The sequence below is a fragment of the Aquarana catesbeiana genome, linkage group LG04, assembly GCF_042186555.1.
Source record: "Aquarana catesbeiana isolate 2022-GZ linkage group LG04, ASM4218655v1, whole genome shotgun sequence".
NCBI lineage: Eukaryota > Metazoa > Chordata > Amphibia > Anura > Ranidae > Aquarana > Aquarana catesbeiana.
Window position 1 is genome coordinate 549,037,149 of NC_133327.1, and position 144,179 is coordinate 549,181,327.

Sequence of the window (144,179 nt, forward strand, 5' to 3'; positions counted from 1 at the left end):
CCTGTCAAACAACAATCCCCTTCTGATTTTCGTACCATGTGTAGGAGGCTTTAGAATCAACTCCAGATTTTTTTTTCTGCTTAATTGATGAAGAAATAATGAAGGAGTAACCCACAGCTGGCCATGAAACAGCTTTTGATTCAATTGTCCAATTACTTTTGGTCCCTTGAAAAAGGGGTGATGGCTATTCTTAAAAGCTGTAATTCCTAAACCCTTCCTCCAATTTGGATGTACATACCCTCAAATTAAACCTGTCCATTTTCAGCCCATATCCATTATATAACTATAGCTTGAATATGTTTTGGTAAATACCTGGAAAAAATCAAAAATTGTGCCTGTGTCCAAATATATATGGACCCAACTGTATGTTGTATAAAAGTGTACTAGCCACAATGTGACGAACAGAATTTCTGCTTAGAATTAATTATTTTTAGGCATTATACAGCAGCTTTATGAACTGACTTTAGCTCTTATTGAAAGGCTTCATGTAAAGCTAATAGTCTATGTAGCCACATGGTGTCAGTGTTGTTCTGTTATTGAAGTGTCTGCTGATACTGTAGTTAAACTCAAGAACAAAAAAAAAAAAAAAAAGATATATTGCAGGATACCAGACTTTTTTTTTTACTAGTGCTTCTTTATTTTAACCTAAAGAATGTTTCATTACAAACCTCCTGTCTTAGGGTGACAACACTTGCTAACTGTATTGTATCTTTGAATGAGCTGTGCTATTGCACTAGAACAATAAAATGAAAAAATTACATACTAAGGAGTATTTTACAGTTTAAAGTTGCATGAGAAGTCCCACCCTATTTGTGCCTATGGAACCATTCAAATCAATCCAACTCCGATCAATGCACCGATTTTGAAAAATGTTCCTGCACTATTTTTGACAATTTCATGTGCGACTTGCATAGACATCTGTGCATAAAGTCAAACAGATGTCAGCAAGCCACACATGAAATCGTACTGACCAGCGGCTTTGAAATCACACGGAAGTAGTGCGATTTTAAAGCCGCATTTAGTGTGAACTGGGGCTAAGTGCCGGTTCACACCAGCGCAATGTCATCTGCTGTGCAGATCACATCTGATGTCTGTGCGATGTGAGTTTAGCCATACAGATTGTATGGCTAAATTCGTATCGCATTCTGCAGGACTCTTCTTTTTTTGTCCGCACCAGAATCAGATCGCATGCGATCCATGCGATCCAATTACTGTCCGAATTCACAGTTCACACTGTGAAATGCGAACCGATCTGGGGGTGTTAATAACTTTCTATTCACACCAGCAGTGATTCGCATAGGGGCAGTGTGAACTGCCTGCGGGGGAGATGCAATGCGGGAACTGGCACTGGAATCGCAGCTTTAATAGAACTACACTAAAAATAGATAAATCCTTCCCTGGGCCAGCATTTTAACCACTTGAAGATGTGCATGTTTAACCCTCTTCCTGTCCAGGCCACTTTTCAACATTCCGCACTGTCATAATTTGAATGACAATTAATCATTAGTGTAACACTGTAGTCAAATACATTTTATATGATTTTTTGAGACAGATAGAGCTTTCTTTTAGTGGAGCTTAAAGAGGAGGGCCCATTAAAAAAAAAAAATTAAAAGTCAGCAGCTACAAATACTGCAGCTGCTGACTTTTAATTGGACACTTACCTGTCCCAGGGTCCAGTGATGCGGGGGATCGAAGCCCCGCTCACCTCCCCCTCCGTTCGGCGGCGCTGGCATTGCAACTGTGGGCGCCGGGCTGTGGCTTCACAGCCGGGCACCCACTGCGCATGCGCGAGCGGCACCGCGCACCGTGATTGGCCGCTCAGTCACCTGGGACCTGTAATGGGTCCCAGGTGATTGACGAGAGGGAGGGAGCAGAGCCAAGTCCTTCCTGTGCCGAGGGGGAAGTGATGTCACCAGCCCAGGCACTAAAAGAGGCAGACTACGAGGGACCCCCTAGCAACAGGCATTTAGAGGTGAGTTTAAAAAAAAAATTCCAAATGTTTTTTTTAATTTTAATTTTTTTTTTTTTTTAGGAATTTTCATGTATTTTTTATTTTTTGGGTGGAACACCACTTTAATCACCGCTGTTTTTTGTGTTTTTTTACTATATACATTTACAAAAACATACATTTTGAAAAAAAACCTGCTTTGCTTAGATAATGTTATAAACCTTGAAAAGAATTAGTCTTTTATAGTATCATAGTAGGTAAGGTCGAATAAAGACAATAGTCCATACAGTTCAACCTGTGTCTATAATTATTTCCCATATCCCTGTATATCGTGCTCTTTAAAATGCACATCTCTTAAAACTATCCATACTCCCCGCAGCCACCACCAATTGGAAGAGTTCCACATCCTTATTGCCCTGACAGTGAAAACCCCTCTGTGCAGTTTAAGGTTAAACCGCTTCTCTTCCAATCTCAATGTGTGGCTCCGTGTCCTCTTACACTCCTTGAGACTGAATAGTTTTTTCCTATGCTGGGATCACCAATGAGGTATTTGTAAAACGCTATCATATCTCCTCTCAAGCATCTTTTCTCAAGCGAGAATAAATTTAGTGTTTGCAGTCTTTCCTCGTAATTGAGGTCCTCCAGTCCCCCTATTAGTTTTGTTGCCCTTCTCCAGTTCCAGCACATCCCTTCTGAGGACTAGTGACCAGAACTGGACAGAATACTCCAGATGTGGTCTAACCAGATTTTTATAAGGTGGTAGGATTATTGTTCTATCTCTGAATCTGCACAAACCTTTCATCATAGTACCAACATTACATAATATTATAAAGCACAATGCATATTTGATACAAATGAAAGAAAGTGATACATCATACTACAAGATACAGTCACCACAGATTCAAAAAAGTGACGTCAAGTAGTAGAATTCCAACACGTTTTATATTTATACATATACACAGGGCTCAACAAACCCCGGGCGCCAGGTCGCATTTGCGACTAGAATTAGCGACCTGGCGCCTGGGGCGGCACAGCTGGGGTATTCTGTCTCCGTGCGACACCCCCCGGCGCGATCGCGTTGGGCTGCGCCGGTAATTGAGGCCGCGGCTTTGCGGCCTTCTGCAGTCCTATGGTTCCTTCTGGAATCGGGCGCCCTCTTGTGGTGTAGAGAAAACAAAAAGCCCAAAGGCTGAAGCTGCGCTAGAAATAAAAAAACAAAAAATGAAAAATAAAAGTGACCAGCAATGAATGAGTGACAAAATAAATAACAAAATGAATAAAAGCTGCCAGCACCTGAAAGTCTAGTATCAAACTCCAAAAGTACAATTATAAACTAAAAATATGCGAAAAAATTGTGACTGAAGAAAACTAAGGCATAAGCATATCAGCATGTGATCAATGGTGAAAAATTTATATGAGGCATAATCTAGTAAACAATGATAAAATAACATATATGAAACTTGACATATATAAAAAAATGCAAAAAGAAAAAGTCCCATCAAAGTATTAGTCCATGAATGAACAAGGAAAAAACAACCATCCGTGAAAATGCAAGGAACCAGAAGAAGAAAAAGGAAATCATCCGTGTAATTTCACACCCTAGGTGAGTATTGTAATCTGCTTACCAGATGGCGATGACTGCTGTTACGGCAGTCTCGCCCAGCTCAGGGAAATCGGTCTCCCCAACACCAAAAGTAAAATACCGGAACAGCAGCTAGTGGTGGATAATTCTTGGGAATATGAAACAAAAAACTTCCATAGTGTAATATGTACAAATAGGGTGATTTATTAAAGTTAAAAAGAATCACACTTACAATGTTGCAGTCAGTTAAGAGCAGTGGAGTATAGCGTAAGAACAAATGGTGGTGTCTCCGTCTGTTGAACTTCACTTCCTACATTCGTTTGTTAGCCCATCCTCTTGTGGTGGCCGTTGGTATGACAAGACAACCACCAATGCTAATGGAGCTTCCCCTGCCTGTTTTCACTGCCCGCCCATCTCCTTTCCTTTACTTAGAACCCCCAAACATTATATATTTTATTTATAACACCCTAGAGAATAAAATGGCAGTCGTTGCAATACTTTCTGTCACACCGTATTTGCGCAGCGGACTTACAGGAGCACTTTTTTGGGAAAAAATACTTTTCTTTAATTTCTTTTTTAATAATCTAATGTGAAAGATAATGTTACGCCGAGTAAATTGATACCCAACATGTCACACTTCAAAATTTCGTCTGCTCATGGAATGGTGACAAACTTTTACCCTTTAAAATCTCCAAAGGTGAGGTTTAAAAAAATTCTACAGGTTGCATATTTTGAGTTACAGGGGTGGTCTGGGGCTAGAATTATTGCTCTCGCTCTTCCAATCGCGGAGATACCTCACATGTGGTTTGAACACCGCTTTCATATGCGGGCACTACTCACATATGCGTTCACTTCTGCACGCGAGCTCGGCGGGACGGGGCGCGTTTTAAATTTTTTTTTTTTTTCTTATTTATTTTAACTTTTATTTTTTCATATTTCACTGTTCTTTTTAAAAAAAGTCACTTTTATTCCAATTACTATTGGAGGAGACCTCGACAACCAAATGATGAATTTAAATGGTCCTTTCTGACGTCTTTTTCCATGCAACATAAGCATGTCAAAAAAATCTTTGAACATCACTGGGATGTTTTAAAAACTGACAAAGTTTTAGGACCCCTGTTGCTCGAGACCCCAAAGGTGGTTTTTAAAGGTGTCCCATCCCTTCGGAATAAGTTGGCACCTAATGTCATTAATCCACCGAGAAAACCATCCTTCTTCCGTGACTGGATCGGATTCTATCCCTGTAGAAAGTGTTTGGTTTGCCAGTTTAACACCTGTGGTAGGAAGGCAAGCCATAGTTTTTCCTCCACTGTAACAGGCCGTACATATATGATCAAACAATTTTGCACTTGTGCCACTACAGGAATAGTGTATCTTCTAACTTGCCCTTGTGGCAAACAATATGTGGGCCGGACCATTAGATCATTCACAACACGGGTTTCGGAGCATATTAACCTTATCAAAGCAGGTAGTACCAAGCATACTGTCCCTAGGCACTACAGGGAATTTCACGATCGAAACGCTGCAGGTACTCAGTTCCTTATCATTGATAGGGGGGGTCGACTCTTAGGGGGTGTCTCCCGTTTGGAGACATACTGGATATATGAGTTGGGGTCCCATTCTCCGCAGGGTATTAACGTGGAGTGGGACATCAACTCTTTTATTAACCAAGCATAAATACTGATATGATCTCTCCTTTGTAATCAAACCTTAGAATTTTATTTGGATCGATTATAGATTAATTCAATATAAACTTATAAAATGTATTGATGCCCCCCATTGGCAGTGTCTTTTTAGATCCTGTTCTATGATCTTATATTTTGCCCTATTGGCCGTTAGGTGGATGCCCCTTTTGTAAGCTCATTATTCTGAGAATTTTTATATTTTTTATACAAACTTCATCTTTATTTTAAGCTCATTATTTTGGGAAATCTAAATTTTCCATATAAATCTTACTCTTATTAGTACCCACTTCTGCTGCCTCAATGTTTTCTTATTATCCACCTCTGCTGACACTTTAGGGATCTATGGCCGGCCTCAGACTGAGGCTTGGTCTGACTTCTCTGGAGCGCAGCGGCGTCTCTATGCGAGATGGGTCGGGCAATGATATGAGAATGAGGCTTGGTAAACGAGTTGGAGCGCACTGATGCCGTACTCGTAATGCGGGAGTGACGTCAGCGCGCTACACGGAAGTGAGGCTTGGGTATATGGGTGGAGCGCGGCGGCGGCGCCGCTGTGCCCACACTGGAAGTGCTGATATACTGATAGCGAGGCTTGGTTTCCGGACGGACGGACCGGGCTAATGCACAGTGTAATATATTTTTTACAACACTTCCTGGCCATTAGTAATTTCTGAGGGTTATCATTCAATGACCTTTGTTCTTGAACCTTTGTATATGTGGGACTATAAATATTATAATATTTTATGACCTCTATAACCGGAAGTAGCATTCATTTGTTGCACTTCCGGTATGTGGACAATCCCAGCGGGGGTCATTATCTGTTTATAGAGCGGTGGGGTGAGGGGGTTCCACACCCCAGATGATGGCTTTTTAGTTGAAACATGTCGGGTGGACCCCTCACGACTGCTGCTATATGATGTTTGAGCTGTTTGCTATCTTCTAATATGTGAGTCTGTTTTTAATCATTTTAATAAACCAGTTTAACCCTTTCATGACTAAGCCTATTTTTGAAATTTGGTGTTTACAAGTTAAAATCCGTATTTTTTGCTAGAAAATTACTTAGAACCCCCAAACATTATATATATTTTTTTAGCAGAGAATCTAGAGAATAAAATGACGATTGTTGCAATATTTTTTATCACACGGTATTTGTGCAGCGGTGTTTTAAACGCAAATTTTTGGAAAAGTGACACTTTCATGAATTTTAAAAAATCCAAACAGTAAAGTTACCCCAATTTTTTTGTATAATGTGAAAGATGATGTTACGCCGAGTAAATAGATACCAAACATGTCACCCTTTATAATTGCACGCACTCGTGGAATGGCGACGAACTACGGTACCTTTGAATTTCCATAGGTGACGCTTTAAAAAATTTTTACGGTTACCAGGTTTGAGCTACAGAGGAGGTCTAGGGCTAGAATTATTGCTCTCGCTCTGACGATCGCGGCGATACCTCACATGTGTGGTTTGAACACCGTTTACATATGCGGGCGCGACTTCCGTATGCGTTTTCTTCGCTGCGCGAGCTCGCGGGGACAGGGGCACTTTAAAAAATTTTTTTTTTTTTTTTTTATTTATTTTATTTATTTTTGTACTTTATAAATTGTGTTTAAAATTTTTTTTTTTTTTTTTTACTTTTATTGCTGTCACAAGCAATGTAAACATCCCTTGTGACAGTAATATGTGGTGACAGGTACTCTTTATGGAGGGATCGGGGGTCTAAAAGACCCCCCATCCCTCCTTTACACTTCAAAGTATTCAGATCGCCGAAAACGGCGATTCTGAATACTGTGTACTTTTTTAAATTCGGCGCCATTGGCAGCCGAGTAAACGGGAAGTGACGTCATGACGTCGCTTCCGCATTTACAAGAAGAAGGCTGGAACGAAGCCGCTCGCAGCTTCGTTCCAGTCCGCCCCCAGCCGCCGAAGGCAGCGGAACGGACACCGGGCCTCCCGATCGCACGGGAGGCCCGGTAACAGCGGCGGGAGGCGGCGGGAGGGGGGGGATGTCCCCTCCCGCTCCTCCGGTATAACAGCCGAGCGGCTTTTAGCCGCATCGGTTGTTATACTCGGGTAGCTGATCGCCCGCTGAAAACAACGGTACCGGGATGATGCCTGCAGCTGCGGGCATCATCCCGGTATAACCCCGGAAAGCCGAGGCCGCATATATGCGTTCGGTCGGCGGGAAGGGGTTAAACGTTATCACGCTATGTGAGTATTTTTGCTCCTTGCATGGCATACGAACCATTTGTTTGGCTTATGTTGGAGTGTCTATTGATGTGGAAGCCGTGCTGATATCCCTTTCTGCTGTATGCTGGTGACATCTGACAAGACATACTGTCCAGACCTGTTGCTCATCAAGCTTTCTTGACTTGTATGGCGTATGCCATTTCAGGTCATTGAGTTCCGGTAAGCCTCCTCATTTCCTGGTGATGGCCCCGGGACTGATTTAAATCTTTTATGCACCTACGGTTCTTCTACTGTCCATTTACCTGCCAGATTTGGTTTAAATACCCACCTGTGAACTTGGGAGGCATTTTCTCCATCATTGCTTATGCACTACCCCCATAAACTTTTGGTGCTTTTCACAAATGTTTCACAATTTTGAAATGGACTACTATGTTCTAAGGTTTCTCATATATTATTTGAGGTGTTGAATTTATGGAACTGTCACTGTTTCCTTCATATTAGTCACTGTTATATTTGCTTACAAGGTGTACTATTCATTGCTACACTTAGTAGTTTTGCTGATTAACCACATATTGTCATTCACTTTTATAGTCATATATAGTTTGACAAAATCTATTCACTGTATATGTGCATTTATGGGCCTTTGATGTACACATTTATTGAGTTTATAGTGCTACACTTTTTTCTTTTGTTATTATTTTTACCCTGAGTCTACAGGTGTGTTAGCTGCTACCTCAGTGTTCTTTTTTTGATCTAGCGCAGAGCTGTACTTACCCTTTTATCTATTCCTATTACAAGGAATGTAAAAGAAAAAAGTAATAGAAAAAAAGCATGACAGGTCCTCTTAAATATGAGATCTGGGGTCAAAAAGACCTCAGATCTCATATTTAAACTAAAATGCATTAAAAAAAAAAAAATTGTCATTTGAAAAAAATAAAATAAAATGTCCCTTTAAGAGCTATAGGCGGAAGTGACGTTTTGACGTCGCTTCCACCCTGCAATGACTTGGAGATGGGCGGGGGGCCATCTTCCCCTCACTCGTCTCCATGTCAGGCCAGGGACAGGTTCGGATCGCCTCCGCCGTTACCGACGGCCACGGTAAGCGGTGAAGGGCACTGGAGCGCGGCGGTAGGGGGAACCCTCTCCCGCCGCCGATAAAAGTGACCTCGCAGGGAATCCGCTGCAGAGACCTCTTTTATCTGAAAGATAATGGCGGCCTTGTGTCCCTGCATGGCAGGAAATAAAAGCAGTCACATTCGTTCTAGTCGTCTTTCTGTGTAAATTTAAGATTGGTTAATTTTTATATTGAAAATAGAGCTTTGTCGGTCGTTTACAAAAAAAAAAAACCTGGCTCCTAACTTTTTTAGCTGGCTCCTAGATTCCAAGCAAATTTGTCAAGCCCTGCATATACATATTTCAAGAAAAGTCTTCTTCAGGGAAAATTGTATCACAATCTAAAGAAAATCAAAGTCCCACAGAGTGACTGCTGGACCACTTACATTTTTAATATGCATTTAATGGGCAACAAGTAGTGCGTTCCTAGTGTCAGAGGTTCCAGTCCTCAACTAGCCCAAGCTGCCATACATCCTCTACAAGGCGGCAGGATATTGTGAAAAATCCCAATAATGGCATTCCAAGCATCAATACTTGATGGCTGTATAGAACATATATAAAAAGAAAGAGGGGTAATGAAAGAGACCCCCCCATATATATATATATATATGAATGAGCTCCCAGAGCAGACCCCCCTTAAAAATGTCAAGTTATTCCTAGGTCAGAAACGTACTTGAACAGAGAGGACACAAATACCCGCCCAGGCACTGATCAAGACATCGAATGGAGAGTCTGCACTCACTGGTAACCCCCTTCGGCTGTACACCGAGGGGAAGAATAGTGCCATTTGCCGTCGCTGACGTCATTTTAAATGGTGTGCGTGGAGAGGAGGCGCCGCACCAACGTGGTGACACGGCACATCCTACCATCCAGGCAGGCTGGACATGTGACGCAGCCGGACCACAGCGCAGGCGCAGTGCGGCGTAATCACGCGACCTGTGGATGTGACAGATTCACAGCCATGTTGGAAAAGGGCAGCGCCCACTAGTGCAATGAATGCACTGGGGGTATGATGACGCTGCGTCCTGCCAACACAGGGGGGGGCGGGGCACGATGCGGCGTCATCACCTGTAAAGAGATGCCCCCATCCAAAGAGGATGGAACAATGTGTGGCGTGGGGATCTGTCTGACTGGGTGACCAGGCCAGCAGATGGGCCACAAAAAGGGGTGGCGAGATGAAACGCCACAAGGGCATCTGTACGCCGCAGGGCTTGCAACACACACCTAGGGTCATCACTCCCAGCCACTCCAGGGGTGACCTGGAGCAGATAGGGGGAGGACCAAGGGGACTGATGACCACCGAGCACTGGGATGGGAATGCCGCAGTGTCAACCGAGGCACCAAGGTCCCCCTGTGTCGGGTAGAGGTAGGGCAGGGAGGGTAGGTTCTTACATATAGGAAACCGGAGGAGAAAAAAACCATACACCTCACCCTCGACACTGGGAACCCACCACGCTGCATAAAAAGTTTACCTAAATACAGAAAATGAAAAAAATATAAATATTGATAATCACCACTAATGATAAAGAATTATACATAATCCTGATGGTTCTAAAGCTCCATGCAAACCTGGTCCAAAGAACCTAGCTAGGCCCAGGGAAGGTGAGTCAGAAAAGACCCCACACAAAAACCATAAAGTTACCCTAAAAATATACAAAATGTGTATATAAATATATATGTATATAAACCCTCCAAGCAATATATCTCATGTTCAAATAACCCCCAGTGATCCGCTTCAACCATTAAATTCCCTGGAATTATCCAAGCAGAGAATTCAAACGAAAAACTCAGCCGCGGAGGGGGCCAGCCAGCTGGTATGTGGTGACGTCAGGTCCTTCACCTTCAGTCGAGCTGAAGGACCTGACGTCACCACATACCAGCTAGCTGGCCCCCACCGCGGCTGAGTTTTTCGTTTGAATTTTTTGCTTGGATAATGCTTCTTAGGATGTCAGCTGTTCTATGAATTGAAAATAAAGGAAGTTTTTTAAACTTGCTGCACTACGGAGCACCTTCTTTCCTTTTTTCTTGCCTATTACACGCCACGAGTGGTCCCTTCTGGCTAAAGGAGATAAGGAAATCACAGCCTGCTGTACCAGCACTACGATGTCCAGACCTGCTTGATGAGGAGAGAACCCTGTCAGAAGTGTGAATCAGCTGTTTGGTTGTCGGAAGTCTGAATCAGCAGTTTGCTGCCTGATGATCCATTACACTCAAGCTCTAATGATCTCTGTAATAGGGGTCCCACATATCTGGTAAGCAGCCTCCTTTTACCTTTGATGAGCATAGTGAATTGTGAAGACCCCATCTCCGGTTTATAGTTGAAGGTTGTTTCCCCTATGAGAAACATGCCCCGTTGGATACTATCTTATAAAGACACTACTTAGCCTCTGGAAAAGTTTTCTTTTCATTTACTGAACTCATTTCACATTCTATATATGGATTTTTGCTGATTTTTCTTTTTTTATTGTGTTCATTCAATTTTCATTCATTTGATATTCACCTTTTGTTCTACATATAATTCTTAGGTCTGTTTTTTCAAAGTGTTTCTCTAGGTAGCGCACTTAATCCTTTTTGCTCATGGTAAAGAAAAGATTGAAGCTATTCTGATTCATAAGACTCAGACAATCCCTGAGTTCACCCTCTGGACTGTCCCAGATAATTAATATGTCATCAATGTATCTCTGCCACATACAAATGTGGCGAACATACATGGATGACATTTCTCCTAGTAAAAAAATCTTTCTCCCACTCCCCCAGGTACAGGTTGGCATATGAGGGTGAGCAGCACATCCCCATAGCCACCCCTGCACCTGGAGGTAGTGGGAGCCCTTAAACAAAAAAGTATTATGTCTTAAAATCAAATCTAACATTTGGAGCATGAAAGCATTGAGCTTCCAGTCCGTGGTGGCCCGTTGTCTAAGGACCCGTTCAATGACTGCAATTCCCAGATGATGCGGGATGCTATTGTAAAGGGATTCTACGTCAACTGTGACCAGTATGGCAGAGTCAGGGATCACCAGATTGTCAAGAATTTGTAATAAATGGATCGTGTCCTTTGTGTACGAGGGTAGATACATGACATGGGGCCTTAGGTGTTGGTCTATTATTTGACTTATACCTTCCGTGATACAGCCATTGCCAGAGATGATGGGTCTTCCTGGAGGGTCATCTAGATTTTTATGCACCTTTGGCATAAAATGTAGGTAAATGGGGGTGCCTTGTTCGTATAAAATCCCACATGTCTCTATTGATGGCACCCTCATTGAGGGATTCATCAACGAGGCAAAAAAGTTCCTGATTTAATTTATCAACCAATGCCGGGGTAATTTTTATGATGTGGTAGGATTATTGTTCTATCTCTGGACAGTGGCAGCTGGTGAAGTTTTAGGATGGGGGCGCCAGACCCCGCCCTTCCTTTTTGACCCCTCCCACTTGGCGAAAATGAGCGTGGTTTCAGTGAAATAGTGGGCGTGGCTTAAATGGTGTGGCTCTAAGGGTGTGTGGTTAGCGTCTGAGATGAATGAGGGATGGAGGGAGAGGGAGGGACAGCAGGCCCAGATCCTACACAAAATAGAAATATGTGTATTCTAGAAAGTTTAACAATCAGCAGATAAAGATTCTTCAAACACCTGGTGTTATCACTTCAATCATCCCGGCACCATGGTTGTTATGGTTTCAGGATGATTGAAGCACATTATTTCTATTATTACATTGTAATATAAAATTAAATCATTCAACTCACCATAATGTGTGTCACCTGCCAAGTCGCCTGCATCCAGATGCCATCAGGTGTCCCCAGTGGAGTCCATCCTTACATCAGGTGCCCCTAGCAGAGTCCATCTTTACATCAGGTGCCTCCAGCGAAGTCTGTCCTTACATCAGGTGCCCCCAGCAAAGTCTGTCCTTACATCAGGTGCCCCCAGCGGAGTGAAATCAAAAATTTACACCCTTATGCCGTGTACACACGACCGGACTTTTTGACAGCAAAGGTCCGACGGAACTAATCAGCCGGACAATTCGATCGTGTGTGAGCTTCATCGGACCTTTGCTGTCGAAAAATCAGACGGACTGCAGAAATAGAACATGTTTCAAATCTTTCCGACGGACTTGAGTCCGGTAGAAAAATCCGTTCGTCTGTATGCTAGTCCGACGGATGAACAACGACGCAAGGGCAGCTATTGGCTACTGGCTATGAACTTCCTTATTCTAGTCCGGTCGTCGTCATCATGTTCGAATCAGTCGGACTTTGGTGTGATCGTGTGTAGGCAAATCCATTGCGTCGGAACTCCGTCGAAAGTCCGTCAAAAAGTCCTTCGGAGTTCAGTCCGTCGAAAGTCCGCTCGTGTGTACACGGCATTATGCTTTCCAAAAAGGGGTAATTTGGGGAAGGGTTGAACTGTCCTGGCATTTTATGCACAACATTTAGAAGGTTATGTCACACATCACCCACTCTTCTAACCACTTGAAGACAAAGCCCTTTCTGACACTTTTTGTTTACATGAAAAAATATAATTTTTTTGCAAGAAAATTACTTTGAACCCCCAAACATTATACATTTTTTTAAAGCAAAGGCCCTACAGATTAAAATGGTGGGTGTTGCAATTTTTTTTTGCTTTTACATAGTATTTGCGCAGCAATTTATCAAAAGCAATTTTTGTGGAAAAAACACACTTTTTAAAATTTTAATGCACTAAAACACACTATATTGGCCAAATGTTTGATGAAAAAAAAAGATGATCTTATGCCAAGTACATGGATACCAAACATGACATGCTTTAAAATTGCGCACAAATGTGCAGCGGCGACAAACTACATACATTTTTAAAAGCCTTTACATGTTACAATTTTATATTGACAGTGGAGGTCTACTGCTAAAATTACTGCCCTCGATCTGACCTTCACGGTGATACCTCACTTGCATGGTGCAATTGCTGTTTACATATGACACCAGACTGACGCTTGCGTTCGCCTTTACACATGAGCGTGGGGGGACAGGAGTGCTTTTTTTTTTAATTATTTATTTTGCGCAGCAATTTATCAAACGCAATTTTTGTGGAAAAAACACACTTTTTAAAATTTTAATGCACTAAAACACACTATATTGCCCAAATGTTTGATGAAAAAAAAAAGATGATCTTATGCCGAGTACATGGATACCAAACACAACATGCTTTAAAATTGCGCACAAATGTGCAGCGGCGACAAACTACATACATTTTTAAAAGCCTTTACAGGTTCCAATTTTAGATCGACAGCGGAGGTCTACTGCTAAAATTACTGCCCTCGATCTGATCTTCACGGTGATACCTCACTTGCATGGTGCAATTGCTGTTTACATATGACACCAGACCGACGCTTGCGTTCGCCTTTGCACATGAGCATGGGGGGGACAGGAGTGCTTTTTTTTTTTATTATTTATTTTGCTTTTTTATTATATTTTTAAACTGTTCCTTTCATTTTTCTTTTTTTATCATTTTTATTGTTACCTCAGGGAATTTAAATATCCCCTATGATAGCACTCTTTTTGAAAAAATTGGGGTCTATTAGACCCTAGGTTTCTCCTCTGCCCTCAAAACATCTGACCACACCAAGATCGGTGTGATAAAATGCTTTGCCAATTTCCCAATGGCGCTGTTTATATCCGGCGAAACCTAAGTCATGAAATGCTCGTGGCTTCCGGTTTCTTAGACAATAGAGATGATTGGAGCCGTTCTGGTCTCTGATCAGCTCTATGGTCAGCTGGCAGAACCACCGGCTGCATTCTCGGGTTCCCTGTTGGGAGAGGAGAGCCCAAGAAAACCATGGAAGACGATGGGAGGGGGGGACGTTCCCTCTCACGTTCCCTCCCGCTGCTTATAAAAGCAGTCTAGAAGCTAATTAACCGCTAGAATTGCTTTTACATGAAAGCCGACCGCTGGCTGAAAAAGAATGATACCAAGATGATACCGAAAATACAATAAAACATAGTAAAAATAAAACATTGCAATCTGTGCCTAAAAAATATATCCCGAAGCATGGGGCAATCCGCCCCTAATGTTAGGAGCAAATCACTCCTCCACCCTTGCCCCCATGCTACGGCATAAATGCTCTTATTTTTTAACTGTGGTGGTGAAATCACCTCCGACAGCGCTGGAGTCACGGCTTTATGTATCGTGGGAGCAAACGCTGTTGCTGTCAAGATAAATAAACCCGTGCTGCAGCTGAATGGCGTACCTGCTAAGCAAATGATGGTTAACAATAAAACAAAGTAACATTACAGTATAACAGTAAGACTTACCATACCTGCAAAGCAAATACAATAAAACATAGTAGAAATAAAACATTGCAATCTGTGCCTAAAAAAATATATGCTAAAGCATGGGGGCAATCCGCCCATAATGTTAGGAGCAAATCGCTCCTCACCCTGCCCCCATGCTACGGCATATATGCTCTTATTTTTTAACTGTGGTGGTGAAATCACCTCCGACAGCGCTGGAGTCACGGCTTTATGTATCGTGGGAGCAAACGCTGTTGCTGTCAAGATAAATAAACCCGTGCTGCAGCTGAATGGCGTACCTGCTAAGCAAATGATGGTTAGCAAAAAAACAAAAATTACAGTATAATGTACCATACCTGCAAAGCAAATACAAATTTTTGTGTGTGTGTGTGTTTTTTTTTTCACTTTTTTCACTTTTATAAAAACTGTAAACTGAACGTTGTGAAATAGGGTCTCTCAAAAATGTGATGGCCATCACATCTTTCGAGACCCTGTGTACGTGTTCCTAGGACTGTGTAGTGCTGTACCCTACGCTAATACTCAACTAGTATGTGGTAGCGTTCAAAACAGTCACCAATGCAAAGACCAGGTTGGTCAGGACAGGAGGGACAATAAAACCGGGTGTCAAGCCTATATCCGCGCTTTCTACAGACACGACATCTTCTTTGGGGTGTTCTTTGGGTAGGGGTACCATAGAGGAAATGCGAAAATGCCTCTCATGCAGCTGGCTTACTGCATTTGGGGAAGGTGGGCCACAGCACCATCTGGAAACAGAAGGGCTGTGATGATCTCTTCCTGGAATTTAAGGAAGGATCCAGTTCGTCCTTAAGCTTTGTATAGCACAAAAGCATTCAGCAGAGCCAATTGAAATAAGTATACAGACCCTTTTTTTTGTACCAGCGTCTGGCCTTACGGGCAATTAGGTACGGCGCCAACAACTGGTCGTTGAGGTCCACCCCTCCCATATTAAGGTTATATTCATGGACACAGAGGGGTTTCTCCACAACACCAGTCGCCGTAGGAATTTGGACCGTTGTGTCGTGAAGGGAGGACAGAACGGAAACATTCATATTATCCACTTCACAGCGAGCAAATTATTACATCTCAAGCAGGCTCTCTCCCCCAGCCTAAGACGGGAATCTACAAGCTGCTGGGGAAAGCCCCGGCGATTAGATCGCACGGTGCCACATGCACCAATTTGGTGATCAAACTAGTGACCAAAAAGTGGCACGCTTGTGTAATAATTGTCCACATACAAGTGGTACCCCTTTCCAAATAAGGGTGACACCAAGTCCCACACAATCTTACCAGCGCTCCCTATGTAGTCTGGGCAGTTCTCCGGCTCTACGTAACTATCTCTTCCCTCGTAAACCATAAAACTGTATGTATAGCCTGTGGCCCTGTCACAGAGCTTATACATCTTGACCCCATATCTGGCATGCTTGCTGGGAAGTTATTGTTTGAATGACAAGCAGCCAGAAAACTTAATCAGGGACTCATCAACACAGACAACTTGATGGGGAGTGATCATGATCTTCTTTTGGGCTGATTCAGGCGTTTTTCTGCCTTTTACATTGGTGACCTGAACAAAATCACTGCAAAATTGTGGTAAAAACACAGTAAAAAATGCAACAAAATCGCGGTAAAAACACACGACTTTGAAACGCTCAGGTGTAAATACAGCCTTAGGCCCCTTTCACACGATCGGACTGCTCAGGTCCGCCTGTCAGTTTTGACGGCGGACCTGAACGGGCGCTCCATGTTAGCCTATGGAGCGACGGATGTCAGCGGAGACATGTCCGCTGACATCCAACCCGGTCCAATCCGCTGAAAGCAGACGGATGGCCCTACGTCCAGATCCGTCGCTGGCGGATCGGATCGGGTGAGATCGGATGAAAACGGACATGCTGTCCGTTTTCATCCGATTTCTCCATAGGCAGCAGCGGCGCCTGACAAGCCCCTCCCCGCTAAGTGAGCAGAGAGGGACCTGTCATCCGCCGGCTCAGCGGAGATCAACAGAGAGATCTCCTGCTGAGCCGGCGTACTGAGGCGGGCTCCGTGGAAACGGAGTCCGCCTCGTGTAAATGAGGCCTTAAAGTGAAGGAAAACCCCAAATTTTGAGTCATCACCAAAACAGGAATAGAGGGAAAATCTTCCAATGGGGACTCTGGTGACCCTGGTGACAACCAGGAATTCCCTTACTCTGGAGAGATTTCCACTGACTTCTTGGTTATGGAAGTGAAGAGAAATCTACCCAATGGAACTCAGATTAAAAAAAAAATTGACAGGGTTGTTACCCTCCCTTAGAGCCCTTTCACACTGGGGCGGTTTGCAGGCGTTATTGCGCTAAAAATACTGCCTGCAAACCGACCCAAAACAGCCTCTACTGTTTGTTCAGTGTGAAAGCCCAAGGGCTTTCACACTGAAGCGGTGTGCTGGCAGGAGAAGAAAAAAACTCCTGCAAGCCGCATCTTTGGAGCTGTGAAGGAGCGGTGTATTCACCGCTCCTAAACCGCTCCTGCCCATTGAAATCAATGGGGCAGCGCGGCTATACCGCGGCTATAGCCGCGCTATACGAGCGGTTTTAACCCTTTTTTGGCCGCCAGCGGGGGTTAAAACCGCACCGCCACAAAAACGCCCCAGTGTGAAAGGGGCCTAAGGCTCCTTTCACGTGAAGCCACTCTGATCAGTAGGGGGTCTGTGAGAAGATCTGCAGCTGAATCGGAGTTGAAAGGGATGGATTTCAGGATTTTTACATTCGGGCCCATTCAGTTTGTGTCTGGCAGGCACGGGCAGGGCAATGACAGCTCTATGAGTGGCCTGATGTACATAGGATCTGCTGTCTGTTTACATCAGGCTACCTCCAATGCATCACTTTTAGGTTTGTGTACATCCACCTGTCCATAGGGCTGCATTAGGGTTGCCACCTTTTCTTCAAGCCAAACTCGAACACTTTAGCGGCACAGTTTTTTTTTTTGAGTATACACTATAGCATTATAAAAGACCTGGGACACCTTTCAGTGCCTCAAGAAGAGTAGTAATGCAGCACGCTAAGTGCGCCACGGTGAACAGTGAGCGTGGGCAAATTGCGTTGGGAGGGGCTGAAAGGGGCATTGTTAAATAAAACAAAAACATTCTTGTACCCATAAAATATGATTAAATTAATAAAACAAATATCACTGTAAAAATATAAATTAGCCTCCCTTAAAAACAGACAGTGTCAGTCAGTAGAGCAGTGGACAGTGCCAGTAGGGCAATGGACAGTGTGTGGTTGGTGTCAGTGGGGCAGTGGACGGTGTCAGTAGTTTTTTTTTTTTTTAAATTCTCTTTATTTTTACATTTTTTACCAGCCCTGTTGGAGGGGCTTTGGTGAAATATCAAAGGTTTAAACAGACCCCTGATATCTCACTTTTGAGACAGAGAAAGGGAAAGAGGGCGGATTCCCCAGTCCATTTCTCTGCAGCCTCAGTTGCACTGGACAGTAAATGAATAGGTAGTACTAGGTAGTGCTGAGTGGCTTCCTGTTTATTCACAAACTGAAGCATAGTAAACATGTGTTTTACTATGCTTCAGGAATGGATTGACACAGTGAGTGACGAGTACTGATCACTTACAGTGTTCATTCAAAAAAGGAAGGGGCCAGGTGCCCCTGTCAGGCCAGTTACTTGAGCTCAGTGCTGGAACTCCTTCAGGCACTGGGCTCCGTGATTCAGCACAAATTTGCCAGGATTTAAATAAAATCTCGGGAAGGTCCCAATGAAAACCTGGACAGGTGGCAACCCTTGCAGCGACCCCCCACTTAATATGACACACGGAGCACCCCCCTGCCCTCCCAGTTTCGGCCCTGACCAGGAGCCAATGTACCAATAAAATAAGATCAATCTATTCTTAGTGCTCGATCTATGTGCCTATCTGGGTTGGCAGTGACACGCCACCAAGGTGTCCCCTATACGATCCTGTAGTGCCACCCAGGGTTGCCAACCGCCAGTAAATTTACTGGCAGTTTGTAAAAATCAGTGATTTTTTTACAACTGCCAGTAAATATCAGGGGCTGATCATTTCATGGTGTGTTGACTTTTTTAGTGTAAATCAAGCAAATTACTTTGTTATAGGTATTGTCAGTGTTTCAATATCATGTTTATACTGTTAAAATATTCACTGTGTTCGTTTTCAATAGGAGTTTTGTAATTTCTCAGGTTGCCAGTAAAAAATGTGCTCCCCCAGTAAATTTTCCATGTTTTGTCAGTAAAAAATGCTGCAGGACGTTGGCAACCCTGGTGCCACCTCGATAATATACTTATTGATCACTGACATTGAATATTAACCCTGTATACATCATGTACAGGACAGACGCATCGCTCTATCTGTGGATAATATAACCGCCTATAGCCCTTTCTAAGCCCCTACTGTATACATCACCTATATAATGTCTTTTGGTTCTAATAGACTAGAGATCTGACACACTCCTATAGAACACCAGGCACACGGATCAGTCAGAAAATCGCATTGCAGTAATTCCACACTGATCCCAGTTTAAGATTCCAGATTCCTACAAAGCTGACCACCAGCTGATCCCCCGACTGTGGATCATAAGCACAAAATTACTAAAGAGCTGATCTCCCTGGGCAGCAGAATTCTTCCCTGGGTACTACTGGAGTCCTCCCTTCTTCAAGCCTGATTCAGACTCCCTTGGATCCTGGCTCCCCTGCTATCAGACAAGCAGATGGGCTAGGCTGGATCCCCAGCTGGGGTCCATATATCACAACTCCCCAGTGCAATCAGTGGCAGACAGTGCGGGTTCCCATTGAGCAGCGGGTCTAGGCTGAATCCCTGGCCGGAGTCCTGATCCCGTGGCTCCCTCTTGCATGCAATCAGCGGCAGGAAGTTTGAGGTCACCGAGCAGCCAGGCTGGACTGAATCCCTGGCAGGGGTCGGATCCCACAGTTTCCCTCTGCGATCAGTGGCAGACAGTGCAGGTTTACACTGAGTAGCTGGGCTAGGCTGAATCCCCAGCTGGAGTCTGGATCATCCCTTCAATCAGCATTAGCACTGACACCGAGCAGCTAGACAGGCTGCCGGTGGAGAGAGAGACACATTAGATGGCTGAGCAGAATTGTCACTCCTAGCGCAGTCCATTCTGAATAATGTATCCGGGTCTCAGGCAGATGGAACCCCGGACATTCAAAAACCGGACTGCCGGGTGAAAACAGTACAGGTGGCAACCCTAGACTGCATAGAGCTTCCAATCAGGTCCGCCTGAAGAACAGACCAACAAACAAGTCGGGCCTGATCGGAATGCCCGTGTGAAAGGTCTTACTCTATCCAAGATTTAAAAAAAAAAAAGCTTTGCCTTTGGCTCTATATTAACCACTTGAGCCCCGGAAGGTTTTACCCTCTTTATGACAAGGGCATTTTTTTGCTATTCAGCACTGTGCTGGCAATGGCGCGGTCATGCAATACTGTGCACAAATGAAATTTGTATTATTTTTGTCACGCAAATAGAGCTTTCTTTTTGCTGGTATTCGATCTGTGTTTTTTATTTTTTGGCCTGCAGCCACAGGCATCATCCAGATATCTTTCTTTTCAGCCAGCAATTCCCTCTAATGTAAAAGCCATCCTATCGGCTGATTAGCTGCTGGATTGCTTTTACAGGCAGTGGGAAGGGATGTCCCCCCCCTCCCATCGCCCATCGGCACCTCTTCGGGCTTGGCCGTGTGATCGGAGAGCCAGAGATCCAATTTGGCGGCGGGTTACCACTAGGGTTGCCACCTGTCCGGGATTCACCTGGACAGTCTGGGTTTGGAATAATGTGTCCGAGTTTCAGTCTCTCTGAAACCCCGACACATTATTCAGACTGGGCTGTGTCTCCCCAAGTAACTGAGATAGTCACACAAAAATCTATTGCCATCCGGGAGCTGCAGGCTGCTGTCTGGGGGCAGGTTTGGTATCAATGTGGCACTGGGGGGGCGTGCAATGATGTCAGCAAGAGCAGTTTGGCCACATCCAATATTTGCCATTTGCGTGCTGCATTACCACTATCCTTGGGGCACCCAAAAGGTGTATCAGGTCTTTTATAATCCTATAGTTTATACTACGAAAAAAAGTGTTTGTGTTTGTTGTGAAGAAAAGGTGGCAACCCTAGTTACCACAGAGGTGGTCAAAGACTGCATGGTCCCCGGCCATCTCTATGATCCTGGGAGGTCGGAAGCGTTGTCATGTTGTCAGATGTAAACACTGGGGTATAGACCCTGGATATCATCTCTACCCAGGAAAGCATGAGATAAAAAAAAAAAAAAAAAAAAACATTGATCTCTGCTTTCCCAGGGAAAAAATGGCAGTGTTTACATTTGACAACATGACGTCGCTTCCGACCTCCCAGGATCATAGAGATTGCCGGGGACCATCTTATAGACCCCAGATGTCTCAATAAAGAGGACCTGTCATGCCTTATTTCTATCACAAGGTATGTTTACATTTCTTGTGATAGGAATAAAAATGATAAAAAATGAAAGGGACAGTGTAAAAATAAAAAATAATAATAGAAAAAAAATTGAAAGCGCTCCCGCTCTCGTGATGGCACGCAGAAGTGAATGCAATTGTAGGTCACTCCCGCATACGTAAACGGTGTTCGCACCACACACATGAGGTATTGCCGCGAGCGTTATAGCGAGAGCAATAATTCTAATGTTAGACCTCTTCTGTAACTCTAAACTGGTAACCTGTAAACATTTTTAAAGCGTTACCTATGGAGATTTTTAACTACCGTAGTTTGACGCCATTCCACGAAGGTGCACAATTTTAAAGCATGACATGTTAGGCATCTTTTTACTCGGCGTAACATCATCTTTTATATTTTACCCAAAGAATTGGGTTATATATTGTGTTTTTTTGCATGTAAATTCAATAAAGTGTATTTTTTTTCCAAAAACATTGCGTTTGAAAAATCGCTGCACCCGGGCCTCTGCTTGTTTTTTAACAACTTCCCTACCGGGCCAATTCTAACACTTCTCTCCTACCTGTAATAATCTGTATTTTTTTTTCATAGAAAATTACTCAGAACCCCTAAACATTATTTATATATATTTTTACATTCCACTTTTTCATTGTATTTCATTGGTGGTTGTATATGCCATTTTAGCAGGCATCTCATTCCTGTAAAGTATGTAAGTATAGGACGTATGGGATTTTTGTACACTATTATATAACTGTGTGTTATTCATACAATGCACTCATATGTGTGGGCTAGACCTGCGGGAGCAGAGGGGTTAACGCTGACTGAAATGTCACTCTTCACCCCGAGCACTCCCTCTGAGGTAAAAGAGTTCAGCGGCACTGTGGCCTGCCCATGACTGCATTCCTATTGGCCGAGACTGATGAAAGGTATTTTCCTATTGGCTCCAGCGTGACAATCCACTCCCGTTAGCTGCTGCTGTGTCTTGTGCCCTTGGTGAAAGCGGGAGCATGGAAGACGGAGATGGGCTGAGGCAGCGGAGGCCTATCCGGCCGCAGGTGATCACTGATGACAGCTACGTGCAGGAAGGCGAGAGGAAAAGGCGAGTATAATACCCCGGTGCGGGCAATGCTTGGGCTGTCTGCTATTGGCCAATACCTAATATGGCGATTACCCTGCCAGCTCTAGGACTGCGCATGCACCTCTGTCACTGCACAACAAATGCTGCGTGAGTGAGCCTGGCACCAATAATTACCTCTCCGAAACCTGCTACTGTCTTCTTCACCAGAGACTGCAGCTGACCGATAGACAACCATTTACAACCAATAACTAAAAAAATGAGCTTTTATTTTGTATAACGGTAGTGCCCTTTATTTGTATGAAAGTGTATCGAAAACTGAATGAATGATGGCTTATCCTTTATTTACATGGACTTACACTGTGATTGCTTCTCTCCAGACTTTCTTTTCTTTGTACCTGGTGAGCTTTGCAATTTTTGTGACCCCCAACAGAGCGTGTTTGCAAAGCAGAATTTTCGGCTGGGCTGATCGGCTGCCCAGATGGGCACTGATGGGCAGCGCCGATCTGCTGCGCTGATGGGCGGTACTGATGGGCAGCGCTGATCTGCTGCACTGATAGGCTTGCACTGATGGTGCAACGCAATGGGTTCAAATGCATGCAATGAGCATAAATGTAACACATTGCAGGACAAATCGAAGCAAAAAAAAATAAAAACAAACACGGTGCATGTAAAATGCATGCCAACGCATTACAGCATGTTACAAAAAATGGAGTACACTCTAATGCGCATGTGTTGTGAATGAGCCCTTACTGTGTTTTTTGCTGGCTTCTTGTAATGTCTTCTGTAAGCTCCGAGCCTCCCTTTTTCCTCCTCCATTCTATTTTTTGATATGAGCAGTGCATGTTGGTTGTGTCCATGTACAAATCACGCTACAAGTCCCTAGTCCATTTTGGGAGCTAACAAGTGTGGGGGGCTACATTCCTACATACAATGGGACCATGGAGAGCAAACGTAGCCACCCTCCAACAGGAAGTCAGATCACAGCAACACAAAAAAACGGAATTTGGGGATTTTGGAGGCGGCTGAGATAGATAGAAAGTAATTTATTGAGTTTAGAATACACACTTCAATAGATGCAGTGGCTGTATGAACTGTAGTAAGCTAGTTTTCATACCAACGGTAAAAAAAGTTGAAATGGTCCTTCACAATCCCCACCTACATTGTAGAGTTCAATATTGAGTTGGCCCACCCTTTGCAGCTATAACAGCTTCAACTCTTCTAGGAAGGCTGTCCACAAGGTTTAGGAGTGTGTCTATGGAAATGTTTGACCATTCTTTCAGAAGCGCATTTGTAAGGTCAGGCACTGATGTGGACGAGAACTCCAGGCTCGCAGTCACCACTCTAATTCATCCCAAAGGTGTTCTATCAGGTTGAGGTCAAGTTCCTCCAACCCAAACTCACTCACCCATGTCTTTATGGGCCTTGCTTTGTGCACTGGTGCTCAGTCATGTTGGAACTGGAAGGGGATAAACCCCAACTGTTCCCACAAAGTTGGGTGCATGAAATTGTCCAAAATGTCTTGGTATGCTGATGCCTTAAGGGTTCCCTTCACTGGAACTAAGCGGCCAAGGCCAACCCCTGAAAAACAACCCCACACCATAATCCCCCCTCCACCAAATGATTTGGACCAGTGCTGAAAGAAGGGGAGGAAAGAAAGAAAGAAAGAAAGAAGGGGAGGAAAGCATCCTGACCTTACAAATGCGCTTTTGGAAGAATGGTCAAAAACTCCCATGGAGACACACTTAAACCTTGTGGACAGCCTTCCTAAAAGAGTTGAAGCTGTTATATCTGCAAATGGTGGGCCAACTCAATGTTGAACCCTACGAATTAAGACTTGGATGCCATTAAAGTTTGTGTGTGTAAAGGCAGGCGGCCCAATACTTTTGGTAATATAGTGTATATACATATACGAAAATAAACTTTTTGAAGAACCCTCGTATATATAATTTTTTTAAATGCAATTTTCCCCTCACTTCCTAGGTTTCTTGCCTAGGTGAGAATGACCTTTTAGTTGATTGCAGCTCCCTGGGATACTCAAGTCACATCCCAGAAGGCCGTGGGGTGCTTTATAACACAAGCACCACTTTTTTAAACCAGAGTTTAGTGTCACTTTTAAATTTAAATGAGGGTTGAACCCACATTTAAAACACGGCATGGTAAACAAGGGGTTAAAGCAAGCTCACACTGCAGGCATGATCTTGGTACTGACTTTAAAGCAAATCTTTTAGTGAACTTTAAGGCCCGGTTCACACATGTACGATTTTAAGCTCAGGTTTCCCTGCAAAGAGAAAAATCAGTTGTTCAGCGTTTCACGTTAGTTTTTGTTTAGGATCAGGTCAGGATTGCATCAGGATTTTATCCTGTTCACAAACCTACTTTTCCATCCGTTTTCGGATCAGATCGGGTGACGACGGACTCTACGGTCCGTCATCACCCGATCCCCCATAGGGGAGAGCGGCGCTCTGACAGGTCCGTCGCTGCACAGTGTGCAGTGACGGTCCTGTCATCTTCCTGCTCAGCGGGGATCGGCGGAGCGATCCCCACTGAGCAAGCGGATGTTCACGGGGTGGATCATCAAGGATCCGTCCCGTGTGAAAGAGCCCTAAGGGTTCCCTTCACTGGAACTAAGGGGCCAAGGCCAACCCCTGAAAAACAACCCCACATTATAATCTCCCCTCCACCAAATGATTTGGACCAGTGCACAAAGCAAGGTCCATAAAGACATGGATGAGCGAGTTTGGGGTGGAGGAACTTGAGTCCTGACCTCACAAATGTACTTTTGGAAGAATGGTCAAACATTCCCATAGACACACTCCTAAACCTTGTGGACAGCCTTCCCAGAAGTGTTGAAGCTGTTATAGCTGCAAATGGTGGGCCAACTCAATATTGAACCTTACAGATTAAGACTTGGATGCCATTAATGTGTGTGTGTGTGTGTATATATATATATATATATATATATAAAATCAGGTGCCCCAATACTTTTGGTAATATAGTGTATATACATATACGAAAATTAAACTTTTTGAAGGATATATATATATATATATATATATATATATTTTTTTTTTAAATACCATTTTCCCCTCACTTCCTAGGTTTCTTGCCTAGGTCAGAATGAGCTTTTAGTTGCTTGCAGCTTCCTGGGATACTCAAGTCACATCCCAGAAGGCCATGGGGTGCTTTACTACACAAGCACCACTTTGTGTCATGGGGGGGGGGGCAGCTGTCTGCTTCTGGTTTTTACAGCAAGTCCCCCAGTGACATGGCATATGCGTGTCATTGTGGGGCCAGCTGCACGAACCCCCAGAAGATACAGGCAGCCCCCTGATGATGGCAAGAGAAGATGGCGGCATGGGGCTGGGTCTGAAGTAGCGGATCCCTTTAGAATACAGCTGGATCACTAGATGTGAGTATTTTGTTTTGTGTAGAACCCCGCGATAGAGGTATAAGGGGGCAAAAAATTAAGGGGTGGGGGGGGGGTTATGTTCCTCTTTTTAAAAAAGTTATATTTTAAATGCATGTGACCTCCCTGCTTTTTTCTTCTGTGACTTATGCTCTTGATTTGCACGCTTTTGAAATTCCAGAAAGTCCCACCGAGTAAAGTCAGAAAGGCTGTGTGTAAATCCTGAGTCATTTCTGGGATGAAAGAGCGTGTGTATTTCTCAGAGGTCTTTTGAAATGTGTGTGTCATTATGGTTCCTCCTATACTTGTCAGCAAACAATCATCTCTGCAATTAACTGCCAAGATTTGTGAGATGTAAATGAGTATTTTGACATATCCTTCTATGTCACGAACAAAGAGGGAACCAATTATAATCCAGTATTAATGGCATAACAAGCACAGCTAAATGTTGATAACAACCTTAGTGTTGAAATCTTCAGGTGTATCTAATGTCAAAATTATAAAAAATTAAGAAATTTTGGGTAGAATTTGGAAAGTTTAGCAGCCCTGTCTTTTTATTGGTCCTGGTGACCACTGTCATTGAAAGTGAGGGAAACTGATCATTTGCAGTATTTCTGTTATTGTTTCGATACACGTTAAAGAGGATCTAAACGGGGGGCATGGCCTGAGCAGGGCATGTGAGCGGTCGCACTTCACGGAGCTCCCGCTGTTAATCCTCCTTTGATCCTCTTCCCGCTACCGATCCAGGACCCCTACCGCTCCCATCTGCCGCCAGACACCCCATGAAGCCCCGCAAAGGGGATAAAGAAGCTGAGAACGGGACGAGCATGGAGATCCAAATGGCGCCAACACCCCTCAGGCACAGAGGACGGTGAGAGGCTCCACTAAACAGCATGATGGCAGTGGTAAGTCTCACACTGCCCAAAAGCACCAGGGGAAAGACCAGGGGAAAGACCAGCCTAGGGACATGCTGTACTATGCACAGAAGTTGCAAGGGGCAGGCTGCTCAAATCCCCCTACCATGCAGGCACTCCCTTATGATACTAACAGAGGACACAGCCCTCCAGCACTAGATGACACAGTGCCGCTGGAATCATCCATGATCTCTACCCCTGATATGTTTGACATGCTGCAGGAGGACACACAGCAACCCACACTGAATGATATACTGCGTGCTGTACACCGATACACTGCCTCAGTGGATGGATTAAAAGAGCAGTTTGGGGGTCTTACAGAAACCTCTTAAGACAAGACCTCCAGAAAATCAGGGAGAGAACCACAGCGTTGGAGGGCAGAATTAGCGATGTGGAGGACCAGATGCCCCCACTCACAAGAGACACCAGAACAGCACTGCAGCAAGCTGCGCAAGCCACCGCCAAAACTGACGACATTGAGAACCGTCTCCGACGGAACAATGTTCACATTGTGGGACTTCCTGAAAAGGTGGAGGGCAGGGACCCAACGGCATTTATAGAGCAATGGTTGCGGGACATTTTTGGCAACCCACCAAGATCCATGCTGGCACGTCTACTGAATTACAAAGACCGTGAGATCATACTCAAGCTAGCGAGGGAAAGAGGCTCTGTTCATTTCAATGGGACAAAAATTTCATTATACCCAGACTTCTCTGCTGAGGTGCAGCGAAAAAGGGCCAAATTTGCGGAGGTGAACAAGCGCTTACAAAAACTTCAAGTTACGTACGCCATGCTGTTTCCGGCTAAGTTACGCATCACTGCCAGGGGCCAGGCTACCTTTTTCGAGTCGGCTGCGGAAGCAACCTCATGGCTGGATCATAATGAACAAGACCTCCGGAGACGCCGAGAAAATGAACAGGGTGACTGACGATTGGAGAACAAACCCGACAAGGTCGGTAAGATGTCGGCAGATGGTTACAATATATGTTTAGCGGGACATTTTACATTAAGCCTATATCGGCATGTTGAACGGGCTCAAACACGACACTGAACTGAGTTCCACTCCACAATGGGTGAATCTCACCCACACGATCTTGCAGATCACCAATGGGTCCCAATTTCAGGGACAGGTTAATTGTTGCCCGGTTGGCACAAGTTTGATTGACTGTTATGCATCTAAAGAAGCAAGGGAACAGTTTATTCTCATCCCATGTCACTGGGTCTCGGATGGTCACAACAACACCAGTGACTGTTTCCCCCGATTTTTCTCTGTTGCGCAGTTGCGCTATGCTCTGATTTACATACTCTATTGCATTGTATCACTGAACTTGGATTTCGGTCAGTTTATGTCCATGGGCTGTCAAAAGGAACTGACTGCATTTCTACAGATCTGGGACACCTCTCCCTCCAGGTGCAGGGCCGGATGGCCTTTGCATCGCTTGGATAAGAATTTAATTTACTGGACATGGCTACTACATTGATGGTGTCCTGGAATGTCCGAGGTGTACACGATCCGCTAAAACGTACAATGATCAGTTCATGTTTAAAGAAGTTTCACCCTGCTATTGTGGGGTTACAGGAGACTCACCTCACAAAGGATGCGGTGGGACTCCTACAATATTGGGTGGGTAGGGCTTATCACTCCACACACTCTGCGTACTCTCGTGGAGTAAGTGTGTTCGCCCATAAGTCCCTGGCCTACCAGGAATTAGATTCTGTTATTGATCCATTAGGTAGATATGTGTTCATTTACTGCAAGCTGTTTACTCTGACCTTGATTATTGCTTTTGTATACACCCCCCCCCCATTCTCTAGAGAAATATTGCAACTCCTGCTGTCGTACCTGGTTGACAAGCCTGATGTGCCCACCATAATTATGGCTGATTTTAACGGATATCTTGACCCAAAACTCGACAGGCATCCTCCAGGCCAGACTCCACTAGGGGGGAAGAGGCTCTATTTTGAGCCGCCTGTTGCTGGAGGTGTGCTGGATGTCTGGAGAACGAAAGACCCAACATCCAAACAATTCTCGTGTTTTTCTAAATCACATGGCTCGCTCTCACGCATTGATCTATGCGTGGGGTCCTCCCATGTTCTAAACCTTATCACCAAAGTGGAGTATTTTCCCAGAGGGGTGTCAGACCACTCCCCAATGGTTGCGCACGTGACAACGCACCCAGTAGTCTCTTTGCCCAAAGCCCCTTGGAAACTTAATGCCTTCTGGCTAAAACTTTTTACATCTCAAGAAAGAGTAATGAAACAAATTGAACAATACTTTCATGAAAACCGATTCCATCCTGATGTTACAACTAAATGGCATGCTTTTAGGGCATGCCTTAGGGGCACGTTTATAACAGAAATAGAAGCCATTAAACATAATTCATCAGCCCTCATGAAACAGGTTGAAGACCAGGTGCGGCGGCTTGAGCTAACATATGTTACAGATCCCTCCGACTCTGTGAGGGAGGCATGGATATCGGGACAGGATTCCCTGGAGCGGTTGAGATCCTCCACTGCGGAGAGGAAACGTTTTTTTACTAAGCAAGTTTTTTCCGAAGAAGGGGAAAAGACTGGTCGGCTATTGGCTAGAATTGCGAAGTCTCAACAGTCTTCACCGGCAATAGGAGCCATTAGGTGCTCAACTGGGAGACTAGTAAATGACCCTGAATTAATAATTACAGAACTAGCGTCCTTTTATGAAGACTTATATAAGCCATGTGAGAACTACACAGATGAGGCATTACAGGAGTACTTAGACACAATCTCCCTGCCTGCCCTGTCGTGCCAGGCGCGCATGGAGCTGGAGGCCCCACTTACATTGGACGAATTGAAGGAGGCGGCTGCCTCCTTTTCTACGTGCAAGGCGCCGGGGGATGACGGGCTCCCAATGGAGGTGTACACCCAATATGGAGAGGCGATTTTACCGAAACTGTTAGAGGTATTTAATTCCTCCTTTGAGTCAGGAAAGCTACCAACATCCATGACGAGGGCTAATATTATACTATTACTTAAACCTGGTAAGGACCCTGTAGACCCAAGCTCATACAGGCCCATCTCGTTATTGCAGAGTAATGTGAAATTACTGGCCAAAATCTTGGCCTTGAGGGTTAACAAGGCCATTTCCTCCATCATCCACCCTGACCGGGCAGGCTTCATGCCCAAGAAGTCCACCGCCACTAACCTTCGCAGACTCTTTTTGAACATGCAGACCCAGACAGATGTGGCCGGCAGTAGAGCACTGTTGTCTCTTGAAGCTAATAAAGCATTCAACAGTGTTAGCTGGCGATATCTGTGGGCTGTATTGGTTAAGTTCGGGTTTGGTCCTAGGTTTATTACATGGGTGCGGCTGCTATATGCTTCACCGCGGGCGGCTGTACGCGTGTCAGACAGGATGTCACAGGTCTTTGCACTGGGCAGGGGGACCAGGCAGGGTTGCCCCTTGTCCCCCCTGCTATTTGCGTTGGCCGTTGAACCACTTGCCGCACAGGTCAAAGATTGCCAGCAGATTAGGGGATTTCGCTATGGTGAATTGCATGAGAAGATAATGCTCTACGCGGATGATATGCTCCTCTTTTTGGAGGACGTGGATGCCTCGTTGTCCCATGCAATGTCCCCAATTGCAGACTTTGGCCACTATTCAGGTCTTACTATTAATTGGTCCAAGTCTGCATTGATGTTTTTGGACGGGACTCCAGATCTGCGAGTCTCTCATGTCCGGGCCCCATAGTAACCTCCTTTAAATACCTAGGCGTTTACGTATCCCCCAATATAAATGATTATTACAAACTAAACATATATCCCCCTACTGACTCGTTTTCGAGATAAAATAAATATATGGAACAGACTTAAAATGTCCCTGGCAGGGAAGACGAATCTCATTAAGATGATTCTGATGCCCCAACTCCTATACATGCTGCACAATACGCCGATAGTCATCCCCACTATTTAGGGTTGTTAATACACTGTTCAGAACTCTGCTGTGGCATACCAATCCCCCTAGGATCAAGCTGGAACAGCTGCAATACCCAAAGGAGGGTGGTGGTCTCGCACTCCCCAACCCTTGGATATATTACCTGGCGGCGCAACTACAACATCTAATAGGGGCCATGGCTCCATCCCCTACAGGCTCGTCGGCCAAACTTTTGCTGACGGGAGCAGGGGTGGAGTCAATACTTGAGGGTCTGGAAGCTCAGAGATTTCAGAAACCTAACAAACAGATGCCCACTTACACACTTATCCAAAAAGTGTGGAACAAGGTCAAACAACTGCAACACGTCACGGGATACACTGCCTATAGCCCAATTTGGGAAAACAACTCTTACGAGGAACTGGCCAAAATCAAGCAGGGTTCTAGATGGCGTCCCCTGGGAATTACTCATCTAAGACATATATTTCAGAATGGAAGACTGCTATCTTTCGCAGACTTACAAGCTAAATATGCATTACCATCTAATATGTTGTTTTATTACCTACAACTGCAACATGCAATACAGGCGCAGGGTAGGGCAGTGGAGTGGGTACAGTCACCCACCCCTATTTTTCACATATTACAAGAGGCAACAGACACAAAAGGTATAATATCCCAATGCTACCTCATGCTTCTCTCCTCTTTCCTGGAGGGGCATCCCATGAAAGCAGTGGCACAGTGGGAGGAAGACCTGGGTCCCATTACGGGGGAGCAGTGGGAGGAGGCCCTTCAGGCTGTCAACACCTGTTCGCTAAACGTATCACAAAAAGTCTCCCAATTATATATTCTGTTGAGGGTGCATTATACACCAGTAAAACTACACAAAATGGGGAGGTTACAAGATCCATTGTGGAACAGGTGCAGGAATGCGCCAGGTGATTTGATTCATCTCTGGCGATGCCCCAAACTTCACAGGTACTGGACAGGGGTCATGACCTTACTTAACAGGGTTTTCCAAACTAATGTTCCCCTTGACCCATTGGGATGCCTTCTGGGGATACTGGAGGGGATCATTCCTGAGAATATAACTAGAATGGCCTTTTCCAGAGCTCTATTTCAGGCGAGAAAAACAATACTCCTGCACTGGAAATCTTCCACACTGCCGCTGGTCAAAACATGGATTCAACAGATGGGTAACACCCTTGTTATGGAAAAGTATATATATCAGCACAGGGGAAACCCAGGGAAATTTGATAAGTTATGGGACGCATGGCTTGACACACCTGGTATAAGCCCAGTAGAACTGGTACAAATGAGGCTGCTTAGAGGTACCTGGGAACACGAGTAGAAGAATTAAACTGTAAACCCTGGAGTAATGACATAGGTGTTAAAGGTATGGGATCATTGCTGGGGGAAAGGGGGGGGGGGGGGGGAGAGAGGAAAGACAAAAGACATACTGGTCAAAAAGAAATTTATTAAGGTTGTATTCTTTAACTCCTAAATTGTATACTTAACTATGCACTTGTGAACAAGAAGAAAAATGGCTAAATGACTGTATACAACTGATTGTACAGAATGTGATAACCTACATATATGGTGATACTGTATGTTTCTTGAGCAATAAAAACTTTGTTGGTTTAAAAAAAAAAAGAGGATCTAAACTGTTTCTGAGCATCACAAACTGAAAAATGTTCAAAGCGGGTTTTCCCATTCATTCATCCATCCATCCATCCATGTCTCCATGCTTTATTTTGTTGAGAAATCACTTTGAAAAACAACCCCTAGCATTTCTAGCTGCAATAATCTTGAGTAAGGGCAGATGATTAATGTAGCATTTAAATCTTGGAATCCATCTGCCCTTAGCTCAGGCATGCTGGCAGAAGAGTGTGTTTAGTTGAGAAAGCCCCCTCCAGGTGAAAGGAAAAAAAAAATGCCCATGAAGATGTATGACATCTCTTTGGCCTAGGCCAGGAACAAACTGAAGAGATGTAAAACAAAGTTTAAAACAAGTACAGTAAAACCTTGGATTGCGAGTAACGCGGTTTACGAGCGTTTCGCAATACAAGCTGTTTTTATTTATTTATTTTTTTTATTCTGACTCAATTTGCGAGCGTTGTCCGGCAAGTCGAGCAGGATTTAAGCCTCTGGGTTGTGCAGTACCGCATTTGGCAAGAGGTGGAGGGGCGCCGGTGCCGCTCGGAGACACTGGGAAACACTCTGTTCCTGAGTGGTCTCCAAATGTGTTTCTGAGTGTCTCCGGCGCCCCCCCCCCCCCCCCCACCGGCGTCACATGCGGTACTGCATTCAATAGCAGTGACACTGGAACAAATTATCTGAGTTTCCATTGATTCCTATGGGGAAACTTGCTTTGATATACGAGTGCTTTGGAATAACAAGCATGCTTCTGGAACGGATTATGCTTGTAATCCAAGGTACTACTGTAAATGTAATTTACCTTCTTATTTATTTAATAATGCTAGGTACATAATAATTAAAAAATTGTTGATTGCAATGAGTTTATGTTGGCTTTAAGCACTTAAACCCCTTAAGATGTACCCTTACATCGGGTTGAAGTGGTTATACCAGGATGATGCATCTGATATGAAACTTTCCAGCCAGTGATGGGCTTTCATGTAGAAGTGATCCAGGTGGCTATACAGCCGCTCAATCACTTGTATAGGTGCAGAAAGCCTCCCCCCCCAATGTGTTTGTGCTCTGAGAGGGGAGGGGGTACATCGCCTCCCCTGTGTGATTTAAGAAGCCGTAAATGATGAGGATTTCATCACTTCCGGTTTCAGTTTGATGATTACAAACCGTTACCAGCTTGTAAAGCATCTGATCAAAGCGATCTCGGTTGTAATGTGAAATCTGGGGTCTATTAGACCTCCCCATAAAGAGGACCTGTCATGCTTATTGTTATCACAAGGGATGTTGTTTATTCGCTAGCAATTGCAGCTTTTTTGATCTTATCCTGGTATTTTTGATCCCTTTCTTTACTAATTCAAACCATTCACCAACAATAACATCATTTAGATAACAATGCAGCTGTAAGACCCCTTTCACACGAAGGTTCTGATCAGGTCCCCTTGTCAGTTTTTCAGGCGGACCTGATTGGACCCTTAATTCACCCCATGGACCAGCAGGGGGTAAACGGACTTGTGCCTCCAATCTGATCTGGTTTGCTATAAAAAAAAGAAAAACGGAAGTGTAGGCAGAGGGGATCCGAGTGCAATCGAGAGTAAACGGACAGCCGTCTGTCCATAGTGCATAAGCCATGTCCATAAGCAGAGTAGACACAGACCTGTCATCTGCCCACTCTCATACCTCCCAACTGTCCCTGATTTGCAGAAATGTCCCTCTGTCTCTTATTCCTCCTCATTTGTCCGCTATTTTGGTCTGATCTAAATAGTTGTATATAAAATGCACTTTTTATCTTTCAAAAATGTTTCCCAGAGTTAAACCTTTCATCCAATTTCTAAGTTGCTGCATTTGTACATTTTAAAAGCCAGTATAAAGGAATAGTAGTGGTAAAAAAAAGCACTTATGGATTTTATTAACCTTTTTTTGGGGGTTAATTCACCTTTTAAGGGGGTGTGGCAGGGGGCGTGTCCTATGCCTACATACATTTGCTAGTAGGTGTCCCTCATTTCCATCTCAAAATGTTGGGAGGTGTGCACTCTGCACAGATTAGCAGGGGGTAAACGGACAGATCCCCTGCTGATCTAATCCCCCCCCCCCCCGTGTGGAAGGGATCTAGGGATCTTTAGTCGTCATTCATTCATGGTGGGGTCGAAACGAGTGTGCAACTTTGCAGTATTCTAGCCAGTTCTCCAGAGTTGGGCAGAGTAATATTCCTTTAATGCCCCGTACACACGGTCGGACTTTGTTCGGACATTCCGACAACAAAATCCTAGGATTTTTTCCGACGGATGTTGGCTCAAACTTGTCTTGCATACACACGGTCACACAAAGTTGTCGGAAAATCCGATCGTTCTAAACGTGGTGACGTAAAACACGTACGTCGGGACTATAAACGGGGCAGTGGCCAATAGCTTTCATCTCTTTATTTATTCTGAGCATGTGTGGCACTTTGTCCGTCGGATTTGTGTACACACGATCGGAATTTCCGACAACGGATTTTGTTGTCGGAAAATTTTATCTCCTGCTCTCCAACTTTGTGTGTCGGAAAATCCGATGGAAAATGTCCGATGGAGCCCACACACGGTCGGAATTTCCGACAACACGCTCCGATCGGACATTTTCCATCAGAAAATCCGACCGTGTGTACGGGGCATAATACAGCGTCAGGCAAGGCAATGATCAGTTTGACATGCTGCAGCGTGACATAAGAGATGCTTTGTAGCTGCTGGTATGTACAGGACCATCCAAGACTGAGATCCCTCTTTTTAACCTCAGATAAATTCAGCTAAATTGGAAAAATGTTAGTTGCTACTATGAGAAAAGACTTGGGTTGGTAGGTACAGATAGACCTGTAATGTGGGACATTAGTGTCAGTTTGCTATACCATAACACAGTATTTTTGTTTCTGTGTGATTTGCTTTTCTAAATACAGGGCTGTGGAACTCCCATTCCTTGGTTGTTGGAAATGTGCCCGGGCAAGTGGGGAAATGTCTTCACTCTTTGCTGTCTCGTGCAGTCTTCTGCTCCTCCCCAACTCCTACGATTATACACTGCTCTAGAAAAACAACATCATGACATATTTTGCTGCACTTACACATGCTACTGTCTTGACAGTCCAACCTTTCAAAGTTTTTCATTCAAAAAAATACACTGTGGTGATTACAGTGTGTGTTGTAACAATGTCCAACAGAGTGATGTTTTCCGGGAACTGAGAGAGGAGCAATGGATTGCAGGGAGAGAAGGAGGAAACCAACCTTGAAGCCATGCACCAATCGGCTTCACCATTCTCCTGCCAGTGGGTGAGGACTCAGACTCTGGGGCTATGTAGGGGGGTGGTGGTGATCCACAGAAGGTTGTCCTGGCTCACTGGGTCCGACAAGTAGGAAGGTACTGGCTGTATCGCTGCTGCCATGAGGTAAGGTTGTTTTGTGTATTTGGTGGCTTCTTTTGCACAAGACACACAAAGATTCAGTGGGCCTGAATAAACTGATTGGCGGTTGTAGAGTGACCTGGACATTTTGTAGATAGGCAACTCCTATCCTCATATTGATTAGTGGTTCCAAAATAACTACTGCAGTAGGGAACAGACACAAAAGATACACTCCGCATCTTTCCAAATAACTGTTCTGCTTTATTATGACGCAATTGAAGGTTTGTATACACATGATTACGTAGGTATCACATTAATATTACAATTGTACTTTTATGGTAACAAGGGGCGTAACATAGGCAGGCTAATTCTAATCAGGACTTAAAGGACTGCAAACATGTAATGAAAACATTATTAGTGCCGTGTGCACAGTGAGTGCAGTGTGCAATACATATAAAATAGAATACAATTATATACAGAACTTACAAATTTCCTTTGCAATGTACACAGTATCGCATTCCTATTGCATTTTACAGAAAATATCATGTTAAAGCATGTAAAGTTAGGAAACCAGAAACCATGATCCTGATTGTTTTGCGCCATTATCCTCTTGATGTACTACTGCACACCTACATTGTATGAAATATTAACAGACTAATTTCCTGACTAATTATTTACTTGGTGCAAATTGCGCAATTTTTGTGTGACAGGTTGCACTTTAGAATTTTTTTTTATTTTTCGTCACACTAGTCACATCTTTCTGTTCAAACCCTTCAACTTGAACAATTATTTGGTGCATTCTATAAATCCATGTACCAAATATTTTGCACAATCAACAGTTTATCGGGTCCAGTATGAGGAAAACAAAAGTGAATGTTTTTCCCAAATCAATTGTTAATAATCTTGAATTGATTATTATATGGGAAGTATGGCATTCCTTCTAATGCTGCATCTGTCGCCTGCTGCCTCTAAGACTTAAAACTGAGTGATCAAAAACCACTGATCGCTCGGTTCTCGATCTTCAGTGAGCAGAGAGCTGATTGTCAGTTACTGCTTTCTACTCTGCCCACTCCAGCGGTCACTGGAGCACCAGGCTGTGGAGGGGGCAGGATCAGCTGGTTCAGGCTGAGCCAGCTGCAGGTTAAACAACTGTGCAGATCCCGACATTAAAGTCAGGATCCCTCCAGAGTCTGGAGAGGCTGAGTGACATCAGCCAACAGCAGACTTTTTAGCCTGCTGTCAGCTGAATACAGAACAAAGTGCATTCCTGTGACCCACAGGAGAACTAGGGCCAAAAGAGCTTTTGGTTCTACTTTTACTTAAAAAAAAAAACATTTTAAAGTGAGTGAATATACAAAGGGAATTAAAGAGCTGTTATTGCTGACCTCCTTCTAATTGTTGGTTGCTTGGCTGTCTCTGATTTTATACTTTGTGTCACTTATCTGCAGCGAGCTTGCAGATTGGGAAAGTCAGAACCTTTGACTTGCAAACTTGTTTCATGGTCAGTGATGCATAAAGTACTGAAACCGTCAATCCAGCATGTTCATCTATGATCTATGTGATCCACCCTCCTGTCAGCATATTCCTTCTCAGTAGACATGTGCAATTAGTTTCTTTCCGAATTCATTTTTCGACAGATTCGTTAATTCAGAAATATTCGAATGAACGAAAACCCGTTTAGCAACTTTTTCCAAAAAGTAAAAAATCCAACAATAAGAACAAAAATTTCAAAAGAATGAAAATTCGACAATCAGAAATAATTAACTAATTATTATTATATTTATTATTGTACACGATTTATATAGCGCCAACAGTTTACGCAGCGCTTTACAATGTAGAGGGGAGACAGCACAATTACAGTACAGTTCAATACAGAAGGGACAGGAGTGCCCTGCTCATAGAGCTTAGATTCTAAAGGGACGATTAAATTATAGGTATTGGAATTTCCTTTCAAATATGGCTGTTAGTGAACGTGATGAATACGAATTTATCCAAAGTTACAAATTACTTGAAATAATGAATGCTGCATCTAAACAAATGGAACGTAACAACTTAATAATAATTAAGAAGAAGAAGAAGAAGAAAAACGTTTTATTATTAATTTGTTACGTTCCATTAGTTTAGATGCGACATTCGTTATTTCTGATAATTCGTAACTTTGGATAAATTCGTATTTGTTACGTTCGCTAACAGCCAAACTTGAAAGGAAATTCCAATACCTATAATTTAGTAGTTAGTTATTTCACATTTTTCGTCCTTTCAAATTTTCTTTCTTATTTTTGGATTTCGAATTTACGAATTTATTTGAAATAACAAATTTCGATCATAACGAATGACCCGAAAAAGAAAAAAAAAAGAATGTAATAAAAACTAACAAATTTTTTGGCTGTGCACATGTCTACTGCTCAGTACATTTGCATGCTGCATACCTGTTTTGACTGGGGTTGGGCTTTTACTTGTTTTTTTTTTTCTGCTTATGTTTTAGGTTAAAAGTCTAAAAATGTGGATATAGCTTGACAAACGGTGGCAGTTATAAGCTATCTTGCTTTTCGTTTTCTGGTGACAGTGGGGGTGGTCTGTTTGTGTGGGGGCTCTGATTTTTTTTTTTCTTTGATTATGAAAGTTTAAAGATTTTAGTTCAGGCTGATGAAATGCCAGTGTAGGATAAAGTGTGACAGTTTTGCAATAAGAGCAGTAAAAGATTTCTGTACTTTGTCCTGTCTCAGACTTCCATGTTGGCACGCAGGACAGGTCAGGCGTTATTAGGTTTCATGATTTTAACTATATGACTGTTTCCAAAGTTGGCCATACACACGTTTTTTTTTTTTTCCCTTTGAGGCAGAGTTCACACTGCTGCGATGGCAGACATCGCATGTGATTCGCAGCGCACTGCATTCGGTCCAAACACGCACAGGACCCTTTTTTTTTTTTTTTTCGGACCAGAATCGGATCGCATGCGAATCCGATTCATGTCCGAACTGTCAGTTCGCAGTGCGATATGCGAGCTGAACTGGGGGTGTCGTTAACATTGTATGACACTCCCCAGCAGTTCGCATGTGGCAGTGTGAACTGCCGTGCGAGCCAGTACGATGTGGGAACCCGCGGTAGATTCGCAGCGTTCCTGCACCGCAGCAGTGTGAACCCAGCCTTAGTCAGAAGGCTGAATAAAAACACAGATTCCTCCATCCACACAGACAAGGTGGATGGCAAGTCCCCCTGAAGTGCATTTCCCTACATGATACAAAAGTACCATGTGATGCGGTTGCAGTGCATTCCCAAAAGTTGTGCATGCACTACTTTTAGTGCGATTTGAGCCCATTCAAAATGAATGGCTCACATCGCACCGCACTGAATCGCATGTGAATTGCACAGAAATGCTTTGCGCATTCCTGTGTAATTCATAGGGTGAACCAGGCCTAAACAAAGCTAAATTAAATGCACCCAAATGCAGGCAAACGCACAGTGTGAATTATACCATTTTAAATGATTGCATGCATCTACTGTATATTATACATTTAGAATTGTCTCATAAATGCATGTATGTCATTGCTATTGTGAATGGCGCCTAACAACTCTAAATTAGTAATGACTTGCATACATATAACAAAGCATGATTGGCATTTGGCTGAGTTTATTGTAACCAGAGCTGTGTTACTGGTTAAACAATCGTGATGTTTAAGGCTACTTTCACACTGATCTGCAACAAAAGCACGGTAAAAACGCATGCTTTTTTGCTGCGACTCTTTTTCCGCGTTTGTGGTGGGTTATTCACAGTACATGTGACTCAAAAACACAACACAGGTGCGTTTTTTTTCCGTTTTTTTTTTTATGCGCTATTGTCACAATTTCAATGGGGAGGTGTGTTTTTTTGTTTTGTTTTTGGTGCTTTTCTTTTTTTTTTTTTTTTTTTTTTATACCGCACCAAAAATGAGGAAAAAATATTTTTTTCACTGTCCCAGTGTGCCAGTGTGAACACGTACACAGAATTTAAAGGGAAGCTTTTTTTGGGCTTTTCTGGCACTTCTTTTTTTTTTCTTTTACACAAAAGCACTTCAAAAACTCCTCTGTGTGAAAGCATACATTATACAATTTTCTTATTTTTATTTATTTTAGATTTACCTTCAATTGTGTACTGCAAAGGCCTGTCTGATTGCATACAAATTTGAATGTGTTTAGGTTTGACCTCCTATTATTTAAATTTGATAAATCTAAAGGAAAATTGTATAATGTATGGTCATCCTTCCATTTCATTCTTGCATATCAAATTGCCTTTTTCAAGTTTGTCCTACTTTATTCCTGTCTGGTAAATATTGATATTTTTTTGGTCCACAGCACATACAGCGGCAAAGTGTTCCGTGCCACCTTAACATGCTTGGCCTTGGCACTGATCATTCCTTCGCTGGCAGCCATCTGTCTTCTAGAGAGCCCCATAGAGCCCCATGTGTTAAGGTAAGGCAATACAATATCATAGCTTTTCCTTTGCTTCTGTCTTCATTTTACAGGGCAGAACTTTAAAGTGCTCAGCTGCAGCAGACATTTTACTGTTGGGTTGAATTGATACACTTATTTCAAAATGAAAAAGGAGACACGTACAGTAAACATAGCCTACCTACTGAGCAGTTCAGGTTTTCTTCTAAAATGTACTGGAACACACCAGTTCACCCTTCTCACTTTTGTCTGGATTTTGGCTTTTGGAATGCAGAGCTGCTGATGATCCTAGAACGCCATATGCAGAAAACAATATGTAAAAAATAATACCAGTACTAAGAGGCTTTTCACAGCCACCAGTTGGATTCAAACCTGCCTTGGAAATGTGAATACAAAGGCAAGCGGTTAGAGGGGAAGTTATACATGACAAACTTTGGGAAGTACACTCTTGGGCTCCGTTCTCACTAGTGCGACTGCAAAGTCATGCAATTTCCAGTGCAACTTTGCAGTGTGGCTTTTTTGCAACCTATTGCACTCTATGGCATTCAAGTTGCAAAGAAAATTCTGGTTAGCTGCACATCTGGTTAAAATCACCTTTATTATAACATGTTCATAAAAGCAACTCCGAGATACAAATGTGGGGGAACTGCATCACCAGCTAACTTGTTTTAACATAGCTGTGAGCTATAATTAAAGTGATTGTAAAGGCTCGTTTTTTTTTTTTTTGTTTGTTTTTTTTTTTCCATTTTTGAAATAACAAACATGTTATACTTACCTCCTGCAGTTGATTTAGCAGCCTAGATCCTCCTTCTTCTTTGTTGCTCCTAGTCCCTCCCTCTTTTGAGTGCCCCTCAGCCAGCAGCTTGCTACAGGGGTCACCCAAGCCAAATCAGAGCTCCATGTATCCATTCAGACATGGAGCCCCGACCTGGCCCGCCCCCTCTCTCCCCTGATTGGCTGGCTGACTGACTTTGACAGCAGCGGGAGCCAATAGCGCCGCTGCTCTGTCTCAGCCAATCAGGAGGCGTGTACTGGATGGCTGAGAGGATTGTTGACATCGCTGGAGAGAGAAGGAGCTCGGGTAGGTAATGGGGGGGGGGGGGGGTGCTGGGGGGGCTGCTACACAAAGAAGGTTTTTTTATCCTAATGCATGGAATGCATTAAAGCGATTGTATACCCACACATACTAGCTCATTATGAAATACTTACCTGAGAACGAAGCCCCCGTATTGGAGCCCGGTCCACACCGAGGGAGCTGACATCTTGCCCTCGGTGTGTCTTCCGGGTTTGCAGCTCCAGCGCTGTGAGTGGCCGGATAAAAAGCCTTATGTGTGCAGCAGCCACCACAGCACCCCCTAATACTTACCTGAGCCCCATCTCTATCCAGCGATGTCCACGAGTCCCTCGGCCGTTCGGAACTCCCCTCCTGATTGTCTGAGACACAGCAACAGTGCTATTGGCTCCCGCTGCTGTCAATAAAAGTTAGCCAATCAGGAGAGAGAGGGGGCGAGGCTGCTTGCTGTGGGGGCACTCGACGGGAGGGAGGGGCCAGAAGCACTGGCGAGCGACCCGAGAAAGGGGAGGATCCAGGCTGCTCTGTGCAAAACCACTGCAACAGGGTAGGTAAGTTTAACATGCTTGTTATTTAAAAAAAAAAGAGACTTTACAACCATTGTAATACCTGTTTACTCCTGACAAATCCTAATACAGCCATTCTGCTTCCCATTATTAGAATCTCAGTAACCAGTAGACACTCTGCCACTGGACTTTTAAATGGTTGTAAGGACTTGAATTTGAGGACTAGGATCTGATGTTCAGAGTCTTTCCCAGGCATGCAGACATAAGCAAACAAAAATAAGGTGCTTAAAAAAAATATACAGGTGTTGGCAGACATACAGATTGTCATAAATAAAAGAGAAGTGTATGATTTCAAAATAACAAACCATCATACTCACCTAGGTGAATGCAGCATTGGTCCGATGCTGCACCTGCATCAAAGACCGAGAACTCAGCGATCAAAGACTTCTGATCGCTCAGCTCTCGGTCTTCACTAAGCAGAGAGTTGTGACTGTCAGTCTCCAGCTCTCTGCTCTGCCCCTCAAGTGCCTACTGGAGTGCTGGCCTGTGGAGGGGGTGGGAGCGGCTGGCTCAGACTCTCAGCGGCATGCTGATAAGCTGAGCCAGCTTTCCAGTCAGGCATCTGGGTGGACCCCAACATTTAAAGTAGGGATCCCTCCAAAGTCTGGACTGGCTTAGAGACGTTGGCTAAATAGGGATCACAGGAGTTCAGAACTATGTGCGCTCCTGTGACCCACAGGAGAAGTCGGGCCAGAAGGGCTTTGGTCCTGTTTCTCTAACACATCATCTATCCCAGTGCAGTAGCATGCCTAATAGCGTAAATGTTTTTCTAATGAGTGTTTATCAATATCACATGACACAAACTGTGTTCTAGAAGAAGCTAGTCTGTAAGCATGCTGTAACTTGCTGTTTACCTTGCTCAGAACGGCCAGTTTAGTCTTGTTAGCCATCTTAATTATGTCTTCAGTAAAGATTCTCAGGTAGTCATCGAACCCTGACAGCTGTCTATGTGTTGTCTTTCAGTAATTCTTTTCCCTGTCAGGTGCAATAAATCTTCCTGTCTTCTGGGTTATGCAAAGAATTCTGCTGTGTTAAGTTTTATGTGGAATTTTGAAGGCATGGGAGTGGAGATTTAATGGTTATAGACAGAAGAGAGTACATAAGAGGATAAACTCCAGGCAACTTTAAAAAACTGTAAGGTAAAGGTCGATTCCCCTTAATATGAATCTAAACAAAAATGTAATATATCGAGGCTTAGCAGTGCTCAGATGTTTTGGCTGCATTCGTTTTATTTTTCAGGCTTTTTACCTTTATTTTCATCTGGGTGTCCTGCAAGTAACACACTTTCTGTCCCTGGATGGCTATGCTCACTCCTCAACTGTATCCATACAGGGAACCATGTTTGTCACACAGGCTGGACTTCAAATGCATCTTTCCCTATGTTCATCTCCAATACATAGAGGGTTGGGGAGACTAACATTTTACACAAATGAGGTTATGTTGTTTTATGCATTAAATTCTAGAACTCCCAGTAACCCAAAAGGGAGACTGGAGCATAGGGATTTTTTTTTTTATTATGCCAATATAAAAAAAAAGATAAAGTAAAACTTTACGAATACATTAAAAAACCATATCCATGCAATCGCCATATTAGGTATACAATGTATATCGCATGAAAATCCATGGATCGACACGTTTTGCGTAAAATCTTACTTCCTCAGGATCCACCTTCTTGTATGATCTTAGGATATGGTGAATCGACTAGGGTAAGGCCATGACCCATTCTTACCTATGTAAAGCACAAATAATTTCCAATGTGGGTAGTACCAAAAAGGGAATATAAAATGACGTAATGTAGAAACACTAAACCAGTATCTAATAATGAAACCTAAATGCACTAAATCAACCTTTATAATGTAGATAACATAACCCACTCAAGCTTATGAACACACATAAACCTTAATTGGACATATCAAAGTATCCGGGAGTGTACAAAGAAAAACATAGAAGCTACTGCGAGGAGGACACAGAGAATTCTATCTTCTATAATACATAAATACATAGGGGATCCGACTCCTCGCATACTTCCCCCACAAGATCATACAAACTACACTTACCCTGAAAAAAACAGGGGACCAAAGTAATTTCCAATAGGTATATTCCAAACTATAAACGTACTCCTACCTGAAGCCTAGGTTCACACTGATAGTGGGATTGAAATCGTGCGAGTTCAGCTGAACTCGCACAATTTCATTCCCACATGTCAGTCCCACTTCAGAGCGATTTCAGAGACTTCTGTGCGGGTTCCTGCACAGATGTCTATTGAAATCGCACCAAAAGTAGTGCAGAAACTAGTTTTGGGAATTGGTGCGGTGCCGCAAAGTCAGCGTCGCTCCGATTCGGATTGTGCCATTGCCAGAAATAGCCGCCGATTTGGCATGCAATTTGACATGTCAATTCGCATGCCAAATTGCATCAATGTGAACCTAGGGACACATCAAGTAAACTATAAGAGTCGAATGCACCAAAAGTCGCTATAAATGTTTTGATGAAAGAATACAATTATCCATAGTGAACACAGATACCTACCAGAATAATCTGGCATCCCTAGAAGCCAGCTCATAGGAAATTACATGGGCACTGCATTTCTGGCAAGATTAACAAATATTTTCCGCTTTGCTGAAAATGTTCTTGGCCTAAAAAAAGATAACTAATACAGCCACCCTAGCTGACCGTAAATTGGCAATATATTACATTTTTGTTCTTGGGTTTAGTTATGGCTAAACGCTATGATATCAGTTTAAGGCTAGCATTGCTGGGTAAAATCTCCAGTATTCTTTTATGTCTCAGAGGCTCCTATAGAAAGATTTCCCCTCATTTATGTCTCCACCATCCAAAACACACAAGGGAATCGTCATGTGGAAGCAAGTCTTCTGGCATGTTCTGAGGAGTGTGACGCCTTCCTATGGCTTTTTACTGGCTGTGGAACTTGTGAAAACTCTATTTCTTTCTCGTACATCACGGGACACAGAGCCTCAGTTATTACTGATGGGTTATAGGGTATCACTAGGTGATTGGACACTGGCACACCCTAGACAGGAAGTTCAACCCCCTATATAACCCCTCCCCTTACTGGGGATACCTCAGTTTTTTCGCCAGTGTCTTAGGTGTTGGTCACGAATAAGATGTGCTGTGCTGAGCTCCAAAGGAATATCCTATACTGGGGCAATCCATGCAACTGGATCCATTCAAAGTGCTTTTTCAGGCCAAATTGGATGGTACCCGGGCCTCGTGTTCGAAGAAACAAGGTTTTACCTGTAACGCTTCTCTTTTTGGAGAGCTGAACCCCGGGACCCAGTATTTGTTTTTTTCAGTCATATCCCTGGCGGGGTGCTTTACGGGGCCAGAACTGCGGATCCTCCTATTCAAGGGTGCCCCAGTCTCTGAAGGTTTTTTCAAATGGAGCCCACCGTGAGAGGTGAAGATTGGGTCTGTATAACAGAACCCTGCAGCTGGATAAGGTAATGGAGACTCCTCAGGAAATTTTTAATTCTAGTAGGTTTTCTCCTTTAAGTAAATGTATGCTATGCCTAGTGTCACCACCGGGGGCTGTCAAGAGCACATACCTTTCATACCTGTTCCGTCTGTCTGTGTCCACGCTGTACGCTCCTCCAGCCAGGCTCCATGTAGGATGGGTTGGGGGGTTCTTTCCTTCAGGGATTCTCCTTCCATGGCTTAGGGGGGCCAGGGTGAGCCTGAGCAAGCAGTGGTGGTATACCGCACCACCCACCGCCGCTACCCGCCTTTTTTTTGGCAGGATCCCATCCACCGGCCCTTCTCTCTCTCCTCCGCCCCAGCCTCCCCTCCATGCTTGTCCCGAAGATCGGAGCCTCAGCTCGCGCGGGAAAGCACATGTTTTTGAAAAAAACGAGGGAGGGGTGGTCGGAGGAGGGGGGGCGGAGCATTAACGCGATGTCCGGCGTAATTAGACGCCCACATCGCTGGTTATACAGGCTATAAAGTGTACTCTCTTTCAGGTGCACACAGCCTATGGAGGGACACAGAGCTAACGGCGCATGTGAGGTGGGACACAGGCATTCTCCCAGGCAGCATTTGCTTAAAACACCAGACTGGGCATTGGTAGCAGCGGCAGTTGCTGAACTACATCCCTCAGCAGTCAGTGTTTTTTTGTGGTACCTCCACCTTTGTTGCTTGGCACTATGGGTAGAAGAGGTACAAATACCCCGAAAAATAGAGGCTCTAGGGGATCTCCCTCAGGCTCTGAGGACCCCCCTTCTGCAGCACCTTCCCCCCTTGAACGACCTGGGATGGCTGGCCAGGGTGAGCCGTCGGGGTCAGGGGATGCATCTGCTTCTGGCACTTCAGCCCCTGTATACATTACGCAGGGTTTTTTTTCCTCAACCATTAATGGATTAGAGGAAAGACTAATGGCCTTAATCGCATCTTCACTCAGTGGAAGAAAATGCACTAGGTCTAGAGGGAGACCCAGGACCCTCAAGCAGGGGAACTCTGGGGGAAAAAGGAGAGGAATCCCTCTCAGAGGATCGGGATGAGACTGATTCCTCTTCTGAGGAATCAAGTGGAGAAGGGCCCTCTTCAGCTTCTCAGGATGAGAAGGTGTTAGTGCAAATTCTTGCTGGATTGGTCCGCTCCACATTTAAGTTACCCCTACCTGAGTCAGTTAAAGAACCCTCCTCTTTGGGTTCACTGAAGCCTCCTCAAATAACACATGCTTTTCCTGTTCATAGTTTACTGGAAAAGCTCATTTATTCTGAGTGGGATCACCCAGATAAGCATTTTTTTTTTTTTTCCGCCTAAAAAGTTTGCAACACTTTATCCTATGGAGGAAAAATTTAGGAAAATGTGGGGTATACCGGCAATTGACGCCGCCATTTCCTCCGTAAATAAAAGCCTGACTTGTCCTGTCGACAATGCTCAGATGCTTAGGGATCCAACTGATAAAAAAATGGAATTCCTGTTAAAAAATGTTTTTTCCTTGGCAGGTTCAGTAGCTCAACCTGCAGTGGCAGCAGTTGGAGTCTGTCAATACTTGAGAGACCATGTTAAACAGGTCCTCAAAGTTTTACCTGAACAGCAAGCCCGGGGGTTGGCCAACCTTCCAGCAGCTTTATGTTTTGCTGTTGACGCAATCAGAGATTCTATCATCCAAACCTCTCGCCTTTCGCTTGGGTTGGTGCATATGCGTAGAATCTTATGGTTGAAAAATTGGTCAGCCGAATCACCATGTAAGAAGCTTCTGGCTGGATTTCCATTTCGTGGTGCAAGGCTGTTTGGAGAGGATTTGGACAATTATATCCAAAAGATCTCTAGTGGGAAAAGCACACTCTTACCAGTTAAGAAAACTGACTCTTTCCCCAGTGCTAGGAGCATTAGCCTCCAGGCAGTCGCAACAGCCTCCTCCGTCAGGCTCAAGAAATACATTTCAAAGTCGACCCCAGGGACCCCTTCCTGGGGCAAGAAGCTTACTAGACAAGATGCTAAAGCCTCTTTATGAAGGCGCGCCCCCGCTCGCTCGGGTGGGGGGAAGACTGCCACAGTTCTCAGGGCTCTGGCAGGAAGATTTCCAGGACAGATGGGTGATCTCCACGGTAACTCTAGGTTACAAACTGGAGTTCCGAGTATTCCCCTCATTTCCTCAGATCAAATGTCCCCAGAGATCCAGAGAAAGAGAAGCCTCTCCTTCTAGCGTTGGAGCGACTATTGTCGCAAAAGGTCATTGTGGTTGTTCCCACGGAAGAGCAGGGATTGGGGTTTTATTCAAACCTTTTCACGGTTCCAAAACCAAATGGAGGTGTCAGACCCTTTCTGGATCTAAAGGATCTAAACCGATTCCTAAAGATTTGGTCCTTTCGCATGGAATCAATTCGATCGGTAGTCTCCATCCTACAAGCTGGAGAACTTTTGGCATCAATAGACATCAAGGAGGCGTACCTGCATGTACCTATTTTCCCTGCTCATCAAAAGTACTTGCGTTTCGAAGTAGAAAAAACTCCACTTTCAGTTTATAGCCCTGCCTTTCGGGCTAGCCACTGCACCTCAGGTGTTTACAAAGATCTTGGCTCCTCCTCTGGCCAGATTAAGGGCCCAAGGTATAACAGTAATAGCATACCTAGACGACCTGCTCTTGATAGACCGGTCTGTAGCCTGCCTGGACCAGAACTTGGTCACCACAGTCAACTACTTGGAATACCTAGGTTGGATTCTCAACTTAGAGAAGTCTTCCTTAACCACTTCAGCCCCGGAAGGATTTACCCCCTTCCTGACCAGAGCACTTTTTACAATTTGGCACTGCATCGCTTTAACTGCTAATTGCGCGGTCATGCAATGCTGTACCCAAACAAAATTTGCGTCCTTTTCTTCCCACAAATAGAGCTTTCTTTTGATGGTATTTGATCACCTCTGCTGCTTTTATTTTTTGCGCTATAAACGGAAAAAGACCAAAAATTTTGAAAAAAAATGATATTTTCTACTTTTTGTTATAAAAAAAATCCAATAAACTCAATTTTAGTCATACATTTAGGCCAAAATGTATTCAGCCACATGTCTTTGGTAAAAAAAGTCAATAAGCGTATATTTATTGGTTTGCGCAAAAGTTATAGCGTCTACAAACTAGGGTACATTTTCTGGAATTTACACAGTTTTTAGTTTATGACTGCCTATGTCATTTCTTGAGGTGCTAAAATGGCAGGGCAGTACAAACCCCCCACCAAATAACCCCATTTTGGAAAGTAGACACCCCAAGGAAATTGCTGAGAGGCATGTTGAGCCCATTGAATATTAATTTTTTTTGTCCCAAGTGATTGAATAATGACAAAAAAAAAAAATTACAAAAAGTTGTCACTAAATGATATATTGCTCACACAGGCCATGGGCATATGTGGAATTGCACCCCAAAATACATTCAGCTGCTTCTCCTTAGTACGGGGATACCACATGTGTGGGACTTTTTGGGAGCTTAGCCGCGTATGGGGCCCCGAAAACCAATCACCGCCTTCAGGATTTCTAAGGGTGTAAATTTTTGATTTCACTCTTCACTGCCTATCACAGTTTCGGAGGCCATGGAATGCCCAGGTGGCACAAAACCCCCCCAAATGACCCCATTTTGGAAAGTAGACACCCCAAGCTATTTGCTGAGGGGCATGGTGAGTATTTTGCAGCTCTCATTTGTTTTTGAAAATGAAGAAAGAGAAGAAAAAACTTTTTTTTTTTCTTTTTTCAAATTTCAAAACTTTGTGACAAAAAGTGAGGCCTGCAAAATACTCATTATACCTCTCAGCAAATACCTTGGGGTGTCTACTTTCCAAAATGGGGTCATTTGGGGGGGGGGGTTGTGCCACCTGGGCATTCCATGGCCTCCGAAACTGTGATAGGCAGTGAAGCGTGAAATCAAAAATTTACGCCCTTAGAAAGCCTGAAGGCAGTGCTTTGATTTTCGGGGACTAGGCTCCCAAAAAGTCTCACACATGGTATCCCCGTACTCAGGAGAAGCAACAGAATGTATTTTGGGGTGTAACTTCACATATTCCCATGGCATGTTTGAGAAATATATTATTTAGTGACAACTTTGTGCAAAAAAAAATTTGTCTCTTTCCCGCAACTTGTGTCACAATATAAAATATTCCATGGACTCGACATGCTTCTCAGCAAATAGCTTGGGGTGTCTACTTTCCAAAATGGGGTCATTTGGGGGGGGGTTTGAACTGTCCTGGCATTTTATGCACAACATTTAGAAGCTTATGTCACACATCACCCACTCTTCTAACCACTTGAAGACAAAGCCCTTTCTGACACTTTTTGTTTACATGAAAAAACTATTTTTTTTTGCAAGAAAATTATTTTGAACCCCCAAACATTATATATTTTTTTTAAGGCAAATGCCCTACAGATTAAAATGGTGGGTGTTTCATTTTTTTTTTTCACACAGTATTTGCGCAGCGATTTTTCAAATGCATTTTTTGGGGAAAAAACACACTTTTTAAAATTTTAATGCACTAAAACACACTATATTGCCCAAATGTTTGATGAAATAAAAGAGATGATCTTAGGCCGAGTACATGGATACCAAACATGACATGCTTTACAATTGCGCACAAACGTGCAGTGGCAACAAATTAAATATATTTTTAAAAGCCTTTAAAAGCCTTTACAGGTTACCACTTTAGATTTACAGAGGAAGTCTACTGCTAAAATTACTGCCCTCGATCTGACCTTCGCGGTGATACCTCACATGCCCTCCCACTGCTTGTAAAAGCAGTCTAGAGGCTAATTAGCTGCTAGGATTGCTTTTACATGAAAGCCGACCGCTGGCTGAAAAGAATGATACCAAGATGATACCTAAACCTGCAGGCATCATTCTGGTATAACCACTCAAAGTCGTGAATGGCGTACCTGAAGACAAAAAAATGGTTAACAATAAAACACAGTAAACGGTAAAGTATAAAAAATTGCATACCTGAAAAGCAAACATGATAAAACATAATAACAATAAAACATTGCAGAATAGAATACAGTAAAAAAAGAGCAGAACAATAGAGAGAGAATAGAGAGAGAGAGAACAATAAAACTACAACAATTTTTTTTAATTTTATATATATATATATTATATATATATATATATATATATATATATATATATATATATATATATATATATATATATATATAATTTTTTTTTTTTTTACACTTTTTTTTGTAACTAACTTTTATAACTGTAACCGGTTCCAGGTTCGGGTTTCTCAAAATGCGATGGCATCTTGGGAGACCCTGTGAAGGTGTGCCTAGTCTGTGCAATGCTGTACCCTACGCTAATACTCAACTAGTGTATGGTAGCGTTCAAGACATTCACCAATGCAAAGACCAGGATTGTCAGGACAGGAGGGACAATAATAGTGGGTGTCACGCCTATATCCGCGCTTGCTGTAGACACAACATCTTTTTTGGGGGGGTTCGTTGGGTAGGGGTACTCGGGAGGACATAAAAATGCCTTTCGTGCAGCCGACTGCATTTGGTTGGGGATGTGAATGGGGGAAGTATGGGTGCTGCAGAAGTGGTGGGTTCCCAATTAGGATTGGCGAATGCAACAGGAAGGGCACTATGGGCACGACGGGCCTGTGTTTGTCTTCTTCTTGGTGGCAGCGGGACACTACTTGTGCTTGCCACCTCACCAGCTTGAACTGCATTTATGGGACTCGCCACGTCACCAAGTGTTACTGCAGTGCTGGTTTGACTACGACCGGGGTGTACTAGGCCGCTGGTGCTTGCCAGTTCCCCAAAACGCTACCAAAAAAACTGTTGGCGATCGCAGGGATCAGGCCTGACTCTGCGAATGCTGCAGTTATGCGTTTAGTGTTTTGTAAGTGACAGTGATCGATCGATATTGCACTTGGGTGGGCTGGGCTGGGCTGAGCTGGGCGGAGGGGCAAAACGCAGGTGCTAGCAGGTATCTGGGCTGATCCCGCTAACACTGCGTTTTTGGGAACCCTAAACTGCTGGGGACGCTAGTATAGATGTGATCAGATCAGATATTGATCCGTTCAGATACTATACCACTAAGGGAGGCGTATGCTGCGTGCGTGGGTGTTAGCGGTACTGGCGCTAATCTGACGCTGCCTGGGGCGATGCATATCACCGCCGGGGGATCAGGGGGCTAAACCTTTATTCGGTAATAAACGGCAGGTGCCCTGACACTATAAAAAATAAACTAACCAGCGTCACCCGTAACGGTTATACGGTGATCAGTGGTGAAAGGGTTAACTAGGGAGCAATCAAGGGGTTAAAACATTTATTAGGTAGTATATGGGGGTCCCTGTCGCTATAAAACGCTGACGGCAAACCTATATATTTACCTCCCTAACTAGCGTCACCAGTGACACTAATACAGCGATCAGAAAAATGATCGCTTAGTGACACTAGCGACGGGGGGGGTGATCAAGGGGTTAAAACTTCATTAGGGGGGGGTTAGGGGGGTACCCTAGACCTAAAGGGGGCTAACACTAACTGCCCTAACACACTAACTGTCACAAACTGACACCATGCAGTAATCAGAAAAAAAAAAAAACTGCTTGGTGTCAGTGTGACGGGGGGGGGGGGGGGAGGGGGGATTGGGGGGTGATCGGGGGTAAAGGGGGGTGTTTTGTGTGCCTGGCATGTTCTACTGTGTGTGTGTTTTACACTCACAGTGATGTCTTCTCTCCTCAGCGCCGGAACGGAAAATACCGAGCCGAGGAGAGATGACATCATTTCCTTTGTTGCTGTTTAGCATACAGCAGCATAGGAATGATTCAACAGCCCGGCGGCGATCGCGAGAGGGGGGCCACGAATGGATGGCCTCCCCCTCACCTCCGATCGCTGCTGGACAAAAGCCGACCGCCTCGGGCACCAATCGGACTCCCGCCCGCGGGAGGCAGATCACGTACAGGTACATGATTCTGCCTGCCCGTGCCATTCTGCCGACGTATATCATCGTGAGGCGGTCGGCAAGTGGTTAAAACCAGTAAGAAGACTAGAGTATTTGGGCCTGGTCATAGATACAACCAAAAGAAGGTATTTTTACCTCAGGCAAAGATCAGTGCCTTAAAAGAACTGATTCAGGTAGTCAGGACAAAGAAGGGTCCTTCTATTCGCCTTTGTATGAGGCTGCTGGGAAAGATGGTGGCTTCATTCTAAGCAGTTCCCTATGCTCAGTTTCATTCGAGACTGCTGCAACACAGTATCCTGTCTGCCTGAAACAAGTGCAGGCATTAGATTTTCCGATGTGTCTGTCTGCCACAGTGCGTCAGAGTCTCAGTTGGTGGTTAATACCCGAAAATCTGCAAAAAGGGAAATCCTTTTTACCGGTTACCTGGACAGTGGTATTTAGCCCTAAAGTCCTGGACTCTCAGACTACAGGGTTGCCCTGTCAGGATCCAGTCCGACAATGCCACAGCAGTGGCTTATATCAATCACCAAGGAGGCACCAGGAGTCGTGCAACTCAGGGAGAAGTGAACCAGATTTTAGTCTGGGCAGAAAAGCATGTGCCATGCATATCGGCAGTTTTCATTCCGGGGATAGAGAACTGGCAGGCGGACTATTTGAGTCGCCGGCGGTTAGTCCCAGGGGAATGGTCTCTTCACCCCGACGTCTTCTAGGCCATATGCCAAAGATGGGTGGTTCCAGATGTAGATCTCTTTGCATCCAGATTCAACAAGAAGATCGACAAGTTTGTGGCAAGAACAAAGGATCCTCTTGCATGCGGGACAGATGCATTGGTGATTCCGTGGCATCGGTTCTCACTGATTTATGTATTCCCTCCTATTCTGCTACTGCCACGACTCCTTCGCAGGATCAGGCAGGAAAAGAAGTTGGTACTTCTGGTGGCCCCAGCTTGGCCCAGGAGAGCTTGGTATGCAGAAATAGTAAGGATGACAGTAGGTTCCCCGTTGACTCTACCGTCACATCCAGACCTGTTATCACAAGGTCCAGTGTTCCATCCTGCCTTACAAATGCTAAATTTGATGGTTTGGCTATTGAAACCCACGTTCTAAAGAGTTGTGAGGTTTCAGGTCCTGTGATCTCTACCTTGATCAATGCAAGAAAGCCAGCTTCCAGGGTGATTTATCATAGAGTCTGGAAGACTTATGTATCCTGGTGTGAATCCAGGGGTTGGCATCCCAGAAAATATGTAATAGGTAGAATTCTTGACTTTCTACAAATGGGATTAGAAATGAAGCTGGCCTTGAGTACCATCAAGGGCCAGGTCTCGGCCTTATCAGTATTATTTCAACGGCCACTTGCTTCACATTCTTTGGTCCGAAACTTTATGCAGGGGGTAACACGTCTTAATCCTCCGGTTAAGGTGCCCCTAAACCCCTGGGACTTGAATTTGGTTCTGTCAGTTTTACAGAAACAGCCTTTTGAACCAAAACGTCAAATTCCCTTGGTCTTGTTGACAAGGAAGTTCATTTTTCTGGTAGCCATTTCTTCTGCTAGAAGAGTATCAGAATTAGCAGATATTGTTCTGCCTTCCTTTTTTCCAGATCCCTGTTCTACGGAAGAAAGGTCACTACATTCTTTGGATGTATTAAGAGCAGTCAAAGCCTATCTGGAAGCGACTGCTCAAATTCGCAAAACTGATGTTTTGTTTGTGTTGCCAGAAGGTCCCAATAGAGGACAGGCAGCATCAAAGTCTACCATTTCAAAATGGATTCGACAAACGATTATTCAAGCTTACGGTTTGAAACAGAAAATTCCACCTTTTCAAATCAAGGCACACTCCACAAGGGCTATTAGTGCTTCTTGGGCGGTGCATCACCGGGCCTCTATGGATCAAATCTGTAGGGCCGCAAACTGGTCTTCAGTCCATACATTCACCAAATTTTATCAGGTGGATGTGGGAAGGCATGAGGATATCGCCTTTGGGCGTAGTGTGCTGCAGGCAGCAGTACGAGGTCCTCAGGTCTGATTACACCCTACTTTTGTTGTGGTTCCCCTCCCCTCAAATAGCATTGCTCTGGGACATCCCATCAGACATGCTGGTAGGTTAATTGGGTTCTGTCTAAATTGTCCCTAGTATGTATGAATGTGAGTTAGGGACCTTAGATTGTAAGCTCCTTGAGGGTTAGGGACTGAAGTGAATGTACAATGTATATGTAAAGCGCTGCGTAAATTGACGGCGCTATATGAGTACCTGAAATAAATAAATAAAATAAAATAAATAATTACTGAGGTTCTGTGTCCCGTGATGTACAAGAAAGAAAATAGGATTTTTATAACAGCTTACCTGTAAAATCCTTTTCTTTTGAGGTACATCACGGGACACAGAGGTCCCACCCCTCTTCTAATACACTATAGCTTTGCTACAAAACTGAGGTATCCCCAGTAAGGGGAGGGGTTATATAGGGGGTTGAACTTCCTGTCTAGGGTGTGCCAGTGTCCAATCACCTAGTGATACCCTATAACCCATCAGTAATTACTGAGGCTCTGTGTCCCGTGATGTACCTCAAAAGAAAAGGATTTTACAGGTAAGCTGTTATAAAAAATCCTATTTTTGTGGAAATATTTCACTAAGGTAATAAGAGAAATTAGATGGCAGTATCAAGTTGCCAGCAACCACTAAAAGCAGATGGGTTTTGATGTCCTTCATTACAGCAATTGTATCATGCCTCTAAAAAGTAGAGTATGGGATCTGTCACTCTAAAAGAGAGCATTGGCTCGGTCTAGAAAATGTCGCTGCTAAAGCATTGGATTTGGCTTTTTGTGTACAGGTATCCATAGATGGGATGGGCATTGCCTGATCATCTGCTTCACTGTAATTGGAATACACTTGGGTATATGGGCAACAGTGGCCAGCACGTGACACCCACAGCAGCGGCCAACATGTGACATTCACAGCAGAGGAAGCATTTGCCTTGTGAGATCACTTTGCTCATTTGCAGCTGTTTTCTACCAAATACCGGCAGTTGTCAGGCCATCCTCTCCCTCCCTACCACCATCGCGTCCTTCATAGTCCTAAACTCATAAACATGCACAAGCAGACAGTCTGAGTGTATGTGCTTTAGAGAATAGTGGTATAAAGAAAAGTCTTTTGGCAACTTGATCATGCTTGCACAACTGCTCACCTTCTGTTGCCTCATAAAGCTGAAGCTTTTTCAGGTTGTATTTGCTCATGTAATGTCACTTGACATTAGGAATGCCACTTCAGATATTCCAGCCTTTTTGTTTTAAACAAATTGAATCCAGTCAGGCTTCATACACCTCTGTGTGATACACGATTGTTATAATTACCTCTTGCTAATTTATGTTTGTGTTTTTTCTTTCAGTTTCCCAACTCCTCCTCTAATGGTGGGTGCCCTAGAGGGAAACCTTAAGCTGAGAAAAGCTGAGCGTCTGTACGAAGACCAGTTAGTAGGCCCAGAATCCATTGCAAATATTGGTGGTGAGTTATCATTTTAGGTTTTTTGATCATAATTCTTTAGATCAACAATATCAGGCTTTATCCTGGGATTTTGTAAAGTGTGTGTGTGTGTGTGTGTTTTTATTTATTTATTTATTTTGCTTTTTTTTTACAAAAAAAAAAAATATTTTTATTTGTTTGCTTCATGAGGTTGCACAGTGAAGATCACCAGAGTCCTGTGCTTTAGTTAAATATTTGCTGTTGACAAATGGTCAGCTTAAAGCAGTAAAATCCGTAAAGAACGAAAAAAAAAAAAGTACACCTGCACTGCAGATTGGCACATTATGACATAGTTCCTTTTAAAACGAAGCCCTTCAGTGGCACATTGTCACCGCTACCAGTGCTTCCATCTTCACCCGTCCTTCCGGGTCCGTGGGCTCCGACCGTGTGATAGGCCAAGCCGCAATGACGTCACTCCCACACGTGCGCCCGGTAGTCACCTCCACAACAGCATGGGTATGCCGTCCCTTCAGAGTGCATGCGTCGATGTCATGTGATGTCACTGGCTGCATCCTGTGTGATTATCTCCTAAACCATGCAGGTAGGAGATATTCTCTGTACCTACAGGTATGCCTTATTATAGGTTTACCTGTAGGTACAAGTTAAAAAGTGGACTGTACTACAACTTTAAAGTCCCTTCTCTGGGCACTGAAAATTTTTCCTTTATAGTGGGGTCCCCAACCTAGGCTCCTTTTGGTCTAAGTCAGACTAGAGAATGGTTAGAACCTCTAATGGTTTTATTGTTTTGTCTGTTTTCCCATTTGGGAGATTCAGCCTTACTTTATGTCCTGTGACTGTGAACATTTTACAGTTGTGACTGAAACTGGAGTGAAGGGGAAATCTGCCATTTGAGACACCTGTTCTGTTGACAGCTCTCAAAGGTAGGATTTTTTCCTTTTGTTTGGGGAGATTTCCCCTTAATTCCTGTTGTTTTTTTGGTAGAGGATGTGAGGGGAAATTTCCCCAGTAGAGGAAGATGAGCAATAATGGCCCAACAGATGGTCTAATGCCCTGTACACACGATCGGACATTCCGACAACTAAATCCATTTGATTTTTTTTCTGACCGATTTTGGGCCAAACTTGTCTTGCATACACACGGTCGCACAAAGTTGTCGGAAAATCCGATCGTTCTGAACGTAAAACACGTACGTCGGGACTATAAACGGGACAGTAGCCATTAGCTTTCGTCTCTTAATTTATTCTGAGCATGTGTGGCACTTTGTGCGTCAGATTTGTGTACAAGCGATCGGATTTTGTTGTCAGAAAATTTTATATCCCGCTCTCAAACTTTGTGTGTCGGAAATTCCGACGGAAAAAGTCAGATGGAGCCCACACACAATCGGAATATGCGATCGCACTTTTTCCATCTGAAAATCGGACCGTGTGTACAGGGCATTACACTATTATATCCAAAACCTAAGGGCTGGTTCACAACAGCCACTGCATCACAGTGCAGCAGCAGGTGTGCAGTGCAATCCCACATAAAGCACTGAATTTGGTGAGTCGCACTGTTTACTTTTTATTTTTTTTAAAGCAAACTTTATTGAAATTTCACACAGACATCTCATAAAGTTCAATTGCCATCCGTGTAGTGTGAGGCAGTGAATTGTCTCGCACTGCGCTGATAAAAAGTACTGCATACGGTACACCATGCCCGCACACCCCAACAGCACAGTGGTGTGAACCGGGTACACAGGAGACCAGGCATTTTGCCTTATCCATGAAGTGGGACAGTGCTAGAATAGCTGACCAACGCAGTCCCATGGCATCTGAATACTTTATTAATCCCAAAGGAAATAATAAGGTTTTCAGGTGGAATAACTTCATAATTTCCCAGCATCCTCAAAGTTGAAATAACTGTGTGGACCGATCCATTCCTAGATATGTTTTTTTTTCTAGCAAATATAGTTATAAATGATCAGAAGTTCAGAACTGCTGTGATAAGTTAGAGGTGTTTGAAGAGGCACACAGTCACAAAGATTCTTCTAAAAATGAATAATGCAGAAGTTAAGAGATTTCTGTCTTGGCTTTGAACATGTCATATTTTTGTGGGTAATTTCTGCAAAATGTATAATATAATAATCTGCCACCAAAGATTATTTTTTCTTAGGGGTGGATTAGTTATGTTAGTCATATACCTGAAATCTATTCAGATCCATCAACACCTCTCATTGTAAATCATTTGTTTTAGTATTATTTAGCATATAATAAAAAAATGTATTTGAGAATGCATACATTACCATGAGAGCAATTCTTGGAAATCACAGGAATTGTAAAGATTGTTTTGAATTTACCTGAATTCTTGTATTTCTAAAACATTTCTTTTAGATGTCCTGTATACCGGTACTGCTGATGGGCAGATTGTGAAAATTGAAGATGACAAAATCCACACCATAGCAAGACTGGGCACACCCCCCTGTGGTAGGGCTGTCTATAGGTTTTTCAATATATTTTCTGTAATTATGTTCAGAACTATAAAGAAAAATGTAAAAAAAATATATTATTTTAGGTAAATAAGAAATATTGTGTATTCTTGTTTTCATCTGGCAGGAGGAGCTTGAGGAGGCTATATTTTCACATACTTCCTAGGCCATTCTTATGTTCCTTGCCAAAAAGAAAACTGTTGAAATTTACACACCCACCCAACGGAATGAGCCAGTGAAGTGACTCCGTTTCCTCACTGCCAGCCTGTGGGGGGCTATAGAGTTTTAAGCCTGGTACAAACCACTTTTTTTTTTTTTTTTTTTTTCGTTCAGCCCAGTACAGAGCCCCTGTACTAACAAACCGATGTTACAGTGATCTTCCCTGCTGTACTATTGTGTTCTGACAGGGGAAAGGCCCCCCGCCCCGCCCCGCTAGAAAACTCCGGTCAGTGCTCTCAGCAATTCGCTGGGAGCGCTGATTGGCGGCTGCTAATTTTCCAGCATACACACGGGCCAAATGTCGAATGTTTTTTATTGGACCGGCCGATTTCGCCTGACATTCGGCCCTTGTGTACTAAACTTTAATCAGAGAGTCTGAAAGGGAACAGATTTTCTTTGGTAAACCCACACATGTAGAAGGACTCCAGAGTTTGTGTCTGTTATGGAGAAAACCAAGCTTTTTTTTTTTTTTTTCCAAAATCTTAAGTCTTGTCCTTGGTCCTCAGGGTAATTGGTAGCCAGGCCTCAATAATTGGAGCTGTTGGTAGCTCGGGATAGGGCGGAGCGTCACTACGTAGGAGTGACGGCCTGGTGCTGCTGTCCTCCCCGCACACTCGCTCAGCTCGCAGCAGTGAGGAGGAGGCACTAGGGACGCTGGCGCCATGAGGTGATGTCGGCGCGGCCCTGAGAGTGGTAAGTGGAGAAGCCGCCTATCTCTAGCAGCTGCGGGGGTCGGCCCGCACCTCTCCCGCTGGCGCTTGGAGCCTGGAAAGTGTCAGGAGCCTGGAAGCGACGGACAGAGAAGTAGCCCAGAGCGGTTCCGTATGACGCAGGTCGGCAAACTCTAATAAGGTAAAGCTGCAGCTGGAGGGGGGTGAGCCGCTACAAGGCTTCACTGAAACAGGAGCAGGAAGAGGTGAGAGGAGGTGAGAGCGCCCGTGTATGCCTGCATCCCCCCTGTTTCCCCTCTGAATCTCCTATGAAATGGGAGTAACAGTAAATTAGGGGAAAGAAGGTAAATTATTCATGCATATGCCTAGGAGAATGATACTGTTGTTCGCTTATGAAATATCTGGATTTAAAATTTAAAGATTCAACTATATGTGTTACAAGATTGTAGAGACAATTCCCACAATAACAACAATCAAATGAGATGCGTTTGCCTGATTGCAGATGAACTGTTCAGATGAACTGCTTACATTTTTTCTCATAGTAACTTCTCTTTTAGAACCCTCTCTGACTTCCATATTTATATAGGCTGGGAGGTTCCAATTCATAGTTTTTCTTGGTTACTTGGACTATACAGCAAACGCATACTATCGGGATAGAGGGGTAGAGAGGCAGGTGCGGGATAAGCCTAAGAAGAGCTGAGTACTCTAAGCTTGGGTTTGGTTGTTAATACAGGCTCAGTAATAGCCACCTATGAGGCATTTCTCTCGTAACAAACGATCAGTCAATATTTGGGCTTGTAAAGGTTCATCTACTACCCCGGTACTCAGGGTGTAAAGGAACCAGGCAGCAGTCCTGCTGCAGTACTAGGCAGTAAGCGGCACTGCTTAGACAAGGATAGGCAAGGTCTGACAGCGGGTAAAGCCCCTACGCAGGTTCTCCCCGCAGATTTCCCTGGGCCCCTGGAGAGTTTCTGTGGAATCGACACAAGAGCCCGTGCCTAGGCGGATACAAGTGGTACAATCAGTTGCACATGAGTAATAAGAGAGGGCCCTGATGCTTAATCTTTATATGTCCTTCAGGACACACTCCTAAGTTTGAATTAACACACCTGGGTAGTGTGGAGAGCCCCGGGGGCTGGAGAGATGAGGGGAAAGGCGACTAAAGGTAATAAGGGAGCTACAGCCGCACCGAGCCCAGGTGGGATCCAGCGATACATGTCGGCTGAATCCAGCATATTGGAAGAATCACAGGGAAGCCCCAGATCGGGAGCATCTTCTCGCCCTGGAAAAAACAGAAAGGGGCAGTAGAGGAGAACAAAGGTAAAACCGCAAGACCAAGGATCAGTGGAAACCATCAGATGAACGGCTCTGAGGCCCAGGAAGGCCCTCACGGGAGAAATGAGGATGAAGAACATTCAGCAGGAAAAAGACCCCCACTGCAGCTTGCACAGGAGGAAGCCCCACATATCAAAGAAATGCTCGCTGAGATGCTACTGAAAATGGAGATCTCTCTGAAAAAAGATATTGCAGCTGTAAGAACAGATATCGGGCATGTGCTTAAAAGGGTGGAGGAGACGGAGGATAGATTGGAAGAACACGAGCAAAGGCTAGAGGGCATGAGTAAGCAAATAGGAGACCTACAAAAGACCAACAGAAGTCTCCTTTATAAATTTGAAGATCAGGAGAATCGCAGCCGAGGCAGAACCCTGTGAATCAAGGGCCTTCCAGAGAAATACGGGAAGGAAGATTTGGTGTCAGTATTACAGCAGCTGCTAAACCCATTATTGGACAGAGAAAGGAGGCTGTTGAAACCGCTGACAGGCCTATTGAAAATGACAGAAATATCCTATCAATGGGGGTTCCCAGCCTGCTTGATCGGAAAAAGGAATGGGCGAACGGCAGTACTAAGATTCCCAGAGGACCTTGAGGACTTTTGCGGCAAGTTGGATATTGTCCCCCCACCGATCCCTGGTTGGGGTGTGGAAGAGAGTGTAGTGTCAACGCGAAATACAATAGGGCGGAGGGATGAAAGGGGCATAACAGATAATTCAAGCCAGTATCCATGAAGCATAGCCGGGAGAAGCAGCTTAGTGCTAATATGAGCTGGGTGGGGGGGGCACCAGGGTGGAGCGGGGGGCATCTGTGACATGAGCCCAATTGAGAATATGGGTGCAGGGTGGCACCAGATTGAGGGAGACCACCCAATCCATACAATGAACAGAGGGGTCTGCCCAGCCATAATAGGCAACCTGTTCCAGACTTGGGGGGAGGGGGAATGGAGGGAAGGGGGGCAGGGAGGAAGGGTGGGTTTGAGGGCGGGGATTGGGTGTTTTTTTTTTTTTTTCTCCCCTCCCTCTCTCTCTCTCTCCTGCTGTGCCTCATGGGACCGGCCAGACGCTCCTTTCTTGGGTGAAAAATGGGAGTAGTAAACTTTGTTACGTATAATGTAAGGGGACTGAATACAGAAAAAAAAAGGTATAAAATCAACCAGGAACTGCAGTTTTTTGGAGCAAATGTGGTGTTTTTGCAAGAAACCTGTATTACGCACTCAGGAAGGGGATTGACATCACACTTGTTCCCAAAGTGGATCTATGGGGATGCAGGATCAGTACACTCAGGGGGAGTAGCCATTGGGTTTGATAGAACAATGATGTTTGCAGAAGAGGAGCGACTGGCCGACCCAGGGGGCAGGTTCCTTTTTGTGAAGGGGAAATTATTTGACACCTGGATCACAGTGGCGAACATCTACGCCCCTAATAGAAACCCGGAGAACTTCCTAAGGAGAGTTTTGATTAAACTAGAGACCTTTAAAAAAGGCAAACTAATAGTCGCAGGGGACTTTAAACTTGAGTATGGACCCCGAGATGGACACATCAAGGGGTGGGACAAAACCTGTTACACAAGGTGGGACACTCAAAAAAAGTTAATGCGCCTTCAGTTAATGGACGCGTGGAGGATAAGTCATCTAAAAGAACGTGATTATACTTTTTATTCTTTTGCGCATAGATCATTCTCGAGGATAGATTATATTTTAATAGAATATCAGTTGGTCCCTTATTTGAAGGCAGCAGAAATTAAAGCTATCACCCTGTCCGATCACGCACCGGTGAAAATCCAAGTAGAGATCGCTGGTGTGGCTCGGCCTAGGATGAATTGGAAACTCAACGATTCTCTTATTCAAGATCCGGACGCAGTTGTGAAAATAGAGCAGGAATTGAAAAGCTATTTTGAGACAAATGATACAGAGGACATATCCAGGGCCACCCTTTGGGAAGCGCACAAAACCTATATAAGAGGGATTTGGATCGCTATTGGAGGGGGGAAAAATTGACATGTTTATATAGGGAGATCCAGGAATTAGAACAGAGTACAAGACCCAGGGGGCTTCCAGAAAAGCAAGAGCTAATAAAGAAAATAAGAGGTCTGGACGAGCTATTGGATAAGGAAAGGAAGTGTGCTTTCGATACGATAAATAGAGATATGTATCAAGAAGGTAATAAATCAGGAAAGTTGATGGCAAGAAGGATTAAAGAAAAAAAAGAATAGGACCTTTATACCTAAAATGAGAGATGAAGAGGGGGATGAATTTTCTACTCCTAAGATTGCTAGAATATTCCACTCCTATTACAGTGCCCTATATAAGGTAGGCCGGAAAGAGGGGTCGAGTGAAAACAAGAAGGAAAGGATAAGGGAGTACCTGCGGGGACTAGACCTTCCCAGGGCAGAAAGGGAAGAGGTCGAACGCCTCGATACCCCTATATCTCAGGAGGAGGTAGAAAAAGCGATAAAGAACACTGCCCTGGCAAAGAGCCCGGGCGCCGACGGATACTCCATAGCTTACTACAAAAAATTTTCTGGAATCCTAGTACCCAAACTGTGCAACTATTTGAATGCCCTAGTTGAGAATGAAGAGTCCAGAGAAGAGTCCCTGTTAGCTTATATTACCCTCATTTTGAAAGAAGGAAAGGACCCAGCATCCCCCGGAAGCTACAGACCAATCTCGTTGTTAAACGCAGATACAAAAATCTTTGCTAAAATACTCGCAGATAGGTTGAAAGTTGGCTTGAAACAGTGGATACATAATGACCAGGTGGGATTCGTTTCCGGAAGGGAGGGGAGGGATAATTCTCTGAAAACAATTTTTCGAATGCAGGAAGCGAATAGGATCGATATTCCAGCGGCCTTGCTATGAAACGATGCCGAAAAGGCATTCGATAGAGTGGATTGGGGATTTATGGTTGAAACTTGTCATTATATAGGCACCCCAAGGCTAGAATTAGAGTAAATGGGACCCTGTCTTCTCCCCTTGAATTATTTAATGGGACAAGACAGGGTTGCCCCCTCTCCCTGATTTTGTTCATTATAACCTTGGAGCCACTTTTAGCGGCATTTCGCAAGAACGTAGACATTAAGGGAATAAGGGTTGGAGCAGGGGAGCATAAAGTAGCAGCATTTGCCGACGATTTACTATGCTACATTACTTGCCCTAGAACAACAATTCCCATGGTGCTCAAGGAATTTGAGCGCTATGGTAGATTGACAAACTTTAAAATAAATACGAGTAAGTCAGAGCTCCTAAATATATCAATCCCTAAGCGGGAGCAGAGAGCAATTCAATCTGGTCTCTCATTCGCATGGTGTGAGAGGGAATTAGTGTATTTGGGTATAAAATTACTACCTACACCGGGGGACTTGTTTGCTGCTAACTATATTCCCCTACTCAACAAAATCAAAGACCTACTTGGTAAGATGAGATATAGAGCTTTGTCGTGGATTGGTAGGATAAACGCGATAAAAATGTTTGTGTTGCCCATGTTAATATATATTTTCCAAATGATTCCAATAGCTATGCCCCCTATATTTTTTGTTAAACTGCAGTCTATTATTTTAAGATTTATTTGGGCACATAGGCGCCCCAGGATAGCATATGACATTTTGGTGAAGGATAAAAAACAGGGGGGGTTGGGTGCATCGGATTTTAAAAAGTATTACCAAGCCATTGTTATCTCTAGGATAACTGATTGGTTGTATAGTAAACATGAGAAAAGCTGGGTGAATATAGAAATAGCACTGAGTGGGGTGGACATAGAAAAATTGATATGGATCCCCCCACAATATAAGGAGCTGGGAAACAGAGCTAATTTTTTGACTAGGAACACATTTAGAATTTGGGATGGGGTAAGCAAGAGATTCCACTGGGAATTTAACTCGCCACTGATCTCACTATTGAACACGCATTATTTTTTACCAGGTAGGGAGGAGCACCTATATTTCACGAGATGGGCAAAAAAAGACGTAATACAGGATGTGATGAGAGGAAACAGATTGTACACTTATACTGAAATTACACGGGCTTGGGGGAACAAACCATTGGATAAATGGAGGTACGCCCAGATACAGCACTTTGCACGGTCACTGCCACAACCACTGAGAGGAAGAGACCAATTAAGGGTCATAGAAAAGTTATTAAGCACCCCCACTAGTGTGAAAGGAAGTATTTCTAAATTGTACAGAGTACTAAGGGGGAAGCGAGTAAAGGGTACCCCATTTTTTTGGAGAAGTGGGAAAGGGAAATAGGAGGCCTAGAAGATGAGGCACATAGATGTAAGATTTTAAAGATGGTATATCTAACGGCAAGAGACTCTCGGACTCATGAAATGGCTTATAAGGTGATAGTGAGGTGGCATAGGACACCCCAGAAGGTGCATGAATACGATGCTGAGACCCCTCCAACTTGCTGGAGAGAATGTGGAAAAATTGGTACCCTCGCGCATCTTTGGTGGGAGTGCCCTAAAACCCAGGCGTATTGGGAGGGAATTCTGGGTAAAATACAGCAAATAACGGGGGAGCAGGTCAACAAGAACCCATGGACGTGTCCGTTTCATGATACGGAGAAAGAGATACCCCAGTATAGCAAGTCAGCAGTCCCATATCTCCTAAACGCAGCTAAAGCACTGATCCCGTGTTGCTGGAAGGGGGCGGAAGCCCCAAGGTTAAGGGAGTGAATAATAAGGGTAGAATGGGCAAGAGGGGGGAGGGGTAGAAAAACAAATAAATATTTGTATCTTCGGCAGATAAAAAGGTTAAGAAAGGAAAGAAAAAAAAAAAAAAAAAGAAGGAAAGAAAGAGAAAAGAAAAAGAGAAAGAAAACCTTTTAAAAGTTTTGTATTAATAAGAAAAAGGGAAAATAAATTTTCTACGCCACAATGATGCGGAAATGAGAGGGGGCGCAGTTTAATGACCCAGCTGAGTTAAAATCTCTCTTAAATTCTGCTGATGTGGCAAAAAAAATAAATAAATAAATAATTGGAGCTGTTCATAGGCCTTTTTTATATGTGAGCTGACTCCAGGGCTCTTTCTGCTTTGGAAGTATGCTGCAGGGTGAAAAGGCTAAGTGCTGACAGAACACTAAAAACAACAGTGCTGACTCTTCGTTTTGGGTAACATGTTAAGGGGCACCAATTCGTTAGAAGCTGACCTGAATTTAGTTAGTAGCTTAGACAACCAGATATTTCGTTCGTTTTATGCTATGGACTTGCTGTACAATGCTCTCCTGCTATAAACCTGTGTATATCTGCTTTGCTGAATAAATGCAAATCAACTTATAACTTTTTTGAAATGCGTTTTTTTCTGAATTTTTTGTTGTTGTTATTCTGTCTCTCATTGTTAAAATAAACCTACCATTAAAATTATAGACTGATCATTTCTTTGTCAGTGGGCAAATGTACATAAACAGCAGAGGATCAAATACTTTTTTCCCTCACTGTAAGCACTGCATGTTTTCATCCAGTAGAGCAGGGGTATGCAATTAGCGGACCTCCAGCTGTTACAGAACTACAAGTCCCATGAAGCAGAGCAAGACTCTGACAGCCACAAGCATGACACCCAGAGGCAGAGGTATGATGGACTTGTAGTTTTGCAACAGCTGGAGGTCCGCTAATTGCATATCCCTGCAGTAGAGCATCATTTCAAGTTGTGGCTTCTATAAACTGTAATATTATTGTCCTGTAATAGGTTTATAGTTTAACAGTGCCATTATGCCAGTCAATTTAGGATAGCTAAAATCTCCCATTATTACCATTGTCCCAGCATTTTCAGCCCTTTCTACAGTCTCTGTGCAAGGATACAATGATTGAGCCATAGAGACATTGCTGTGAAGAGTCCATGTTTGTGCAGCTTTCATAGTCCATTTTGTGTATACACGCTCTTTGCCATTCCGACCCTGTTTTGCATTATTGAATCTAACTTTGCCCCTGTTTAGTGAACTGCAACAGTTACGCTCTGTCTGATCATTCGGTTTAAGTGGTTTTTAGCATGTTTTAACAAGACATGGCCCAAGGGTATTATGCTGTAATATCAGCTAACATTGTGCTTTTGGTGCAGTATTGTTGTGCTGCTGAATGACTGACATTTGGTTAGAAGTCTATTGTAGAAAATGCTTAACTTCAGCAAAGTGCTTTAATTTGTTAAAATGATCCTACTCATGTAATAGGCACTTAAGGTTTCAGCTGCACACTGCCCTGTAAAGCTGCCATTTATAATACCAGGAAATAGCACAGTTTCAGAGTGAGGATTACAATGTGTTCCTATGACAGAGACCTTTGAAAGTTATGTAAAAATAATGATTTTAACATTGTGATGCCCAGCAAGATGTTAGAGACTTACCTTGATTTTGGTTATATCTTTGAGGCGTGTTCTGTATGAAAAGAATAAAAACACTGCATTCAAATAAAAAAGAAAAATTGTATGTTAAAGCAGAACTTTACTGTATATCTTTTTTATAAATAAATTCAGAAAATGGAAGTTAAAAATGTTTACACACATGCATTATCCATATTTCATCTTGCAGAGTATGTTCACTGGCATTAGTGGAATGTAGCGAAGGGGTGCATTCTCATTTATTTTTCCCTTTGCTGGGAACTAGGCATGCAATAGGGCAGTTCTATTCCCATCCTGATCCTCCGTCTCTCTTGGCCCTGTACAGCGACATGAACTAAGTGTCATTTTTGTACACTTCAAATAAAGTTTGTATTAATAGGGAGCTGTGTGTGATGCGCTGTATTGTGCACAACACTGCCCCCTACTGCATTTGGAAATGGACAGCTGCCAGAGAGGTAAAGCACTGAAGGCTTCCAATGTCAAGTAAAGGGTAATCCATTATATATCAGATATTCCCTTGGCTAAATCCCATTAACACACTTCTACCTAGGTTCAGTGGTTTCTTGTTAATATTATACTCAATTCTTATAGAATTATTTAATAAAACCTCTTTTTTTTTTTTTTTTCCTTTTACAGGAACAAGAGAAAATGAACCGAACTGCGGAAGACCTTTGGGGCTTAGAGTTGGCCCTAATGGAACTCTCTTTGTTGCAGATGCTTATCAGGGAATATTCAAAGTGAATACTGTTACAGGTATTCTGTAAATATATATTCCATGTTGAGGTATATTGTAAAGTGTTGATCACACTGGACACATCTACTGATTCTTTTATCTATTTGCACAGGTGAAGTGGAGAGGCTGGTTTCTTCCAGGACCCCAGTTCAAGGGAAGAAAATGTCCTTTGTTAATGACCTCGCTGTGACCAGTGATGGCAGAAAGATCTACTTTACCGATTCCAGCAGTAAATGGCAGAGAAGGGAATACCCCCTCCTAGTTATGGAAGGCACAGACGATGGCCGGCAAGTATTTTTGTATAGTCCAGCAAAATCCACAGTGCTTTACACCGTGCATAGGCCAATTACTTCTGTCCTTACTCTAAATGAGCTTTCAATGTAATGGACTTATCATAGTCCTACACAAACATACAATAGGGCCAAATTAGGTAGAAGCTTATTTTAATACTATTATGTTTTCTGATTAGTCGGTTGAGTGTATGAAATTATTTAATACTGGAGGCAGTATGTGTATTGTGGTGTGTGTGTGTGTGTGTGTGTGTGTGTGTGTGTTTTTTTTTTTTTTTTTGCTACCAAGCATTAATGGCTACAGATTAATTTGCCTGTTGGCTCTATTTATATACGCCACATATTTTACTGAAGAAACATTTGCTTTATATAGTAAATGCAGATGTCCTGTACTTTAAGCCCTCGTTTAGAAACACGGTTGGAGGGCGGCAAAAATGAGCGGTTGAGCCACGTTCTTGCCACTCACCAAACCCCCCCCCCATTTTAAGCTGCACTTAGCAGTGGACAGGGGTGTTTACATGCTGCAATGCTTTGCTTTGCACCCGTGGCAAAGGTAAACTCCACGAGTAGCGATCCGCTACATTTAAGTCAATGTGGAAGTGCTGCAAACCCCCTGCAACTGGCACAATGCATGTAGTTGTACCACATTTGCTGGCAAAAATTAGGTCAAAACAGACAACGAGGAGGCGTTGCATTGCTTCCTCACCACCTGTCAGTAGCCTCTGGGAAGCATACATCTACATTTACCCTAAAAATTTGCTGACAACAAAATGCTTCTAAGATATTTCAAGGGGAGTCCAAAGAAACCTGCAGGTCTCAGTGTGTTAAGGATCCATTTTATTTTTCTTTGCTGAAAGGTGTGCAGTTAATATTCAGGAGAAGAAGCTATATAATACAAGTGCAGACTTGTATCATTCTGCATGTAGTCACATCTGAGTGGTACAACATTTAACTCCCCTGGCTATTGTGCACCTGTTATAAAAATCTTTTTGATGAAAACAGTTTTTATTAGAAGTGGACCTATCCCAAATACTACCCTACTTAAGATAGGGTCATTAAAGTGATTGTAAAGTCCTTCTTTTGTTGAGTGCCCCCACAGCAAGCAGCTTGCTATGGGGGCACCCAAGCCGAGCCACAGCTCACTGTGTCCATTCAGACACTGAGCCATGGCCTGCCTCTGCCCCCTTTCTATCCTCGTTGGCTGAATGACTTTGACAGCAGCGGGAGCCAATGGTGCCATGCTGCTGTCTCAGCCAATGAGGAGTCCCAGGCAGCTGAGACAATCCTACAACATCGCTGGATCTAGATGGGGCTCAGGTAAGTATTAGGGGGCTGAGAGGGGCTGCTGCACACAGAAGGCTTTTTATCTTAATGCATAGATCCATTAAGATAAAAAAAACCTTCTGCCTTTACAGTCACTTTAAAGAGCATGTAAACCCAACATTTCATATTCCTTATATGTGCCTGCTGTACCATGTACTTGTATGTAAAAAGTATCCTGTTCTCTTTTGTATTGCTTCCTTTGTGTGAAATCCCTGGTGTTTCTGCCAGTCCCTCTGATTTCCTATTAAAAAAAAACTGACCAAACTAGGCAGGAGAACACACTGTGGTCAGTTCTCTAGTTGTGCTGGGAACTCAGCCTGCTCTCCTTCAATGATCAGACTTGTCCTGACAAACCCGCCCTGCACAGCCATTCCCTGGTGTCACGGAACGTCCCACACGCTGCTTGAGTGCTTCCGTCAGTATACCGCTTCCTAAGTTCTGGAACACAAGTCCAATGGATCTGGCTATAGGAACCCCCAAGAACTAGACAACACCAGTCTTGGAGTACATCAGAACTAACTCTTTATTTGAGATCTCACACACATTTATACAGCAGACTGACTCAAAGCTAACCTAATTAACATGAGCCAATTTACTAAAACATTTACCCAGACCAGATGACAGACTTGTGGGCACCGAGCTTCACACAGTAGTATAAACACAATAACAGGAGCTAATTACAATTAACAATACAAACAACAATCTCCCCCCTCCTCAGCCTATTCATCAACAGTTCGTTTCCTAGCCAGTCCTGGAGGCTAATGTGATCAGCTCACTCAATTAACAGGTTGAGTTCAGAATCAACCAAACCAATAATAGTCTCTACATACATCCTGGGAGATATTGTGGACAAATATTACTGTCCCATTTTAAGTAGTCCAAGATATATTTTCTCACTTAGACATAAGATGTATTCTGAGTTCCACGGGCCCTCCCATCACACCTGGGCAGATCAGTGTCTTGCTCCTTCTCCCTCAGCTCTTATGCAGCTGAGAACAGAGGGTATGTGATCATTTATAAAAAAAAAAAAAAAAAAAGAAGGTATTTATAATAATTTTTTTATATCTATAAACAAATGTTTAGCTTTTTATTTCTATTTTCAACTGAATGGGTTGTTTTTAGGGCTGTTACTGATTAAAATTTTCGTGTTCGATTTCATCAAATTTTTTTTTTTAATAGATTAATCGACTAATTTCGATTAATTATAACGCACATACAGATCCAACTACTTTTTTTTAGTTGATTTAGCACTGTTGTTATGGCAACGGTCGAAGCCAGACATAGCAGGGCATGGCTAGGACGTCACCGTGCCCATAATCGCAGCCTCACCGTGCCCATAATCGCAGCCTCACCGTGCCCATAATCGCAGCCTCACCGTGCCCATAATCGCAGCCTCACCGTGCCCATAATCGCAGCCTTACCGTGCCCATAATGCAGTCCCACAGTTCCCATGATGCAGTCTCACCGTTCCCATGATGCAGTCTCACCGTTCCCATGATGCAGTCTCACCGTTCCCATGATGCAGTCTCACCGTTCCCATGATGCAGTCTCTTCACCGTTCCCATGATGCAGTCTCTTCACCGTTCCCATGATGCAGTCTCACCGTTCCCATGATGCAGTCTCACCGTTCCCATGATGCAGTCTCACCGTGCCGTGCCCATAATGCAGTCTCAGCGTGCCCATAATGCAGTCTCAGCGTGCCCATAATGCAGTCTCAGCATGCCCATAATGCAGTCTCAGCGTGCCCATAACGCAGTCTCACCGTGCCCATAACGCAGTCTCACCATGCCCATAATTGCAGCCTCGCCGTGCCCATAATCGCAGCCTCACCGTGCCCAAAATGCTGTCTTACCGTGCCCATAATGCAGCCTCACCGTGCCCATAATGCAGTCTCACCATGCCCGTAATCGCAGCCTCACTGTAGTCAGTGCCTGTGCCTGGATTACACAGTCTGCGGGCATCTCCCGCTGTGTGTCTAGGAGCTGCGTGTGAAAACTGTGAGAAAAGTCCCGCCCTCCTCCTAGATCAGCTCGTGTGATAGACAGAACACTGCGTCTATCACACAAGCTGATCTAGGAGGAGGGCGGGACTTTTCTCACAGCGCGGCCAAAATTTTCACACTCAGCTCGGAGACACACAGCGGGAGATGCCCGCAGACTGTGTATGACATATAGCGGAGGAGGGAGCGGAGCGCTGCGCTGCAGCCACAGCTTGGCCCAAAGCGGCCCCAGGGCAGGCAGCCTACCGGTCAAAAAAATTTTGATCGATCAAAAAAATGAACGATTAATCAAGGAATTAATCATTCATTTTCGCAGCCCTAGTTGTTTTACAAGATGATCGTTTACGCTTTAAGTCCACCATAGAAATAGTTATAGTGTGGCACTGCAGCTTTCCTCACCTTGAAGTGAACTTGTGCTTTGCCCATGTGGAATAAAGCAACAGAAAAATTTAAAAATTCATCCTTGTGGTGCTCCCCCCATGCACTTCTTTTTGCTTGTTTAGTCTATGGGCAGAAGATTAAAGAGGAGCTCCAGTCTGGGGAAAAAAAAATTAAAAGTCAGCCGCTACAAACTTTTAATATAAGGACACTTACCTGTCCATGGATCCTGCGATGTCGGCACGCTGAGCCGATTCGTCAATCGGCTTGGGGTGCAGGCGCCGGCATTGTATGTAAGGGAAACTGGCAGTCAAGCCTTCAGGCTTCACAGCCGGTTCCCTGCTGCGCAATGCGTGAGTCGTGCTGCGCTCCCTGAATGGTCCCACTGTCTTCTGGGACCTGTGTGTGTTCCAGAAGGGAAGGAGGAGGGGCCAGAAATGCTTGTAGATTGCTGCAGTGATCTTAATGGGTACCTGTCAAAAGGAGGTATCGGCTCCTCCCCGAAAAAGGGCAGTGAAGGGGGGAGGGCGTGAACAAGCGGAGCTTCCCCTTTTGAGTGGAGCTCTACTTTAAGGAGGCCCCCTTACAATCAGCACAAATAAAAACTCAAGTGTGTTTCTTTAGTGCTATGTTTAGTGCTGTTTTGTGCCATAAAAATGAACATTTGTGCTGCTTTTATTTTTAAGATATTAGCAGTTGTTTTTGTTCAGACTTTGACATCACCTAGCCCCCTTACAACAGCCAAATGACATGAAACTGGGCTGGTTGGTTAGTGCCGTGTTTGTGCTGGTTTGTGCCATTTAAATTTCTGTTCTATCTTGTATCGTTTTTGCGTTATTAATGATTTATCGAAGGTCACCAAAGGTCACTCAGCCACCCTACAACAGCCAAAACACACAAAACTGTTCTCGTTGGTTAGTGCTACGTTTGTGCTGCTAAAATTTTTATTTGTACTGTTATGGTTTTTAAGTTTTATAACAGTTTTTTTTCTTTATCAAACCCCACCCACTTTGCCCCCCCCCCCCCCCCCCTACAAATCACTACAAATAAAAGCTCAAGTGTGTTTCTTTTAGTGCTGTTTTATGCCGTAAAAATTTACATTTGTGCTGCTTTTATTTTTACGATATTAGCAATTGGTTTTTCCAGATCATGACATTACCCAGCCCCCCTACAACAGCCAAAGGACACGAAACGAAAATGATAAAAGATAGAACAGAGATTTAAATGGCAAAAACGCGGCACTAACCAACCAGCCCAGTTTTGTGTCCTTTAGCTGTTGTAGGGGGGCTGGGTGATGTCATAGTCTGGAAAAAACAATTGCCAATATCGTAAAAATAAAAGTAGCACAAATGTAAATTTTTACGGCACAAAACAGCACAAACGTAGCATTAAAGAAACACACTTGAGTTTTTATTTGTGCCGATTGTATGGGGGGGGGGGGCAAAGTGGGTGGTGTTTGATAAAAAAAAAAAACTGTTATTACTTAAAAACCATAGCAGCACAAACGTAGCGCTAACCAACAAGACCAGTTTTATGCCTTTTGAGTGTTGTAGGGTGGCTGAGTGACCTTAATTAAATCATTAATAACCCGAAAACGATAAAACATAGAACAGGTAACAGGAACGGCACAAACATGGCACTAACCACCCAGTCCAGTTTCATGCCATTTGGCTGTTGCAGGGGGGCTAGGTGATGTCATAGTCTGGAAAAAACAATTGCTAATATCTTAAAAATAAAAGCAGCACAAATGTAAATTTTTACGGCACAAAACAGCACAAACTTGGCACTAAAGAAACACACTTGAGTTTTTATTTGTTCTGATTGTAGGGGGGCCAGCTTCACTGAGCTAAATATTTACCTTACTCTTTACTCCAGCAGGCTCCCTCCAGTGCTTTAAATGGTCTCCTGTAGCTGCTCTGTAAGTTGCAACTGTTTCCGGTTGCATTTCAGACACCTAAATATACAATACAGGGTTAATGTCCTGTGTTGCATGTGACGATAATGAGTATCTGACCATAGACCGGTACTTCGTGTGGAAGAGGAGCGAGCAAGGAATCAGGTAAGTAATAATGTCTGTTCTGCAAGCCCTAGACATAACGAGCAGTTCAACTCTTACAGTGCAGTTGGGCCCACTGCAGGGTTATATTTTTTTAATTCTTATGGATTTGGGCTTCAAAGTATATGTAAACGATCATCTTGTAAAACAACCCGTTCAGTTTAAAATGGAAACGAAAGGCAAAACATGTGTATGCATATAAAAAAAAATCTAAACAACCCCCCCACCCCCCCTTTTTTTTATAACTGTATCATGTTTCCTCTGTACTCGCCTGCATAAGAGCTGGGGGAGGAGAAACCACAGCATGTTGATCCAGTGAATGGCTGTGCAGTGGGTGTGTCAGAACTAGTCTGATCATTGGAGGAGAGCAGGCGGAGTTGCCAGCACAGCTAGAGAACTGACAACGCTGTGCTCTCGTGCCTAGTGTGGTCAATTTTTTTTTTTTATAGGAAAAACAGAAGGAGTGGCAGAAACACCAGGGATTTCACACTTAGGAAGCAATACAAAGAGAACAGGAAACTTTCTCATACAAGTACATGGTACAGCAGGGACATATCAGGAATATCAAAAGTTGGGTAACATATTTTTCTAATGTTCTCCCCAGCAACGTTTCTTCTTTCAGCCAACCCCCTCCCAAATTCAACCACCAGTAGCCAAAAGAAATATTCACTACTTCTGAGTATGCAAAGCATATGAATCTCTCTTTGCCCCCATGTGACAGCTCTGAGCCAATCACCAAGCACCAGCACTCGCATGAGGGTGGGGAAAGGGTACTTGGCCCTTTTGTAAGCTTTTAGTTTTGGGTAACGAGCATAAAAGGTGAGTATGTAAAGATGGGGAAGTAGGTAAGTGTTGCTTTGTCCTGTATGGGAAAAACACGGGTTCACTTAAAGTTAGAGGTAACTACTCCTATATTCTATGGCAAACTCAAGTGCTGCTAGTTGTTAACACTTTACTAAGGCTACTTTCACACTGGGGCGGGGGGGCTTTACCGCTGTAATATCGGTGCTTTTCGGCCACTAGCGGCAGCCGAATAAAGGGTTAATAGCGCTCGCAAAGCGCCGCTGCCGAAGCGCTTTGCAGGCGCTTCGGCAGCGGTGCCCTTTGATTTCAATGGCAGGGGAGGTGGAGGAGCGGTATATTCACAGCTCCTGCACCGCCCCAAAAAAAGCTGCTTGCAGCACTTTTTCTAATGTACAGCAAGCGCACCGCTCCAGTGTGAAAGCACTCGGGCTCTCACACTGGGGCGGCGTTTTTTCAGGCGCTCTACAGGCGCTATTTTTAGCACTTTAGCACCTGAAAAACGCCTCAGTATGAACGTAGCCAAACTATGGACTTTACTAACTATTGGGGCATCTAAGGTGGTTAGCAGTTGAAGAGTTGTCAGCTGCAGTGGCAATAAAAACCACTTAAGGGGACTTTCACATTGTGCTTTGGAGTTTCTAAGTGCAGGAACCCTCAGATGTCAGTGCAGTGTCAGCGAAGCCTAAAAAAGTTTAATTTATTTATCATAGCTGTGATTCTATTGTCATTGCATGTTGCACCTTTATTGAGTTAGGTTGGGTATTGTACCTTTTCAAATGCTATGCAATTGTTAAAAATGTCATAAAGCTTTAAAATACATTATGACCAATTGTGTTTGCTAAAATAAAGGCTGTTAATATGGGTGTTTTTTTGACAGTGATGAAGCCTTGTCCATTCATGTACATGACAGCGTGGAGATTAGTATAATCCTATAATTACTTTTGCAGCTTGCTGGAGTATGACACCCTGACAAAGGAAGTAAAGGTTTTAATGGCTGGATTGCGTTTTCCCAATGGCATTCAGCTTTCTCCTGCAGAGGATTTTGTACTTGTTGCAGAAACCACAATGGCACGTGTGAAGAGGTATGTTGTTTTGAGAATCTATTCTCTTGCCAAAAACCTGCACTAGAAGCAAAACAAGACTGTTTTATGTGGTTAGTGTGAAAGTACTATGAGAACAAAGCATGTTTCCTACTGTACATAGACTAAACATAGGGAGATATTAATAGTAGGGGGCAGAGGAAGTAGAAACGTGTTTTATATTGTGTACGTGCTTTACTGTTCAGCATGGCTATCAAAGTAATTGTAAAGTCTTGTTTTTTTTCCTATAAAAATAACAAACATGTTATACTTGCCTGCTCTGTTGCAGTGGATTTGCACAGAGCAGCCCCGATCCTCCTCTTCTCGGGTCCCTCTTCTGTGCTCCTGACCCCTCCCTCCTGTTGAGTGCCCCCACAGCAAGTAGCTTGCTATGAGGGCACTCCAGCGAGTCACAGCTCCCTGCGTCCATTCAGACACAGAGCCCTGACCCGGCCTCGCCCCCTCTCTGCCCTGATTGGCTAGCAAACTTTGGCGGCAGCCAGTGGCGCCACTGCTGTGTCTCAGCCAATCGGGAGGGAGAAACTCATGGACATAGTTGGACATAGAAGGGACCTCAGGTAAGTGTTAGGGGGGCTGGGGCGGCTGCTGCACAAGGAAGGCTTTTTAGAATGCATTAAGATAAAAAACCTTCTGCCTTTAAACTTTGTGGTGGAAATCATAATCATGTTTGTGTTTCACTTATGAAGAGACTAATGTGTTTTCAGTGCGTATAAATTTTGACTTGCTATTGTGAAGTTCATGTGAAAGTCATTTTTTAATGTGACTTTCACATTTTACATCTAAAAGGTATTTAATTAATTTTGAGTGGGCTGGCAGTGCACCCAAATGGACAAAAATGTGGACAAGCATGCTTCTTCTGTCATACCAATATTTACTGCGCTCTAGCAGTGTTTGGATAATTGGATGGTACTTGGACCATTTTATGGCAGTGCACCTACTCCATGTGGGGTGCAGTGTCATTCTTTGTGAATGGCAATTTAATGCATTGTACTGGAGAGCACAAAGTACCACAGTGCACATGCCATGTGTTGTAGTGGATTGCCTTGCTGAAGAAGGGTTATGTACATTTTTTGATCCATGGTGGTGCATTAGGAGCCTATTCATAATAACAGGGCTGCCTTAAAGCGGAGCTCCACCCAACAGGCGGAAGTTCGGCCCCCCTCCTCCTTTCACCGCTGCCAGGCCATTCGGAAAGCGCAGTGTGCTTGCACAGACGCAGTAGGGAAGCCATTCCTTAGAAGGAATGGCGGCGGTAGCACCCGAGAGCTGATTGAAAAATCGGCTGGGGTGCCGACATCGCGGGATCCCTGGACAGGAAAGTGTCCTAGTATTAAAAGTCAGCAGCTACATTATTTGTAGCTGCTGACTTTTGATTTTTTGAGGGGGGCTGGAGCTCTGCTTTAAAGGAACTTGAGTTAATGCACTGCAATTGATCACTTAAGTGTGAATCCAGCATTAAGGCTGGATTCAAGGGTCAAATGCAGCTTGCTTTCAGGTGCATTCAGATTGCATATGTCAGTTTAAAGCCTTGTACACATGATCAGATTTTCAGACGAACGTTCGTCCGTTTTTCGTTGCATGCTAGTCTCATATGGAAAGTGAAAAGGTTACTTGCCATACAATTCTCGTACGACAGAATTCAACTTCAGAAGTAATGTGTTGAATAGTTTTGTACATATTCTTTCGTTTCTGAGCAGGCGTAGTCTTGGTCTTACGATTTTTTCGGATGAAAACCGCACTAATTAAACAAAAATCGGACGTTGTGTTCACATCCAACAAAAATTTTATAGTCTGTACATCCAGCTTTTGTCGTACGAAAAATCGGAATAGGCACCATACTAACGATCCGAAATCTGCAGATCGTTCATCGGATTAAATTTTACTTCCGATTTTCGTATTGTGTGTACAGGCCTTTAGACATTGACTTTTATAGGGAGAGAATCTATTCTGATGTGCTTATCAGTGCAGGCCCTTACAATATCTTCACTGCTAATGGAACATTAATAATTTTTTAAAGATCATTCAAAATATATTAAAAATCCTAAATATATTTAATTTATTCACAGTAAATATAATGCAGCACTTTCACATAAACAATATTAAAGTGGTTCTAAAGGCTGAAGGAAGGTTTTTTACCTTCATGCATTCAGTAACCTTCAGTATACATCTGCGCCCCCCAACCCCCCCCCCCCCCCAATACATACCCAAGCCCAATTGTGATCCACCAATGTGCATGAGAGCGACTGCTCTACCCTGGGTCTCTGCCTTCTGATTGGCTAAGAGACAGCTGTTGGCTCCCACTGCTTTTCATCACAGCTCACAGCCAGTAAGGAAAAGTGGGAGGCAGGTCAAGCCCCATTCTGTGTGCTTTATGGAGCACAGTGCAAGGCTCGGAAGCGAGCATGCACGAGTGCCCCCCATAGCAAGTGGTTTGCTCTGGGAGCACTCAGAGAAAAGGAGTGGTCAGGAGCACCGTGGCGCGGGGTGGACAAGAAGAGGAGCATTGCGGCTGCTCTGTGCAAAACCATTGCACAGAGCAGGTAAGTATAACATGTTTATTATTTTTTTTAAATAAAAGTAAATACCTTTTTTTTTTTTTTTAATATCACTTCAACATAAACAACAATATTTGGACTTCACTAGACAAGTTAGAATAACTTGGACTTTTATTCGTTTTGCACATTTTTTTTGTGTTGCTTATGGTAATATTGTTATATTATATTTAGTGCTATAGTTTTGTGGATTCATATATCCATCCTGAACACCAGCTTCTGAAATCTAGTTTGTTTATATTTTATCAGCGCAGACTTCTTTTTGTTCTTTATATTTAATTTATTACTGTGCAGCTCTAGTTTATTATCTACCATAATTATGTTTGTGTAGGTATTATGTTTCTGGCCTCACCAAAGGTGGCGTGGATACATTTGTGGACAACCTGCCTGGATTTCCAGATAATATTCGCCTTAGTAGCACAGGAGGGTACTGGGTGGCCATGTCTGCAGTGAGACTAAACCCTGGATTTTCCATGATGGACTTCTTAGCTGACAAACCTTGGATTAAAAAGATCATTTTCAAGGTATGTGAAATAATAACCAATGTAATTTAACCTGATAACAGTTGTGAGGTCAGTATATGGAACTGAAAAAGGGGATACAAATTTGTCTGTACTAAAATCCTGTTCTTTGTTATTAAAACACGATCCTTACTTTTGATGCTGCTTCTACTGCAGGCTCTACTGTGAGCTTCCCCTCTCTGTCTAGCCTAGATGGCAGGACGAACCAACTATTGGATGCGTGAACTCAACACCTCAAACACTCACAACTTGGCTTGCCTAACCACACGTTCGCAGTCCACTCTCTCGTGCTTTAGCAGCTGACCTCAGCATTCAGTGCATGAAAGAGAGAGCAGACTGCATATCCAACAGCAGGATGGAGAGGGGGAGCCCACATTAGAAGCATCATCAAAGGTAAAGATCCTTTGAAAAAATGGAGAACGGTAGTTCACCATCAATGGTGAACTATCCCTTTTAAACAATATATTTGTGTGCCTTATGAATTTGTACAGATTCATTAAATCTAGTGTGTGTATGTACAGTTATTGGTCTTTCCAATGTACAACTTGTTGCAGGAGTATTTCATATATTCGATTTAGATATTGTAATTTTTATATAGATACAATTAGTAAACAAATTCATGCTAATTTTCTTTACAGTTTCCACATTTTATAAGGGTTTGAATGTATGTACTGTACATATTAAATACAGTTTCTTAGTCATGCAGTACAGCACACAGGATTTTAGTCTTGGGATATATGCAGCTACACTACTGTGAGGAAGAATTCCTGTTTAGCCCCTCCTTTGGATAAATACACCAAGGAGATCACAGGGGTAGGAATACTCTTCTCTCCCAGAAAAAGAAAGCTTCTGTAGGTAGACCTGCTACTTTTGAGTCTAGGAAAAGTTCCTTCCATTCTTCTTCCTCTTAGACCTCCAGCTCCAAGTCTAAATCTGGAACAAGCCTTCATCAGAATATTCTGTATGAAATCAGCCAAATCAATCCTTACCTCCCTCCTTCTTGGAGACTTTGTGGTTTTGTGCACATTGCCATCTTTTCTCCTCATCAACACTCTCTGCATTTTACTGTGGGCAGTAAGCATTACCGATTGGTCACCCTATTCTTTGGCCAATCCACGGCCCCATAGGTTTTCACCAAGGTGCTTGCCCCGGTCTTAGTTCAGCTCTGGTTCTCGGGGGATACATGCTGTGGGTTACCTATACAATGTCTTGTTCAAGGACAAGGCCTGCCTGTCCCTGTTAGTGCAGACTTTGCAAAGATTTGGTTGGATCCTCAACCTTTGGAAATAGTCTCTGCAACCAACTCACAGTTTTGGGGCCAGGACAATCCTGCCCCGGGACAAACTTTTGTCCCTTTTGCTTTTATAACCACATGCACTAATCCCAGGGTTGATCTATGATCTGTGCATGCATAGGGGTCTTGAGCCTGATGGCAACCTTTTTTGAGGCAGTACTATAAGTCTAGGTTCACGCTAGACTCTTCCCTAGTGTTTTGGATTTCCAACCCAGTGCTGAAGTCAAGGAAATCCTTTCCCTCCAAAGACAATAAATGTTCTCATGATGGATGCCAGCCTATATGGGCTGGAATGGAGACTTGGATGTCCTCTTGGTGCAGGGAACCTGGTTGTCAGAGGAACGCCATCTTCCCATTAACATCTTGGAATTTGGGGCAGTTCAGTTGTTCCTTCAGAACTGGATGTCTGTTGTAAGGTCACCCCACAAGAATCCAGTAATGCCATGACCATGGCCTTCATCAACCATTAAGGAGACACCAGAAGCAGTGCCACTAATAGAGTAGTGGAGTCGATTCTCTCTGGGGCAGAATTCCATGTTCTGGCCCCGCCCACCATCCAAATGCTGGGCTGGGGAAATCGTTAGGTGGAATTTCTCAGTAGTCGGTGTCTCTATCCAGGGAAATAGGCTCTCCATCTGGGGTTACTGCAAGCTCTTTGCTGCAGATGGATGACGCCAGACATGGATCATCTGGCATCCAGATTTTTCAATAAACTGAATAGGTTTGTCACCAGTCCAGCAATGTGCTGGTGACTTCGTGGGATCAGTTCAACTAGATCTGTGCCTTTACACCCCTCCAGCTTCTCCCTCGTTTGCACCTCAGAATCAAGATGGGGCATTCCAGTGATTTTTCACCTCACTGAACTGACCCAGGAGGATGTGGCACTTGAATATACCTGGACTCGTGGCAGACTCTCTGTGGGCCTTTCTGGATTGTGACTCCATGAGACCTCAACCTTGTTCTTTTGGCCTTTCAGAGGATGCCCTTTGAAACTATTAAGGATATTCTCGTATCTGACTTTACAAACAAGATCGCCTTTCTTATTGCTATCTCCTCTGTGCGGAGGGTCTCTGAGTTTGTGGCCTTATCCAGTAAAGAACCTTTCCTATTGCTACACAACAAGGCTGTCCTGAGGCCTCAAGATTTTTTTCTTCCTAAAGTGGTTTCCTCCTTCCACCTCAACCGGTTTATAGCCCTTCTCTCCTTATGTCCTGCTGTGAACTAGCCCAGGGAAGTTTCTTTTCATTGTCTTAAGGCGGTGCGCACTTCAAGAGTCTACTTTGCAGTCACAGCTTCTTTTAGGCAGTCAGGACTTTCCATAGTTAAAAACTAAAATCCTATGGCCTGTACTGTATGAATTAGAAAATAGGACTTTTGACTTGCCAGTATAATCCATTTCCCTGAGTACATACAGTATAGGACACAGATCCCTAATACTGTAGGCAGCTGCATATGACCCATCTTTAAAAAAAAAAAAAAACTTGTGTCCTGTACTGTGCTCCAGGAAATAGATTTCACTGGTATGTCAGAAAATCCTATTTTTCTGTACTTGCTTAAAATGTCCTTGGCTGGAAAAACTAACACTAAAGCAGTCAGCACATCTAAAGTCCCATGTGCTGTATTGCACTGCGAAAAATAAATTTTACTGGTAAGTTAATAAACCCTAATTTTTGTTTCATCCTAGCTTACCCTTGAGAATAGCCATTCATGTTGTAGAGTAATTTGTCACAAGTGGCCTGTAAGGTCTTTTTCACATTTCTGCAATTTCTGAGGTTTATTGCGCAGGAAACCAGAGAGAAAAAAAATTATAGTATGTCTGTCTGTTTTGCGCATTACTATTGTCACTTTCAGTTAAAATCTGCTACAAATATGTTATGTACCTCAGTAACAACAATCTTCAAAAATCAATGACACGCACCTAGAATATGGTGGGGAAAACGACCAATCTGATGCTAGTAATATAGCACTGCAGGAGCGCTATCATGCCTACATGAACTAATGAAAATACAGAGTTTCTTGTAATTTGGCCAGTGCAAAAAATTAAAGTGAAAAATTATTTTCATTTAGTTGTCTGTGTATTTCCTGTACATAGGCAACTATATGTATTTAAACTAGACTTTTTTATATTCATTTTGTTTTTGCAATTATTATAAAAGAAAGCTCCATTTTTGTATATATTTTTCTAATCCAAAGCAGGGCGGGGCCAGAACATGGAATTCTGCCCCTTCATTTTTTTTTCCGTTGTTATTAAATACTCATAGAACATGTTGAGTTACTTTTTAATAACGTGTTTTTGCTCATTCAGATTTTAAGTCCGGATACTGTGATGAAGTTTGTTCCAAGATACAGCCTGGTTATAGAGCTCGGAGAGAAAGGATCCTACAAAAGAAGTTTTCACGATCCCAATGGAGAGGTTGCAACCTTTATCAGTGAGGCTCATGAACATGATGGTTATTTATACCTGGGATCCTTCTGGTCTCCTTTTATCTGTAGACTGAACCTTAATGATGTCTGAAGTGGCTTATCAGACCCTTTGTAGCTGAAGGACCAGAATTGGACTGAAAGAGAGAGCAAAAACCGTGTCAGCTGCTCTAAGCATCTCTGCGTTATAGAAGCTCACTCTGATTTTGTTTGGTTCAAAGAAAAGCAGATTTTTTTGTTTTTTTTGTTTTTTTGAGATATGAACCCAACTATTCCTCAATGGTTTTTAGACATTTAGACAGTCAGATATTCAGTGCAGGCTGTGTACAGTTGGCTTGCCATGCATTACTTGCATTGTTGAAAGGTTTTCTATTTTCAGATGTGCTTCCATATCAGTGCATATTAATGCTTTAGTGGAATGTAGTTCAGTATTTTCTTCTTGCGTCTCCCATTACAGGCTTCCTTTAAAGGGAATGCACAGTCTTCACTGAAAATAAATTGTACTTTCTCTTTTAAAGTGAATCACAGACTAAAATAAAAAAAAATCCCCTGCAAGGCAATGGCATAATGTGCTAGTATGCATCGCATACTAGCACATTATGAAGTACCTACCTTAGAACAAAGCCTTCCAACGGTGTGCTGTCACAGCTGACAGGGCTTCCATCTTCCCCCGGTCTTTCTGGGTTCCTCGGCTCTGGTCCTGTGAATGGCTGAGCCATGATAACGTAAATCCCACACAAGTGCGTTGAAGTCACAGTTTACGGCACAGATCTCTGAAGGAAAGGGAAAGGCACGGGTATGCCATCCCTTCAGGGCATATGGGCCAGTAATGTCACCGGCTGCATCCAGTCCTGAATATCTCTTAAAAACTACAAGTTTAGGAGATAATTACAGTACCTACAGGTAAGCCTTATTTTAGGCTTACCTGTAGGTACAAGTTCAAAAGCGCAGTTTACTATGGGTGTACTGGGGCAGGTTCTAGTTCCCCTGTCAAGTCTTCCATGTTCTCTAGGAGCTCACTGGGACATATCCTTCCAACTGGATGGGGCTGTAACCTTAATTGGGTCCAGCTTATCTGTGGTTTCAACTCTCTAGTGCCTTTCTCTAGAGTACTAAAGGGCACAGCTAAAGACCTATATTTAGTTTACATTGGCATATGAGTCCACCACTGCATGTATTATATCCTGCTGGTAAATGCAGAGATCTGGTGCTAAAACAAGTGCAAGGCACAACATCCTGCTTTTGAGTGCAGCAGAAGATGGCAGTTCAGAACACACATTTTTAAGGAGTGTTGGCTATGCTATCAACACTACTGAAGCACTGTTCTGCACACTTTCTAATTTGCAGAATGTGCACAAAATGACATCTTAAGCCTGATAGCCTGTGGACTACTTTAATCTGAGTGCACTGAAACAGGCATTCAAACTGGCATTTGATGTTAAGTAGGGTTAACACAAGCCCCCCCCCTGCAATTCAGTGGGAATAATCTGCCCCTCCTTATCAAAGCTGCTACACCTGACATGTCATCCCCCTCAACTCTGGCAAAACTGAGCACCAGTCTATGAGCAGTGATATTCTTATTATTTTCCCATTTTGGTACATCTATGTGAGCATTAGTGAGCACTTTTATGTTAACCCATGTTTATGTTGCTTGATTATTAATGTTTGCATTGCCTGATCATTACAAGCAGTGCCGGAGCTGATCTTAATGTTTGGTGTATGTTTTAATATGAAGTCTTGTTGGGTGGCCAAAACCCGCCACCCAAAAAAAGTTCCTGATTGGGGAAAGCCATCTTATGGATCAAAATGGAAAAAAAAAAACACTGATAGGCAGTTAAATGCTTCTTCCTGCCAGGGAGAAGCATTAAACTGCTAATGTGACTCCGGGCGACGTCAAAGTGGTCCAGCCATTCAAGCGACTCAACAAACCAAATGTGGAAGGAAGCCTGGGAGAAGATGAAAGCTTCTTCTTTAATTCCGCTTTGGGTACAATAAATTAGCCACTTGTATATAGTGTGTTTTGGAAACGATGAATAGTGATAATCTGCTATATAATTAGTATCTATAACTAGAAAAGTCAGATATACCCAGTGTTCAGTGCAGATCTTTCTGCAGGACTGATAGTTTTTAAGGGATATGTTTCATGTGAAGGAAAATATTCTGCTGCAGTGTTTAATTTAGAGCTTAGGGACAGTGATTTGTTTAAGTTTGTGTGGGTTGAGGTTAGAGTTTAGACATTTTAAACTTGATGAAGTTTTCTCTGCCCATTCTGCTTCATAAACATTTATGATGGCCAGTAAGGCAACCTGTCACAGGGATGGACCAATAGAAATACTTGGAAGTAAGTAGAGTGCAGGCAGGGTTTTTGCCATAGTGGCAGAGACAATCACTTTAATGACGAGTGTTCAGGAAGGGTTAATGAAAGTTTGGATTAAGGCTAAGTTCTGAGAGGAAATAAAGATTTAAAGTGATTTTAAAGGCTCAAAGTTTTTTACCTTCATCCACCCCCTTGATACTCACCTGAGCTCCTTCTTGATCCAGCGACGTGCACGAGAGCTTCTCCTGAGTCTCTCATTCCACATTGGCTCCTGCTACTGTCAATCACTTCCAGTGAGGAGAGAGCGTGGGGCGGGGCCAAGGTGCGGCTGTGTTTGTCTTATGGACACACAGCAAGGCTCGGGAGTGAGCACACACCATTACCTCTGGAGCAAGTGGCTTGCTATTGGTGGCACAGGCTGAAGAGGAGAAGCCAGGAGCGCCAGCAGGGGACCCGAAAAGAGGAGGATTGGAGCTACTCTGTGCCAAACCACTGAACAGAGTAGGTGTGTATAACATGCTTATTATATATTTAAAAAAATGTAACCTTTTCATGTTACTTTAGAGCAATAGCTCAGTATTTAAGGAAATTTAGGAGGTAAAACCACTGATTGATAGAAAAAAAAAACAGATTATGATTCCCAATTTCAGTTTTCTAATGCAGGTTGTCAAGTGCAAGAAAACTTCTACTGACTTCTATAGGTGTTTTATATACTTTTTTTTTTTTTTCTAATAAACCCTTGTCGTTCATACCTTTACCACAATATGAAGAATGTTGCTCAATGGAGTATATACCATGTTGCAACAGACATATGTAGCCATGCATTACTACACAAGACTGTTAATTTTGTAAGACGACTTCCTGATAGAAGGAACCACCAACTTACTTCATTCATTGGCAGTCCTGCTTTACACTGTGGTCAGTTGCACTAGATAATATTTTTATATTCATCTACATGCCAGAGACGGGTGCTTATTTGCTAACCTAGTGCAAAGAGCAGTGGTGTGCAGCAACCACCATCACAACTCTTTCATTTGTCTGGCTTGTGTTAGGTGAGTTACTCACACCACTCCGCTGGGTACTTAGTTATTAAATAATCTTAACATTGTTTTCTGTATATTAAATATTTATGTTGTAGCTGTCATGTGCATCTACATAATGTTAACCGATTTTTGTAATTTTGTTGATCCATTTTTTTGTTCATACAATTTTGTCAATTCCTGAATTATTGTTGGAATATCTATTTAAAATGCTATTGATTGGAATGATTTGCAAACTGTTTAATAAAGTGAAACTACACTGGAGTTTTGATCTTTTCTTCAGACTGTGTATAGTGTTTTTTTGGTTTAGTAGCCACATTCTTTTCATTTCTTAAAGTATAACTTCTATGAAAATAGTGGGGCTGCCCCCGAACTGCAAGGGTCTAAGAGACTTGGAAACAAGTTTTACTTACCCGATCCACCACTTCCACAGCAGCCAGTGCTCCCCAATGCTCCAGCGGTGTACCGTTCCTCAGCATCTACATGTCCAATGCATAACCCTGCATTGGATTTGATGACACCAGGGGACCTGCGACCACCAGAGCATAGGCATGAAGAAGCTGCAGAGCAGTCTTGCAGTGTGGAAAGAGCCTGCATAAACCGAGGATCAGGTAAGTAAAACTGCTTTTCTTGTTCCCCTAGACTTAAGCAAGCATTTAACCCTTGCAGCCCTACTGCAAAGGAGTGTTTTTACTTTGCCTGGAGTTTGGCTTACAAAAAATACCTGTCAGGGTGGAAATATGGGAGCAGCCTTTGCTGACTTGTTTTTGATAATGCAGACTCTGCTCCTATCCTCCTTATCTTTGCTTAGTAAGTCACTGACAGAAACAAGTGTGCAGTTATTACAGTATTTAGATGTTAGCTATGCAGATGCTTGTTCCAGGGTGTTGGCTCAGCACAATTTGAAGAAAGCATGAGCATAACTGCAAAAACAGCTGCTTTTCTGTCCCGACAAGTTATTTTAGGCCAGGTTTACCTAAATCTTATATCTTACAGTAAAACCTTGGTTTGAGAGCGTTTTGCAAGACAATCAACATTTTTAAATAAATTTTGACTTGATATACAAGCGATGTCTTGATATACAAGTAGCGTCATGTCACAACTGAATATACAAGAGAAGAGAGGCACCTCTAAGTGTAGTAATGTGGTTACATTTAATGAAGGTACAACATTTAGCAACTCACATGGTTGACGATTAAAACAGACACATCCAAGTATGCAGGAATCTGGGGTAAAGCTGTCCATATAGACCGTCCTCCTCCCCTCCATTGACGTTGTCCCTTCCACTCTGCACTCCACAAGCAGTTCAATCGCTCTACTGCAGAGTAGTCTTCCTGATCACGATTGCAGACTGACAGTGGTGAGAGCCGGCGGTGTGGAGGATGGTCTATGTGGACAGCTTTACCCCGGATGCCTGCATACTTAGATGTGCCTCTTTTAATCATCAGCCATGTGAGTTACTAAATATTGTACCTTCATTAAATGTAACCATATTGCTACACTTAGAGGCACCCCTCTTCTCTCTTATTCTGTGTAGCTCCTGCTGGATTTTGCTTCTAATCCCCTTGTGGAGGCTTCCATTTGTGGATGGACATTTTGTGGTTACACAACCTGGTCACATCGGTATGATCTTTTTATATGGACTATAAACTGAAGGATTTATGAATAAATTGTTGTGGAACGAATCATCTGAGTTTCTATTATTTCTTATGGGGAAATTTTCATTTGATACACAAGTGCTTTGGATTACAAGCATGCTTCCGGAAGGAATTATGCTCGCAATCCAGGGTTTTCCTGTACTTTTTGACAGGCAGTAGCACTGCTATTCCTGTATGGTACAAAGGGTAGGATTTCCAAACCCCCCATCTGCAATGGTTAGTATAGATGTCTGTATAATTGGCAATCGGGAATTTTGGAAGTGTAACTTTAGCCAAAACTTTTTAAAATTAATTTCAGAAAGAGAAAGGAATGAGTAAAACCTTTAGGCGGGTTCACATATATATGAATTGGATGCGGATTTCTCCGCATCCAATTCGCATAACAAGTGAGTGTGACCGACTCTCAATGGAGCCGGTTCACACAGGTTCGGGGCAGCTGCGGTCTGCATTCTAAAAGGGTCCTGTGCGTGTTTAGGTCCAATTCAAGTGTGAATTCAAGCAAAAAATTCAGACCTGAATTGCACCTGAACTGGTGAATAGACACACATCAGACCCCAGGCACGAACCTGCAGCCGCAAATATGTGAATCTGGCCTAAATAGGTTTCTATTACCAGTTTTCATCAGGGAGATTTCCCTTTACTTCCTGTCCCTTGGACAAAACAGGAAGTTAGGGGATTTCCTTTAACTTCTGAAAGATTTCCACTATCAGTTATCACCAAAGCTGGTGCCTTCACAGGAAGATTCCCACCCCTGTTTCTGGTCTGATGACAACTGTAATATTATGGGCCTTGCATTAGTCCCTGTCTCAGTGATAGTGGTCATCAGGACAAATGGAGAAAGAGAAAAAAAAACAACAGACAGCGCTACTCTATTTCCTACATTATCCAGAAAAAAAGTTTTGTCTAGAGTTGCACTTAAATCTTTCTCATAATATCTTAAAATACCGTGTTGTACTGAAAATGCTTCAATACAATAGAATATATTAAACTCAAGCTTCAAGTTTAGCTTTTTTTTTTTTTTTTTTTAAGTTTGCATTGTCTAAACATGGGCTTGATTTCTTGAGCTGTTATTTTGAGCTCCAGTGAATGCACTAGCTATACCTCCTCCTAGTTGTGATTATCAGGCAAAAAGGGGTAATAAGGAGCACCTCAGACAGTCAATTGTGTTTATCTAAAAGGGGGATTGTTCAACTTGTACTCAGTAATGTGATTGGAAAGGAATTTGTTTTTAAATAACATGTCTACGTTTTTGCTATGGTTTTGCACAGAGCAGTCCCAATCCACCTCTTGTGGGGTCCCCTGGCGGTGCTTCTGACTCCTCTCACCTTCCAAGTGCCCCCATAGCAGGCTGCTTGCTATGGAGGCACTTAAACAGGCTCGATCCTGAGCTTGGCTCTGTGTGTCCATTGACATACACAGTGTTACCTGGCCCTGCCCCCACTCCCTCCTTACAGACTGTGATTGACAGCAGCAGGAGTCAATGTCTCTGGCTGCTGCCTCCATGTCCAGTCAGGAGAGAGAGACTGAAGACAGCTGGATCGAGATCTGGCTCAAGTAAGTATAAGGTGGGGGGGGGGGACTGAACTGAAGGTGTGTGGGTTTTTTTTTTTTTTACCTTAATGCAGGTAAAAAACCTTCTGCCTTTACAGACACTTTAAGCTGCTGGCCATACAATTTTTTTTCTAGCTATTGGATTCCTCACAGATCCCCAGCAGGACATTGTATTCTGACAGCGCCATCTGCTGTACTGCAGAAAATTTTTTTCCAACATGTATCAGTCTTTTGCCATCTCCGTTCAACAGAAGTCAATCGTTTGATCGACTTCTGTGAAGCAGGGACAGCCACACACTGATCAACATTTGGCCACTCCCTGCTGAACCGACTGAATTTGGGTCAGCTTATGGCCAGTTTAACTCTTCCATACAAAAAAATTGAAGGTGCAAAAGTACAGCACACGCACAGAATTCTGAAGGGATTATTGCTGGTTGTAGCACTTGTGTGACAATGACCTGCTATTCCCTGCCCATCATTCTTGGGAGAAACACTAATCATTTTTTTTTTTTTTTCCATTGCAAGTGGAGCTGTCCCAATAAAAACAGATTTCTTTTTAATCTGCATTAGGAAAAATGGCTAACATCTGATTTTTTCAAGACAACATATCCTACTCCTTTAATCTATCAATTACCCTCAGATCATTCTTGTAATCAGAATAGGATTTCTTTTTATTAAATATTCTCAAGTTACCCTTTGTACACCGCTGTTTTGTTTCTTGCCATAGCGTAGGCTGTAGACAAGCTAAATGTAAACAAAGGAAACTTGCACTGGCCTGGGCATATGACGACAGCTCTTGAGACATGGGGGGAAAAAAGGTAAAAGGTTGGAGTTGCAACGTTGCATGGTGTACGAAAGGAAAAAATCTAAATTGCAAATGTGTTTTAAAAAGTATGTTTATCCTTTAGCCCCCCCGTTCACATAGGCGCGATTTGACGTGCAACTTGTTATGTCAAATCGCATGCCAAATTACAGCCTAGTGCCAGCAACGGGACTGTCCCAATTGGTGCGGTGCCGCACCGACTTCCGAAAAGTAGTTCTTGTACTACTTTTGGCGACTTCGAGGGTGATTTCAGTAGACATCAATCACCCCTGAACTTGCAATGAAATGCGAGTTTGAAATCATGCAAGTTCAGCTAAACTCGCATGATTCAAACCCACGTTCAGAGTGAACGAGGGTTTAGGGCAAGTTCACATTCCTGTATGATTCACATGTGGTTCAGTGTGGTGTGATTTGGGCCTATTCATTTTGAATGGGCTCAAGTTGCACTGCACCATGCAATCCGGTGCAGGCAAACACACTGCGTTTGTGACAAGAGTTTTGGGTAAATGCGCATTTACTATTTTATTTTTTTTAGGTGCCTGGAAAGCATTGCACCAGCGATCAGCCGATTTCTGGTGCCATGCAGGTCTCCTGCAGACTGTCAGTGTGAGCTGTCTGCCCATACATCATAGAATGTATGCTCAACAGCGTAGTGGTAGTTCATTGAGACCTACAATCCGACAGCCGCCAAGGATGTCCGTACTTGTAGTTCATTCAGTCACAGAACTCTGTGAAAGAATGATGCGTCTGTGAAAGAATGATGCGGCTGCGAGAGTGGAGCCCCTCACGGCCACGTTCTTTTCAAAGAGTGACAGTTGGTATGGGGAACTTCTCCCTGTACTGCTGTCACACAGAGGACTTGGATAGCTGAGCTGCTGCAGGAGCGGGAACATGTTACATGTTCCACCCTAAAAATGGGTGGATCGTGCAACATGTTCCCGATGGTGAACTTATCCTTTAAGAGAAGTAATGTACATTTTACAACTTCTCAACAAGTTATTATTTTAGAGTTGGTGTAAGATGAAATCACAAGTGCATAGAAGGGACACAGCTTGGAACCTCGTTCCTTTTCATCCCCCGCTTGTACACATCATGTAGTTTTCCCATAAAGAATTGATTATACATCGTTGTGTGGGAGGGCAGCCGGAATTTTTATTTCACAGTTTGTGTAAAGTGGTTCACACAAGACTCGCTCTGTCAGATGCATCAGCACAGAAAGCTTATACCAGCGAAAGCTGGGTATACAACTGAAATTTGGCCAGTTCAGCAGGAACTGCCCGAATTTCAATGTATGTGTTGCTCTCTGTCTTGGGGGGGGAGGGGGGCCCTACTGTTGGAATACAATAGCGCAGCAGGGGAGATCCCGGCATCTACTTTGCTTGCATGGATGCAGGGATCTGTCAGTTGTTTTCAGTTCAACCCTCTGGCTGAGCAAAAAAAAAAAAGCTGTGCGTGTACACCATGCTTAACTGTAGAGTTTCTTGTCCTCAAGTGTGAAGGTGTGAATGCTTCAATTACGGTTTTGAAACATTCAAGACAAGGCAGGAAATGTTGAATGAACCACAATGAACCACAGCAGTCCAATGACCCCTTTATTTAAAGAGGGGAGCATTACCTTTTAGTCTATTTCTTATTTCACAATAATTTCATTGATTTTTAAATGAAAAAGAATAAAAGTAACAACATTTATATACACATATACAATTCAATGCCTGGACTGGCAGCTGGCTCTGCCCCTCGGTGAGCCACTATGTATGTAAGCAGAAAAAAGCCCACTGTGAAAAGTTCCACTGTAGGCGGTTCCAGCTACACAGCTGTATGCAGTTTCTATTGCTTCTGAAATATGTTACCTTTTATTTATTTATTTTTGATATGTTGACCCATCAAATTTGAAATTGGAGCTGGAGGAGTGAAATTTATTTCCTCTAATAGCAGACCAACATAGAAGGTTGGTCAGAGAAAGTCTTGTAGGTGCAGAGCTCACTACGTGGAACAGCCTAATGCTGATGCAAGATCCACACACAGGTGACCAGGCTCAGCAAGATAAGCAAATAGATGGGGGCATGACTAAGGCTCTCGCCGAAACGCGTCAGTTTTAATTTAATTTTATGTAGTTAATAAGCTTAAAATACAGATTACAGGGTTGCCGGCTCTATCTATTCCCAAACATAGAAGGTTGTACAGCCAATTAGAATAGGTTTATTTGCTTCTACTTCAAATTGACCTTAGATTGTGTACATGTGTTAGGTTGCTCATGCACAGCTTGATATTTGAAGCAAGAGTCTAAATCTTAAAAGTAATACCTGAGAATTGCAGTTGCACATATTTTGTAAATTGTTACATTTTCAAACCATTCCAGCCTGCTTTTCCATAGAGAATATCAAACATCACCTCACGGTCACCTCACCAAAATCTGTCATGGCTCTTTAGACTGCTAATTTGTATTGCAGCACTACACAGTTACTCCTCCTCTGTGTACAATTGAGGGTCAAATGCATGCTCAAAGGATACCTTTAGGGCCCGTTCAGACTTTAGCAATTGGTTGCGGTAGTTATAACACATACACTATATTGTCAAAAGTATTGGGTCGCCTGCCTTTACACGCACATGAACTTTAATGGCATCCAAGTCTTAATCCAAAGGGTTCAATATTGAATTGGCCTACCCTTTGCAGCTATAACCGCTTTAACTCTTCTGGGAAGGCTGTCCACAAGGTTTAGGAGTGTGTCTATGGGAATTTTTGACCTTTCTTCCAGAAGCGCATTTGTGAGGTCAGGCACTGATGTTGAACTAGAAGGCCTGGCTCACAGTCTTTGCTCTAATTCATCCCAAAGGTATTCTATGGGGTTGAGGTCAGGAATCTGTGTAGGCCAGTCAAGTTCCTTCCCCCAAACTTGCTCATCCATGTCTTTATGGACCTTGTTTGTGCACTGGTACATGGTAGACCTGGTAGTCATGTTGGAACAGGAAGAAGCCATCCCCAAACTGTTCCTACAAAGGTGGGAGCATGAAATTATTCAAAATGTCTTGGTATGCTGATGCCTTAAGAGTTCCCTTCACTGGAACTAAGGGGCCAAGCCCAACACCTGAAAAACATCCCCACACTAGGGATGAGCCGAACACCCCCCTGTTCGGTTCGCACCAGAACATGCGAACAGGAAAAAAGTTCGTTCGAACATGCGAACACCGTTAAAGTCTATGGGACACGAACATGAATAATCAAAAGTGCTAATTTTCAAGGCTTATATGCAAGTTATTGTCATAAAAAGTGTTTGGGGACCCGGGTCCTGCCCCAGGGGACATGGATCAATGCAAAAAAAAGTTTTAAAAACGGCCGTTTTTTCAGGAGCAGTGATTTTAATAATGCTTAAAGTCAAACAATAAAAGTGTAATATCCCTTTAAATTTCGTACCTGGGGGGTGTCTATAGTGTGCCTGTAAAGGGGCGCATGTTTCCTGTGTTTAGAACAGTCTGACAGCAAAATGACATTTTGAAGGAAAAAACTCATTTAAAACTACCCGCGGCTATTGCATTGCCGACAATACACATAGAAGTTCATTGATAAAAACGGCATGGGAATTCCCCAAAGGGGAACCCCGAACCAAAATTAAAAAAAAAAAATGACGTGGGGGTCCCCCTAAATTCCATACCAGGCCCTTCAGGTCTGGTATGGATATTAAGGGGAACCCCGGCCAAAATTTAAAAAAAAAAATGACGTGGGGTTCCCCCTAAATTCCATACCAGACCCTTCAGGTCTGGTATGGATTTTAAGGGGAACCCCGCGCCAAAAAAAAAAAAAAAAAACGGCGTGGGGTCCCCCCAAAAATCCATACCAGACCCTTATCCGAGCACGCAACCTGGCAGGCCGCAGGAAAAGAGGGGGGGACAAGAGTGCGGCCCCCCCTCCCTCCTGAACCGTACCAGGCCACATGCCCTCAACATTGGGAGGGTGCTTTGGGGTAGCCCCCCAAAACACCTTGTCCCCATGTTGATGAGGACAAGGGCCTCATCCCCACAACCCTGGCCGGTGGTTGTGGGGGTCTGCGGGCGGGGGGCTTATCGGAATCTGGAAGCCCCCTTTAACAAGGTGACCCCCAGATCCCGGCCCCCCCCCTGTGTGAAATGGTAAGGGGGTACATAAGTACCCCTACCATTTCACGAAAAAAGTGTCAAAAATGTTAAAAATGACAAGAGACAGTTTTTGACAATTCCTTTATTTAAATGCTTCTTCTTTCTTCTATCTTGCTTCATCTTCTGGTTCTTCTGGCTCTTCTGGTTCTTCTGGTTCTTCCTCCGGCGTTCTCGTCCAGCATCTCCTCCGCGGCGTCTTCTGTCTTCTTCTCCTCGGGCCGCTCCGCACCCATGGCATGGGGGGGAGGCTCCCGCTCTTCTCTTCTTCTCTTCTTCTCTTCTTCTTTTCTTCTTTTCTTCTCTTCTTCTCTTCTTCTTTATTTTTTTCTCCGGGCCGCTCCGCAATCCATGCTGGCATGGAGGGAGGCTCCCGCTGTGTGACGGCGCTCCTCGTCTGACAGTTCTTAAATAACGGGGGGGCGGGGCCACCCGGTGACCCCGCCCCCCTCTGACGCACGGTGACTTGACGGGACTTCCCTGTGGCATTCCCCGTGACGTCACAGGGAAGTCCCGTCAAGTCACCGTGCGTCAGAGGGGGCGGGGTCACCGGGTGGCCCCGCCCCCCCCCCGTTATTTAAGAACTGTCAGACGAGGAGCGCCGTCACACAGCGGGAGCCTCCCTCCATGCCAGCATGGATTGCGGAGCGGCCCGGAGAAAAAAATAAAGAAGAAGAGAAGAAGAGAAGAAAAGAAGAAAAGAAGAAGAGAAGAAGAGAAGAAGAGAAGAGCGGGAGCCTCCCCCCCATGCCATGGGTGCGGAGCGGCCCGAGGAGAAGAAGACAGAAGACGCCGCGGAGGAGATGCTGGACGAGAACGCCGGAGGAAGAACCAGAAGAACCAGAAGAGCCAGAAGAACCAGAAGATGAAGCAAGATAGAAGAAAGAAGAAGCATTTAAATAAAGGAATTGTCAAAAACTGTCTCTTGTCATTTTTAACATTTTTGACACTTTTTTCGTGAAATGGTAGGGGTACTTATGTACCCCCTTACCATTTCACACAGGGGGGGGGCCGGGATCTGGGGGTCACCTTGTTAAAGGGGGCTTCCAGATTCCGATAAGCCCCCCGCCCGCAGACCCCCACAACCACCGGCCAGGGTTGTGGGGATGAGGCCCTTGTCCTCATCAACATGGGGACAAGGTGTTTTGGGGGGCTACCCCAAAGCACCCTCCCAATGTTGAGGGCATGTGGCCTGGTACGGTTCAGGAGGGAGGGGGGGCCGCACTCTTGTCCCCCCCTCTTTTCCTGCGGCCTGCCAGGTTGCGTGCTCGGATAAGGGTCTGGTATGGATTTTTGGGGGGACCCCACGCCGTTTTTTTTTTTTTTTTTTGGCGCGGGGTTCCCCTTAAAATCCATACCAGACCTGAAGGGTCTGGTATGGAATTTAGGGGGAACCCCACGTCATTTTTTTTTTTAAATTTTGGCCGGGGTTCTCCTTAATATCCATACCAGACCTGAAGGGCCTGGTATGGAATTTAGGGGGACCCCCACGTCATTTTTTTTTTTAAATTTTGGTTCGGGGTTCCCCTTTGGGGAATTCCCATGCCGTTTTTATCAATGAACTTCTATGTGTATTGTCGGCAATGCAATAGCCGCGGGTAGTTTTAAATGAGTTTTTTCCTTCAAAATGTCATTTTGCTGTCAGACTGTTCTAAACACAGGAAACATGCGCCCCTTTACAGGCACACTATAGACACCCCCCAGGTACGAAATTTAAAGGGATATTACACTTTTATTGATTGACTTTAAGTATTATTAAAATCACTGCTCCTGAAAAAACGGCCGTTTTTAAAACTTTTTTTTGCATTGATCCATGTCCCCTGGGGCAGGACCCAGGTCCCCAAACACTTTTTATGACAATAACTTGCATATTAGCCTTTAAAATTAGCACTTTTGATTTCTCCCATAGACTTTTAAAGGGTGTTCCGCGGCATTCGAATTTGCCGCGAACACCCCCAAATTGTTCGCTGTTCGGTGAACTTGCGAACAGCCAATGTTCGAGTCGAACATGAGTTCGACTCGAACTCGAAGCTCATCCCTACCCCACACCATAATCCCCCCTCCACCAAATGATTTGGACCAGTGCACAAAGCAAGGTCCATAAAGATATGGATGAGCGGGTTTGGGGAACTTAACTGGCCTGCACAGAAGCTGTTTTAGCTGCAAAGGGTGAGCCAACTTATTATTTAACCCTACGGACTAATGCCCCGTACACACGGTCGAACATTGATCGGACATTCCGGCAGCAAAATCCTAGGATTTTTTCCGACGGATGTTGGCTCAAACTTGTCTTGCATACACACGGTCACACAAAGTTGTCGGAAAATCCGATCATTCTGAACGCGGTGACGTAAAACACGTATGTCGGGACTATAAACGGGGTAGTAGCCAATAGCTTTCATCTCTTTATTTATTCTAAGCATGCGTGGCACTTTGTGCATCGGATTTGTGTACACACGATCGGAAATTCCGACAACAGATTTTGTTCCGAAAATGTTATAGCCTGCTCTCAAACTTTGTGTGTCGGAAAATCCGATGGAAAATGTGTGATGGAGTCCACATACGGTCGGAATTTCCGACAACAAGGTCCTATCACATATTTTCCGTCTGAAAATCCGACCGTGTGTACGGGGCATAAGACTGGAATGCCATTAAAGTTCATGTGCGTGGAAAGGCAGGCGTCCCAATACTTTTCGTAATAGAGTGTATTTTTATGCACATTACCCTATTTTAGCAACTCAGTGCACCACAAAGCACTGTATGTGCACTGCAGTGTGCCACGTGTTGCCCTCTACTATACAGCGCATTGAGTTGCCATAGACTGTAAATGGCATCACAACACACCACACATAGAGCAGGTGTGTAATGATGTTATTGTATGATGATTACTGCTACATTCTAATGTCAGTGGGAATCATAACTGCCATTTAGTGATCTTTCTGAAAACAAGGCACACGTACAGACCTTTTTAATGCATTTTCACAGGAACTGTTTGAGAAAAACAAAATGTCATAATAACCTTGTTAGCTGAAGCAGTTCAGGCATCGAATTCACAGATACTGTACATACTTATGTTAGCCGACATTGCACTTAGGAAGGTTAGTACATAACAGACAATTCCTTATTTTACCAAAAAGGCATAGCTGGGAATAATCCAGTTTTGGCTCAGAGCCTCCAGCTAATCCAGCATGCAGCAAAATCTTCTCCCCCTGGTCGCACACAATTTCCAGAGCAATAGGATATGCTGCATGTTATTGGAAGCCTGGAGTAAAGATAAGGGAAGATATGTGTATGTGGAGGAGGGGGGTGCAGACTGGGGTTCTGAAATGCTATTGTTGTTGCCCTACGTGTTGTCATCTGCAGTGCATCAAGTAAGTCACCATTAGCCTTGTCTCCTGGGCTCCAATTCCAACCCACCATCCCAGGAGTCTAAAGCTGGATACACACTATACAATTTTCTGTAGATTTTTTTTCCTTCAGATTTTCAAAAACCATATAATATCAGGTCAAACCTTAAGAATTTCAATTTGTGTGCAATCAGGCAGCCCCTTGCGTTACAAGGTTTTAGGAAATCAGACAACAGAAGTTGTATGAGGTCTTAAGCCGTGTACACACGGGCGGACTCTTCGACCAGACTGGTCTGACAGAACAAATCCGTCAGACAATCTGACCGTGTGTAGGCTTCATCGGACCTGCAGCTGACTTTTTCAGTCGAAAGTTAGACGGACTTTAGATTTAAAACATGTTTCAAATCTTTCCGACGGATTCGAGTCCGGTCGAAAAATCCGTTCGTCTTTATGCTAGTCCGACGGACGAAAACTGACGCTAGGGCAGCTATTGGCTACTGGCTATGAACTTCCTTATTTTAGACCAGTCATACATCATCACGTACGAATCCGTCGGACTTTGGTGTGATCGTGTGTAGGCAAGTCCGTTCGTTCAAAAGTCCGTCGAAAGACTGTTGGACCTTTGATGCCGAAAAGTCCGCCCATGTGTACACGGCATTTGGCTCACTGACTTTGGCAATCAGGCCTGTAAAGTAAGACAAATGAATATGTGCAAAATACAGTTATACAAAGCAACTAATTAAAACAAATCCTTGTCCAAATAGCAAGTGGCTGGTTGCTTTTGGTGTGTATCATGTGTAAGGCCAACCATAGACAGAGCAAATTTCTTTCCTGCGGGTTGCAGGAAAGAAGATCGCTCGAACCCCTTCCACGGAGCCATTGAGTTCTGGAAGGGGAAGTGTTCCTGTCGGGGGAACATAGTGATTATTTCTATTGGCTAAATCTGACAGGCTAGTTGTATCCAAGTTAATCAACTTGGGTACATTTAGTCTGCCCATACATGGTTTGAATCTCGGCCGGTTCCTGCTGAACCAGCTGAGATTCAAACCATCTATGGCCGATTTTACTTTTTTGAAATGCTCACATATGTGTGTACAGTATATATACACAAAAGGTTTGGTGTATTTGATTCTACTAATAACGTGCATTTGGCACCAGGCCTGTGTGACTCACTAGCAGCGTTGCCAACCGCCAGTATTTTTACTGGCAGCCAGAAAAAAAAAAGGCAATTTTCTCCTGCCAGTAAAAGGAAAAAGTTGCCAGTAAAAAATATGGCTGCGATGTTCGGCTCGGTCTAGAGGCGGCCGAGACCATCCAAGTCCCTGCTACTGTGTGTCCGGGCAGCCCTGGTGGAGGCGGTGCCCGAGCGTGTCATGTGATGTCATGATGCAAGGGAACCATACAGAGTGGCCAGAGCCTCGTGTGTGGGTCTGCAGGACAGGAGCAGGGCAGGTCGGGAGTGGGACTGTCAGTGCTGTTTAGACTGGAGTGGACTGAAGGGAACCAAGAGTCAACTTCATGAGTGTGTGTGTGTGTGTGTGTGACTTCCTATTCTAATTTCTTGCCCTCCTGAGTCCTGTCCCTGAGCTACTTACTATATTGAAAATAAAATAAGAAATATGTTTTTTGCTCTAATATGTACCTTAAATCACATTGCTAATTGCATATTGTACTTGTTTGTAGCCTAAATACTAAAATTTGCACTTAATACTGTAATTTTGCAAATGCCAGTAAAAACTTGGCTGTGCCAGGAAATGTTGGGTGTCATGTTACTAAATTTCAATCTGGTAGGTTGGCAAGACTGTGCACTAGGTACGAGACTGTTAGGAACATTAATAAAAATGCAAAAGACATGGTATTCTCTCTTTGAACTGTCTTGTGCCACCTCCATTGACTGACTCTTTACCATGCTAATAACACCAAGATCTGCGCTGACTGCTCCTGGACCTCTGCTAAAAACAATGTGCTCAAGTTCCTAGCCCCGGAAATTGATTTGTAGGGAACACAGGCTTTACCATGCTGATTTGTATGTATTTTGTATGTGTATGTATACTATCGTTTACATGACCAAGAGAACTCTCATCTTAAACCCATAAATGAAATGTTATCACATGTACAGTAAACATTACATTGCTGTCCTTGGGTATTATATGACAACAGATAGAAAAACTCTAAAGATAAGGTCTGTAGTTTGGAGGTCTGTGAGAAGATGCATCTTCCGAACATTTCAGGACGGATACTTTTTCAATGTGCTGCCAGCTAATCTTCCACACTTCTGAGTAGCATGTGAAGATCTAAACAGAGAAGGAAACATTAATGAAGCAATAGAGTGTGTTTATTTCTAGGCAAAACTTTCAGTTTTAATTTTTGGATATGATAGAGAAGGAACCTCTCCTAGGCTTTTACTGCTGTGTACCTGCTTGGGAGATTCACCATCCCTATTGGACTGATAATCACTGAAACAAAAGGTGATAGGAATTACAAAATGCAGGGGCTTCACTGTTCTAGTGACAACTGTCTGAGAACAGATTTGCCCTTTTATGAGATTTCCACTAACTTTCTGTTGTGCACTTAGTTAAGGAAGTGATGGGGAATCTCCCCTTCAGAGCAGACAGAAAAAAAGAATATATTTTGGTTGTAGATTATTTTAGGCAAACCCATAATGACTTCAAAAAGATATGTACTGTATAATCCATTTAGCATCTTTTGCTAATCTAATTTAATCTAATTGTATTGGATTAAATAATTTTAAAAAAAGTATTCAATGTACAAGTATACTGGCCTGCACAGAGTCCTGACCTCAACCCAATAGAACACCTTTGGGATGAATTAGAGCCGAGACCGTGAGCCAGGCCTTCTCGTTCACATCAGTGCCTGAAGTCACAAATGCGCTTCTGGAAGAATGGTCAAACATTCCCATAGACACACTCCTAAACCTTGTGGACAGCCTTCCCAGAGAATTTGAAGCTGTTTTAGCTGCAAAGGGTGGGCCAATTGAATATTGAACCCTACGGACTAAGACTGGGATGCCATTAAAGTTCATGTGAGTGTAAAAGCAGGCGTCCCAATACTTCTGATAATATAGTGTATATATGTTTGTTTTGGATATACTACACTATTAAGTTTTTCTATTCTTGGGAAATGCTGCCATGAGGAGGATTCAGGCGCCATTCCGGAGCTTCTTTTTGGCGAGACGCATCCTGCGATTTTGTTTGCACGGTTTTGCTGAGATTTATCGTGCGACAATCGTGGCAAAATAATGGTGCGATTGGGGTGCCATTAGAAGTAATGACATCGCAAAAATTGAGGAAAACACAAAAAAACTGCGCTAGACTTATAAGAAAAAACAGAGGCTGCAGCTCAAATGTAGGATACACACAATAAACAGGTAGAATAAAAGAGGTTGCGCCCACAAATTAGCATGATTTAACACAGTCCATAACTTCAGTTCTTGATATGCACCACAGTGAGATCACACAAAGTGAAGAAGTGCTCGACACCGGATACCGGATATGGTATTGGCAACCACTTGAGCATCTCACTGGATCGTGGCCATACAGGGATGTACTCCAGATAGGCTCTCTCACACAGCCTATCTGGAGTACAACCCTGTATGGCCACAATCCAGTGAGACTCTCAAGCGGTTGCCAATACCATATCCGGTATCAGGCCTCCTGTGTGTGTTCAGCAGCCGCTCCTACAGTCAAGGCCACGGCTAGGTTACAGCCCAATGCTTTATATTGCCTGCTATTCGGTAAGCAGGCAGTTTATACGGTGTCGGGCACTTCTTCACTTTGTGTGATCTCACTGTGGTGCATATCAAGAACTGAAGTTATGGACTGTGTTAAATCATGCTAATTTGTGGGCGCAACCTCTTTTATTCACAAAAACTGAGCCCAAGGCTGGAAGAAATTATTTGAAATGAGATAAAAAAGGTTTTTTTTGGCAAGAAAATAGACATGTGTGCACATTAATATAAATTAATATAAACACATATATATATAATTAATATAAATATATATATATATATATATATATATATATAAATTAATATTAATATAAATATCTAAATAATAATATTGAAGCTATAGCACTATACGAGTTTTCTTTTTTTTTTTTTTTTTAACATACCGGAGGAAATAAGAATATTAAATAAAGAAGACACAGAAGCTTTTTTGAACCCATTTTCTTATGTTTGGGTCATCTGATCTGGTAAGAGTCTCGAGATTGGAATTTTTGGGGAAATGAAATTGGATATTTAAAGCGCTGGACATTCTACATTAATATATATATATTTTTTTATAACCTTTAACATGTTAATGTGATTTAAAAAGTAATTTTCAGACTTTTTTAACATCTGCACCTTTTTTTAGAATATTACCTGAAGACCATGACAGGTTCAAGTTAGAAAAACATGCATACATCGTACCTCCCATACCTCCCAACTGCCCCTCCATTTGGAGGGGCTGTCTCACTCTTTTGGAACAAAATCCCTCTGTTCCTCTTTCCTTCTCAGTTGTCATTTATTTTGGACAGATGTGTAGGCCTCTGTAGTAAATGCAATACTTGAAGCGTAACTTCACAGCATCTGAACACCACAAATCAAAAATGCTATTTTTAATAGTTGAAGCAAACTTCCCTATTCATCCATGTCCCAATGGTTTATTTTGTTGAGAAATCATTTTGAAAAAAACCTCCAGCATTACCGGCTGCAGTCAACCTGAGTAAGGGCAGATGATTCATGTAGTATTTACTTCCAGATGGGATCCATCTGCCCTTAGCTCAGGCACGAAGACAGGAGGATGTGCTTAACTGAGAAAGCCCATCCTTCCTGCCTGAAGACTCCTGGGATGTATGACATCAATTGCCTAGGCATGAAAACCAGGAAGTAACTGAAGAAATTTGAAATTAAAGGTTAACACAAGTAAATATAATACATTTTGCTATATATTTACTAATGCTATCAGCATAAGAATTAAAAATAGTCAAAGTCATGGAATTCAGCCACTCCAGTTCCCTTGTGTAAGGAAGCACTTGACAATGGCTGTGAATTTCCCACAATTGCCGCCATTCACACAAAACATTTGTACATCAGTTTCACAGTATGAGTAACTCTGCAAATTTTATTTTAAGAATACTCCCCATCATTTATCTAACATAGCCTTTTCAACCTCTTTACCAGGGAGGAACCCTTTCGGGTCACAGGGAATAATTACTATATTACTATATCTTACTTATATATTACTAAATTTGACAACTACCCTTTATGACTAATTCATTTTCAGCAGTAACAATGACATTACTGGTAAATAGAAAGTTTGACCAGAAAAAAGGCAGGCTATTTTATTGTTTCCTTATGGTTTCCTTGATGGCCAGTAGGAAAATGCCCCCTTACATTAATGGTCAGTGAAAAAGTGCCCCTTGCATTGATGATCAGTGGAAATGGGACCCTTACATTAATGGTCAGTGGAAAAGAGATCCTTGCATTGGTAGAGAGTGAAGTATCCCCTTACATTGATGGTAAGTAGAAAAGGAACCCTGCGGATTAGTGGTCAGTGGGAGAAGGACCACCATACATTGGTGGCCAGTGGGAGAGGAGCTCATTTACACTTATTCTCAATGAAAGAAGGGCCCCATTACAATGATAGTCAATGAATGAAGCATTACAATGGCGGTCATTTAGAAGAATGCTCCTTACAATGGTGATCAATGGGAAGAATGCTCCTTACATTGATGGTTACTGGAAGAAGGCTCCCTTACAGATAGGTAACCTCTGGAGGAACCCTAGGGTTCCATAGAACACTAGCTGTGAAAGACTGGTTTAACATCTTGTCTTTTTCTGACTGTAATTGATATGATAATCACTACCGTAATAAGCCATTTCTCCTCTCTGGTTTTTATACCGGTCTAAAGGTTATAGCATACCTGCTTCAGTGGTTTTGTTGGTTGGAAGTCACACTCGTCCAAAACATCCTTCATGCTCTTGTAACAAACCGTCCTTGCTAGTTTAGTTCTCAGCATGTATTTTATACCTTTCACAACCTACAGAAGAAAACCAGATACTGACTTTGTGCTCTGATGACATATTTATTCAGTTTTATAGCTGATTGAAATAACAGTCCAGTATTCTTACCTGTATCATAGCTTTCTCTATCTTCAGATCTTTAAATAGGAAAGCATCATTGGACATGTTGTTGTATGCATACACAGTTATCCTTACTGCTTTCTTGACTTCTGGGTCATTCGTGCTGGCATTTTTGGGAAACCCAGGGTCCGTTGTAGTGGAGTGAATGTCTACAACAAAAAATAATATACTGGATGGTGAAAAAGCAGTAATACATGTAACCATATAGGCAGTGGTTGTGATTTTATTTTAAGTGGGTTGTAAATGCTGTCAAAATCAATGTTTTCAGTTTGTTGGAGAAAAATAACAAACCATTGCATTTAAATTTGTACGTGACCATTGGATCATTATTTAAGATCTGCATAACTGAAGTATCACTACTTATAGACTCAGGGCTGGCCCAAGACATTGTGCTGCCTGGGTTCAAGCATGAAATGGCAAAAATCAAAAAATCATGTTCACCAAAAATTTGGCTAGATTCACATCAGTGTGGGTGTGGGAGTCAGTGCATATAAATTGCACACATTCCCACAGCCGCATAAAAAAACATGCTGCATTAAGAAAACACATGGGGGTGCCATTAACGATTAATAAAAGCAATAAAAATGGATAAAATGATAATTACCGTATTTATCGGCGTATAACACGCACCCCAAGTTTAGGAGGGAAGTTTAAGGAAAAAAACTTACAGAGGAGCAGGAAAGTTGTGTGCATCTAGATTAGAATCATAGCCATTCTTTCCAAACCTCATGTGCTGCATCTTTTCCACTCTACTCTTTTTATTATTATTATACAGGATTTATATAGCGCTGACAGACCTAGTAGTGGAGTGCACGGTGCAGGCAGGGGGCGGGTGTAGTGCTACAATCTAGCCCAAAAGGAAGGAACAAAGCCGCTCTCTGTCTACTTTGCTGTAATCAGCAGCATATTCTGTGCTGGGCATGGTTGTACCCAGCAAACTGCGCCCCCTTTCCACATTACCCTCTTGTCCACCCCACTCCACTCCCCAGCAAGACAACATGCAAGGATGACTCTACACTAGAGAGAGGGAGTTGTCCAATAGCAATGTACCCCCCCCCCCCCCAACACAGGCAGCAGTTTAGTGATCCTAGATTCCTCACACTGCACTCTTCAGGACAAAGCAATAGTCCACCCCTGTTGCCGCAGCCACCCCTCCCAGAGTGCCGCCCGGGACCAATGGTCCCACCGGGATCCATGGTAGGGCTGGCCCTGTATAAACTGCACTATCCCCAGGCAGGCGTCTCAGGGTGGGGGAATGGTTGGTAGGTTGGGACACATGTTAGGATATACAATCAGTACTGGCAAGTTGTGGATTTTGAGCCCAGAAGTTTCCTAAATTGAATGGTAATCTAGGAATGCAGTGAAGTAAGATTTGTAATTATAGTTCAGTAGTCAAGTGCTAATTAGCATGCAATGCTCAGGGATTTCTACAGAAGGAACACTGTTGAGTTTACTAGGATTTGATGAATCCGTACCTGTGAATATTCTGAACAATGCAATTGACATTTAGGATAAAGGATCTCCTGAAAGTTTCCATACAGTCTATTTGGCTTTTCATCTAATTTTATGCTCGTAAATAAAGTTGTCATTCCATCAACCTGGTGATAGTATTGGAAAGTGTTTACCCAATGTGTACCTTCAGGGCTAACACCACTTAGTAGACGGAGTAGATGAATCTTATACAACATCTCAATAAAGGCGTTACTTATGATTAAGCATTCATGCTATAGTGCAATATACTGTAAATTGTGACTCAGTCAGCTAACTTTTAAGGTGAGCACTTTTTAATTTGGGCTTATTGAGTATACACTGATTAAAGGTGGTACATTTAGATGTAGTCTTCTGTTATTTACTTGACTGTTTTATGTTTGTACCATAAAACGACATGTGGGAGAAGGCCTAATATAAATCTATGGGGATCTTCTGTGCAGGCATGGCCAGAGGGATAGAGGTACTGCAGGAAGCTACGGTCACAGATGGAGGTAAGTATGCACTGATGGAGTGGAAGGAAGGGGTACTATAAAAAGAATAAGCGCATTTGTAAATGCTCTTAGTTTTAAAATACACATTTTTTTTTCAAGTGTATCTCTAGTCAAAAATGTTTTTTTTGTTATGTGTAGGGGCCCTGTCCTAAGCAGTGATATCCCTAGCCTAAATATAGTACTGCTGGGCTGTGGTTGGCCTGAGCTTGGATTGTTATAGTTCTGCTGTTTGGTTTGCTCTAAGCTCAATTTTATTGTTTACTTCTGCCTGTTGTTGTGGATTGTCTGGCATTAATATGGGAAGATACAATAATCATGATTTATGAATATTTATGTCCCCCAGCCAACGACTATGAGATTTATTGCCAGCAGTGCATGCTGTGGGAGGGCATAAACATTTTTAGGGGACCTTCTGGAAGCTGCTGCCAAAAAAGGAGGATGTATGAATGAGGTCTGAACCTATGTCAGAGGAGAGGCCTGGGTTAGAGGCCTAAGAATTATGGATTACCAGAATTTGAACACCAGAGGAGAAAATGTAGCTGCTGTATAGTGTCCTGGAGAGCTAGGTACAGTAGAAACTACTTTCAGGGTACATTGCAGGAAGTTTGGTGGCTCATCCAGAAGGTACATGTGCTACCTAAAAGTTACTCAACATTTTGCAAAGTACAGAGTGGCAGTTTTGGAAAATGTCCTGTCTTCTGGATAGACTGTAAGTAGAGGCCTGGAGTTTGCATTTTTGGTCACTTTTCAGGATGTTTAGGAGTTTAGGAAGAAGTTTGAAATGCTTCCAAAGTTTAGGAAGAGGTATGAAATGCTTTCCTAAGGGTAAGGTGATGCTACATATGGATAGAATGGGGAAGTGTTGTCAGGTTTTTTTGTTGCCTTTTTGGTGAGAAATAAATACAGCTGTTGACAGAATAATGTTGTATCTCAGGGTCAGAAAGTAAAGAGAAATCTCCCTAATGTGACAGCTTACAATAAATACCTATTTTATGAAAAAAGCATTGCAGATGTGTAGGCAGAATCATCACATAGCAACTAAATGTGTTGATGATAAAATTATAATATGAGATAACAAGCACTTCTATAATTACTCAGTTTAGTGAAAGGACCCTATATTCTGAACAGCACCACCAAAACTGGGGTTACAAAAGACAACCAATTATATCAGAAATTCAGCTTTATACCTGTATAGAATGTCACAAGATCTATTTGTAGCACCCTCCTAGAAACAAGCACTTCTATAATTACTCAGTTTAGTGAAAGGACCCTATATTCTGAACAGCACCACCAAAACTGGGGTTACAAAAGACAACCAATTATATCAGAAATTCAGCTTTACCCCTGTATAGAATGTCACAAGATCTATTTGTAGCACCCTCCTAGAATAGGTTGCTAGAGAGGTTCAGGTAAATTTAGTCTGTTTGGCTACTTTGGAGTAGTGTGTGATTCGTTTTGACTACTCTGGGTTTCACAGGCTGCAGGCTCTACTTCTCCCTGCATTTTGGTAGGTTCCAGAATTTAGTGGGCTGAAAGAAGCAGACCCTGGGCCTGAATATTTATGTGGTCTCGTTCAATCCCTGGGGAAAAGTGCCCATTAGGTGGATGAGAAGCAGTTAAATAGTCTGGGGCCTAGAACAGCAGGGTTCTTATCCTGGAGGTGGAGACTTCAGCCTGAAGGGCTGCTCCCCTTCTGTGCAGACTAGCTGAAGCTTAAAGAGAACTCATCTAGATCCCAGTTCAGTGGGAGCTGGGAGGGCCTATCGCACATAATTTATTGCAGTCCCAGCCTAAAGGGAACTGGGAAGCCTATTTTTCCCGGAAGCAGTTTTGAGCTTAGCCAAGGGGGTGCACTTAGGATCTGGCCTGGAGATTCATTGTAGAGTGTCTAGCCAATATTGGACAAGAGTGTATCCAAGTATCTGGAGACACAGTCAGTAGGGGCCTTGTAGTGGGATCCTAGTGACTGTCTGCTGTTTAACGCCTTTGTGTGACTTCTTCAGTGTTGCTAAGGTGGGATTTGCCGGGAGTCCCAGAAGTGTTTGTGTTTCTATTCTCTGTCAAGAAGAGGGGTATCCCCCAAGAGAGTAGACCGAATACATAGAGTCCTCCACACACTTTGTGCACTAAATTCTGGAGTATCCCAAAGCTTCCCCGCACCCATCCAAGTTTAACAAGCAATAAAGCCTAAAAAGACATCCACTGCCTGGCTATTGTGAGAGAGACTGTTCAAGTGTTGTGTGCCTGGTGCCCGGGGACCCAGATGGGAAGAGAACTTGGGAAAAAATCAGCAGGACCAGTGAAGGGTTTGTGTATTACACATGTAACAGAATGCCTGATCCCATTTCTTATAAATTCAAGATTTTGTAACACACTGCTCCCCTTTGACTAAAGGCCATATGTAATCAAATGGAGAACTTGCAAAGGAAATTAAAATTATTTCACAGGCGAGGTTGGTATGTAATGCAGTGTTTTCTTGCAGAAGAGGAAAATCATTGATCCTTGCCCACAATTACTGGGCACTCTACTGCTTCTTTTGCTGACGGCAGTAATACAAATTAAAAATGGCTTGAGGAGAAATTAAAAGTCTACAGGTCAGTAACCACTGTCTGTCACAAACAAGTGAGTGAAACGCTAACAAGTACAATTTCTTCAGTCATTGCATTCTGTAGTAATCACATAATTTTCTGTAAAGTAGTTTAATATTGTTGATTTATCCCTAAAGAATCCAGAATTATAGGGATTTGCAGTCACCACAGTTTATGAAGTGTAAGCTTAGTTTAATGGGTTCTGTCATACACATTAAAGAGAGCATTAAAAAAAATATATAAACAGCCTTTTGACCACCACTTTTCCTCCTCAGCATTTTATCTATTAATGATTGTGGTTGGGGGTGAAGGTTTATATTTTACATTGTGGTGCTCCAAAGTTTCCCTTAAAGTGCAACTCTGGGAAATCTAAAAATGCTCCCTTGCAGCGCGCCACACTTAAAATACAAACTAGTGTTTTATTATTTCATGGAGTATAAGCATATAAGCATCCATAATGTTTGCAGAAAGTATCAAGTGCCCATTTACTGTATATAAATAATAATAATAATAAAAAAAATACTGTATCTCACAAAAGTGAGTACACATTTTTTGTAAATATTTTATTATATCTTTTCATGTGACAACACTGAAGAAATTACACTTTGCTACAATGTAAAGTAGTGAGTGTACAGCTTGTATAATAGTGTAAATTTGCTGTCCCCTCAAAATAACTCAACACACAGCTATTAATGTCTAAACCTCTGGCAACAAAAGTGAGTACACCCCTAAGTGAAAATGTCCAAACTGGGCCCAATTAGCCATTTTCCCTCCCCAATGTCATGTGACTCGTTAGTGTTACAAGGTCTCAGGTGTGAATGGGGAGCAGGTGTGTTAAATTTGGTGTTTTTGCTCTCAATCTCTCATACTGGTCACTGGTTTAACAGGACAGGTTCCACTCAGAACAGGCCTCGCTATGGTATGACATCGGAGAGGGAAAATGGCTAATTGGGCCCAATTTGGACATTTTCACTTAGGGGTGAACTCACTTTTGTTGCTAGCGGTTTAGACATTAATGGCTGTGTGTTGAGTTATTTTGAGGGGACAGCAAATTTACACTGTTATACAAGCTGTACACTCACTACTTTACATTGTAGCGTAATTTCTTTGGTGTTGTCACATGAAAAGATATAATCTGGGCAGCACAGCGGCGTAGTGGGTAGCACTCTTGCAGTAAAAAGGGTCGCTGGTTTGAATTCCAACCACGACACTACCTGCCTGGAGTTTGCATGTTCTCTCTGTGCCTGCGTGGGTTTCTTCCGGGTACTCCGGTTTCCTCCCACACTCCAAAGACATGCTGGTAGGTTAATTGGCTTCTGTCTAAATTGGCCCTAGTATATGAATGTGAGTTAGGGGCATTAGATTGTAAGCTCCTTGAGGGTAGGGCAGGGGCGGACTGACAACTCATGGTGCCCCCGGGCAATAGGAGATTATGGGGCCCCCGGGCAATAGGAGATTATGGAGCCCCCAGGCAATAGGAGATTATGGGGCTCCCAGGCAATAGGAGATTATGGGGCCCCCAGGCAATAGATTATGGGGCCACATAGTATACACACACACATACAGTATACACACACAGACACAAAATATACACACACAGAATACACATACACACACTGAGAAGGTACTGGAGAGGCGGGGCAGCTATAACCTTGGAATTTTTTTAAAAACACAGATTTTTACATACTGTCCCTGGTTTTATTGAGGCTAGCAACCCTGATGGGGCCCCTTAGTGGCATGGGGCCCTCGGGCATACCTCCCAACATTTTGAGATGGGAATGAGGGACACCTACTTGCAAACGTATGTAGGCATAGGACACGCCCCCTGACACACCCCCTTAAAGGAGAATTAACCCAAAAAAAAAGGTTAATTAAAGCCACAAGGACTTTTTTTTTTTTACCTCTACTATTCCTTTATATTGGCTTTTAACATTTACAAGTGCAGCAATTTTGAATTTAGATGAAAGGTTTAGTACTGGGAAACACTTTTTGAACGATAAAAAATGCATTTTATATACAACTATATGGATCAGACCAAAATGAGGGACAAATAAGGAGGAATGAGGGACAGAGGGACATTGCTCCAAATCAAGGACAGTCCCTCGAAATCAGGGACAGTTGGGAGCTATGCCCTCGGGCAGTGCCCAAGTGCCCGAATGGTCAGTCCGCCCCTGGGGTAGGGACTAATGTGAATGTACAATGTATATGTGAAGCACTGCGTAAATTGACAGCGCTATATAAGTACCTATAATAATAAAATATATACAAAAATGTGGGGTGTGTACTCACTTTTTGTGAGATACTGTATATATATATATATATATATATATATTGTCAGGATACGAGGAGTTAACAGGCAGCTGTGGGACAGTTTAGTCAACTTAAAAGGCTTTATTCAGCAAAACGTCAAAACAAACAGAAGAAATAACAGGCTTGTCTTACAATACAGGTGCACATATGTGAAAAATTCAGTCTCTGCAGCCACAGGCTGGTGTGCACAGTACACAGCTCTAACCAGAGCAACAGTCTTTTATGCATTTTAGCTAGTTTAGCTCACCCCAGCAGGTACACAATCCAGCAAAGGGCCTTTTCACACAGCATGCTGCTGTGTCTCTCACTCCTACTCAAACAGCTCTCCCAGCAGGATCAACTCAGGCAACAGGTGTCCTTCCCGCATCAAGCTCTTGTTTGTGCAAAGATCTATATCTAAAGAAATACTGTACTTTTGTAAATATATCTTTTACCTTAACTCCCCCCAATCCCCCACAGCATCAACCCCTACCTTCCAAAAGACTCAGGCCGGGTTCACAGGTATGCAAATTAGATGCCGGTTTCCCCGCATCCAATTCGCATAGCAGGAGATGTGACTGGCTCCCTATGAAGCCGGTTCACATATCTCCATTGCAGCTGCAGAGCGCACTGCACAAAAACTCTGCACGTCTTTGGCTCTGTTTCAGGGCCGAATTCAGGCATAGATTCGTCCCTGATTCGTCCCCGAAATGGGGAACAGGGATGCACAGCGCTCCTGTGCGATCCGCAGCGGGTTATAGTGTGAACCCGGCCTCATACTCATCTGCCCATGCTTTTGTCAGATTCACACTGTGTGACTCACAAGGAACTGCTGCAGACTCTCTCAACCTAACCCTTACTTGTGTGCAAGAGCAGAAACATTCTGTTCTTATTGAGAACCAGCTATTATACAATATCCCTGCATCCAACAGTTTTGTGCTTGATAATCAAGAAAAACAAGAACTGACTACAGACTAGATTTATAGCTATTATTTAAAGATTTTAACAAATTCATTTGGAATCTTATGCCCTGTACACACGACCGGTTTTCCTGTCAGAATAAACTCTGAAGGTTTTTCCGATGGAGTTCCGACAGAATTCCGCTCAAGCTGTTTTGCATACACATGATCACACCAAATTCCGACCGTCCAAAACGCGGTTACGTACAACACTTTTATACGACGGGACTAGAAAACAGAGGTTCAATAGCCAGTAGCCAATAGCTTCTGTCTCGAACTTTCTTCAGAGCATGCATCGTTTTTGGTACGTCGGAACAGCATAGAGACGATCGGTTTTCCCAATAGGAATTGCTTCCGTCGGAAATATTTAGAACATGTTCTCTTTCTAGGGCCATCAGAATTTTCAATGTAAAAAGTCCGATGGGGCATACATACGATCGTGATATACGATGAAAAGCTCCCGTCAGACTTTTTCTGTCGGACATTCCGCTCGTGTTTACACAGCATTACAGTTAAACATTTTTACTGCATAGCAACAGATACGGGTTTTAATTCTAACACTGTTCCCGTTTTTCTAGTAATATGGACGTGCACCAAACATTGAAAGAATGAGATATCCCAATATTAGAGACACTAGATGATTTTCTTTTTAAAAATAATAATCTGGAATCTCTTACTAATTCCCCCATTTATAAGGCTTAAAGTGATTGTAAATTCTTTTAAAAAATATAACAAACAGATTTATACTTACCCGCTCTGTGCAATGGAATTGCAGGTCCCAAACCTGCCACGCTTCTAGCTCCTCCTCCTTGGCGAGTGCCCCCATCTATGGGGACATTCATGCAGGCGTACTCCTGAGCCTCTCTGTCTGTGTCTATTGGTACAGACAGCGTTATTTGGCCTCGTTCCCCACTCCCTCGTCACTGATTTTGACAGCAGCGGGAAGCAATGTGGAAGCCTGTGAGACCAGGAAGTGATGGAAGTGAAGAGCTGCAGATGTGCACAGCGCTGGTAAGGTAAGTAAAAAGGGCAGGGGGTGGGGGGGGGTGAGGGGGCGATACTGATGCCTAAACATTTTTTACCTTAATGCAAGGAATGCACTAAGGTAAAAATTGTTTAGGCGTTATAACCATTTTAAGACTTATGGCGCGTACACATGATCGGAATTTCCGTCAGAAAAAACTTGGATGGTTTTTCCGACGGAATTCCGCTCAAGCTTGCCTTGCATACACATGGTCACACAAAAGTTCTCTGAACTTTCGACCGTCAAGAACGCGGTGACATACAACACTAAGACGGGCAGAGAAAATGAAGTTCAATGCTTCCGAGCATGTGTCAAATTGTTTCCAAGCATGCGTGATTTTTTGCACGTCCAAATTGCATACAGACTAATGCCCCGTACACACGGTCGGACATTGATCGGACATTCCGATAACAAAATCCTAGGATTTTTTCCGACGGATGTTGGCTCAAACTTGTCTTGCATACACACGGTCACACAAAGTTGTCGGAAAATCCGATCATTCTGAACGCGGTGACGTAAAACACGTACGTCGGGACTATAAACGGGGTAGTAGCCAATAGCTTTCATCTCTTTATTTATTCTGAGCATGCGTGGCACTTTGTGCGTCGGATTTGTGTACACACGATCGGAAATTCTGACAACGGATTTTGTTGTTGGAAAATTTTATAGCCTGCTCTCAAACTTTGTGTGTCGGAAAATCTGATGGAAAATGTGTGATGGAGCCTACACACGGTCGGAATTTCCGACAACAAGGTCCTATCACACATTTTCCATCAGAAAATCCGACCGTGTGTACGGGGCATAACGCATTTTCGGATAGGAACTTTTCCCGACCGAAAAATAGAGAACGTGCTCTCAATCTTTTGCTGGCTTAATTCCGCCAGCAAAGGACCGATGAAGCATACACACGGTCACATTTTCCGACAAAAAGCTCTCATCAGAGTTATGCTAGCAGCATTTCCGATCGTGTGCACGCGGCATTAGAAGCCCTCTTCTACCTTGAGATTACACACACTTCTTTCAGACCAAAAACCTCATTTTATCCTCACCAAGTTAAAGGTTCCTTTATTATTTTTTAAATATCTACAACTCCACCAATAAAACCTAAAAGAGTGATCATCTCAGTAGAAGTGAAAAAATCCCTGAAACATCTCAAATAGTGTATTAAGCGTGTGATTACACAAGCAGACAAAGTGGTGGAATTGAATTCAGGATAATCAAAAGATAGAATAATGAACAAAAAAGAATGGTACATTTTATACAAAGATTTTTTTCTAAACCCCTTATTTTTACTATTTCCCAAAATCCATAAAGCCAACAAATCACCCCCAGGTAGACCAATAATTGCGTGTATGGATAGTCTGACAATTGGCCTATAATACATAGATTTTTTCTACAACCTGGTAAACCCCTACTATCCTACATAAAGGATTCCAATCAACTCTTGGAAGTCCTTTAGAATTCTAAATAGGAACCAACATACATGTGATTTTTCCTTAGATGTAGGTTCACTGTGTACATCCATTCCCCTTATAGCATTAAGTTAACAGCATAGCAAACAAATGGATGTCAAACCCACAGCTACATTTTACTAGAAAGCACCCATTTTCTCTGGAGCACCATTATACATTTCTGGATCAATACTTTTTGCAATCCAAGGGACTGCTATGGGAGCAAATTATGCTCATAGCTATGTGAGTCTGACCATGGGCCTTTGGGAGACTTTTAAAGTTGAAGCTTAGTTTATATTTTTTTTTGGTATACAGTACTAAAGACATTAGGTATTTGTAATTGTGTTAATGCCATTACCTACAGGCAGTTACTTCTGCTACAAATCATCTATGTGTTGTCTTCTCTACAGCCACTGAATACTGCCCAAAACATCTGTCCTCTGGAATTTTTAGCTGGTACAGAGTAAAATTGCACCACCCTCATTCTCCCTCTCCTCTATTCACAAAACTAGAATTACTGCAATCCCACAATGCATCCTATTCTGTGGCTGGAGGAAATCCTGTCATTCAACTGCTCCTCCTCCATACACATAACATAATGCATTGTGGGTGTGCAGTAATATGAGTTTTGTGAGGGCGGTGAGCACTATTAATCTTCAGAGCACCAGAAGACAGCCACTCAGGGCAGTATCAAGGGGCTGTAAAGGAGACACTGAGATACATTTTAACAGAAGTAGCCACCTGCAGGTAATGGGAGACACACCATTACATATACCTATTGTAATACATGTACTGTACATATTTGTGCAGCAAAAAAATGTGCATGTATTATTTTTTCCTGCAGAAGCCTGGAAAGCATTGCACCTGTGATCTTTGATTCTGGGGTGCAGTGTACGAGCTGTCAGTTTGAAAGCTGAAGGTGAATAGACTACAAGGGAGCACATTGAGAAATACAAGCCGTCTGCCGCAGTGGAAGGTGGAAATTGTAGTTATTTCATTCACAGGAAACTGAGAATGAATGATGCGGCTGTATGGGCAGAGCCTGGCATGGTTGCGCTCTTTTCAAAAAGTGACAGCCGGTACAGGGAGAAGAACCCTGCCCACTGTCACGGGGCATCAGGGGGAAGAGGCGGCAGGAGCTGGAACTTGTTAAATGCTCCAACCTAAGTTTGGTAACATGTTCCAAAAGTGAACTTATCTTTTCAACTTTAACAAATGGAAACATAACCCTGACTATGGTAATATTGTATGCTATATAGAAAATGCATAGTATCATTATCGTTCTTATATGATATCATTATCATTTGGCATTGTGCTCAACATTCAGTATATCGATTGTTGAATATAGCAATAACATTACTTTTGATTCTATCATTACCCACAACTTAGAAAAGATTGCATATTGGCCAAAAGATTATATTATGCAGAACATAACCCTTTAAAAGAAATTTCTTTAGGGCCGATACTGCAAAAATGCTTTTGAGGATGCCTATGAGATATTTTTAACCAGTCCAGAACCCTCTAAAAACTGTCAGAGTCAGATGCACCAGGAATAAATTTAATTACCAAACACAATACAAAGCACCACTTGATAGAGAAAGCCATGAGGAAGAATGGGCATATTTTAAAACAAAATCCAAAGCTAGGTTCCCATTTTACCTGCAAGCCCCAAAATAATTTTCAAAAAATGTCCTTAATCTAGCAAGCAGCCAGCAAAATAAAGAGTGCAAGGACAACAGTTTCTCTTATAGAATTTCTGAAGGGTATCAAAGGAGTTTTACGGTGTAGAAAACTCAAATGTAAAACCTGTTTTTATATCACATATGGTCAAACAATGTTTTATCATGGTGCTATTAGAGCCTATCCTATCACGCAATTTATCAACTGCTCCACAGACCATGTAGTGATGAGCTTACTTGCCCCTGTGGGTCACTTTGTATATGCTGAATCTTTTTTGCAGAACATTGCCTCCACATTTTATAAGCTGTCACTTCCTTTTCAAGCATAAGTAAACCTAAGAAAGATTATAGAACAAATTCCTGATAATATAACTTCAGCTGAATGGTTCAAAAGTTGTGCAATTAGGAAACTTATGGATCTGTATGTTAAATTCACTGCACTCCATTGGATTAATAAGGAATTGGATGTATTGAAATATTCTATAGCCTTATATTTATCCATTATGTATTACTTCATTGTTCATATAGTATAATGCTATTGGCACTGAGTATTTATATTATTTTTTATGTCCCTATAGAATTTTACACAACAATATTTTACTATTTTATGTTTTCCAACTTGTTTTTTTTGTGACAGTTTTTAGTTTTTTGGTTTATCGACACCGTTACACATTATTTGGTACAACACTTTGATAACATTTGTATCCATTATTAGAATTACTACATTGCAAGTAAATTTCCATTCACAATAACACCATGAGCATTGGTGACTTTCATTTCACTCATTTTGTTTCAGAGGGATTTATATACTTTATATCCCATCAAACCTATATATGTTTTACACACACATTTTATATATTGTTGCATTATAGGGCATTTCTACTGTTATATACTTGTTCTAGCTAGGTAAATAAATATACACTGGCGATGTGCACCAATGCCTAGTGAATTCAGGGCCAGGGGGAGAGTTAAAAGTGTATGAGCCCATACAATCTACCCATACTATCTACCCATACTCATCTCCACTCATATAAAAATAAGCACATATACACTATATTGTCAATTGCCTTTACACACACGTGTCTACACATTTCATGTTCCCACAAACTTGGGAACATGAAATTGTCCAAAATGTCTTGGTATGCTGACGCCTTAAGAGTCCCCTGCACTGGAACTAAGGGGCCAAGCCCAACCCCTGAAAAACAACCCTACACCATAATCCCCCTCCACCAAATGATTTGGACCAGTGCACAAAGCAAGAAGAGTTGAAGCTGTTATAGCTGCAAAGGGTGGACTATTAAAGTTCATGTGCGTGTAAAGTCAGGCACCCCAATACTTTTGGCAATATAGTGTATATATTTTTTATGGATACGTTTCTCCTCTTTTTTTTTCATTTATTAATTATTACTTTTTATTCCAATTTACTTGTGTATAAAAAACAAGCCCTAACAAACAAAAAACAAGTGTATAACAAAAACGCCCAAGCAATGTATTTCTTTGGAATAACTAACTTTGAAAATCTCTCATTATTGCATTTATACATATTACAATATTTATGAATATCGCCATATGCAATAACATGATGTTCTTACTAGTATAATTGATAATTGGGAGCAGCAAAGAAAAGTCAGCGCGTTTTATGCTGCTGGTACTTATTCATGACGTCCTGAATAAGTGCTAGCAGCGTGAAACATGTTGACTATATTTTCCCGTTCCTACTGTGTCTATTTTTGCTGTACATGGCATTTCACAGACAAATATTAAAGTGAATGTTGTTTTTTTGATGTGCAACCTTTTTGGATCCTATTGTATTGTCTTATATGGCTGGACAAGCTGCGTTTGCACCTGAATCTATAGGAAGTTGAAAGGACTGAGTGGCGGACTCACCTGGAGCAACAGTATACTTTTTATGCATTTTAGTTGGCTTTTAACATGTATATGTTTCATTCTCTTATTAATGCCATATGTTAATGTGGAGTTGCCCAATTTTGGTAGCCACTATTTAAATCCCCATACTCCCTGAGATGCCCAGGCTTGACAAAGGGATTGGAGCCCCTGAAAAATGTCACCATAGCAAACATGGCCAAGAAAGGAAGCCACAAGGACTTTGTTTCTCTCCACCACTTGGTAGATCTGTTACATTGATCTAGTGGAAACCTTTTCCCTGCTGCTGGACATGAAAGGCTGTCAGATGCAGTCTACTCTGCAGGCTCATATATGAATGTATTCACCTCTCATTCAGTGTGAGTGCAATATTATTGTTCTTTATTAAACTTTGTTTTAATGCACAAAGGTTGTTAAGCCCTGTTCTCTGTTTTTCCTTATTTCTATATAGATCATCTATTGTTGGCATGCAAGAAAAAAGACCCTGCCCTAGAAATTAATAAAATGTTTCCTGCGAATGCGCTAAAGAAGGAAGGTCCTGGGTGTGAGAGTTCATAGCAATGGCTATGTGACTCCCAGGGACAGTAAAATGAAAGTGCAGTTTTTCTTTATTGCAATAAAAAATACATGGGACAGCAAAGCTGTCAAAATGTGAAAGTCACTAAAATAAAAATAATTTTAAGCTAAACATTACAATAATACCACAATCTAAGGCCTCCCTGAAAAAACACCATGCTTCCTCTAAAGTAAAATTGGTTACACAAAAAATCTTAATGTACAAAGCTCACCCATAAGGCTAAATCAATGTTATAACAACTTTGCTGTTGGTAATATTTATAAAAATATCCTCTGTGTGCCTTGAAGAAATATCCAGTAAACCAAGAATACAGTCTGTATATCTCTGGATTGTCTGCCTATAAAACCAACTGACCTTCTTGATTACTACAAATAGCATATAACATATACTGTAGCAATAGAAGACCCCTCACCTCAAAGGGAAACCAGTTTTGCTACACCACAGAATTACTAATTACTGGAACTAGGTGTCAAAAAAACAACAGTGGCTTTTACATCTTTTGCAACTGAGACACAGTACAGAGGGAACACTAAAGGCAGAAAATGTAGCAGTGCCAGGGTCACTAGAGGGGGAGGTGTGGTATGGTACAGGGGGAACATGGGGGGGGGCAGTTGGGGTATGGCACAGGGCGAACACTGGAGAAAGATGAGTGGAGCAGTGCTGGGGAACACTAGAGGGGGCAGAGAGGTACAAAACAGAGGTTCTGGAGGAAGAAATGAGGAGCGGTGCTGGGGGGGGGGGGGTGCTGTACAGAGTAAACACAGGAGGCAAAAGTGAGCAGAAATGCTGGGGGAACAGTGGAAGAGGAGGGTGCTGGAGACAGATGAGAGAAGCAATGCTGATGGGGACACTGGAGAGGGAGGTAAAGCATGATACAGGGGTATTACTGGAGGCGTGCTGGAAAAACGGGGGAGTTAAAGGTGATGCAAAGTACACGGGGGGGCTGGAGGCAGAATAGAGAAGTGCTGGGGGGACACTGAAGGGGCAGCTGGCTTGTGGGACAGAGAGAACACTGGAGGCAGAAGAGAGGAGAGGTGTTGGGGTACACTGAAGTGGGAGGTAAGGTACAGTACAGAGGAAACAATGGAGGAAAAGGTAAGGCACAGTACAATGGAAGTAAGGGGGATGGGGTGCTGGAACAGAAATAGTGCTGAGGAACTGAAGAGAGAGGTGAGGTACAGTACAGTGTGAGGCTGGAGGTGGAAGAGAGGAGAAGTGCTGAGGGAAGGATACTGAAGGGGGAGGTTAGGTATGAGACAGTGTGGGGCTGGAGGCAGTGTGGAGCGGTGCTGGGGGACACTGGAGAGGCTGGTGGAGTGTTTGACAGAGAGAATACTGGAGGCAGAAGAGAGGAGAAGTACTGGGGTACACTAAAGAGGAAGGTGAGGTATGGTACAGCCTGGCGCTGGTGTCAGAAAAGAAGAGAAGTGTGTGGGGGGGGGGCACTGAAATGGGATGTTAGGCTCCGTACAGGGTGGTGGTGGTGGCAGCAGAGTGGAGAAATACTGGAAGAAGGGCATTGAAGGGTAAGGTTAGGTACGGTACAGCTTGGGGCTGGAGGCAGAGGGGTGAAGCAGTGATGGGGGGACACTAAAGGGTGACGTGAGCTATGGTACAGGATGCAGCCGGAAGCAGAAATTAAGATAAGTGCTTGGAGCTAGACATTGAAGGGGAAGGTGAGGTATGGTACAGGGTGATGCTGAAGGCAGAAGAGAAGAAAAGGGCTGGGGGGGTCATTAAAGGGGCAGGTGAGGTGCGGTAGAGGTGGCGCTGGAGTCAGAAGAGAAGGAAAGTGCTGGGGGAAGGACATTGAAGGGGGAAGTGAGGTATGGTACAGCATGGGGCTGGAGTCATTGGAAACAGATGGGTGAAGGAAAGGAGTGCTGGGGGGGACATTGAAGGGGGAGGTGAGGTATGGTACAGGCTGGTGTTGATGGCAGAAAAAAAAGAGAAATGGGTGAGGGGGGCACTGAAGGGGGATGAGTCATGCTACAGGATGATTTCAGAGACAGAAGAGAGGAATAGTGCTGGGGGGGTGTCATTAAAGGGGCAAGTGAGGTACGGTATAGGGTGGTGCTAGACGCAGAGGAGAAGAGAAGTGCTGCAGAAAGGACACTGAAGGGGGATGTGAGGTATGGTACAAGATGGTGCTCGTGGCAGAAAAATAGAGAAGTAATTAGGGGGGACATTGAAGGGGGATGCGAGGTATGGTACAGGGTGGTGTTGGAGGCAGAAGAGAGGAGAAGTGCTGTGGGAGAGGGGTGTTACTAAAGGGGCAGCTGAGGTACAGTACAGGGTGGTGCTTGAGGCAGAAGAGAAGAGAAGTGCTGAGGGAGGAATAATAAAGGCGAAGGTGAGGTATGGTACAAGTTGGGGCTGGAGGCAAAAGGGTGGATGAGCGCTGGGGGAACACTAAACAGGGAGGTGAGGTATGGTACAGGATAATGCTGGAGGCAGAAGAGACCAGTACTGGGTGGAAACTGAGGGGGGGGGGGGGCGGAGGGTAGGATACAGGAGGAACACTGAAGGCAGATGTGAAAAGAGGCTGGGGGGACAATGGAAGGAGAGGTACAATACAAGGGGGCACTGGAGGATGAGAAGAGGAGCAGATCTGGGGGAATACTGGATAAGTGAGGTATGGTTCAGAGAGGTCCTGGAGGCAAGGGAAAGGAGAAGTGCTAGGTGGACATTAGAAGCTCATGTGAAATAGGGGAAAGCACTGGATCAGAGCAGCAGTACATAATGGAGGCCCAACATGTTTTAGTTATACCAATAGACATAGAATCATATCTATATTCATCCCACTTCCTCCGATTCCAGGCTGTCATGAGTAAGCCACCAAGCTTTGACTGGAAAGTTAAAGTGGTTGTAAAGGCTGAAGGTTTTTCCCCTTAATGCATTCTATACGTGAAGGTAAAAAACCTTCTGCATGAGCTCTGCACCAGATAACGTACCTAGTACATGCCCTGACACTTCCGGGTCTGGGGCGAATGCAGCTGGAGACCCGCTCCCGCTGTGATCACACACAGAGGGAGCCCAGCGGTGGATACTGCAGACTCAATGTCCACCAATTGTTTAGTAGACATGCAGAATGGTGTAAACAAGGCAGACTGCCGTTCTGTCAGTAGGGAAGAAATTGATCCTGTGTTTCTGCTAAGCAGGAACACGGATCTATGCCTTCCCTTGATAGAAGCACCTCCCACACAGTGAGTAAGCACTTGCTAGGAACACATTTAACCCTTTGATTAGCCCTGCTGTTAACCCCTTCCCTACCAGTGTTATTAGTACAGTGACAGTGCATTTTTTTTAGCACTAATCAATGTATTAGTGTCAATGGTCCCCAAAAGGTGTCAAAAGTGTCAGTTAAGTGTCCGATTTGTCTGCCGCAATATCGCAGTCCCACTATAAGTCGCTAATTGCCGCCATTACTAGTAAAAATAAAAAATAAAAATATCCCATAGTTTGTAGACGCTATAAATTTTGTGCAAACCAATCAATATATGCTTATTGGGATTTTTTACCAAAAATATGTAGCAGAATACATATTGCCCTAAATTGATGAAGAAATTAGATTTTTTTCAATTTTTTTTTATTGGATGTGTCTTATAGCAGAAAGTAGAAAATATTGATTTTTTTTTTAAATTGACGGACTTTTTTTATAGCGAAAAAAACCCCCCCAAAAAACGCAGAGATGGTCAAATACCACCAAAAGAAAGCTCTATTCGTGGGGAAAAAAAGAACATAAATTTTATTTGTGTACAGCGCCAGTTAAAGTAACACAAAACTGTATCGCAAAAAATGGCTTGGTCATGAAGGGGGGTAAATCTTCCGGAGCTGAAGTGGTTAAAGCATGAACCTTTACTATCACTTTAAGACCCCTTTCACACTGGGGCGGTTTTCAGGAACTTTAGCGCTGGAAATAGCCTCTGCTAAGCGCCTGAAAACCACCTCCCATTCATTCAAGTGTGAATTTTCACACTGGGGTGGTGCGCTTGCGGGATGTTCCAAAAAGTCCTGCAAGCAGCATCTTTGGGGTGGTGGGGAGCGCAGTATTTAGCCCTGCCCATTGGAATGAATGGGCAGGCAGAAGTGCCTGAAAAGCGATTCGGAAGCGCCGCAACAGGGGAGATTTTAACTCCTTCTATGAGGTTAAAAGTGCCCCGCTAGCGGCCGAGAAGCGCCGCTTAAACAGCGCTAAAGCGAGAGGCGCTGTAACGCTAATGCGGCCGCAGCCCCATTGTAAAAGGGGTCTCAAGATAAACTCTGAGTCACTTTGCTTTCTGCACTCTGCTCCTATCAGCATGCTCACATGAACTGAGAAAACTTGTTCTGCTTCTCTCTCTTTTCCAATCTTTGCTCTGCTGTACAAAAGCAATGCAAAAGGGCTGATACCATTACATTCAGGTACTTACACTGTTTGCATTAAAAAAATCAATTTAATAATCTACAATTTATGAACACAGAGCTGCATTAATTTGTGTATTTATATCTGCCTATAGATCAGCTTTAAAGAAAAACATTCAGAAAGCAAAGGTACCACAGATATGTCATGCAGTATTATTCAGCTAGGCTGGATTCCGTCTCTGCTAATGTACATGCTGTATCCCTTTAAAAATATATTCTGTTTATCTTCCATTAAATGTAATCTATGTAAATTACATGGCACTAATGTCAAAACCAGAAGAAACAACTGTTATGTAAATAAAATAAGCAAATTCACCCCCAGAATGGACATTTCTCAGCATGAGAAGCATTATATGCAAATAATCTGCAATGTTAGAGAAAACAAAGATATGCAGAAATTATTTATATGCCTACCAACGTTGGTCCCAGCTTGAGTCCTTGCTCCTAACATTAACAAGATGACCAAACCCAGCAGAGCAGACATGTCTGTCGTCGTATTCATAGAGAAGATAATGGTGAAAATTTTGTAGTGATCAGACCTGATAAAAATTTGTACAGGAAGAAGAGCTATCTGTGAGTGAGAACTTCTTGGTTACTGAAATGTTTCTTTTTATTGCACTCTTCCTGTTGCTGGCAGTCAATGCATTACTAACAAAGACCACAATTTCACACAGTCATAGAATGTATATTACTCATCAATACACTTACATTAAAGTGGAAAAAAAGCCTAAATCTAACTATTCTTAAAAATGTTCCCTCCCCCTCCTCCTATCTATCCTGCCTAATCTGTATAAAAAAGATCTATATACTTGCCTATTTTTAATCTGCTCTGGTCCAGTCTGTGATCCTGCAGCACTCGTGTCAGAAACCATGAAATGAGGCTGAGACAGAAGTACAGTTAAATCACACTTGTTTAATAATAAAAGTAAAAAGAACAAACGTAGTCAAAACATAGCCAAAGTTCAGTAACTGGAACGGGTTGTCAGCCAAGCCAGAAGTCAGGGATCAATGTAGTGGAACAGCAAGCAGGATCTGGAGCAGGAAGGGATGTCAGCAAGGCAAGTCTTGAACAGAATCGCAGGAGATAGTTTCTGTGATGTGACCAAGGTGAAGGCAGACCTCCTCTGGACTGGACGGCTTACGTAGGCAGGACTGACAAGCAGGATATCATCAACAGCTGAGTAACTGTGGAGAGATAGGAGCTGGCAATTAGCTGACAGCTGAGCGGCCAGCTCAGAGAAGGAAAGGCAGAGCCCAGCCTTGACAACTCGACAGCAGCTGGGAATTCGCAACATCACTCATAGGCACCCATGGTTCAACTAGCAAGAAATGCCGGCAACATGATTGCTTCTTTTTACAAATCTTTATTTGGCACTAACAGCAGTGCTACATCTATAGTGCTAATGCGTTTCGGCCGGAGCCCACCTCATAGCATATATATGTTGCTCTGAGGAAGGCTCCGGTCGAAACTCGTTAGCACTATAGATGTAGCACTGCTGTTAGTGCCAAATAAAGATTTGTAAGAAGAAGCAATCATGTTGCCGGCATTTCTTGCTATTTTGATATTCATGGGACACAAGCATGAGCACCGATATTCGGCTCATTACTTTGCAATTGTGCGGTAAAGCTTGGGTTAGTCTTTGTCTACATCCCATGGTTCAACTGTTGTTGGCACTAACTTCTCTCCCCTGCAGCAGCTGCTCACTGACACAGGTAAGCCAGAGCTGTGGGATGACAAGCGGACCAGAGCAAAAAATAGGTAAGTACACAGATCTTTTTTATACATGTAGCGCCCACCAGTTTGGGTGAGTGCTACAACAGTAAGTTTAGTGTTAAAGTAGGCTAGATTTCCCAGAATCTCACTCTGCAGTGTAATCTGGTGGGGTTTGATTTCTGGGGAGGTTTAATAGTGTAGAGGAGGGTGTGACCCCCTGCACTCTGCTTGAACAGTTTCCTTTGTTTTCTGGGGGTTGGCCTAGAAGATAGAAGGAATATGAGTGTGAGTGACAGGTAGCTTTTGGGAAGACGCCTCTGGACCAATGGTTAATTTGTTAAGACGGGGCGGGACTTCTATTTAAGGCCTGGTCACATGCTCCTGGGGGGTTCTTGTTCTGCATGGGAAGTGAGAGGAGCCTGGCGTAGGATGTAGAAACCAGGAGGCTTCCACGTGTGCTCTTCCTCCTCGGGGGGGGGGGGGAGGGACCTGTACTCAGTGTGGATATGGATGGGTGGAGAAGAGACCCAGGAGACAGGATTCAGACACTGATATAGCACTGATGCTCTTCCCAAGTGAGAGGAGAGGAACTGCAAAGCCATGCGTATGGAGAGGAATTGAACTACTTCTTCCAAATCGCTGCCAATACTGACAACCAGGAATGGGTGAGGATCTTCCGTGTGTGACATGGATCATACCTCAGGAACACAAGTGAGTGTAACCCAAAGGGAAACAGTACCTATGAGAGACTTTACAGGGATCGGTGTGCGGGTTCAGGGTAATTGAGCTGGGCCTTAGAGAACTGATACCCTTGGGGAATCCAGAAGTCACCTTCTGAATGTGATTCAAGGAATCATTCATGAAGTGAGAATCATAGTGCTGCAGAAGTCAGGAAGTGGTGGTAAAGAGGAAGAAGGAAACATGCATCACACAAGGGAATGTTATGCAATAGGAGGTCTACTTCTACTACTTGGGGATTATGTAATCCAAGGATAATATTGTGTTGCATATCATCTAACCCTGCTGAGAGTTATTCAGAGTGACTTTTCAGTATAGTGCTGCATTGTTCAAAGTGACTTTTCAACATGATGCTGCCTTTCATATGGAATCCACAATAAACTTGTATATAGTTCACTTTCATTTGACTGTCTGCGTGTTCTATATGGTTGAGGAGTAGGGGGATGGCTAAAGCTCCAGGGTAGAACGAACTAACAGCCACTCCCACGGGAGTAGGGCGCTTCATACAGGTTAGGCAGGATAGGAGGGAGGAGTGGGGAGGGAACATCTTTAAGAATAGATAGTGTTAGGCTTTTCTTCCACTTTAAATTATATGCACAAAAAGCTTTTGTAATAATGTATAATCGTTTTCTACATAAATCCTTAAAGCTTCGTTCTCACCACTGCATTCCGAGAGCTCACAAAGAATTAAGTGCTTGTTAACTCATAATTTCACCTTTGATAGTTTGTATAACCTGGGTAAAACTGTGGAAAAAGGATATTGTAAAACAATTTTCAAGCTTTGTATATTTATTGAGACCTGAATAGGCTTCCCAGGGAGTATACAGAATCTCAGATAGGCGAATCCCTTAAGAACGTACACAAGCACAAAACATGTCGGGAGGGACCAACGTGCTGATGCTGTTACCACCGCGTCCTCGTAGCAGGAGCAGTGGATTATTATGTAAGTTCTTGGCCTATATTTTTTATGCTGCAGCTTTTCTGCACTTGATTTTAAGTTTAACCACCTCCCGCCCACGCTATAGCCGAATGACAGCTACAGCGGGGGCCATAATTCCTGGGAGGGCGCCAATAGATGTCCTCCCATGCTTTAACTGCCTGCGCACTGTTAGCTCTGTGATCACAGAGTCAATGAGACTTAGCTGATCTCAGATCGGAGTAAGGGGCTGATCCCAGCTTCTTACCATGTGATCAACTGTCAGCCAGTGACAGCTGATCACGTGATGTAAACAGAAGATCGGTAATCAGCTTTTTTTTCCCCTCACACTGACAGTGTGAGGGAAAACAACAGCCAATCACTGTATTCTGACAGAGGGACATCGGTCCCGAACACAGAGAGGCACTGCTGCTATGCAGTGCCCTCCAGTGCCACCTGCCAGTGTCCACCAGTGCCACTTACTGGTGCATATCAGTGCCGCCTACCAGTGCCCACCAGTGCCACCTATCAGTGCTGCCAACTAGTGTCCATCAGTGCCTCATCAGTGCCACCTATCAGTGTCGCCTACCAGTGTCTATCAGTGCTACCTATCAGTGCCACCTATCAGTGCCCTTCAGTGCTGCCCATCAGTGCCACCTCTCAGTGCCCAGCAGTGCCACCTATCAGTGCCCATCAGTGCACCTTATCAGTGCCTATCTGTGCAGCCTATCATTGCACAATCAGTGCCCATCAGTCCTGCCTCATCAGCGCACATCAATGAAGAAGAAAAATTACCTGTTTTCAAAAATTTATAACAAACTATGAAACTGTTTTTTTTTTTCAAAATTTTAGTTTTTTTTAGCAAAAAATAAAAAACCCAGCAGTGATTAAATACCACCTAAAGAAAGCTCTATTTGTGTGAAAAAAATGATAAAAATGTCATATGGGTACAATGTTGCATGACAGCGCAATTGTCATTCAAAGTGTGAGAGCACTGAAAGCTGAAAAGTGGCCTGGGCAGGAAGAGGGTTTAAGTGCCCAGTAAGCAAGTGCTTAATAAACTACTACACTATTTGAGCATCCTTTGGGCTCCCACGGGTGAGCTTTTTTTGCACAGCGCCTAATCCTTTTGAGGACCACCAACCCTACCAATATACCAGGGCGAGATGTCTCTCTGCTTCAGAGTTATAACCTAAGGTGCATTATCATTTGGTGAGTGCACAGATTGGTGGAGGTGCCCATGTGTGACAAATTGTTCCCAGGCACATTGGGTGAAGGTTTATCTTATGCTGGATTTTTTTCACTTTCTGGTGAGTGCTTAAATTTACCAAGCAAATTGTTGGAATTATTTCTGGTTACACTGAAGATTTGGTGAAGTCAAGTCACGGATTCATATATTGGTACTTTATTTACACATCTTTTGTTATTTACAGAATCTTTTTGCCTTTATAGAAATTTTATGTCATATGGTTATTTCAATGAAGTTAAGAAAGTTTTTAGTATGAAAACTTTTGTATGTGCAGTACATCCATGTAACACCTGAAAAGTTTTGGTATATCTTTAAATTAATTCCAGCTCAATGATTAGCTGATGTGGTGTGCACTGTGCACTCAAAGACTTAAAGTATAACCAAACCCATGAATTTAACTGTTTAATTAAATTATTTAGCTTATTTTTTGTATACATTTGGAATCATATGCTGAAATCCCATTGCCTTCTCAAGTAACATGAAACGTTTAGTCTGTATGAGTTTTAAACAGTATTTTAGACAGAACATATCCTTGGCACATGCCTCTTTCTACTGTTATCTCGTGTTCTCGTTTGGTATCCATCTTCATAAACCCTTGTTCGTTATAGATAGTATTTATAGAAGACAGAAGATAGTGTAGATAGAAGATATTTCTATGAGGATGTCATGCTTGACTCTTTGCATGCCTTGACAAAGTCAATGAAACATAAATATGTTTTCCTGTCCTTGGTTGTTCTGATTTTCTAAAACGGTTTTCGTGTGGTTATGCTCTTCATGGTGCCAACTTTTGGCCACAAGCCATATAGCAGTAGGTTGATTTTGTCTTGGAGTTTTCAGCTTATGCGACTGAAGATTACCTTTGATAAGACCTTCATTGCAGGTATTAGGGCTAATATCTGACACGCTGCACATTTTGTGGTTTTTCCCTTTTTTTTTCAGGATTACTACGAAAATGGGTTTTAGCCATTTTAAAGGAATTTGCTCATTTTGGCTCTTTTAATCTGAACAAACTTTTCTTTTACGCTACTTTCTGTTCTTTTAACATTGTCAGTTGGTAATTTCATCAATGCCTGTGACCTTGTTGTTACTCAATCTTTCACTGTCAGATTAATTGGTTATCTCTGCAGCTTCAGATTGTGGGACATATTTCTTTGGTCTTCAACTTCAATACAGTCTTCCGTGTGTTCTTTGTGTCTGCTGTGTATCTTATTCTCTGTAATTAATATCTTTCCTAGTGTATCTTGAAGTCCATTACTATCTGGGGTCCAAACACATTGTGCTACGTTGCTCAGCACTCAAAAACAGAGTATATCAACATGAGCCTTTGCCAGATGCTGCTTCATCATTTGCTGCTGAAAAACAATCTTAAAGTGTTACTAAACCCACGACCGTAAAATCAGTCTGTATATGCCATAAAGCATGCTTGATATACTCACTGTGGAACCAAAAGGGTTAATCTTCTGTTTTGGGAAACAGTTAACTCGATAAGTTTAGTTCCGTTTTAAATTTGTAGCTGATTATAATGTGTTCAGTGCTGAGCTAACATTATTTAACCTTCATCAATTGCATGCTTGGCCTCCTGCTTGTTCTAAAGTACCGTCATTTATTTTGTTTGCTGACCTTCTCATTGTGACTTTAAGGAATAAAGAATTTCACTTTTAACATGTAAGGTGCATTGGATTTGTCAAAGACCCTTCACTATTTTTATCCTCTTGTGAAATGAATACTGTCATAAAGTGTAATTTCCAATTTAGGACTGTAATCCAGACACATCATAGGTCAAATCAAGCCTTTGCAAGATCTAATGACCCATATATTGAATTGTTAATGAAATGCCTGCTGGGCTCTAATGCCAACAGCAGTAATTGAGTTATCAAATGAATACTTAACTAGTGAGAACAGTGTGCATGCAAAAGCCTCCGGCTTCTTTGTGCCTGCGATACATATTTAAAGTCATTTTTGATCTTCTGAAGAGACAAAGATTACTTGCTATAAACTGCACGACAGTACTTCTGTATTTAAAGATTAACCAAGGCCATTTTTTGAGATACAACACTGCGTCGCTTTAACTGAAAGTTGCGCGGTCATGTGACGTTGTACCCAAACAAAAGTTATGTCCTTTTTTCCCCACAAATAGAGCTTTCTTTTGGTGGTATTTATTTTTTGCGCTATAAAGAAAAAAAGACTGACAATTTTGAAAAAAACACAATATTTTGTACTTTTTGCTATAATAAATATCCCCCCCCAAAAAAAATTTCTTCATCAGTTTAGGCCAATATATATTCTACATATTTTTGGTAAAAAAAAAAAAATCGCAATAAGCGTATATTGGTTGGTTTACGCAAAAGTTATAACATCTTTGTGCATGCACATTTTTTTTGCAGGAAATGCAGGCATGGCAGCCAATTTAAATGAATAGGCTGCTGTGCCTGCACAAATGCGGGCCGCCAAAACACATACATGTGAACCAGCCAGGCCCAAAATAAGCCCATCAAGCAGTTAAATACACTAATGCTATCTTTGTGCTGTAATGCTGTGTGCACTGTAATAAAAAAAACAGCCACAGCCTCACTCCATTTCAGTGGCAGCTGGTGCTCAAAATTATTTGGGGGGGGGGGGGGGCGCAAATTTAAAAAAAAAAAAAATCATTAATTGCAGCCACTGTGCCATCAAATGCTGCCACTGTGCCATCAAACACTGCCACTGTGCCAAACGCTGCCACTGTGCCCTCAAATGCTGCCACTGTGCCCATCAAACGCTGTCACTGTGCCCATCAAATGCTGCCACTGTGCCCATCAAACGCTGTCACCGTGCCATCAAACGCTGCCACTGTGCCCTCAAACGCTGCCACTGTGCCATCAAATGCTGCCACTGTGCCAAACGCTACCACTGTACCCATTAAACGCTGCCACTGTGCCATCAGTTGCAGCCACTATGCCAAACGCTGCCACTGTGCCCATTAAACGCTGCCACTGTGCCATCAAACGCTGCCACTGTCCCTATTAAACGCTGCCACTGTGCCATCAATTGCAGCCACTATGCCAAACGCTGCCACTGTGCCATCAAACGCTGCCACTGTGCCATCAAACGCTGACACTGTGCCCATTAAACGCTGCCACTGTGCCATCAAACGCTGCCACTGTGCCTATCAAACGCTGCCACTGTGCCCATCAAATGCTGTCAGTGTGTCCATCATATGCTGCCAGTGTGCCCATCAACTTCCAGTGTGCCCATTAAATTTGAAAACTTTCTACTGTTCCAGTCCTACACATGGGGTGCGGGAGCCAGGGGAGGAGAAGGAAGACCTACCTCGTCCTCCTGGCCAGCTCAGCTCCGAATCTGATCAGTTCCTCCACACTGCTGCTATTGCTAGTTTCACTTGACTCCACTCCACTCCGCGGTCTGACTCCTCCTACCGAGGCCTCCGCTCCTCCGAGTCCGATCACGCTTGCTTGCAGGCAGCATAGCAAGGGGCGGGGTCAATGCGTCAGTGGAGCTCAAGGCCCCACCCACCCGCACCCTGCTTTGGGCCCTAAACAGTGAAAGGGCCCTGGGCAGCTGCCCCATTTGCCCTGCGGTAAAGATGGCCCTGGTCTTCAGTCTGTGGCTGCAGCCTTCTCTCAAGATGGGAGTTCTGTTACATATGAGTTAGGACCACACTTCACAGAGGGCTTGATGAGGCTTGATGTGGCTTGCACATACACTATATTACCAAAAGTATTGGGACACCTGCCTTTCCATGCTCATGAACTTTAATGGCATCCCAGTCTTAGTCCGTAGGGTACAATATTGAGTTGGCCCACCCTTAGCAGCTATAGCAGCTTCAACTCTTCTGGGAAGGCTGTCCACAAGCTTTATGAGTGTGTCTATGGGAATGTTTGACCATTCTTCCAGAAGCGCATTTGTGAGTTCAGATACTGATGTGGACAAGAAGGCCTGGCTCGCAGTCTCCACTCTACTTCATCCCAAAGGTGCTCTATCGGGTTGAGGTCAGGACTCTGTGCAGGACAATCAAGTTTCTCCACCCCAAACTCACTCACCCATGTCTTTATGGACTGTGCTTTGTGCACTGATCCAAATAATTTGGTGGAGGGGGAATTATGGTGTGGGGTTGTTTTTTAGGGGTTGGGCTTGGCCTCTTAGTTCCAGTGAAGGGAACTCTTAAGGCGTCAGCATACCAAGACATTTTAGACAATTTCATGCTCCCAACTTTGTGGGAACAGTTTGGGGATGGCCCCTTCCTGTTCCAACATGAATGCGCACCAGTGCACAAAGCAAGGTCCATAAAGATAATACTTTTGGTAATATAGTATATATTTGCAAATTTATGCAATCAAAACTTGTGTTTCTATTGCAAATTGCTGAAACAGTAAAGTATTTGCTTTTTTTCTGACAAGGTACTAAGTGTGCTGGGAAATAAAAGTTTTCTATCGTTTTGTAAAATGTTCAATGTGCACCTTGCTATGTAACAAAAGTGGTTTGAGCGGTTGACGTTTTTGTTTTTTCTCTGTCTACGTCTGCCTCCTGCAGCATGTCCCCAGTCTTCAACAACTTCTATAGCATGTTGGCAGTTCTCGACCATATATTGTAGCATGTCTGCAGTCTTTGAAAGTTTTCTGTAGTATTATATTTACCTAATATTATGTGCAAACTTTGGTTATTTCGTGGCCACACTAAAGACCACCACTGCTTTAGCCACTCCGATTCAGGCACCTCTGTCAGACTGCACAATCAGTATGGTAATACCGTCGTTCACGGTATTTAGTAGTCCCGACATCCAATATAATTTTTTTCCAGGTAAATGCATGCATGCTAAGGTAAGATATATTTACTACCTCTCACAGAGATCACAGTTCACTCTGACAATGTCTTTATCTGCTTCTCGCCAGAAGGATGAAGGCATTTTTATTTAGGCTTGATTGAGAGTCAGCATCTACTTCCTGCATTGAGATGCTGGTTTAAGTTAATACATCCACGTGAATCATGGTGCCTGTGCAGTTCTTGGCTGTTTTCAAAAATATGTGAAATATATCAGCCTTGAAAAAAAAAAAGTTTAAAAAAAGTGTAGTCAGTGTGATCATTGAGTGCTTACTATAGTGCCATGTGAGATGAAATGGTTCAAAGGCTCTAAAGAGGCAGCCTTTGTTTACAAGTGTGCTGTGATTGAACACAGTGGCCACATGGTTCAGAGCCAATTTTATTGGCCCTGTACCCCCAATCTGTGATCCACTGTGTCCAAAAAACATAGCGATCACAAGGCACACCACTGCACTCCCTAGAGGATGCATACAATCGGTGGGATGACATATGGGTATGTCCTCCCAAATCTAGGAAGCCACCGCCTGGCCGTTTATATGCAGTGGCTGGGCAGAAGATGGTTGAGGTGTATGTACTGCCAAATTTTTTTGTTTAGTTTAGGAAAGTGTGGGGAAGAATTTGATCACTTGTCAGGTTTTTATAGCTAGTTGGGGATTTCGTTAAGAGATTTCCACTAGCTTGTTTTCTTAGTGACAACTCTTTGACCAAAAAAAAAGTATGCTATCCTACACTTCCAAAACAATTTGTTTGCCGTAAAAAAAAAGCTAATTGAAGCACTTTGGCTGGAACACCTTACCCCAATTCAGTGAAATAGATTTGATCATTTTTTTTATTTGAATGACATTTTTTAAACTGTTTGTTAATTAAAGATGTAGAAATGTAAAACGTTCTTATTATTATTAACGTTCTGTTGTAATGACTTAGATCAGGGTGCTAAGCTTTTTGAAGAACGAGGGCCACTTAAATCGGAGTTTCACCCAAAAGTGGAAGCTCCGCTTGTTCGCACCCTCCGCTGCCACATTTGGCACCTTTCAGGGGGAGGGGGGGAGCAGATACCTGTCAAAATCAGGTATCCACTCCCACTTCCTTGTAAAATCCGGCCCTTCCTCCTTCCCCTCCGCTGTCTTCTGGGAAACACACATACCAGAAGACAGGGTGACCATTCAGAAACCGCAGCGCAACTCGCGCAGTGGGAAACAGGCTGTTAAGCCGCAAGAGTTCACTTCCTGTTTCCCTTAGCAAGGATTCCGGCGCCCGCACCCAGAGCTGATGGATGGGTCGGCTTTGGGTGCTGACATTGAGGGCGCCCTGGACAGTTAAGTGTCCTTATATTAAAAGTCAACCGCTACAGTATTTGTAGCAGCTGACTTTCATTTTTTTTTTACCCAGGCTGGAACTCTGCTTTAAGTGATTTGGTAACTGGTCGTGGGCCACAGTGAAATTAAATGGTTCAAAATTTTTTATTTTGAATAGCATAATGAACAATTTACTCCTGCAGCTGCTGAATGCCGGCGGGAGGGAGAGGGGGAAAGGCCGGCTTTCAGCGGCTGCAGGTGGAAAATGGAGAGCATTGGTTCCTATATATTCTGTATAAGCAAAATGTGACAGGGAGGCCATACGCCCCCTGAAGTATGGGGCAGGGTCGCCTCACCATTGCGACCTCTGACACTACACCAGTGGTTGAAGGTTTGTGGTAAAAAAAATCTCAACTATGGAGTTTTACTGCCCCCCAAACCACAAATGTAAATGAGCCCTAACTGTCCTGAGCCCTCTGTAAGGCTGCTTTCACACTGATGATCTGTGGTTTACCTGCATTGCAGGTGCAGCTCAGTGCACCTGCAGCTTTCCTATTATATCTTGCAGGTGTGTTGCACTTTCTGAAAGTGCACCAAAACTCCTGCATTTAGGATATTTGTCGCACTCTCAGAAAACGCACCCAACCGCAGGAACACTGCACTGTACCCACGAATCAGCGTGAATGCAGCCTAATAGTTGTTAACCCTTTTAAAGGTGCTAATATGCCCATTGCAAAAGTGCAGTGTATGTGTTGTTTAATACACTAACCTTTTTTCCTCTTCCAGCTTCTGCTGGCATCGCTTTCTGTCTCCAGTCGCTAGAAAGGTTCCATTCAAAGCAGGGGCGGATCCAGAGTCTAGTCTCGGGAGGGGCACTGCCAGAAAATCCATTTTTTTTGTGGGCAATTTATCGGGGACACAGCAGGTGTTGGCGCTTCAATCATCCTGGCACCATGGTTGTTACAGTGTCAGGATGATTAGTAGCACATTATTTCTATAATTACATTGTAAAATAAAATGAAATAGTTCAACTCACCATAATGCAGAATCAGTGGGAGCCCTGCGGATTGTCACTTGCCACGTCACCTGCCACACGTTTTGGATTGTCACTTGCCACGTCGCCTGCCACACCTTGTGTTTTGTCACTTGCCACGTCACCTGCCAAACCTTGTGTAGTGTCACTTGCCACGTCACCTGCCACACCTTGTGTAGTGTCACTTGCCACGTCACCTGCCACACCTTGTGTAGTGTCACTTGCCACGTCGCCTGCCACACCTTGTGGATTGTCACTTGCCACGTTGCCTGCCACACCTTGTGTATTGTCACTTGCCATGTCACCTGCCACACCTTGTGGATTGTCACTTGCCACGTCACCTGCCACACCTTGTGTATTGTCACTTGCCATGTCACCTGCCACACCTTGCGGATTGTCACTTGCCTGCCACCAGATGCAGATTGTCACTTGCCACGTCACCTGCCACACCTTGCGGATTGCCACATCACCTGCCACACCTTGTGGATTGTCACTTGCCTGCTAAGTGGGTGTTTTAGTTGTCTCTTGCTGTGACCCCGAATTCCCAGACTCAGGCAGCAGAGAGATAATGTAATCTCTTTGCTGCCTGCCCAGTGAGGGCAGAAGTTACTGCAGGGATGCAGGGCTGGCAGTGAGAGATGATCTCATCTCTCTGCTCCCCCGCCCCTGGCTAACTGATTGGCCAGCTGACACACTGAGCCTGCTCTCTCTCTCTCTCACCTGCCAACACACTGAGACACCTGGCAGCTCAGCCCGCCCACAAACCTCGCCGTCTGCCCACAAACCGGTCCGCCCGCTATCGGAGCCGCCCGCTATCTCATCCACCCGCGGAGCCGCCCGATATGTCAGCCGCTCGCAGAGCCGCCCGATATGTCAGCCTCTCGCAGAGCCGCCCGAAATGTCAGCCACTCGCAGAGCCGCCCGATATGTCAGCCGCTCGCAGAACCGCCCGCTTTCTCACCCGCCCGCAGAGCCGCCCGCTATCTCACCCGCCCGGCTAGCAACAGATTTCTCGGGGGTGGCAATTGCCCCGTTGCCCCCCCCCTGGATCCGCCCCTGATTCAAAGTGCATTTGTTATCACTCCGCCTGGGACAGGAACCGACACTACAGAGGAAGCATTGGCTTATATAGCTCCTGCTCTCCCCTTGGCTACCGGCTTCCTCAGCTTCCTGTACCAGCTTGATGCACTCTGATGCTCTGGGATGGCGGGTCGACAATCCCAGAATGTGATCAACGACTTTTCTGGTTTAAGGTCCAGGGCCACATCAGAGGGCACCGAGGGGCACGAGTTGAGCACCCCTGACTTAGATAAAGATCGCATTGCATTTTTGATGCCATGTGCTGAAAAAGAGAATTTTTCTCATAACTGTATGATGCATGTTTTCCTAAAAAAGAGGTGCAAATACCAATGTTTTTTTTTTTGTTTTTTTTTTTTTTTTTACATTACTTTGCAATAAGACAAAATTTTAATGTTATATTGTCAACCTGCAGGGCACTGCTATGGGAGATGTCAGACGAACCATTCCTTTCTTATGCTTAATACCATTCAACAATGTTCTGTGAAAAAAATAAATGTGCTAGCAAAGTGCCTAATTAAATAAGATGTCTGTCTACTTTCATTGTATATCTGTGACACAAGTATTAATGAAGTAAAAAAAAAAATGTGTGATACAGAAGCTGAAAGAAGATGGAGCCTGAAAACCTCAGTGTTTCAAGCTTTATTTTGTTTGTTATTTTAATACTGTTGTATAGTTTCACTGCTGCAAAGCTATAATGTTTTTTTTTTTTTCATTTACATAATATATACTGCAAAAAAGTAAAAATAAATAAATAATAGCACACATTAAAGTGAAATTAAAACAGTGTCATATGCAAACACATAACAAAGCTTCCTGTGCCATTTCAGAAATGCTCAATAGCTTTCTGATCAACCTGTAAACTATTTTTCCAGCAGCCTGGAAAATATATCTCATTGTAGAGTAAGGCTCTGTTTCCACTAGTGCGACTTTTCATGCGACTTGGGACTGAAAAGTCGCATGACAAATTGTTTCCCATGATTTCCAATGAGTACCGTTCATATCTGTGCGACTTCAAGTCGCAGCGACTTCAAAGTAGTCCCTGCACTACTTTGGTCCCACTTTGATGCGACTTGAGGTCCATAGATACAGGCATTGCTTCAAATCGCGGTAAAAAGTCGCGGTAAAATCGCGGTAAAAAATCGTGGCAAAATCGCGCGACTTTGGGGACGCACTAGTGGAAACATAGCCTAAAAGGCCTTTAGGCCTCATGCACACTGGACGTTTTTGGACGTTTTTACAGATGCTTTTTTTGGCTTCAGACATTTTTTTCTACAGTCAATAAGCTCTCCAGCATGTTATCCTATGTGTCCAAAAAACCCCCAAATTTAGTGGGTTCTGAGAGAAGTTAAAAACACTCTAATGCCTAAAAACGCAGATAAATGATCAAAAACACGGCTCACCAGCATTTTTTTACATTTTTTATTCATTGAAAAAAAAAAAAAAGCTAAAAAAACGCTATTGCAAAAACGTTGAAAAACTCACTGCACAGCTACTGCCGTTTTTATGATGTTAATATAACGTCCAGTATACTACATGAGGCCTTAAAGTGACACTTATCTCTGATTTTAAAGAATATTGATGCGATTTAAGTGTATATTTTTAACTAAAAATTGCTCCCAGCCTCCTCCAAATCTCCAATTACCTTTAGCACATGTGTTTGCAGTATAATTAACTGGCCTCTTGTGCTATTTCTCACTTTTTAAGTGTTATTTTCACTGTACAAGGATTAAAAGAGACTGATATCCAGATGGTTTTCAGAGAGTCCTGTATTTCACCTGAAGTTATTTGTGTGTTTTTCCTTTGCATCCCGAACAATTTTCCTGACAGATGTGGCTGAAATTTTTGTTGGTCTACCTGACCGTGGTTTGGTTTCAACAGAACCCCTCGTTTTCCACTTTCTGATTAGAGTTTGGACACTGCTGATTGGCATTCTCAATTCCTTGGATATCTTTTTATATTCATTTTCTGTTTTATACAGTTCAACTACCTTTTCCCGCAGATCCTTTGACAATTCTTTTGCTTTCCCCCTGACTCAGAATCCAGAAACGTCAGTACAGCACTGGATGAAAGATGCAAGGGTCTGTCAGGAGTCCAGAAACTCAGTAACCTTTTATACACATACACCAATTACAAGGGAACTGATCACAGGTGAGGGTGGTTAACTTTAATAGCTATTCAAACCCCCTTGTGTGCATGTTATCAGGCCAAAATCACCCGGGTATGTAAACTTTTGATCAGGGTCATCTGGGTAGTTTCTGTTGCCATTATGATTTAAAAAGAGTAAACACAGTTGATTGATAATAAATGGCTTCAGCCAAACACTAACCATGAGTGAAAGAAAAGTTTTTGTGTTATCATTCATATTCTCTGAAAAATGGCCAAGAAATCATAAATTCTGCCAGGGTATATAAACTTATGAGCACAACTGTATGTCTGCCTTCTCTGACTGTCTCCTGTACCATGTCTGCAGTCTCTGACCGTGATAATGTAATAATGACATTGTCGAAAAGGGGCGGAGTATGGGTGAACTTAAAATGATGCCCCCCTTGAAAAATGTTCTGTGGACATCCATGCCTATAGATAAGCCTTATTATAGGGCTTACCTATAAGTACAAACATTAGAGGGAAGTTTACTTCCTCTTTAAATAACAGGGAAATACAACCACCATAAACAACAAACATAGCAGGAACAAAAAGCTGATATATCACCTTACATAGTTACATATATAGTTACATAGTAGGTGAGGTTGAAAAAAGACACAAGTCCATCAAGTCCAACCTATGTGTGTAATTATGTGTCAGTATTGCATTGTATATCCCTGTATGTTGTGGTCATTCAGGTGCTTATCTAATAGTTTCTTGAAGCTATCAATGCTCCCCGCTGAGACCACCGCCTGTGGAAGGGAATTCCACATCCTTGCCGCTCTCACAGTAAAGAACCCTCTACGTAGTTTAAGGTTAAACCTCTTTTCTTCTAATTTTAATGAGTGGCCACGAGTCTTGGTAAACTCTCTTCTGCGAAAAAGTTTTATCCCTATTATGGGGTCACCAGTACAGTATTTGTAAATTGAAATCATATCCCCTCTCAAGCGTCTCTTCTCCAGAGAGAATAAGTTCAGTGCTCGCAACCTTTCCTCATAACTAAGATCCTCCAGACCCTTTATTATTACCTTGATTGCATATGTTTTCTAGCATACTGAAATATGCGTGCTGTGAGTGTATAGTTATTCCCCTTCTGTTATGTTAGTTAAAGCTGAACTCCAGAAATTCAGCCACTTTTATAATTGTGCAGTCATACTGTGCAGGCATACTATGAGTTAAGTCCAATGGGTGCATGCCACCTGTTGGACTTATCTCGTTAACCACTCGACCTCCGTAAAGTTCTACCCCCTTCGTGACCAGGGCATTTTTTGCTATTCAGCACTGTGCTACTTTAACTGGCAATTGCTCAGTCATACAACACTGTACCCAAATTACATTTTTTTTTCACACAAGTAGAGCTTTGTTTTGGTGGTATTTAACAACTTGCTGATCGCTAACAGTAGATTTACTGCTAGCAGGCGGCAGCTGCAGGTACATTGATGGTACTGGTACATTGCGGTGCATATGTGCACTCACACGTCCATTGGGGCGTGCAGTGATGCAATCGGCCTCTGGAGCAGCTGGGGTATCATGTGTTTACTATGATTGGTCATAGCAATTACATGATTACAATGTAAACAAAATATTCAGGCTTCCATTCATGACTGTTTTGCTTACTATTGTGATCCTGTGATTGGCAAGTGGGAGTGGATACCTGTGATGATGTGATGAAATTATGCTTGCTCCCTGCAAAAAAATAAATAATAATAAACTGCAAATGGTTAGAAAATAGGGGAGGAAGAGGAAACTAAGCCCCTTGATTTTAATGTGAACTGTTGGACAGGCAATTTGGTTTGTTGCAGGCTGGTTAGTAATTGTGCTGGGAATTTTTCTTTGTTGTTTTTTGACATGCGTCACCCTTCCATGTGCTCCTTGCTGCAAAGGACAGTTATAGGTTGGGGTGGTTGCCATTTGTTTGTACTGTTGGTGAATTGGCGGGGGGGGGATGCACTGGATACCTTCCTTGCCATTGTGCTATTGCTGGGTGTCCAGTGGTTTCCTACACTTTTAAGAGGGGTGGGCTCCCACCAACTTTGGTGGGTCTCATCATTTAGAGAGTTAGGACTGCAGTAAACTAGGGTGCCATGAAGTGGCCCTGCAGCTTACACATATATTTGCAAATGTGTGCAAACTAAACCCCAAGGTCCTTAACAACATAGATGAGCGAGTTTGGGGTGGAGGAACTTGATTGGCCTGCACAGAGTCCTGACCTCAACCAGATAGAACACCATTGGGATGAATTAGAGCAGAGACTGCCAGAGCCAGGCTTTCTCGTCCACATGAGTGCCTGACCTCACAAATGCGCTTCTGGAAGAATGGTCACACATTCCCATAGACACACTCCTAAACCTTGTGGACAGCCTTTTCAGAAGAGTTGAAGCTGTTATAGCTGCTAAGGGTGGGCCAACTGAATATCGAACCCTACGGACTAAGACTGCGATGCCATAAAATTCATGTGCATGTAAAGGCAGGTGTCCCAATACTTTTGGTAACATAGTGTATTTAAAACATGTTAAATCACAAAAACAAATTAACCTGCATCAAAACATGTACACCAGAAGCAAATAATCCAATACCATCATATACAGGACATATTTTATATCGTTTCTGAAAATATGCAACTGTTACAGGTTAATCTACTATATATCAGCTCCTATTAAAATAATGTATTCAAAGTTAATCCAGTTGATGATTATAGAGAATACAATTCTTAATTAAAATTGGAATATTTTCATGCGGCATAAAAAGACGCTTTAATATGTGAATTGAAAACCTGCAGGGGGCAAGCTTGCTGCTTTGGAATAGTTTCTTCATGGAGCTCTTATTCTTTTTTTAATGCTACATTTATGCAATGTTGTAGAATCTTCAGTGCTCTGAACTGTCTCGTTCCTTCGAGTGTGGGAGGTGACGTGACGTTTCCATAGCTTTTAGAAGTTCAATAAAAGTGAGGAAAAGAAACTGTAGATAAGCTCAACCTTGTTTTGAAGTCGCTGTTCAAGTTTCCTGACATTAATCAGCAGTAGGGAATAAGGAACAGAATACATTACTTGAAAAACAATCATTTAGGCTTTTTTTTTCTAAGGTAATATATGCAACTAGGCTTATCACCTAATGTAAATGAAACAACGAAAAATAAAGTTACAATTTACTGCAATACACACATTTGTACGAACCCCATGCTACGGACTTTTGCTTCAAATGTCCACAGTGTGACCTATGTACTTTTCCCACTTATTTGAACAGGAATACCCTACGAACCACACTGACTCGGAAACTGAGACATAACATAACACTACTGGGAGAAAGACTATGAATGGTAACGGTAACATCCAAGAATGATAAAAGCTCTGTTCTGTATTTTTTCTGCCCAGTCAGAGGGGCGGTCACACTCCTTTAGTAGCATTACACCAAAGAAACATGATAAAGTATGCTCTAATAAGGAAGTATACTACTTCTTTATAAGAGCACAAGGACTGAGGATTCTCACCCTTTAACCCCCTGGAGTGTTAAAACCAGGATCTGCATTGGGTCCAATCAGGGATCCAACTCCAGAAGGCCTTTTGGGGCATACCTACAACAGTATAGTATAGTATAGAAAAGTACAGTATAGTAGATAAACCTGGTTGTGAAGGAAGAAGTGGGAATCACCAATGTGCACAGTTTCTTAGTACACTGCACATCAAAGGCGGTTTCTCTTTTAAAATGTTACTAAACCCACGACAGTAAAATCAGTCTGTAGATGCAGTAAAGCATGCTTGTTATACTCACTGTGGAACTTAAGGTGTTAATCATCCGCATTGTGTAAAAAAGCTGTTTAATCCTGTTTCTATGATCCTTCCCTTCTTCCACTTTCCCCAATCCATCTCCTGATAAAACAGAGCCTTGGAGTCACTCTGCCTATGCTCAGTTTGGTGTGTATTGCTACAGATTTTTTTTTTACTTGGGAGGATGCAATTGATCAGCACAGGGCCAAACAGCACTGTTCAGACAGAGGGTCAGGGGTCATGCAGCTTAATAGGACAGTCAGAGGAGAATGAAAACACCTCCTACAAGCTTTATCCAGACACTGATAGAAGTCTCAAGACTGTTATATACTGCTAATGAGAAAAGGTATTTAGCAGTTTATATTTACCAAAATAATTGCATTTCCATGTTCTGTGTAATGTGGGAAACCAGATATAGTGAATGCAGGGTCCTGGGTTTAGTAACACTTTAACCCCCTTTTGTATCTTCATGTTCTGTGTACTGTGGTAGACCAGATATAGTGAATGCAGGGTCTTGGGTTTAGTAGTACTTTAACCCCCCTTTTGGGTAATGTGCTCCATGTTGGGTTGTTGTCTGGCCTAGTTTTCATCATCTGTCAGAAATGACTTCACCCCCGCACACATCCTTTTATATCAGACACAAGGAACCATGCTACTGCTCTTGGCTTTAAAAGTTTACAGCGACTTGAAAAAGGGTGGTAAGAATAATAACATCTTCATCCAAAGATCAGACACATACAGGAACATTTGTCTCCTGCAGTCACTAGGTGGAGCACACATTTCAAAGCGACATCTTCACTAAGTCTTTACAGTCTCCTTTGCTCACTGTTTAGCAATCCTTGGTGGAAAACAGCTCCTGGTCCATGTTTCCTACTAAGGTGGAAACTCTCAGCACTCACATGAACTAGTTGTCTCTCAGCTCCAGAGAACACGTTCTTTTTCTCTCACTGCAAACCTTCTCCCAGCAACCTGTGTCCTTTTCTCTAGATTAGAGGAGTATTTCCTCAGTTCACACAAGATAACAGTTACATGCCACAATGCAAGGAAAAAGGACAAATGCTGTAAGCACCCCTTACAAAGAGATAGGAGTTTATGTAGTGTGTGAAAAAGTCAGTGAACAGTGGATCTTTTCTGAGAACTTGAGAAAAGAAAAAGAACAAACAAAAAAACAAACAAATATACTGTACTTGGAGGGCCAACAGTGAGCCTAACTTAAAGTGTAAGAAAAGCCTGACTATAGCCATGCTTAAAAATGGCCCGCACCTCCCCCTACCTATCCCTCCTACCCTGTATAAGAAAAGATCTGTATACTAACCTATTTTAAGTCTGCCTCGGCAAGTTATGTGATTCAGCGACTCTGTGCAAGGGAGCGGAATTCTTGAATCTATAACAATAGTGCCCAGAGAGGGGGAACAATAATGCCCAGTGAGGGGTAGGGTGGAAAATAGTGTCCAGAGAGGGTAGAGGAAATAATGATTGCCAGTGGCGTTGGAAACAAAGCAATAGCGCCCAGTAGGGAACGGAGAGAGGGAACTTTGGTATCAGTGAACAAAACTAACATTGCACAGAAGTCCTTTTCTCTTTCTGCTGCACTTTTTCTCTTCAAGGACTATGCAAATTCTGTTGGGCACGAGATCACTCTGTCGCATAAAGTTTGCATAGAGCTTCATGTAGGCAGAAGTTAAAATACTGCCCCTTTAAAAAAGGATTCCCTTTAAAATCCTCTCAAGAAGGGGAATTATTTAATTTCTTCCTGGTGGTATCATATACAAGCTTAGGGTGGAGCTTATCTCAAAGAGATGTTGTTGGCATGAAAAGAAAAGAGCCAAGGGAAAAGATAGATGGAGTAAGAACCAAACTCTTTAACTGCTACCCCTTGGACACAGAAGGCACACTTTTAAATAGGAAGGAGCTGCTCATGTTTGACTGGCAGGTAATTCATGATTTGCCTGTTATGTAAACTGCCTCAATATAATTGAGTTGGACCAAGCTCTTGGCTGTTTCAAAAGTCTGGAGTGGATCCTTTTTTTATCAGATACAATTTATTGAAACATGTGTGTAATAGGGATGAGCTTGAACATCGGCTGTTCGATCGTTCGCCGAATTGCGAACGTTATGGGCCGTTCGCGCCAAATTCATGTGGCACGTCACGGCCCATAATTCACTGCGGTATCGCAGTGTATTGCTGGCTGATGATTGGCCAAGCATGCACTATGACCCGCATGCTTGGCCAATCACAGCGCCGTCAGTAGAGAGAGCTGTAATTGGCCAAAGCCAGGGTGGCTTTGGCCAATTATGGCTCAGGGGGTTTAGAACACGCCCCACACTATATAAGGCCGCCTATATATATATATATATATATATATATATATATATATATATACACATACACATATATATATATATATATATATATATATACACTGTATTCAGTTTAGCTAAATCCATTCCTGTTATCTTCCTACTGACAGGCAGGCTTGTCTTGTTACAGTATTTACAGCTACCTGAAGAAAATTGCTGGTGTTCTTTTGATCCTATTAGTACCACAGTCAGGCAGCTAGACTATTTACAGTTAGTGTAGTGCGTCCTCCTCACAGTGTTCAGTTAAAGCTACAAGTTAGTTTAGTGTGACCTCTGCACAATGTTCAGCTAAAGCTACAAGTTAGGGTAGTGCGTCCTCCTCACAGTGTTCAGCTAAAGCTACAAGTTGGTGTAGTGCGTCCTCCTCACAGTGTTCAGCTAAAACTACAAGTTAGTGTAGTGTGACCTCTGCACAGTGTTCAGCTAAAGCTACAAGTTAGTGTAGTGCGTCCTCCTTACAGTGTTCAGCTAAAACTACAAGTTAGTGTAGTGTGACCTCTGCACAGTGTTCAGCTAAAGCTACAAGTTAGTGTAGTGCGACCTCTGCACAGTGTTCGGCTAAAGCTACAAGTTAGTGTAGTGAGTCCTCCTCACAGTGTTCAGCTAAAGCTACAAGTTAGTGTAGTGCGTCCTCCTCACAGTGTTCAGCTAAAACTACAAGTTAGTGTAGTGCGACCTCTGCACAGTGTTCAGCTAAAGCTACAAGTTAGTGTAGTGCGACCTCTGCACAGTGTTCGGCTAAAGCTACAAGTTAGTGTAGTGAGTCCTCCTCACAGTGTTCAGTTAAAGCTACAAGTTAGTTTAGTGTGACCTCTGCACAATGTTCAGCTAAAGCTACAAGTTAGGGTAGTGCGTCCTCCTCACAGTGTTCAGCTAAAGCTACAAGTTGGTGTAGTGCGACCTCTGCACAGTGTTCGGCTAAAGCTACAAGTTAGTGTAGTGAGTCCTCCTCACAGTGTTCAGCTAAAGCTACAAGTTAGTGTAGTGCGTCCTCCTCACAGTGTTCAGCTAAAACTACAAGTTAGTGTAGTGCGACCTCTGCACAGTGTTCAGCTAAAGCTACAAGTTAGTGTAGTGCGACCTCTGCACAGTGTTCGGCTAAAGCTACAAGTTAGTGTAGTGAGTCCTCCTCACAGTGTTCAGTTAAAGCTACAAGTTAGTTTAGTGTGACCTCTGCACAATGTTCAGCTAAAGCTACAAGTTAGGGTAGTGCGTCCTCCTCACAGTGTTCAGCTAAAGCTACAAGTTGGTGTAGTG

General features: G+C 43.1%; 2 protein-coding genes across 4 annotated transcripts; one reads left to right on the forward strand and one right to left on the reverse strand.

The window, feature by feature from the left end:
- Positions 1-22,132: 22,132 nt before the first annotated feature.
- APMAP (adipocyte plasma membrane associated protein) lies at positions 22,133-85,587 on the forward strand. Of its 3 annotated transcripts, none has more exons than XM_073627947.1 (9): positions 22,133-22,325; positions 39,875-39,991; positions 55,388-55,503; positions 57,852-57,944; positions 67,132-67,248; positions 67,341-67,515; positions 75,026-75,160; positions 78,062-78,254; positions 81,851-85,587. In XM_073627947.1, exons 1-9 carry the CDS (start codon positions 22,234-22,236, stop codon positions 82,058-82,060), a joined length of 1,248 nt encoding a protein of 415 aa, XP_073484048.1. In that variant the 5' UTR covers positions 22,133-22,233; the 3' UTR covers positions 82,061-85,587. The 3 variants fall into 3 exon arrangements, with proteins under 3 accessions (XP_073484048.1, XP_073484049.1, XP_073484050.1); XM_073627948.1 differs by lacking the exon at positions 22,133-22,325 and adding an exon at positions 35,243-35,471; XM_073627949.1 differs by lacking the exon at positions 22,133-22,325 and adding an exon at positions 35,451-35,587.
- Positions 85,588-95,045: 9,458 nt separating this feature from the next.
- Positions 95,046-122,378, reverse strand: CST7 (cystatin F). The gene is made up of 4 exons (XM_073627950.1): positions 122,227-122,378; positions 102,964-103,124; positions 102,756-102,872; positions 95,046-99,124 (listed from the first exon to the last, which is right to left on the reverse strand). The coding sequence occupies exons 1-4, from the start codon at positions 122,312-122,314 to the stop codon at positions 99,002-99,004; spliced, it is 489 nt and encodes a 162-aa protein (XP_073484051.1). The 5' UTR covers positions 122,315-122,378; the 3' UTR covers positions 95,046-99,001.
- Between the last annotated feature and the right edge of the window lie 21,801 nt (positions 122,379-144,179).

Bases quoted from the DNA above. Each gene is read 5' to 3' on its own strand.
- APMAP (XM_073627947.1), top strand. From the start codon at position 22,234: ATGGAAGACGGAGATGGGCTGAGGCAGCGGAGGCCTATCCGGCCGCAG. The intron at 39,992-55,387 runs GTAAGGCAATAC...TTTTTCTTTCAG, and splicing joins ATAGAGCCCCATGTGTTAAG to TTTCCCAACTCCTCCTCTAA. The intron at 55,504-57,851 runs GTGAGTTATCAT...CATTTCTTTTAG, and splicing joins ATCCATTGCAAATATTGGTG to ATGTCCTGTATACCGGTACT.
- CST7 (XM_073627950.1), bottom strand. From the start codon at position 122,314: ATGAATACGACGACAGACATGTCTGCTCTGCTGGGTTTGGTCATCTTG. The intron at 103,125-122,226 runs GTAGGCATATAA...TTTTTGTTGTAG, and splicing joins TCAAGCTGGGACCAACGTTG to ACATTCACTCCACTACAACG. The intron at 99,125-102,755 runs GTATGCTATAAC...TTCTCTGTTTAG, and splicing joins CAACAAAACCACTGAAGCAG to ATCTTCACATGCTACTCAGA.